The following is a 144,179-nucleotide window of genomic DNA, read 5'->3' as shown; positions in this document are numbered from 1 at the left end:
AAGCTTTCGGGCAATTTAAGTGGACCCTTCTCCTTGGCTTGTTTACAAGCTCCCGACGCGACAACTCATACAAAGTATTCCAGAACCAAAGTGCCATCGTTTTTCAAAGTTCCCACAGTAGTACTGCCATTTTTACCCTTTCTCCCTCTCTCTTAACTAACAATTTACTCATCTGTATGTGACATTACTTGCGAACACAATGTAATAGGACTCGCTCCTTATTAAACCTCTGTAAGCTGTCTGAAACAGCTATGTATACACTGCAAGGCTACTTTGGACCGCTGGTCCTTAGCCTAATAAACTCTACTCTACTCTACTCTACTCTACTCTTAGGTGGTGGCACTCGTCAGTGAGCAGTGGAAATTACACTCGTAGAGGTCCCAAGTGCTAACCAGAATATCGGGGATGAGAGTAATGCATATTCAAGGGCCCTACTCCCTCGCGCACTGAGTTAGCAAGCTCCTCTTTTCGGATGCTTAATTATGATGGACAACGTGGCGGCAACTTGTCCACTGAGACGTTCTTGTGTACGCTACTGTCGGAGCAAGCATGGGCGCCTTCAAACCAAACGAGAAGAAAAAGACTTTGGCCCCACAATAAATTTGCACACGGGAATATCACCGACGTCATCCGAGATTGGCGAGCTGAGATAATCCTATAGGTGTTGGACTGTGAGAAAGGCGCTCGCTTAAAAAAGATCCCCGAAACACTCACACGTGATTTAACACCAATAGAGGTATACCTAAACGTAGTGCACCTACCTGCTATTGTACAACATAATCGTAAGTTATAATGTTGTTTTCCCAGATCGAAGGCGATACATCTCTGTAATATTGAGTGTACAACATGAGTGTGGCTGGTGCTCGCGAAATTTTCAAACGCCATATGTACTGCAGTACCGGCGATTAATAGATCGACGCCGAGGAGGCCCCGTGTCGCTGATGAAGCGGATAAAGCTCCGCGGATTTGTTTCCACTTATCACGTGTGCTGATATAGAAGGTGGTATTAACTTCCTGTAACGTGTAGGGGAAAAATGCAGCGGTAAATCTTCGTCAGGCTCCGCCGATCTCCGCAATAGAAGCGAAACGCCGAGCCGAAAGTTTGTCCCAAATGAGTCGTGAGCTTGGAATATCGGTCGCGAGTACTCGATCAACGTCTTCCCTACGGCTTCATAACCACCCGTTTACGTGTGCACCATAGTCGATTCGGAGGGACACTAGAAGAGCCAGCTCCGGTGCATGACTTTCTCTTTGCGTTCGTCTTCCGCGAGAGAGAGAGACACGTCGCGAGTACCTATCTGCAGGTCTGGGTGAGCTGTCTCCGTTGTATCTCAATCACGGGAGGAATTCCTATGGGTTCGAAAGTGCATGTATTGGGCGACACACGAGAGACGCTGGAAATCGATTACCAAATAATGCTGTGACGCAACGATAGCGCATGCGACTTTGTGAAGGAGGACAAAAAATGAAGAGCGCCACATACGTTTGACCGGTAGAAACCATCGTATTCATTTTTTTTTTTTTTTTTTTTTTAACAATAACTATGAATTATATAACACTTGCGCTAATTAGTAATCGTAGTAGAGAGATTCCTCCTTGATGGTCTTTGTCATGATTTCCGGGTCGTCCTCGTCCTTGAGAGCCTTGTGGATGAAATCCAAGAAGGAGGAGACCCTCGTGTAGATGCCGGCGGCGATGTTCTCCTGGCAGCCAGCGGGACTGGAGCTCACCACCCCGATGAGAACTCGATTGTCGTACACGAGAGGCCCGCCGCTGTCACCCTGCCGATGGCAACCAGAGCGAGTGAAACATACACGCGTCGCCATAAATAATACGTTGATAGTGTGTACGTACGTCGCAGACGCCTGCCGGTGCTATCGGATTGCGTTGCTTCACCCTGGCGCAGAGGTGATCCTCGGAAATGATCCACCTGTAGTTCTGTTGGCAGGAGTCCCTGCTCAGGACCCTGGTTTTCGCGTAGTAGAGTTTGTCGAAGGTACCGCCGTCGAGCTCCATTATTTTCCCGGTTGTCTTGTTCCTTTCGAAGTACATCCAAGTGTAGCCATACCCAGTGACTATGGCCACCTCGTTGGCAAAGGTGTCCCCGGGATCGGGCAACTCGAGTTTGCCCAGGTAAGGGTTTCCCTCGAGGTTCAAGGGCTCTCTCAGCTGATGCAATCAACATTTTTTTTTTCACCCCTTCAAACGCCATGGACACTCGCCATTCGCCATCAACTCGCTTACCCTCAGCACTGCTATGTCTCCCACCACGCCCAGCCTCCTGCGCTGCTCGGCGTATCTCTTCAGGACAAACATCTTCTCGACGCTGGCGCTCTGCTGGGTGGCATCTTTCCGGCCGACGTTGAGGGTGCCTCCGACAACTTTGTACCGGTACTCCTGGAAATCCTGGGTTTGCCGGTCGATGATGCAGTGGGCAGCTGTTATCACGTGCCTTTCGTCGATTATGCCGCCTCCGCAGGAACTTACGCCGAAGACTTCGATGGACACGTGGTAGGGGAATTGGCGTATGGAGGATGGGTCCCCGCCGACTATGTGCTCGATTTCCAGGGCATAAGCTACGGAGAAACGTGTTTGAAGTCATTCACGGATGTCACGTTTACGTGAATGATGTTTTTGTGCTTACCGTGAGTTGACAGTATGGAATTGAAAATAGCTGAACAAGCTATAAGTAGGGATGGATTAATTGAGCCCATCTCAAAGTCACAGCGCTGATTGTTGTGTGCCAATCACGAGGAGAATAATTATTTCCGACGAGAGAGACCCGCTTTTATATTGTTTGCCGAGTGACTTTGAATGCGCTGTGTGTGTCGATGGGTTGTCATTGACTTCGTTAAAGTGTGCCTCCTCGAGTCACTGAGGTGTTATCAGTTTGTTTATCAAAGATTTACCCGAGAATTTACGAGTGCGGATGTGATCGGAAACGTAACTTTGGGACATTTTTGACGTGACGTTGACATCTTATTTCGGAAATACGGTGTGTTTGCTGCATCTCCGACTGGCGATAAGATGAGCTCGAGTCATAGCACGGGATAAAAGAGATAATTTTGTCGCAAGTAAAATTATATATTCACCGCGAGCGGTAAAAAGGTGCACCCACCTGTTTGTATATTGACGATCGGGTCAATGCAAACACATTTTTAACCCTTAGCTTCTCTTGAATTTCTATATACCTTCTCTACTGCTGGGATCGCCGTTAATAGCAAAATTGACAAAGCTAAGAAGGTGTGTTGCATCACAAGTATGTAAAAATATATTACCGCATTTTTGTGAATACTACTTTTTTGAGTCGAATTTTTGTATTTAAAAGTGAGATTTCATGTGTTTGAAAGGTTACAGTTTTTCTAGATTCGTCGACAATATTTACCAAAAATATTATTCGTATATGAAACAGTAGATTCTCCTCATTTCTGCTAGTGAAGCATAGCTAACTCATACGATTTGCATTTCGTAGAGTATACCTTAAAATATTATTATGCTTGGGTTTCCCTTGAATGCAATAAGCAATTACCATTTAATGACTGGACCTTCAGTGTCAATAAATACATGTATAAAAATTAAACAATTCACCAGCATTCGTTCATAATGGGAATTTCCCTTAAAATGTAAAAAAAAAAAATAAATAAATAAAAATTTACAAATGTGTACCTTAAAAACTTTTAAAACATGGAAAATAACAGTTCAAATATTTATGTAATTTCTCATACGGGCATATACATATACATATATATGACTGAGTAAAATGATGTAATACACATTCAAAGAGAAACGAGCGGCTTGACGTAATACAGGTAAACATGATACAGCTTGTCATAAATTTTCTGTTAAAAAGTTTTATTATTTTTATGGCTCACCAAGATTATTTAGGTAGCTTAATTTTTGTTGATCGAACACGACCGAGTAAAGTAAATAACAAATTACGATGATTTATCGAGCAGCGATCCTTTTGTAGTATTTTAAAAGTAAACAGATCATTTAAAATGCACAAATGACTGGGAACCGAAAAAAAAAAATTTTTTAGATAAGGCCTTGTATGGTTAGTATCTCACAAACCCTATCGTTAATACTAATAAAATGCAGCACATAGAAAAAAAAAAAAAAAAAAAAAAAAAAAAAAATTAACAAATAAATGCCAAAATTATTAGTAGCAGCTACCTCATGAATTCGGGTAAACTCGTATCGTACAATCCTCAAAAGCCAAGCAGTCACAATAATCATCTCCAAAGTATGTCTTTGTACAGTATAAAACGTAATCGATGAATTTTTTTCAGAGTCCTTCGCTTATAAGTACATACCGCAACACCCAACGATGGCATCCGATGACGATCGCCCCGAGTCCAACCCGCCCGTAACTGTACCCACTTACACACGTACAGCACGCACGTCGGGGACGCCACACGATAGTATATGGTACATACATACAGCTATACCTATATATGCACGGAACCAGCACCTCCTCGCCATCCACTCGGCCGATCACGTCCGCAGGGGAGATTGATTTATCACGAGCTCGGGAGACAGATTGCCGGCGCTCGTTGTCGACTCGCACAGTCTCTCTCTCACCTCCGCTAGGCAGGGAGAATCAGCTGGGAGCAGATTAAAAAAAAGGGACAAAGGCACGGAGCAAAGTGTCGTGCGGGCTTATCTGCTGTATGGTATTATATAGATGTATGTAGTTGTATAGCCTATACGAGCTTGCATAAACGGAAAAAATACCGTTCGGGACCACAGCCGCAAACGCCTATACGTGCAGGTACATGTATGTATATACACGTTATAAACTAACGGTCGGAACTTTTAAGGCGATGCTGCGGAGGAATATAAGCACTGCGGGCGATCTGTTCTCGCTAGTATAATATAATATGTCGACGACGTAAGGGTATATATATATATATAAGCGAAAGATGATGAGGAGCACCCGCGAAACATTTGTTAATGTAACTGCTCCGTAAACCTATATATGTCCATAAGTTTGTGCTCTTCTTCTTTTTCCCCGTGGTGGCCCTTGACGGGTACACCAAAAGCGTCGCAAAACAGGCAAACAAGCTTTCATCGTCCGCGGAAAGCAGATGAGGAGAAAGAACAACAGCGCGCGCAAAAGATTATAATGCGACGGACGAGGGTGCGAGGGAAAGACAATAAAAGCCGCGAAGAGGGGCGCGCGATGATAACCAGGGGATAATAGTGTACCTCCTCCTTGCACCTTCTCGCTGCCTCCGGATGAGCGGATAACACCCTGATAACAATGGCTCTCACATGTATACATTACGCGCTCGGCAGTTGTTGCTGGGGTGGTTGGTTCTGCAGAGTCAAGGTCACCAAGATAAACTTTGGAGTATAGTGACGTATACATCCCGACACTTGGCTCGGCGAGCACACGCTACTCGGACGGAAGGGGAGGCATCATTAGGGTGATTAATTTCGATGGAGGAGCTTGCTAGTCGCCGCTGCTGCTGTTGACTATTATGCCTGCTTCATCGATGTCGCCTCACGCAGGCAGGCATGTAAGTCAACGGCATGTATAAGATAAAACGGCAAATGGTGGTGCTGGCCAACTCCCGCGGTCGGTATACACACCAACCCCACAAGTACCTCGCACTTGCGAGAAGAGAAGGTGCGTTATGTATGGATTGTTCGTGAAACTCCCCGAAGAGTCCATATGTATATTATATGCTCTAACGACATAGTCGCATGTACAGAGCGGTGTTGCGCCTCCATTAGCGCGTCGTGTTTTCCTTCATCTAGAAAATGTTTTTCTCTTCAACGGTCAAACAATGCACTTGGATAACCCGAAATCAGGAATAAAAGTCCAAATAGATACTATAAACATAATATGTATATAGCTACGGAAGCGCCTTTGGCGATTCGTTTGTCGCGGAGGGGAAAAGCGTGCAACGATTCGAAAGAGTTAATCACCATGGGAGCGGGAGCTCGGCGCGGGCTTTACGAGCGAGTAATTGAACACCCGGGCGGACGGCTTCCTACTCCTCCTATCCAGCAGCGGCGCGAATAATACAGGTATACGCGTTACCATCCACTCGTTTACTTTGTCCCTGCCTCTGATGATGATCAAGCCGATGTTGCAGCCCAAAGGAAGAATTACGCAAGATCGGCGGGGGCGCGACTTGTTAAATATATACATGGGTCAATGAGTATAATATATACATATACGTATACCGCCCGGCAGCAGTTTTACGCCACGGTTTTTTATACGCGCGCGCGCAGATAAGCTTGATTCACGCTAAAGGATATACTTGACCGCAGCGCCGAAAGCAACAGTATAGGTATACGGTTACGTGTACACAACAGCCCACGGGGGAGGTGAACAATTTATCGAGCGTGGGGGTGTAGACGCATAAGTATATGTATACATGGCGCGCGCGAAATTTCGCGGGTTTTTCATTAAAGGCCGATAAATGCAAACGGCGAGATCATTGTCGAGCCCAATTGGATGTTGATTTTATTTGTTGCCCCATAGAACGCGAACGAACGCTCGAATAGACGGGCGCGCCGTGCTTTATTATTTGTTCGCGAATAGATAATCCGGAGGAGATACTTCTTGTTTATTTATACACTCGGGCATGAGCGAGAGGCGTAAGGAACGTGGGTGGAGCGACGTGTATGATTAAGCGATGTTATCCGGCTCCCTCCCGCTATACATGCGTATATATATACCGATATATTACACCGGGCACACCTGTGCCGGCCACCGTATACGCTCGCTTTTCTTTTTCTCCTCGCGATTGTCGCTGTTGGTTTTCGTTTACGTGTTTTTTTTTTCGGACCCCAAAAAAGAGGTGAAAGGGGGGGGGGGACAACAACGAGAGCGCGATTATACTCACGAACCAATGGCTATCTCTGATTTGTTTACAGCTCAATACACTGACTCGCGGCCCTGCACGCTACAGAACCAAATCGTACGCAATCCCGAGGCGAGATTCGATTTACATTTCAAATTTATTACAACGAAATGCCCAAGATTATCTGGCAAATTATAGCTAATGCAGGAGGAAGGTGGGGGTGGGGTGGGGGGGGGGGGGGGGTTGAAATGAAACGTACCTCTATGTATACCTAATGTACTTAACGCGCGCAACCGATTATTTTCGGAAAAATACGCGCTTTCGTGCAAAAGGCCGGTTGCAAGGCGTAGGAGGTAAGTATGTGTATACGCTCCAGCAACAACGAACGAAAAATCATTAAACGAGAACAAATTGATACGCCGGACCGGCAGTGGAAATAAAATCAAATTGGCAGCTGTACAATGCACGTACGGCGTTTTATATAATCACGCGGTCGTCTACGTATGGAAACATACATACCATACTCACGTATTAAAAAGGAGAAGTAGGTCAGTCGGGTAAACTGATCGCGCCTATCCGGCAGCACATCGATCACCCGCGGAACGATATGATCCCCGGCATCGAGACAATCGGCGTAGTGCGCACATATACAATATAATATATGGGCAAATCCACCAAACCTTTAATTTCGAGATTTTTTTTTTTTAATTTTTTTTTTTCAAGGCACACTATTGGAATTTTGTATATGTATTTGTATACCTATTATTAGTAAAAAATTGTTGGTGTTCTTAGTTTTACCTCCAGGCCATTCAAATTGAAGACGTAATAATACATAACTCTCATACGCTAAGAATGAAAAAATTTTCTCGTCGTTTTAGCATTATTATTTTTTTGCTGATATTTAATAATATTTATTTGAGTTTAAAATAAGTTAGAAGTCATATCCTAGTACTAAAAAATTTTTTCCTTCGGTGTAAATTCATAAAAATAATGTTTAGTACCTTATTTAAAATGATTTTTTTTTATTGATTTCAACTTTTTTCCCCTTGTTTTTGTATGTCTATTTCTTTACTCCAATCTGTTTAAATTATAAAAAAAACATTATTTATTGATTAAATAAATAAAAAATACCTTAAATATTTATAAATTAATATTAAACCAATGACTTGTAAAAAATCTTTAATTGATTGACAAATATGATTAATTTCAAAATTTCCATTTCTCTTATAGTGATAATAATGAATAGACATTGCAAATATTGAATGTACTCAATAAGTCTAAATTATAAATGTTGTAATAAATAACAAAAATATGGTTTCATGTACACTTTTATTTATTTGTCTGAATTACATTTTTTGATCTTAACGCGCGGATTTTGACGACTTTACTAACTTCAACTTCGCTTTTGGTTTTTTTATTTATTTTTTTTTTCATACTTGTAATCATAACAGAGTGAGGTTTCAAACTATAATGTTTACATGGTGGATTCTTAACACATTCTAAACATGATAAATAATTTAAAAATATCACATCTTCACTTTGTTCTGTCCATATTACTTGGTGAATTTTCATTGTATTTGGTGCCACTTGCAATTTGGTATTTTCCAATAATTTTTCAATATTTTTTATGTTATTTTCAGAAATTAAAAACATTTGGACCTTTGAGTCACTTTCTCGAACGACTTCAATCATATTACTGGCTGTCAAAACATCACGTCCAATTTTCGACGACTAAAAATTATTTTCCTGCTTTTGACCATTTTTTTATAATCTTCACTACTTGCTACTTTATAATCTACATTACTACATCTACATTCTACTTCAGCAGCAAGTAGAATTTTGAACTATTACAATCGGTTATTTTTTTCTAGAATTATATTATTTACAACAAAAAAATGAGCTGGGTCAGACAGTGCGCCAGGACTATAAATTGATGAGGAGTAAATATGAGTTTCCTTAACAAGTTAAAATTTTTTTTAATAAAAATATAATGATGGCCCATTTATATTTCAATTGAACATGATAAAATACAGTGGTAACAACTTATATTGACCTTTTTCACGTAAAATCTTCGATGTGCCATCAAAAAATATGTTATTTTAAAACTAGTTTCGTTTTTTCATTACAACTTCAAAGTGCTCGTATTCTTTATGAATGTAGGGCACATCATCGAGACAGGGCTTGAAATTTTTGTTTTTCCAAGTATTTAAAGATTGAATAAAAAATTTTTCCGTGATTGAAGGGCCGCGTCTTAAAAGTCCATAAGAAGAGACTGAAATGATTTTTTAAAAAAGTTGACTTCACTCAAAAAAATACGCATAATTTTTTTCTCATGGAGGGCACACTATTCAGCCTTTGATATGTTTTGTAGAAAGGTTCGAACGAGTAAAAGTAGGTATTTTAAGGCCAATATATTGCGGGCCACGCAAACAAAGTTGTTAAGAATACGAAATTTTTCTTGAGCTTCAATCGCTTATTTTGTGTTTTTGCATCTTAAATCGCTTATAAAAAAAGAAAAAAGTAATTTATGGCCTTGAATCTGTGCATACCCATTGTTCTTTAGGTGAGTAATCGTGAATAAAAACTTATTTGACTCGTTTATGAAATTAAATACGAAATTTTCAAGCTCAATCTCTGGATCACGAAGGTTAAAAGTTTGGTGGATTTGCCCATATACCCACGTAACTTTTTGCTCTCTGCAACGTACACGTCGGAGCCTAAATGTACGAGTAACAGGTATTCGTCCATCTCCGCGTGGATTTCTCGCTCGTCACTCGTTACTTTGCGCGCCGACAGAGAAAGTGAGCGCGTTCGTCTCTGTCTGTCCATACATACATATATATATATATATACATATATACGTACAAAGAGCAGCAAACCCGATCGGATCGGTAGGTATAGATCTATTGTTGACGCGCGCTTTCAAGGATGTCGCTCTTACGCGCCATCCGGCGGTCCCTTTTTCCTACCGACTCCGAAGCAGCGGCGATCGAAATCTGCCCCGCTATACTTTGATATACCTGCACGCGGCTCCGGTCAAAGGTATTATACATGTACACACTACAAAAATTTTTGCGAGCCCGATACGATCGGGCACGCGCAGGGGGAATATTAACCTGCTTTATAGCCGCGGCGGAGGAGTCGGTAATTGCGGTGTCGAGTTTCGATGGTGTTGAGAAATTTAGCTCTCCTCCCTCGGCCCCCTTTCCCAAGCAGTGTATATGTGTGGGGGGGGGGAAAGAGATTTTTTGAGGGACGGCCACATTGGGTGCGCGTGCGAGGTACGATGATTTTCTGAATAACAAGAGTATATTCATGCAGGGGTATAAGTATACCGATGCCGATTTCACGAAAAGCGGGAAACAACGTGAGCGAGGCACGATTTATTGAAAGTAAATGATTTACCGAGTCGGAGATCCCGCCATATCTTCACCGGCTCGCGGTTATAAATGAAACCGAAGATCTCGTTTTTTCCCTCGCGATCGCGGAGGAGTACTGTTTTCTCAAACGCGCGCGGAAAAACTGCGGCGTTTGGAGAAATTTTCAATAAATTTACCGGTTTATCTGCCGGGCCGATGAAAAATCCCTGGCGGCCCGCCGCGACAGCCAACAATTACGAGCTACGAGGGGAAATTTGAATATTCACAAGCTCCATCGTGCAGTGGGCGACTATATGTATGTACACTGACTGAAGATCAGATAAAAATTAATTTCACCCTCGCAGCTATTGTACAGGTATAATAATGCACCGATCGCGAAACCGATTCTTTGGCCAAAAAATGGAGTTCACAAGACTACGGGCTATTAAAATAACACCGAGACAATTGAACTAAATATATTTCCAAATGCATTTGGCGCAGGTTGAATTTTGATGCATAAGTGGATGAATGTGGGGACGCAATTGAAAATGCGTAATCGTTGGCTCGGACATCGGTATTCCGATTGTTTTGCGACGCTCCGAGGTGTGTGTATAGCCCCATACACAGAGAGAACACCCGTGTTCGGCGAAACAGGAGACAGATGTTTCAGGGCCGCTACCGTTTGACCATTGTTCACAAGGTGTTCTCGTGGCGCCTTTTTTTTTTTTTTTTTTCATCATTTTCCTCCTCCGCGCGCCCTCGTGCTTTCGCGAACGGCGGAATCGCAAGCCGCGTTGCCATGTTATATACATACAATGATACACGAGGACATTGTCCCGCGCGCTCTCGGCTTTTTTTTTTTGGTATACGCGGCCGCGCGAACGGGGAGCGCTTCTCTCGGCTGTGCTCTAAAATAAAATCCCCCTTCTTGTTTTACCGCAAGGTGCACCTCGTATACGTGTGCAGTGTATACAGGGGAGCTCGCTCGGCTTGGATGAAAGGGAAACGATTATGCGCATTCGGGGGGGTGATTATGCGTTAATCTGTTACGAGGTGTTTTGCTCCCGCGTGTGCGCTCGCGTAATTTATGGCATCGCAGATATACAAATACGCGTGTACGCTCGGGGGATCTTGTTCTCGGATATTGTGTGAAAAACTGGTCTTTCCGGGTCATTAAATTGAAATAATACTTAATTGTTCCGCGTGACTGCGCTTTGTCGTTGTTGTTGTTTTTTTTCGCGCGAATCGATTATTCGCTTATCTCGAACATCCTCATCCCCCTACAACTCGCCATGATTTTTCGAGTTCGCGTGCACGACAAATTGTGATTTTTCTTATTCCCCCCTCCCTTAATGCAAGAATTCACGGGAGGAAGTGCATGCCCTTCCGATTTCACTTTTCGCGCTTACACCGCTCCTATGGCGGTACGATTGACACGATACATAAACCATACACCGCGCGCACATGCTATACAAGTACAACACTTACGCGCCAGAGAGGCGTCCGGTGGCTGCGCAGCGCTTACAAGTTCTTACAACGAATCACACTTAGGGATATATGCCGGTGCGCAGCGCGTACGAGGCGGCTCTTTGGCTCGGCCGCGGCGCGAGCTAATAGCGGGGAAAATAAAAGGTCCGGGTGTCCGGTAGCTATAACCTATAACCTCGCCGGGCCATTAGCAGCCTCGTGAATTATTTATGATCGGATTCCGCGCGGACATTAGTTTCCATAAATGACTTTTATTGCGAAAAGCTCTACTTACAGCGTGACACTGTGTGCGCTAATTTTTCGCACTGTATATATACACGCTACTCGGAGAAGTCATTTGCAAAAGAAAAAAAAAATAAAAAGGGACACGGACGCGCAAACTGGACGTGCGAGGAGCAAGCGGGACCAGAACGTGTCTGATTAGCAAGGCAATCGATCCGGTGTAGGTGTACGCGAATCCAGCCCCGCTCACTCGATGCCTAATGAAACAACGTGTTGGCATCGAAATTCAAATTGGGCGTCCAGCATAAGGTAACAATATAAGGGAGGGAGCCCTTTTTTTTCCAATCAAAAAGATGATTTTCGTATATAATCGATAAAAAAAAGCAAGCACGAGCCCTAAACTGTCCAATATCCCTCGAGCGCACAGGTACATGGCGGTTGTAGGTATACCGCACGCAAGCTCGCCACCACCGGAGCATCCGTATAAACAACGACAAGACGGGCAGCGTGTCTACTTGATATTCAGTGGTGCGGCAGCCCGCGGTTAATTTATTCAACGTAACTGCGAACTCGTTCGCGTAAATACAGACTCGCGGCCGAGGCTGTTAGTTCGTATAGGCGCAGTGTACACAGGTAGGTATACCACCTCCCCCCTCCCCTTCTCGCTCACCTGACGTGATGCACGCACACATATACGTATATATCTGTACAACGTGTAATGCACGCGGGAGACATGCGTGGGCAGCGTCAATATAGCGTTGGTCGTGGTATATGTATACGCGCAGGAGGAGATTTAGGAAAGCATTAAATTGAGACGGCGGAACAACAACCATTACTGTATACCGTCGCGAAACCTTGTGCACCCAAGTATACCTGAAATTGCGCGCGTTGCATCCTCTAATTGAGAACGAGATCCATGCATCCGGCGCAAAGAGGCGCATTATTGGCGTCTCCCTTCTCTCGGGCACGTATACAAACTCTACATACCGATCCCCGGATTGTCAATAGTTTAGTATGTATATAAATACGAGCAGGGAAGGGGGAGGGGATGAAAAAAGGTATCAATTGCGTAAACAGGTAGGGATACCTCGTCCTGGGGCATGAGAAGTATCCGTACGAAATCAGCTCACGCCCTCATATGCTGGGTGTATCCTGCACAGGTACATAATACAACCACCTATGTGTAAGTATTCACCGCGTATTACCGAGCAGCCTATACTCTTTCGAATAATGTAAGCTTTTCGCGTGCACAGGTACAGCTACTCATATCAGTCGAGTTGCAAGGATCGGTGTGTAGTCCTCCAAGCGCCGCCTCGAGATACGCGATATAATCCACCTGCTATGCCGCTTTCTACAGTGGAACACACACACACACACACACACACACACATAGGCATATTATGTAGAGAGAAGATAATAGTCGTATAATATACAAGTGGGTATAGAAGAGAGACTGACTGACTGTGGTTGTTGTCGGAGTTATATATGTATATATACCTAGGTATACCACAGGGAAAGAAAGAGCGAGCGAAAAGGCCTTTCTCTGTATGTATATGTTATATGCACGGTAATGCCTAATACCACTCGATACGAGCCGAGTTGCAGGTAGTAGGTATACATATATATATATATATATATATATATATATACATCCTTTACTCCTCCGCCTATTTCCCATCCCGCAATATAATACGTATAATTTTCCCGGCTCGGCAAGGCAGATAGGCATACCTGTATACGTATACGTCTACACGTGTTTTTCGAAAAAGTCGATCGCGGCCGATTTGCGGGGATTTCCCGTGCATTTGCGCGCCCCCGGGCCACCTATACTTTACGCCAATGAGCCGTTTTCTATATACTCCCCCGTCTTTGCCTGTATTGTGTACATACACGCTTACATGGTGTGTATACATGTATTATAGGTAGAGAGTGTATATATATATACGGTCGTGAGTAGGAGCGCGGTGCATCTGCGAAACCGCGAGACCGGTAGGTACAAGGTATATAGGTGGATGCAGGGAGATGGGAAGAGGAGCCCGAAGAAAGCGAGGGAGTATATGAGAGTCTCTGCCCCCGAAGCGCACGAGTGAGAAGGCATAGCATTAACTGGACGTTGCCCGCTTAGCCTTAACAGTTGCACGGTGCAGAGAGAGAGAGCTTGCGTTTGGAGGTATATAGTATACGAGACCAAGCCGCGGCTCTCAGATTCATTCCTCATGGGGCTGATACGCTGCGCCATGCACCGCGAGAACGAAAGACAGAGGTGGATCTTGAGTGTTGTATACATATATATATACGTGTACACCCAATACTTTTCTTCCGTGCAGTTTGTACCGCGCAGCCCGCGGATTTTTCCCATATGTATACATGCAGTGTATACCTGAATTATAGTTCTGTGGCGCGGGGAGAAAAAGCAAGGTGTGCCGCGTATCGGTAGTTTCACTCTTGGCTGCTCGGCAGGTCAGGTGGAATCAATTTTGCAATTACGCTTCACGACGCGCACGTGAAAATCGGCAACGCGATCGCATCATCCCGCCACTACCGAATATTTGCCGTTACGTGTAAGATGATTATATTAGGTATATACATTTGCGTAGCTCGAGCTCAATGGAAATCATTGATGAGTCAAACACGCTCGGAGCGATAAACCCCCCCATTCCTTTTTTTTTTTTTTTTTTTTCATTGGTTCGCGATTAACACACTTGATTGTGCCAACAATTCTAATTGATGCGACCCCTGCAGCTACCGTTGTGACCGTATCGAGGGAGCACTCGATCAAGTTACGAATCATTTTTACCGAGCACACAGCACCAGTACAGAAAACAGTTCAACTCTCGCGTCTCGTTACTACGAAGGAGCTTACGTATATTACGTAGGAGTAGCCGAGCTCTCGATGGTAGAAATAAATAATCGGTAGCGTCTCACTCGCCCGCTGCCCACCTCGTGGCACAGCCGCGCAGTAATTACAGCCCGGGAAAAACGTGCGACTTATCGCGGCTCCCTTACTCTTATCCATGGTACGCTCGATTCCTTACTATACCACACCCTTTCTCCCCCCCCCCTTTCTTGTTTCTGCTCTGCCGCCAGGTCGTAGACTGTAATAAAATGATGGGCGAGTAGGTGCTATTCGTGGAAAAATCGTACGATGCGCGTACTTTGCCGATTGTCAACTCCATCCATAATGACGAGCCAATAAGCATCAATACACGAGAGAGAGAGAGAGAGGAGCGCGCCGAATCGGCGTGATTTATTTCCGACCCGACCTGCTCGTACTTAACCATCACGTGCGCGCGATTTTTTTTTTTTTTGCTCGTTTTTCCAGGCCAAGGGGGAGGATAACGCCAGCGCAAAGTTGACAGGCCCTCATCTAATACAATTACGTCGGGCCGGACCGTGTACAGCCTTGGCGTTCGCGCAGTGTTATTTATGGGGACTGGAAAAAGGCTCAATTGATAGCTGCGCGTAGGCACTTTGGCGCATTAGCGACGGGGACGAGGCGGGCATATACCTCCAGTGCTCTACATGGCTCATTGGCGAAGCCCTTGGGCATCTCGGTGCAACCATACGAGCCGAGTTGACGCGGTCCAAGATAGGTACTATGGTTGTTGCTGTTTAATGTTGGGCTATTGACGAATTATTAACGGGTTCGGAGTGACGAATTGATTGCAAATAACACGTGCCTTGTATAGCTTATCATCGCTTACCGAAACAAATATTTGTATATGATATATTAATACCGATCATAGCTTCCTTTTTGCTGAGTACTTACAGGGAAAAAAAAAGAAAAGAAAAATTCACTTTACAGGTGATTTTAAAGAAAACGCAATGATAACAAGCATAGTACACGTCGTACCACAATTAAGGTATATATAATTATATACAGAGCTCATTTCGTCTTGCATATATAAACGGACGACCGTCCACCTGACAAGGGATTACGTCCGCTGCTTCCGCGAACGATCATAAGCTGGTGGTGGTGGTGGTGGTGGTACCTTCGTTCGCCACCCATTGCGAAAACACTTGATTAAAAGCGCGTGTACCAACATACGCGCAGCCAACTCTAACGCGCCCACTGCACCACAAGATTATACATACACACACAAACGACTTCGAGGAGGAGACCCCGTACGGCCGATCGCCGCTCGCGATTAACCATGCCCCCTTTGCATGCGCACCTATATACACCTATACAACGTGAATACGCGCAAAAAGCCATCTCGCCCACGCCTTGTGCTCCAGAGCTGGCGACACATCCACGCGCACACGAGCAAAAGAGGGACTACCGGCAGTACCGGTGGATTATGTACGCTCCGCATGTTCGCACTAGCGCGCGCGCGTATGTGTGTGTGTGTGTGTGCACAAAGTACGTATATAAATATAGGGTGCTCGAGGCGTCGGGTGCCTTATGCAAATGCACACAGGTGCGCCCGCGGGACCTACCTGCGGCCGTGTACGTATATATATATATATAGGGGCTCCAATCACGATCGGGCCGCGTCAGGGCAAACAGGATAAAAGGAGCGGAGGCCGAAAGGAGCAGGGCGCGCGCGCCTCCCTCCGTTCTCGTCCTCCTTTATCTCTCGGTAAATTACTTTTCTTTTTGCTCGTCTTATTTTTTTTCCCCCCCTCCCCCCACCTCTCCGCTCTTTTTGTGTCAACGGTATACGACTACGCCGTTTCACCCCCTTCCTGTTAGTGCACACAACGGAGGGATTTGCTCTTGGTGGTTCCGAGCTCGCGTTATGCTTCTTATCGTTATTGATTTCTTTGAAATGGAGGCTATTGTGAGGCTGAGCTCGAACGAAAGGACACGTGTGCAGTTTGTGTGTGTGTGTGTGTGCGATTGCATCTTTAGCAGTTGGAGTATTAGCAAGGTACGGCTGTACCGTGAATCCAAGTGCTTTTTTTTCTTTCTTGCATTTATTTTACTTTTTAGTATCACGGCTCAGGCGTGTGGTTGGAATTATACTAATTATTTACAAGATGCAGCGGCATAAACAAGCTCTTGATCGATAACCAATGTGAAGATTCATGAAATACTTAACCAGTTTAACTAAATTATTATGTAATTTTAAAGGAAAAAAAATTGATGAAAAAGGTTTCAGCTGAGGTTTTCATTGATTTCAATCAAAGAAAAACTGTTTTGATTTGGTTGACAACCAAGTTATGATATTTTTAAAATGATAATCCGTAGGATGAATATACGCTTGGATTTTCAGTAAGTTAGTATGTTTCATGAAAAATATCTAAAGGTACAATGGTTACATCCTCGTCTAAATTATTCACCGCGACTGTATGAATGTATAACAATGCAACTTAATGACAAACTTGAAAAAAAAGTTAGTTTGAGGCACAACCTTTGAAGGAAGAGTTGAAAACTACTTTTTTTTCGAACACACGATTAACATGAGCCTTTTTTTTTAATCTCAGAGTAAATGATCTTTTTTTTTTCCAACTCGGTTTCCAGTTACAAACTTCACGGTTATTTAGTAATGACGTACGCGCTCTTGAAAAAAAAAAAGAAAAAAAGAAAAACAAGAGCAAAGAGGAGCGTCGTCGTCGTTCCCGCAGCAGAGAGACAGAGAGAAAAGGAAGGAGCAGCGAGGGTATATTCACAATTTATTATAAACTCTCCCGCTGCTTAGCACTCGTCCTTTTTGTCCCTCTATCAAGCTCCCTTTATACACAGCCCAGTCCAGCCATCGACTCGGCTCATGTCCTTCTTTTTTGGTATCTCTTTAAAAGAGCCTTCTTAACCTGCTTTGCTCTCTCACTGCTATTCTGGATCCAAAGTCGGTTGGCTGGTGTACAAGGAGGATATTCCCCCTAATTGAGTGTCCTCGCTCTGGGTTGTCCGACGTTGTCGCCGCGGCTACCTTAAGGGCGTGGGCGCCCTCCGATATGAGTTACGAGTCCGTCGTATTACACGCGCGCGGCCAAGGTGGTCCCGAGATCTCTCTCTGTGTGCTCCACTCTTTTTCGAGCCCGTGCAGGACCATTCATATACGGGCACTCGTTTGCCCCCTCCTCCTCTTCCTCCTCATTCTTTTCGTCCACTTCTTTTATTATTATCATCGTCGTCGTTATTGCCATCGCATCTTCTCCTCCATACATGTACACAATAATATATACCTATACACTCTCTGCAGCATTACAATGTAGAGAGAAAATCACCGTGCAACTATAACAATTTGTGGTCGCACCGCGGCGGAAAATTTTTCGTTCGGCCATCACGCTCCTTCAGCAGCTGCGTGTGTGAAAGAAACACTGAAACTCGCGTCTGATGTGCACACGTTACGCGGGAAAGATATATATGTAAAATTCACTTGGCCTTTCCACAATGCGATACCTGCGTATGATTTGAAAAATTGCTCGCCCGCGTAATTCGACGCGATTATCATAATTTTCCAGCTCGCGTTTGGAGAGGGGGAAAAAGGCCATTTTTCGCTCGATGTCGAGTCGGACACAACACGATACGACCCATTGTACAAAAAGCCCCGCTTATGTAATTCAACGAAATCCGGGCGCGGAACGAAAATTATCGGAGACGGTGAGATTAATTTCGCGGCGGGGGGAGAAGAAAACACATTCTCGGAATTCCGCTTCTCTACATCATGCAAACGCGGCTGACCTATAAATAGCGCGAAAATGGCCACACGTATAATACATATACATGTATAGATAAGTACTATACGATGTAATTACAGCAAACAGGCGCCGCAGTAAATATCAGCAACGGCAGCTCACGGAGTCTGTGTAGCAGGGGGGGTGCGAGCGTCGGGCTATTAGATCGCGCCGATATTATTGCGATTTTTCCGTTGCGCTCCTAATGCGCGCCGGGATTTAGCAAGCCACAAATCGAAAACAGCTCGCGCTCATGTATATATACGTATACGTGTATAGGTGCTGGCCGGCAGCTCGACCATAGCCGTGTACGTACGAATGTTTCGCAGGGGGAACACAGCAGCAGCGTCTGGTGAGTGTTTGTAGTGGGGGAGCTCTCGCACGTATCGATTACGAGCTGCTCGGCGGCATATCGGCGAAAATGATTACCCCAGCAGGAGCATATCACGCGGAGGCTACCTGTTGCCGCGTTGTAATCTCCTCTCTCTCTCCCGCGCGCCACCACCCATTCATCTTCCCCCGTATATGAGTGTGTATACCCACTGCTAGCCGAGAGAGAAGATCCTGCAGCGCTTCCTCCTCGATCCGCTTTGGCTTCCCCGAGCAGGTACAAGCAGCTACCATGTGCTACCTTTCATATCGATGCCCTTATTTATTATACTCTCTCCCTGTGATCTCGCGATCCTATACATGGGTATGCATACGCGCTATCGTAGGCTTAAACGCCTGTATGGGCTATTTCATATGTATATTCCCATAATCTCTCGGTGAAAGAGTCCTTGTTCGAGCGACATGGTAATGGACAAAATCGTTGATTGCAGTGATCGCTCTCTTTATTTCTTTCCGTGCACTCTAGGATCGGCCGCATATTATATAAAGTGCAAAGGCATATACATATATATTTTACCACGATCGACGATCAACAGCGGCTTTGTTCGACGCGGTAGCCGATGCTTTTACGATGCCCATTCGGTGCGAGGATGGCTGCTCGTAAATCGAGTAAAATATGTTTGTATTTCACAGAAGAGCGCATAATAATATACGTATATACATATAAAGTGACCCTTTTTCACCCCTCCTCCTTTTATCTACGTGTAGGCGTGCGAGCCTCGTAAACGCGGGACGCAACAATTTGAACGAGCGTCTCGTAAACGCTCTCGAGCTAACAATGCGGGGGAGAAAAATCATCTTTCATCCGATAAAATAAGTGACGGGGGAGGAGTGGGACAAACTGCAAATAATAATCTAGGTCCTCGGGGGGGGGGGATATGTATACACGGCAGCGGGACGAGCCATCGGAGCACGTGAAGTAACAGCTCATCCCCGTACACGATGGTATGGTGGTGGTATTATACCGGCGACTCTCTGGCAGAGAGTCGTCCAGGATATTATATATGCCACAGGTATAGGCAGGTACACACACACACGCGCACAGCAACCTGCTCGCCGTAATGAATGCAAGCCGTAAAACAAGGACGTTTTGATTTACTCACCGGGTTAAGCCTGGACTCTGGCTGTATTAATAAATTATCGGTTATTAAGTGCGCGCTCGCCCCCTCGGTATATACATATATGTATATGTTTTGTGTGTCTCTTGTACCCATATTTATATATATCATGTACACTTGGAAGAGAAAAGGCGTCTGCTATGGTGTCAGTTGCGCCGGCCGGCCCGCAAAAATCAGATCAGGTTTTCTTTTGTTGGGAACGATTATATCAAAGCTCGAGCCGTAAGTACTTGTATGAAATACGTGTCTTCATTAAGAACGACAAGGCTCTGTATATATGTATATGTGTTTGTACGAGTCGCTCGACTACCTGTTATGCATAACCTTTTCTTGTTTTTGTTTTCGTTTTCATTTCCAAATGAGCATTGTAAGACTCGCGAGTTACTCCACGCTCGGCATTTATCACGTCTCCAACGAAATCGATTATACAAATATATCGCATTCAACAGCGCCATTATACACACCACATCCTTTTTTTTTTTATGTAACAAACAGGTGTATGGGTATACTTGGAGCGCGGACACGCGCCACGAAAGTACATTTCGAGGGTTCCTTTAACGGCGTGCGCGAGAGCGCCGATCTCACCGTAATCGCCGTGCATGTAAGTATAATGAAAGTGATACAATAAAAGGGACCAAGCCGGCGTACAAACGCGTACACGTGTATACCCGTGCGCGCAAAACTCATCCCGACAAAAGGGACAGCGCGTCGTACCTACTCCTCCGAAAGAAAAGTCGGCGTTTCTTCTGGTACACGCGGCTCTCCGGTTAATTAAGAGGCCCCGGCGCCCTGATGGACGCGGCCATTGTGCCCAACCGAGCTTTTTCCGCGTCTCCGCGCGTGTCCCTCCAAGCGCCCGCTTGTCCGCGTTTAATCCACGTCCCCTCGTGCGCGCCTGCCCATTTAAAGTTCCCAGCGCCAACTCGAGCCTCCCTCCCCCCCCCCCCCGTTCGGAGTTCATTTTTGTTCGGAATCCACTCGTCGCGCGTCCGTCTGTTTTTATCTATTGTTTTACGACGTCTGGGGCCCATCCGCGCGTCGAGAGCCAAGCTTTATCGAGCTTCATCTCCCGACATTTGTTTGCGCGTCCAGCGATGGCTTTCCATCTCCTCTGTTTTTTTTCTCCCTTTCCTAATTTCAACACTCGCACGGCGACGCGGCGATCGGATATCTACACGATGTTCACACGCGCACAGCAGCCCCCAAGTGCCATAACAGTCACTCCTGTCGCGCGGACGAATCTGGCGTCGGATCGTTTCATTAGGGGGACAAAAAATTGCTCGCTCCGAGGCGTCGATACATCTCTTCTTTTCCCGCTGTACGTATATGTAAGTATAATACATACGCACCGCGAGGCATTACTGCACCAAAGTGCCTCTCGCAGAGTATCGTATAGGTGCAGGTAAGCTTGTTTATTCCACGTCTAGTCGACATCAGCTGATTAGTAAATTCAAAGGTAAAGAGATAAAGAACGAGGGAAGAAAAAAAAAAGAAGAAGAAAGTGAAACGCGCTGACTTAATTAGCGATTTAAAAATCAAGTTTATTAACCAATTAGAGGTATAGGCTTTCATTGCTAATTAAGCATCCTTCGGCTGTCGACACGTTTGACGGGGTGACACGCGCCAAGTCCACACACACACACACACGGCACACCAGGGCAATTATATAATATTAAAATGAGAAAGCCGTTTCCCGGTGGAGCGCATACAAAACTCCCGCAAAAGGGGATAATAGATCTTTCGGCAAAGTGGAGGCGTATAAGTAGAAAACGAGCACTGGCATCGGAGGCGCACCGTGCACGCACCACATGTACATAATGGGATAGGTGTGTACGTGCACTATAGCCGAATATGGCAGACGCGGGTTGTCGCCGAGTCGCATGTTCGCAGCGCTGCGCCGCGAGAAGGAGAGATATCCCGCGAGCAAAGGAGGTGGCGTGGCTCGTGCGCACTCTCTTTCTCTCGCGAATAGAGCATACACGCGTGGTATATAGGATAGCGAGGGTTAGTCGCTGGTGACAATTAACAGTGCCGGCCGGCCACAAATCACCGCTAACCCCCCTCCCCCCTTCCACCCGAGTCGGCGAGCTCTAATCACTGCCGCGGAACTCTAGTTCCCTTCTCGCCTGTTTTTTTTTTTTTTTTCCACTTTTTCTTCTCATCCTACCTGCAGCCCAACTCTCTTTCTCTTGCCGATCCCCCCCTCGCTTTCTTACACTGCACGCGCGTGCGATCTCCAAAGGAACTTACCGCACCAAAGTGCAGGCCGGGCAGCTTCTCCCCCTCTCTGCATACGCCGAGCAAACACTCGTAGACTTTGGTACGGCTTATCACGGTGAGGTCCGCTTTGCTGGGAATGATTTTTGCGATTAAACATTTTTTCCCAGAATGCGTTTCTCAAGTCTTTGGTAACGATTTGACGGATCGAGTTTGCGCGTCGCAGATTACGTCACCGGAGTCGTGTGGCCACTCACTTGTTAATAAACGAAATTGCTAGCGTGGTACGATGGGGATGAGCGAATGTCATCGCCCGAGAATACGAGAGGAGAAAAACCAAGAAAATCTGAGCGGCTATTTGTCACCGCAGGAATGCCGTTTGTCATTTGTACCCATGCAGTGCACGTGTGTGGGGCGAGACAGATGCTCGTCAAGATGGAGTCCAAGGTGTCAAGGTCCGATGCAGGTCAGATTGACCATAAACTGCTACACATCGACTCTTTTTTTTTTTTCATACGTATACCTACATATATATTTCAATTTGAATTTGAATTTAAATTTGAATTTATTCTGGACTAAGGACTCCAACGGTCCTACATAGTCCTGCACAGTCGGCAGTTTACACAATTATAACAATAATTATTGTAAATTAATATCCACACAAAGTCTGTACAGTCAAATATAAAATACATACAAAAATATATGTATTTTTTTAAAAGAATCTGTGGACTTTTAACATCAAGTGTCAATGTTTTACCCTAAAGTCATACATGGCTTGTATATTTTGCAAACAATCGGATGTAACTTTTGTAAGAAATAGCTTTTACTCAGGTAAGAAGTAGACATTTGAAGTACAAATGATTCGTAGCATTTCCTGCTATGTTATTAATGCAGAAGTAAGTCGCGTTAAATACATTATCTCAAAGGAAAAGCAAAGGGGGGAGGGGAAAGAAAAATGTCCAGTAGGAAGAGTCCACCTGTTGGTTTAATTGCTTTTTATCGTACGCACGCACAGTGTAGGCATAATATACCCCGCGCTCATTCATAAGAAGCCCAAGAGAGAAAGAAAAGTTTCCCAGGGTACAACAAAGGCCGAGAGTAAGTATGGAAGGAGAGTTCCGTCAAAAGACACAGCAGCCGAGTCGGGACAGTTAAACACAAGAGAGCCGGCTCTTTCTTCTTCCGTACTTACCTTCTCCGCAGCGCCGCGCTTGTAGGATTGCTATGCTAATTCCGTTAATGTCGCATGAGTTATGGAACGCCGGGGCTACATGCTCGTCCCTGTGGTATATGTATATGTATAATAAGTATGTAGGAGCATGGACCACAACGCGCGTGGAAAAGCCGTGGCATCCGTACACCTACGTCCAATATATAGGTGGGTACCTACGTAGACGCCCGTGCTTATACGGGTTACCCCAACGACTCGGTGTATATGCGTATACGCCTAGTTGGCTAACGGAGGCGGAAGCCGCTCCACCGCTGCAATAATATTCCCTCACGCACGGCTCGCGTATCTCGTGTCCCGATAAATCGAAGGCGGCAGTTGTTGCAGTCGCTCGGTGCACAATGCGTATACACAGGTATACATGGGACGTGCGTTGCACCGCACCGGCGGCGCGGAGAGGCGTCTTATCTGCTACCGCTGCCGCTGGGCGCCCGCGGAGCTCTTTGATTTTGTTTCACTTTTTTGCCCCCACCCTATATACCTCCGTCCCTTTTTTTTTGCACCGCCGCTTTGCGGAAAGTTTGAGCGGCAAAGGTGCTAATCTCGGCCGATTAACTTTCGATAGTAATTAATTGTGGGCTCGTTTTTCGGGCCGATTTGCGGAATTCCCCGATATTATAACGCTCAAAGTCGGCGAGATATACGCGGTACTTGTATATACCCATGGGCTTACCCCTGTTACACGCGAGACCTGCTGGTAAGCAAATAATTTGCATTCTGCGTGAAATTGTTTTTTCTTTCTTTCGTCGGAGAATTTCATCCAACATATGTAATTAATTTGGACGTATTTTCAACAACGGCCATCATCGAGTGTTGCCAACGCTGTTGTAAATGGGAAAGCACCGATTTACGTGTGCACGCAACGACGGCTCTCGGCCAGGGGTCGTTTCCTCGGTCGTTTCAGCCCAAGAGTCGAGACAAATGAAGGAGAAGAAGTCGCCTCGCGCACGCAAATGGCATGGAATCGGCCCTCGAATGCATAACGAGGCGAGGATGCATCGGTCCATAGGGTGCGTTAGCATACGTGCCTCTGCCTATATATGTATATATATATACCCCCGTACTCCGCTGATCGGCATGAGATTGGCATAACGGGTTAAACCAACATTAGTCGGTCTCGGTGTGCTTGGCTAACCCGCGCGTTATGCGAGCGCAGCGTATACCCACTCGTAATTGCCATTACGATATCATCTAAATGCTCTCACGGCTATCCATGCAGCGCGGAGTCAAAGTCGCATGTGCATTACTCAAGGATCGGCACCTCGCCTTATCCGCTCTTGGCGTCGCCGGTCGTTTCAGGGTCGTGCGTAAGTGCCATTCCCAGAGATATGAGGCGTGTCTAATTACCCCGGCGAACGGTGCACCTTGTATACCTGTATACCCACTAGCTCATCCTGCCCCCTATACCACCTGATGAGAGTATAGGCTCGGCGACTATTGTGAGTATATAATATGCGACCAGAGCGCAATAGTCTCCTCTGTCTCGGCGATTCATACAGGTACTGTTGTGTCGTGCGCCTCGTTCAGGGGTTGCGCCACTAATGGCATATACCAGATATTAATTCGAAAGTATATAGGTACCTCGCCTTCGCTTAACCGAGCTTGCTTTGACCTTTTTTTTTCTTCTTTCATCCCGGCCAGCTGTGTATCGGATGACCATAAAAATGGAAGTTAATAGAGCAGAGAGTGTGTACATCGTGACAGCGCGCGGCCGGTGAAATTTCTCGGAGACCGAAATAAAACAACCAACAAACCCTCCCCCCCCCCCTCAGTCTTTTCTAGATCACTTGATCGCATGGCGTATACGTGTGCGCTATATAAAATAAGTAGGTACATCGCGGGTATATATAGATAACCCATGTATAAAGAGGGAAGGGAAAAATGGTCGTGCATCGGTGTCTCGGCGGATTCGCCGTGATGGGGTTTATTGGCACGTGCGCCGCGGATCCACTAGAGAAAGAGACTCTACCGTCATCAATAGCATCGGGAGATGATGATGATGATGATGATGGTACATATATATATGATGCAATGTACAAACCACCCAACTCGATGAAAGGAGAGGACGCGTCTCGGGCAGCGATCCGTGAACTTGACACGTTTGCGTCCGAGTTATGTGCCGGGCTGGGTTAGCCGTCGATTTTCAGCCGGTAATGAGTCGCGGCCGCTCGCTAATCATGAAGAAGGGAACGCACCGTGTATGCGGTTCGACCTCCGCGGGCCGGTACCATATAGGTGTATGTAACGTATTGCTGTATAGCCCCGTGTGTGCGTAAGCTCGCGCGGATGAAACGCGACACCCGATAGCTGCTTCGAGGCCGCCACTGGCTGATGTGTGTTATGGCGAGCGTGTAGCGGGTTCGTCAAAAGAAGCTATGCGTGTGCAACGAGGAGGAGGAGGAAGCTCGTCGCTGTAAAATCGGGCACGGGTAAGGAGAAAAAAAAAAAAAAAAAAAAAAAAACGCCACGCGTGTCTTGTGTCTCGGTACGGAAAAATTGAGACACGCCGCGAGCTTGTACATTTTTAAAAAGCTGCCCCACCCTGCACCATCCACCGGATCAATTGGACATATCATTGTGGTCGTCGAGTGCACCTATACAGCCGATTCGTACCCGAAACTCTCGTGTTTCAAAAGTGAACTGTTGCCTGCAGCAATTAAATGGTCGTAAATTGCGAGACCAAAAAGTTGTTGCATGTGGCAGTAACAACAACTGTGGCGAGTTAATTGATATGCCCGCAATTATCGAGTTAACGATGACTCGGACGCCTTGTACATTACATTGCACCAAACACAAAAGTATATAGATCCAACACCGCCGGTTTCGCGGACACGGGCTGCACTTGCGTCGACCTATATATATATAAGTATAGAACTTTGATTAATATGCCAGTGATTTACGAAACGCGTGGCTATACATTGCGTGACCTATCAAAAAATCATTTGCCGGCAAATTTAGCTACATTATTTCGATCCCCGTCTAACGAGCTACTATTTATTACGTTCACATGAAATTTCGGTAGCTGGTGTGATTTTGGAATAACGTATGGTACAAGCGACCTTGTTCGCATCAACTGATGGTTGTGGTGGTGACTGTAAGTTTGATTTTATATTTTCTTTCTCTGTAAAAACGCGTGCAAACGGGACGAAAAGTAATGATGCTTTCTGAAAAATCATAAGGGCGTGTAAGCACACAGCTTGAAGTAAAGAAAAAAAAAACAATTTTAACGCAGCGAAGCACTTTATTTGTCTTTCTCCACCAAGTTGGGTGAGCTCGGTGCCTCTAAGCTTTTTCATCGCTGGTTATTATCTCTCGGCTCTCTCGCGTGGCTTCTTCCACCTCCCGAAAGCCGGCCGCGTATACTTTTACGAGGGAGCTTCCGAGAAGGGAGGCGGAACGTCAAGTGGACTCGAACTCTGGAAGCCCAGAGAGAGAGGGCCCGCTGGTATCAACCGCGCGCCGGTAGAAATTCTTCCTAATTTGCTTGAGCGAAACAATATCGCGTTACCGCGCGATGGCTATCGCCGGCGCGTGCTGCAGCTTCCTCCGCGGCCTTAGAATACACGCGCTACCGTGCCGGCTTATCTCCCGCGAATCTAACTCCTCCCCCCATACGCGCATATATGCGAGGGTGCCGACTCTCGTTTTTTGCTCGTCGGGAGGGAAATAAAAGCACGGGAGCGGTAATTGGCCGCGGGGATGGAGGCGGGTGACCGAAAAAGTCGCAGAGAGCCCCTCTCGTATTAAATTCGAGAGCGAAAGTGACCGCGCAAGGTGCACGGCTTCTCGGCCACTCGACTCAATTTTTTTATTTTTGATGCTCCGATGGACCTCCATCTGGTTTATCAATTTAGTGATGCGTGGTATAGGTATACATTATAGGTACATTTTTCGAGATACCTATATATACATATTATACCGGTTAAGAATGTCTTTGGGTTGCAAAATACATTGTGCGCGACACGTGTAAAGCCCAGCCTCCATGCGGATTCCCTTGGCTCCTTTGACGAGCCGGCGCACCTCCCAGCGAGAGAAATGGGGATCCGCGCGAGGATGAGCAAAAAAGCGGGGGAGCCCGAGGAATGCTTAGGACAGCTGTTTAACATTCTTTGCCACCCGTCAATGACGGAGATCAGTGCTGGCGCTCCCTCAGATATATATAATACATAATCTGAAGTTTGAGCGCGTCACCTCCGTCCATCCTATGCGTGCCAGCCAAGATCGAAGATTACCCGAGTTGCGGTCAAGAAATGGGGGGGGGGGGACAAGTGTCCCCTCGTATTTATTTCACGGAGGGACGCATAGGCCGTTACGTTTGAACCTCTGGGAGACGAAAAAATTTTGAGATCAAGAGAAACTAAATATACGTTACCAATCACTTTACTTGCCGCATATAGTCTGGTACTCTGTGTAGTCTTGCTTATCGTGGTGCATGCCGTGACTTTGTGGGATATGTTACATTTTACTGGTGGTCAAAGTTTTAACGCCAACGCACCTACATACGTGCAGCTCTTTGTAGTTGGAATTACCGGGAAAAGTGCGCAGATGGATGTATAGACGCACTCCCCCTCACCGTACTTGTGGACGGATATTATTCGATCGTGGGGAATAAGCTACTGGGAGGTGTCTGTTAAAACAGAGATGAATGCGTCGAGTATTTTTCATGCAAACACGGAAATCAAGCTCAGCCGTGTGCAGTACAAACACGGAGGAGGCTGGGCTCAAAAACAGCGGAAAGGATCCGGAAGTGGTCCACAGATAAAGTATACCAAGTTGAGCCAAGCGCGTGAAAAACACAAGGGATGCATGTGTGTGGGTGTGGTATACAAAAGAAGGCAGTGTGGATGTACAAAAGCGGCTCTGAATGAAACTTGGTGCTCATCTCGAAAAAAGGGAGGGAGAGCCGGATGCGAGCACCTTGACAAGCACCTAATCCAGCTCGTTGACGACACCGAGAAGAAAAAAAAATAGAAGGGGAGGAAGGAAAATTCGCACGGCACACAGAGGGACGATAGAAGTCAAAGATTCAGAAATTCGAGGGTTTATTGGTCAGATCAGTAAAATATGACTGAATAATTAAATTAATATCAAATATGTGCAGGAGCTAATGTGTAGCAGGTGTGTATAGCAGGTCCTAAAGACTGAATCTTACGTCTATGATAACACCACGTAAATAGTACTAAACACTGCAGTAAACGAAAAGAACACGATATTTTTGACTAGCAATAAATCATTAACTTTGAAAGCCTGTATCTCAAATAATAATAAAAATATCGCAAAAAGAACGACATTGTAACATCAAAAAATTTAGAAAATAACTTATGTACTTGTATTGCCCCTGTTAATGACTCGCTGGAATCTAAATATTTTAAAGTAAATACTTAAATACCATGTAGATAATGTATTAACATCTGTTATAAGCACTTTAAGAAGCTTAGGCTCGTTCTTGTATAGATACTATTTATTAACCAGAAAATGATTTAAAACTTGGAGTGTCCGTATCTCCACAAGTAATAACAATATATACATCAAAAAGAAACGTAATATAGAATTGGATAATAAGGTGAAATTTAAAATCAATATTATCGTTGCTCGAGACTTGCTGACTATTCATAATTAAATTTGAATACATTAATAACGATTATAATTAGAAAATGAGAGTAAGTACTACAATGTTCTTAAAATATCAGGCTATACTGTAAAATTCATATTTTTAGACTAAAACAAATCTTCAAAACTTAAAACCACCGTATCTACCACGGTAATTTGGGTTAGGGCAATTAAAAAAACGTTTGCCTTAATTTCTGCTGCTAAGCCTCCGCCAATATACGTTTACTATGAAGTTAAATTCTGAGCCATAAAAAACTTTAAAATAGTGAATTTAAATGGTAAAGCTGGCTAAAAAGATTTGAGATCAAAAAAATTAGGAATCAAAAAATTTGAAAAAAATAAGAGTCAAAAATATTCAATGTTAAAAACTTACAAATATTTTGAAAATAAATCTAGATAATCAAAAATAAATAATAGGTATTTCGCGTAATACAAACACCCGCGTAGCAGACTTCACTCTGCAATCGATATTATTGACTTAAAAAATGGTTTGAAATTTCAAACGCTTATATCTCCATAAATAATGGAGATATTACAAACAGAGCAATATTTTCCGATCAGAAAATCTAAAAAATTTCTCTGTCTGAAATATTGGATGTTTGGCCCTTGCCAAATTTTTATAAATAACCCTGGATAACCAAATATCGTTTAAAATAGGTATTTCGTCTGCCACGAACTCCTACGAAGCAAAAGCTTTACGCTAAAGTCGATATTTTTTGCTTAGATATTGTTTCACTTTTCAAACGTCTTTATCTCCTTAAATAAAGCAGATATCGCTAAATCGGCGATATTTTTAAATTAGAAAATCTGAAATAATTTCTCTGCCCGGTAAATTGGATGTTTAGCCATTACCAACTTTTAACAATTAATCTGCGATGGTCCAATATCGTTTAAAATATATATTTTGTCTGCATACATATTTATTGTATTTGTATCTTTGAAAAGGAAATAGAAATATAATAGAAATGCAAGTGTCGAGCATTGGTTTGTCTAGTCAACAAGTGGATGATAAGTTGGCATTTAAAATTGTATTGTGCATACCATAGTTTTGTTTTTAATCAGATTACTAGAAGGGAAGATGTTAATTTGTGGAAAAAATCGCAACTTACCTAATATTTGTGTTTTTATTAAAAAAAAAAAAAAAAAAAATCATGACCAAACATATCTTTTAGCATTCTACACAGATTATCCAAGAGCTTAATTTCTATAGTTGTAAGAAACTTGGATATTAGTTAACCGAGAAGAAAAAAAAGGATGATTAAAGGGGGTGCGAGCGAGCGACACCAGATGAAAACACTTTATCATTATCATAACACAACAATATTAACAAAGTACACACATAGTTGTACTTTTGTATGCCATAAAATAACAAGGTAGTATTGATTCAAGGTGAGAAGACGATAAACTTGAGCGTCAATTACGCCCCATGCCTCTTGAGCAATGAAAAATCAAAGTAGCGAGCAGGTAGCACCTCGCTGCACACCGGCGCGCGAGAGCGCCCAATTACGCAAAATTGATTGACGCACGTAGATAAGCCTAATGAAGGGAATTGAGATTAATGAACGCTTCCGATTGCGCTTTCGATACTTATTGCTCTCTCTCTCTCTCTGCCCCTAGCTCCTCTTTGCTCCGATGAAAAACCAAACCACCAGCGCCCCCCTCGACTTTCGAAAGGCATAAATCAAAGACGCGTCTCGAAGGAAACCGAGTGTATATACTTATGCTGAAAAAGACAAGCTGCCCGTGCCAGGCAAAAGGAGACGCGAGAGCCGGAAGAGGAGAGAAGCTTAATTAGACGACGCGCGCGCGAAATGTGCCGATATCGAGAACGATGGCACGGAACGATTGTCTCCCATGTGTGTATATACTTATACGTGCAGGGGACACAGGGTGGAGGCGCCCGAGCAGGAGGGCCCAAAAAAAGAAAGCCGAGAGGTGCGTGCTTCATATATATATGTACACATGCGCTGGCTTCATTACCCGGCTACTCTCGCTCGCGCTGATAGCCGATCGACGGGGACGTTGTATACCCTGTGCGAGCGGATTTTTCCGGCCAAGCTGCACACGCATGCTACCAACTGCCGTAGACGACACATTGACCTCGGGGGCTTCTCCGTGCAACGGAGCCACGTGGCGGTGCTGGTGCATTTACGGCTAGGGTTCATTTTTACGTGCACCTTTGGGCTCGTCGTACTTAGTAACCAGTTTCGCCGCGACAAAATCCGAGACCCCATCGGTGCATATACGTGTACACCTATACACAGCAGAGCAACTCCATTCAGCAATTGCTCGCGGACTTTTATACCCCAAGTCCCCATGCATGCACCTATACCGAATGAAAGGCAAATCCACGTTGATGGTGGATTTCACTTTTGCCCACTTAATTGTGTAATATTTTATCTCCTCGGCTTAGGGAGCTTTCAAATTGGCTCGAGTATAGGTGTACCTCGGTCCAATTAAATTATGCACTCTCGCCTCCATTATTCTGCTCAAATCCGATTTTTTCGCGCACGCGTTTAGGCGTGAATTATTTGTCAGATCAATTTTCCAGACAACCATCTAGTAACTTATAATATATCCGTGGAGCACAAGCACGCCCCACGGTGGATTTAAAAAAAAAAACAAAAAAAAACAAAAAAAAACACTATTTTCTTCGTGCGTCTCAAATGAATTTCAGATGCATTAAAAACCATATGTACACGCGGGGAGATAACCACCCAAATTATGAGAGTCGACTAAACATTGTTTTGTATACGTAAACCGAAAGGAGAAAAGAAGAAAAAACGGTTAACGCACGTACCGCGCTTGGTGAGAGGCGTTGGCCCGTTTCGGGCGCAATAAGAGAGGAACAAAAAGATGCGCATATTAATTGTCTCGCGCTCGGGCCGAGATGATCCACTTGGGCCATAATTCATCAAAATTCATTGCGCATTGTCCTCCGGAGTCGAGTTGGCGAAAGCAAAAAACGCGAGCAAAGACAGTCACCGAAGAAAGCGGAAGGAAGGGGGAGGGGAGGAAAGGATAATGCGGTGGAGCGAGAAAAAAAGGGCCCGATAAAAATAAAAGGAGAGCACGTGGGAGACACGCCCACCGACAGCAGTAACAACAGCAACCTGCAGCATCCAGCCACGAGGAACCAGGCGTGCAATTAACATGAGCCCAAGAGGAAGAAAAAGAGAGAGAGAGAGAGCTTTAATGTTAATTAACGAAACGAAACGACACAAGGGGAAGGGACGGGGGGGTGGGTAGGGAGACGGTAACGGCGGCACCTTTCCTCCTCCTCCTCCGAGGCATCGCTCCGGTAGCTGCCTCATTGTTTATAGAGAGAGAGAGAGGGGGGGACCGGGTACCCACGTAGGTATACGCGCGCCAGCCAACATATTGTCTCTATTTTATAGACACGTTTAATTTTAATTGGCCTATTAAATTGCTAATTGATCGCGAGCCCACGGACCAGCTGGAAATGATAATTATAGCTGCTTGTTGCCGCGACGGCTACTGCTGCTGCTGATCCTGAACCTCGCCATGCCCACCATGCAAATAAGAATTTGTTCAACATTACTTTGCGCTTCCTCAAGTATCTCTGAATTTTTATAAGGCGCGCATTTTTATGCTTCCTCGAAGAGGAAGGGAAAAAGAAAAAGACCCTGAATGAATTTAAAGTACTGAATATACATGAAAGACTATAATGTAATCAGCTTTTGTGTGCTGGGTCTCGAGTATACGTGTACGGGCATATCATTTGTTGGACACAGTTTTACCGACTGCATAATCATCATAGCGTTAGCTCTAAAAAAAGAAAAAAATTCTGGGTATAAGGAGATATCGCGTGAGAGGCAGTTGGAACAAAAAGTGATTAAATCTCGGTTTGGTAAGTTATACGTTTTACCACATTATTTATTATTTCGATCATTTTTACGGTGACAATAGTGTACATATTATTTGGGATTTAAACGTTACTTATATTTTATAAGATGCCTTCTTGTATTCATTGTTCTCTGTTGTCAAAGTAAGGGTGACACTGCCCGGTTTTGCCCCTGTGGATGCCGTTGAGGTCTTGCCAAAAAGTTTCATATACATGTCATTGTATAACTATACGGGTTGGAGGTTGTACAGGGCTTTTGGATTGTTAGTCATGTATACATACCTACTCCTTTTTCGCGGTAAAGGCGATAATATATATAATTGGCTCGGATTACAACCTGATAAATTTGATGCTCTCGAAAGCAGCTGACATAATTAATCGTAGGGACATTATTTATCGGGAAATTGATCGATTTGATTTTAATGCCGAGGAGGCTCCGGTCCAACATGATACATAACGCACGATATGGTACAAAGAAAGGGGGGAAGTCGACACAACAACAGACCAGAGGAGAATGGCGTTACACGCGCGTTTCATTAATCTTCGAGGGTCGAGTTGCTTCGGTTGATTCAGTTTCTCTAATAGTCCACGGGTGTAATAAAAAATACATTGAAAGTGGAGTTACGCGGATTACAAATAGAGTGGCTGCAGAGAAGGGGGGATCCGTCAAAATACGAAAAAAAAGGCCTCTGGTAGCAGGGCGAACGTGAAATTTTCTGAATGAACTCCTACACCCCGCACTTAATCACGAGGCAAAGTAGCTGGAGGGACCGAGGGTTGAAGAAAGCATACATACCTACGCCACCACAATGCCGATGGGCCGCGTTCAATGGACGATTTTCATGAATGGGGGGGGGTCATTTATTCGCATTCAGTCGGCTCTCGAGTGCGACGTCAACCTGCCATTGTGCCGCTGTTGTTCCATTGCGGATGAGATTAAGCCCTAACTCTATGTGCACTGACAATAACACGAGAGTAGGTGTGTGTATACACAATACATATGTACTCATGTGCAGTGCATAAAGCCGTGCGCATAGCACCAACATTAGCAATATTTTCTGCTTCCTCTCCCTTTATCGCGTGCCCATCCCCCATATTAGCGGCACAATAAGAAAGACTCTCTATACGTATACTTACAGATTTTTCCAATGGACACCCACACTATCATAATATATTATGTTGTACCATTGCTTTTTCGAAATAACGATTTTTCTTCGAGAGAAGTCACACCTGTGGAAGAAAAAAAAAATGACCATTTGCCGAATCATTGGGCTGGCGAGTAATGGCGCACCTTATGTACAAGCTTTCAACGGTTCGCAAGTGTTGTACGTTCCCAATTTTATGGTGTTTGTTTGTCTACCAGAGGGACAGTGTACAGAGCAAAAACAACAGCAGCAGTGGAGACGCGCCGAACGGAAAACAGAAAGTCTACAAATCTCGGGAGTTGTCGTGGCAGTCGCGGGCCGGCAAATTGCCGGACGCCTTTCAGCACGACAAGCGATTTTGAAACGAGCAGCTCTCTCTGCGCTTGCGTGTGGTCCGCCGGTGCTGCCGCGTGCGGCTCGAGACCCAGGAAATGTTCCCCTCGAAATTCATCGTTCATACAATCCCACGCGTTCATTACGAAGCGAGGGAATCCCCTACTTACTTGCTTGCTTGTTGGTATACCTATACGGTGCATTTTGAGCTCTTGTCTCTCTCTTTCCTTTCGCTTGCTCATATTATAAATACATGCTCGTATACTTACACCGTATAATGTATAGTGCATATGTAACTATATACCTATACGCTAAAATGAAGAGGAACAACGAGGTGCGGTCCAAAGTTGAACAACGCTGTTTCCTTAATGCAAGCCACTAAATTTTCGCGGGGTTTTTTCCTTTGCTCCGATCCTTCCTTACACGTGTCATTATTACTATTGTTATTATTACGTACACTCGCTCTCAACGACCACTAGCTTGAGCTTAATTTTCCATTGTGTTATGAAAAAAGAGAAACGTATAGCGTTTTTCGCTACTACCCCATTGTTGTGCCTGTATTTTTTTGGGGGACGTTCTACGTTTAATGTCGCGGAGTGACATTCGTGGGGTCATCGTCTGTGAAATTTCATTACGGATGTTTGGACGAGAATCAGTAGAAATTCGGTAATCCTCCAGATAAGAAAAAAAAGAATTTGAATGAACTAATCTGAAAGAAAGAAAAAAAATATGTAGACTGTGTTGGCTCGTTGGTTTTAAATCTTCAAGTAGCCAATCACCCTGTACAAACGGAAATAAAAATCGTTAGGCGTGGACCAAAACCAGAATCCTTATGGTGAGCGTATACGGTAAGCCATCTCTGACATGTATCTATATACATCGAGGAAATGGAGCGAAGAAATTTGTTTTCCATCCAAGATCTTCCGCGGATTGGCGTGTGCGGCTGTTGTTTCGTGTTTGAGGGAGAGAGCACTCAAACAGGCGAAACAAAGTGGGATTTTCACGAAGGAACGAGGAGAAGAGGAGGCACATCGACAGATTGAGTCCCGTTACCTTTTTCAAGTCAGGTGCCAGCACACGAGCACACGTTTATCTGATCGGCTGGTCTAGATGCTGGAGCGCTATGCAGTAGCTGCAGTGACCAGAGAGCAAAAAGAAGGGAGGAGGGGAGAAAAGTGCCGTTTTCTTCGAGGGAAGAGAATCAGCGCGACAGAGCTGTCAAAGTGAAAGTCTAAATCAGATAAATGGGAAAATATATACACACACACACACACGAGTCGTAGGTATAATGTATATACACGTACAGGGGTCATCGTGTGGCGGGGCAGAGCTGGCTCGTTATTGTTGTGTAGACTCTACGTGGCAAGTACATCTACGAACGGAGATAATGTACGGGCACAAGCAAACGGAGAGACTTATCCCGCGGCTGATAAGTGTAACCGCGAGCCACGTGGCGCTCGTCGTTTATCGCATTGGCCGGCGAGCGCAAAAACACGGCTCGAGAAAGTCGAGGAGGCGAGGGAGAAAAAACAAAAAAAAACAAAAAAAAAAAAAGACGAGCTTTGCGGGCAAACGCGAGAGAGGAAAAAAACAGAGACGTTGATTTTGCCCGGCCAAGGAAATCCGACATTAAATGGCCATTAGTGCTAGAGGGGCCGTTCTTCTCTTCGCCTCCCTCTGCAGCTCTTGACCCTCATCCTCACTCTCGAGAGAGAGAGAGAGAGCGTACATATATATGTAACTATATGTGCTCTCTCTCTCTCTGCATGCAGGCACGAGCAACAACACGGACACGCTTCCAAAACAACATCGGCGCGGGTGAGCGAGCGATCTCCCCTGCGGCACACTCACACGGACAACAGGTGGAGCGCGGCGGTGGTGCGGGAGTCATGGATATTATATACAATATAATGTATACGTGTACAGTAGATACACGGGGGCCAGGTATGGGGAGTCGAGTGATCATCGTGCACACGCACAAGATTCATCATCGTCATCCCCTGCTGCTGCTGGTGCCCCACCTCTATCATCTGCCTCTCCCTTGGTCGCAAGGTGGTCCGCGTGCGCGGGGGTTATACACACACACACCTACTTGTGGGGTTCGATTACCGCGAGAGAGAGAGAGAGAGAGAGAGTACGGCGTCTATTCGTTACAAAGGTGAGAGGTAGGTAATAAACGTGCAGCCCTCCCTCTCTCAACCCCCTGGATATATGCACGCATGTATGTATATGATCGGGGTGCGGCGCCTGTCTGCCACCGCACGTGCCAGATGCGTCCATGAAAAACGCTGAGTTATGGTGCCGAAGCAACGAAAATCAAGCAGAACTAATGAAACTCTCTTTCTCTCTTTGCTCTCGTGGGTGGATGTACGCGACTGGGGAATAATTTACATGCGTAATCGGATGGTACACGTGCTTCTCCCTGAATTTCGATTTCCTGCAACTGAAGGTGCGGGGTAGGTATAGTTGCAACAACGTTTGGATCAATGTGTAGTTGAGAGTGTTTTTTTTTTTAATTTTATTGCACATCGAGCTCCATTTTTCGACGATATTGTCGCTCTTCATTGATTATCAATATTATTTGTCGGACAAAGTGTTGTTAACAGTTTCTTCCATAGTGCAAAGAGTAGTACGGATGTGCCTGTTGGAAATTCTTTCGAAACTGCATAGAGAGGATGCATTTACAGTTAAACAAATCGATTGACCATTGTTTGTTGTGTTAATCACCTCGGCAATCGAGATACGCCGTAACAGCAGTCGTCTCACCTGCGCGGGCATCGTATCCAACCTCCAGCATCATCGATCACGTGTCGCGAAGACTCGAGGAAACAATGATGAATAGTGGAAAAGAGCCGCGAGAGCCAAACAGTCTTGACTCGAAAGTTGCGGGGTGTAACAGAAGTGCGGGGAGTTTTTCAACAACAGAGTCATTGCCGAAGGGAGAGGATCGATGTACTACCATACATTGCACGAATGAACTATGCACTGCAGTCAGTGCTGGGTATATATTATGTGCAGCGTGTATCAGCCGCGGCCTACGCCACATGGTGTAATTAAAAAAAAAGGGAAGAAATGGAAGAGAGTGGCTTTCTTTGTGAGGCACGCGCCCACCGACGCCATATGGTCCGGAGAAAACTCTCTCCCTCTCGGTGGGTCGGCCCGAATGTCATTGGTTTCGGCTCTTTTGAGAACCTGCACCGCCGCAGACTCGTACATGTACATCGTCATCATCATCCACTCGTGGTCTATTACACACACAATGTCATTGTTGTATTCTTTTTTTTTTATATATATACTCGTTTCCTCTCTTCAATTACTCTCCGGCTCGTTCGCAAAGAGTATATACCCCCTTAATCACCGCAAGTTATTCATCTCCGTGATCGGGACCACAATTTTTTTTTTTTTTTTTTTCATCTTTACGAAAAAAACCACTTTCAACGCAGTCGACATTTTTTTGTTATTTTCCCATGATACCGACGAGATATATATATATATGCGTGCGACGCGTTGATATCAAAATAAAATACTTTTCCCATTGAAACGGGGGAGGGGGAGGAGGAGGAGGAGGACCGAGCAACGTGAGAGACACGAGATGACGCGATTAGGTCCCGATCTATCTCTTTCGGCGGACAATCGCGGCGAACAACGGCCGCAAGATTACGAGGGGGAATAAACACTATTCCCCGATCCTCCAGAAATCATATAGAAAAGGAGACGAAGGGGACGACGAGAGGTATATAGGTCCTACACAATCGTGTGAAAAGGACCGCGTGGTATGTGTATCCTACCTACTCGCGCGTACATAGACGACGAAGCTCATAGAAAGGATTGCGAAAGATCTCGCGCCGTCTCGTGGCTGATGCAGCACCGGTTCCCTATACCCACAAGACCCGCGTCGCACCGAGAAGATACATTTGTAATAAAGAAGCTGCTCGAGTGGGAAAAGAGTACATATTATGTGCGTGGTGTTTTTCGGGCTTTTCCGTGGCCGAGACGTTGCCCGGCTTTTCCCAGGGAGAGAAGGAAGGGCTTCTGCGTATTCGTGAGGGAGGAAAAAAAAAAAAAAAAACGCGGGCACACGTGTACATCCCACGCCGAATGTAATAATAGAATGGGTTTCCAGGTTTTGGGACGCTTCTCTTTCTCTCTTTCGGTGGGAAAGGCCCCCGGCCCCGCTTACAAAGGCTCTCAAGGACGCGACGTCCGCTCCTCTCTCCCTTTTGCTCTGTAGGTCGCTGTGTTGTACATCGGGCAACTTTGGACCGATGCGATGTACACAGCACTCTTTTCTCGGTTGTGCTCGCGTGAGACTCATCATCGGATGCGCGGGAGGGGGGAAGGGGTAGGAAAAGGATTGAGGAGAGAGTGAATTTCATCGGAGTCCTTTCGGGCAGCGCGACAAAGGGAAACTCCGAGGATCCCCGCTTTCTTTCTTTCCTCCCACAACTCTCGTTTCCTGCCCCGTACGGCTGCACTCGCGAGGCGAAATGAAATTTGTTTCTGATTTATCAAACAAGAAAAACTCGCTGTTTCAGGATTCACACGCAAATTATCCCTCGATCTTCCCCCAGAGAGAGTGCAAATGACGTATATACAAAACGACGATTCTATATGGCGTCGTGGGTTCTGTAAGCCGCGGCACTTTTGATATACACCTGAGCAGGAGGTGGAGGGTGCAATTTGAAATTCCGTCGCTGCATCGGGGGGGGGGGGCAGAGGGAGAAGCAATAAGACCCGAAAAATCACAGGTGCGGTAGCCGCGGCTCCTTTGAGCTCTCGGAGGTGTTGCGACTTGTCACGCGCGGCCACAAAAGGCCCGAATCCGCGTAAAGAGGCTTGATAGACAAGCGCGCCGCTGTATATACGTGTGGCAGGCAGCGGCGAAACTTCATAGTCCGCTCCGATGCCATCCGGGACAATTAAGGAGAAAGGAGCGCCGCGCGGGATTTTTCTTCGTAAGTGCATCTATTATACCCCCCTCCCGCTCTTTCCGAATAAGGGACAAAAAAGTGATTGTTGTTGTTGTTGTTGGTGTTATTTCGCGACATTCCATCAGCAGGTCTAACGAAATCTAAATAAAGTTTTTTTAGGCGTGGTCCGTCGATTGTGCAACGGACGGTAAAGACCGAAAATGGGAAATCGTTCTATGTGCGTCACCTCGGGGCACCGACAATGTACATATATGTATATGAATAAAAAGAAGAAAAAAAAAAATTGATCTCTTTGTCCTGTGGGACGTGAATCGTATCGCACAATAACATTCCGTTAACGATTAGAATGACGCTCGTGGAAATAATAATACGAGCACGTTGAACCTGTTATTTTTCGAAATATTGGTGAAGGAAGGAAAAAAATACGAAATACGTGATACAGGTTAAGGGACGCGCGAGAATAACCAAGGGGCGGAGTGTGTGTGTGTGTATGGTATATGAACGTAGGAGGAAGAAAAAAAGAAGAAAAAAAAAATTCGGTGAACCCAGAACTCCAGATAAAATCAACAAGCTCTCAGAAACAAAGATGGAGAGCTTCAGGGAAGATTACCCACCGGTATATATATACCTATGTGCATTGTACAATGGTAGCAGGTACACACGCATGCATTCATGGGTCACAGGTCTGGTGTTTCCCTCTTTCTGGCAGTTCGCATTGTTGGGAGTTGCCGCTGAATGGGAGAAAATTTTCGGATGCTTGCGCGCAGGTCCGCGCAGATCTGTCTCCTTTGAAAGGAAAAACGTAAGGTGCAGTCATTGTCACCGGGGCATGAATGAGCCGAGCCGAGCGAACAAGTGTGTATATACATACATACCACTGATGGTGCTGCTGAACTCGGCGTGATTTATAAGGTGTTTCCCAAGACGTGTTCTGTTGTGGGGCCAGTAAATTACACACAAAAAGAATGCACCACCAGTTCATAATAATTATCGGGGCGATTATTTACTCGGAGCGGTTGGTAAATACCTGCATAAATAACACAAGTTTATTCTATACATACGGAAGAGTTTGTCGGGTACCATATGCCATTGTGTCAAGGGATGGCTTGTTTTCGAATTCTTATGAATAAATTTTCCCATGACACGGCAACCTCGCGACCCTGAACCAAAGTTCATTATTACCCTGGAAAGAGGAAAAAAAAAAAAAAAAAAAAAACGAAATTGAGTAATAAAAGAGAGAACGAAGGCGAGAGGCAAGTGAAATTCGAAGATGACAAGTGTACGGCAACAGCACAACGTCAAGGGAGAGGAACAAAAAAATCCGGGCAAAGACGACAGGCAGAGTTTATAAATTTTCACGTACGTAAGCGTAGCGTTTATGCGACCCATGTAAGAATACAGCCCGAGAGAGAGATTACAGAAGAGCGGAATGCAGCTTCTCCTCCTCAAGTACGTATTGTAATCAGGACAATGCCATTATGGAGGTCGGTTGTCGCTGGCAGCAGCTCGGCTCTCTGCCCTGGGTTTCGTTACTTGGGGGCCCCAAATAAGACCATTATTTGCTTCTTGCGCCCTGGGGCCATTATGGACTACGGCCTATGTGTATATATACGCTACAGACCCGCTACACCTAAAGTCGGATTACCCTATACCTATATACGCTCTCCTTTTCTTTCTTTCTCGGTTTCTCATGTTTCTGGCATGGACCGCTACATTTACACTGTGTTGCGCGGACTTCTATCTCATGCTTTTTTTTTCTCCATCATACAGACCCCTGCGCTCTCTACATGTCACGGGTGAACTGCCATGAAAGTGCTTTTGGTGACACCTCCAATTGGTCAAGTAAAAAAGTGGATTTTGCATGTCTGAGAGAAAAAAATGTAGCTATTTGCACGCGAAACAACGTGATTATTGAAACGAATCCACCGGTGGCCCTGAATGAGGATAACAACGACAGCAGTAGTCCGGAATGATTTCACGGGCATTTAAAATTGAGGAAAAGTGACAGCTGAGCGGCCGTAAAGGAGCTCCGCCCGAAGAGCATCACGGAAAACCTGATCGGACACGTCTGATGCTCAAAGGTATATAAAAACACGAAAGAGCTGTATAACCAACCTACTTCACCTTACAATTTAAAAGAAATAATCCAAGGGAGATGCGGCCCGTGAAGCGGGTATTAAGTATACCCCCTCGAGGTTGAATAAAGGGAGCAGAAGCGTGGCACAATGCGGCAGCAAAGATTCCCGCGTGTGACCGATTTTTAGCTGCGACGTTTCTCGCGTTATGTAGGTAGCACCTACATTATAGATATCTCGAGAGCGCCTGCAGCTAAATGGCTCCAGCGCGTGTGACGTGTACGTGAAAGCCTCCGGCGGAATGGGTGGGGTGGGCTATGTCTCTCACGGGGCGAATTGAGTTTTCCGAATTTTTTCTCGCCTTTCTCGCTACAATGTGTCGAGATGGTACTCGGTTGAAAAAAGAGGAGAAAAACCACCGTGAAAAAAAAAAAAATGATAAATCTTGTTTTCCTTCGCTCGACGACGTTAAATGGTTTTCGAGAGTTCACGCCGCATTACGGTAATGCTCGGCGCGTTGGGTGCACCCGCACAGCTCAATGGACAACGATTCATTAAAAATACAGAGTATTTGGTAAGTATATCAAAGTTAATAGTGTGCAGTAAAAAGGGCCATGTACATACACATAATGTAAGTTTTTCTCAGTTTAGTGTTTTGACGTTTTTATGGTGGTCCGCCGTCACGACTCGATGCGTCTTGGCTTCTTCGCTGGAACACCCATGTAGGGGGACCGATTATTGGGCAGCTCGTAAATTTATCGCTCGTCAATGCTCGTATCGGACATTTATCATACGGCAAAAACAGCTTTTTGCTCTTTACACGGTTATTGTTTTTTTTTTTTTTTTTTTTTTTTTTTTTTCACAGCAAAATTTCATGTACACGGCAACTCGATAAAATTCTACCAGGAAAGCTTTAATTTCCGGAGTCGTTGATGAACAATCGCTAAATCAAAGGCTCTTTGGGAGAAAAAAAAAAGGATATCCACTTTGGCTGAAAAAGTGTCGAGCTCGCGATAATAATTTTGTCGGGCGGTGCACACGCTGCCGCTGAAAACGGGTATATATATAGGTACATGTATATATATGTATACGAAGGAGCAAGAGCCGCGATAAATAAACAGGAGGAGGAGAGGCAGGAGCGCACGGCGCATTGCACGCACGTTATTAGATTTATGGAAAAAGCTACCGAATTACATATACAAGCCATCGACGCTGCCCCATTAACATTTTAAGGAGCTTGTTTTGCTGCCGGCATGTTCCCCCCGACTCGCAGCAGCGCCGGTCGCGTGTGGTTCATTAGGCGCCGACGATATTCCTCTAATGACGTTAATCAGTCAATCGAAGTGACAGCGGAGCAGGGAAGGATCGAACCGGCTCTCTCTCTCTCTCTCGATCCGTCTGCCGTTCAATCTCTGGCCTTCTTCTCCTCCTCGTTCGCGGGCAACAGCTTCCGTGCGTGCAGGTATACGCCGCGGTGCGTACACGAGGTGACGGTCGCGGCCGAGAAAGAGACAATATGCTCTCTCTGCTTCCCTGTCGAATCGCATTCGCCGATCTGGCAATCACTCGCTCCGAGACATAATATACTGTTACCTATACCTCCTTTAATGGATCAATTTTTTTTTTTTTTTCAATCTTTTCTCTCGGGATAAAAGTGAATTACAAGCCTCACCGGCCAACAGGCAAGTTGTTGTTGTCGAGGAAGCCCTCGATGTGCAGTTTCGTTCAGGAGAAAAAAAAGAAGAAGCTGCGAAACTAGGGAGAAAAATCTCCCGTCTTCTTCTCCCAATTATCACCATTGGAAACAAAATATTGAATAAATTTTTTGTAGAACCCTCGTAAAATGTAGTACAGACCAAACAGGAATACTACCTCTATTTTTGGCGCGTAAGCACCAAGTATGTATAGACACACGGGGGTATTCACTCTGAACCAAAGTTTCTGTTTTACGACGACGGACGACTGAACAATCCCTCCCGGGGCCACCGTTGGAGTTACGGCATTTGAAACAATAACGCGATAACTCACATTGGGATAACCTTAATCTACTCTCCCTCGTGCACGCATGTGTAGTCGTCAGCAGCAGCAATAACCACATATTAACCCGCTCCACTTGGCTCCCTGATAAATTATTCAAATTCGCAAATAGGTATATCTACTTGTGCGTGCTGTACATTATCGAATGGCCCGTTAACTTTCCTCTCGATGCAATTTAAAATCACCATCCACCCGAGTCGCCCCGAAATCACCTCTGCAGAGGTCTCATAATATGTATTCGTATATAGCTCCTACATACCAATGTATAGAGTGCTACCGAAAAAGACAAAGGTCCTATGTATATCCTCCTATGGGCTCGTTACGGTGACACCTGATCCGTACGGGGACGCGTGACCCGGAAACCGAGTGGCAGTGGAGTTCCACCCCCTCGTCGCGGTACGGTCACCCCTGCTGGTCGTCGGTAACGAGAGAAGGTAAAAAAGCTAGATGAGAAAGAGAAGTGCAGCAGTGGAAGAAATATTGTTGGCGGAGGAGGAGGAGGAGAAAGGGGGCGACGGCGTTGAGGTCAACTGGCTTTGGGGCATCGTGTACGTCGTGCCGAGCCTCGCGCGGATCATTCCACCCGGAAATAGTTGGCCGGCTCCTCGGGGCGACTCTCTTTCGCCTTCCTCCCCTTCTCTCTCTCGGACCGAGAGCCAACTATAAAGTGGCTCGTTTTCCGTTACCGTTTCACCAGCAACGATCTCTTTTTCGCTCGGCCTCTCTCGCTATCCCATCCATACAACTCGGTCTCTCTCTCTGTTACCTATACGATACTTGGACACGTCCAATGAAAAATGCTGACTGTTCCTCCCCGCATACACGTCCATATCCCACACAACTTGCATGTATTTCGTACAGGTACCCACGTGTACGGCTGTAAATACATATATGTAGTTTTATTCATTTTCCTCGATTGAGCGCACATAAATTGCCATCTTCCGCCGCTCATCGATGACATTTTGGTATTCAATACCGCGTCACAATTATATTTTTCTTCTTCCCACAAACTGAGAAGGGAATTTCCTCGAGTGCCACGATTCTTTCGCGTTGCATTCCCCCATGTGTTGTCCCCTCAAAGGTGCCTCTTATATATAATACATATTATAACTTGTGCGATCACAGGAATAATCACCAAATGGTCGGCCTCAAGTGTACACCGGACAAAAAGTATAAGAGCCACTCCTACAGTCATTTCGCTACACACCTCCTTCGAGTCCATCGGATTTCCTTCCTCGCCCTTCCTCCCCAATTTCATTCTCCTCCTCCGTGCGGTGGCTCAATTGCTCGCCGACGCGAGAGATAATTACTACCGTACTTACATACGCGACTTATCCAAGTGCATCATCGACTGCGCCACTGTCTATATAATATATACGTAATATCCTGTGTATGTGTGTGTACACCCATATACTGCCCCTCTGTTGTAAGGCTCGACTGTATAATATACGTGTATACCAACACCACCGCTTGATTTATGATCGCATTGTGTCTCGCGCGTTTCCGCGCGCGCAAAGAGAGCAGGAGGCGCCCGTGCCCACCTACGTATATATATATACCGGTGGGGCGCGAGAGAAGTTGCGCCGCGGACAATTTATGCCTCTTCCATGTATGTATGTATATAGGTGCTCGGACGATTCGCCGAGCTGATGTATATTTACTCGTGATTGACCGGTCAAACGACGACGAATGCAGAGTATAACGTACATAGGGTGTATATTATTATATGTGCCGATCTATCGGGCGCCGATCCTCCCCCTCCCCCGTGTGGGGTAATGTAATAATAATAAAAAATCGCCGAGTGATTTTCTTCGCAGCGATAATGGCGCAACGAGGCACTTTATGGCTCACCAGCTGGACGATAAATTTCGAGCGTGTGCGTCGGGGCTAATAAAGCGAGCCGAGGTGCGATATCCGAGGGGGTTGGGAAAGGCATGGGCGCAAAAGGGCTAATCTCAAGTCTCGCGGTTTGAAACTTGGTTCGGGGCAAGTGCGGGCGAACCAAGGCATACTCGATGATATGTATTATACAAGCACTTGACGTGCCGAGCGAAGTGGGTATACCTAATAATGTATTGATATAGGTACAGCGGCAGTGAGGAGCGTATCGGCCACATCCGCGATCGAGTCGCACGTGGACGCCTGACGGCGTGACCGTATGCCTCTATACCCATACGTTGCATTCCTGGCCGTCCGCCAGAAGCAGGATAGGGGAGAGGAAGTAGGCAAGGAGGGGTCGTCGTGGCGCAACCTCATTAGTCGCCTGATGTCTTTCTTAATTGCCCGCCTCTCCCCTGTTTATTTATTGGCGCTGATCGTGATCTGCTGCTGCTGCTGCTGCTGTACTCCGGCACTACGCATACTTGCTCACTTATATATATACGTGTACGTGTGTGTGTATATAATACAACCTCGCCCCTCTCGCTTTATCTCGTGTATACTCTACTTCACTTTTGTCTTCCTGAGCTACGATTTGCTTCCCTCCCCACCTTTGTCTCATCCGCTTCTGTGGTCAGTTTCCTACTTCGATTCGAGGGAAACGTCATTAGAGGATAGTCGTTGCGACACGCGGTGGACAATTTTTGTCGCGAGTATCGCCAATACGCATCTAAATGAATGAATTTTCGTCGCATTTATTTGCAAGCGATCCCTACACACGCTTCAAACTATATACCTATATGTATACGGGGTGGTGGTGGTATCTGTTATCGTCCTGGCAGCGAATTTCTTCGCTTCTTCTTCCCGGTCAGTTTTTCCATTCCCGCGTCTCCTCCTCCCGGGAGCACTTGATCGGCCTGGCCGGTATAACCAGGTGCATCGAATCTCTCGTACGGAACCAATTTACCGTGGCGAGCCGGGTTGAAGGAGGAGGAGAAGCTGCTAGTGGTGGTAGTAGCTCACGGGACGTCGATATTCTCACGTGGCTGGTGGACGACGGGTATCCGATCGGAGGATCGGTCCCCGATTTGTATAAAGGTATAGGGCATGGTATATCGAGGAGACGAGGGAACAAACGAGGGACGCGGACCAATTATAGAATCTATCACATCTGATGTGTTCGACACGGGCTGCACTTCTTTTTTTTTATTTACTCTCTGCTCCGTGCATTTATAATGTCCCAACACTTTTTGTTCGTGCTGCCGATGATAGTACAATCTTTCTCTTGATTGCAAATTTCATTGTCTCATATGCATAAATCAATAAGATATAGCGTTGCACAACAAAGGGTACAAATATATGCATGTTTTCATAGGAGCATAAACTTGGGTAGGTTTTTAAAATGTTGTGACCGACCCAAAAGTGAATTTTAATCTTTTGGTGAAAAGCGAGCGCTCGCGTGATAAATTTATTGAAGCATTTCGACAATAGGAGCTGAGGCGCATTAATAGCCGCTCTCTTTGGTGGTACGTATATATAATCTCGTTGTTTACCACTTCCAGGATATTGACGAGAGGGGCAGTTTAGATAGCCGATGCTTTACGGCCTGAGAAATTTTCAGCGACGCGATTTGGTATAGGTGTATTGCCTCCACTCGCCTCGTGCCGTCATCATCAAGTCTCTCACTGGTTGAGCAAAGCATGCCCAAGACCGATTAGGAACACCATAAGAACAACGTGTGGTAATCCGCTTCATTAACTCGTTTTGCGATTTTTCGAGTGAAAATTATCCATGCGTAATATATTGCGAGGTTGCCCAACTCGAGATTTCCCCCTCCCCCCCATCTGCTGCTGTTGTTTTTTCATTCACCATTTACTTTATCGATCACATTTTATACGCGGTGCGATGCTAAAGTAAGCCGTTTTATTGAGTCTGAAAACAGTCGTCCTTTGTTTTTTGTTTGTTTGTTTGCCCCCATCCCTCCCTGCCCCAGGTACCTTTTCTCATTTTCATACAGAGGAAGTGCATTAAAAGTATTTCAATGGGTGATAAAATCATTGCGATACGGCAGTACGCGGAATAACGTCGCATTGTACGTTTTTTCGTGTAAATTCCTTTTTCCTTTCTTCTTTTTTTTTTTTTTTTTTTTTTTTTTGTTCGACCCTCGTCGGATTCGCAAAACAACGGCAACCAATGTAAGAAAAGAAGAACACGGGACAATGAAAAAAAAGGAAAGTGTGTACATACACGCGTGATAAGAATTGATTAAAAGAAGAAAGGCGAACAAAATCGAATCGCCGATAAGGTGGTATAGGGGCGGTCCCCACAAGAGCAAAGAGTCGAAAGGCAGAGGGCATCTCTATCGCATCCTCTCTCCCTTTGCATGAGTATGTTGTCCATCGACGCGCATAAACATGCGACCCCAGCGCGATAGGAAACGCACTTTTCCACAGCCAACGGGAGTACCTAGTAGTAGAGTAGGTGGAGAAAAGTCCGATCCCGATGAAATAAATCGGCAGACACCCGCTGCTCTCTCGATAATATTGTCTCTCTCTCTCTCGCCAGCACGTATACAACAAACTGGTTGCTCCCGCGGCCACCCCCCGATGGAAGAAGAAACCACCAGCAAAGATAATGGCCCAGCGCGCCCGAGAGATACTAAATTAGGGGGTCGGCGAGTAAAATAACCGTCCGACACATTCGAAAGAAAATTCCTTTCTGGCGCTGGCGTGCCGTGTAACTCGGATCTTTCTCTTATTTCTCGGCAATGTTTCTCCTCCTCCGGTACAAGCTGCCCCGATTTACCGGGGCTCTCGGTTTTGAGCGAAAATTTCGCAAAAGTTGTAGTATCACCAACGCGCGCGCCGGACTAAATCTCTCGCGGGATATTTGTCAGCGGTAAATCTCGTAAATAAGCGGCGCCAATCTGCAGCGCGGCCGGCGGAGGAATAAAGAAAGATCGGGGGAGAGTGCGAGAATGAGCTGGTCGTCGTGGTCGTTAAAAGAGAAAAGGAGAGGAAGAAAAAAAAAGGGGGGGTCGAAAAAGAGGAGGCGAGCGGAGAAACGGCCCCCCTCCCGCCCTTGAGTTATTGAAACATTCGACATTTCTTTCGGTTGTACCTGCGCCCCCCCCCCCACCCTGGCCTCCCGTGCTTTATTGAATTGGGTTGCATGATTTATCTCGCCCGGGCGCGCTGCCGCGGCCGTACACCGACTCGCGCTCGATTTTCTGCGCTTTTTTCGTGCTCGCCCGAGGACGCATAAACAAGCGCGGCCCGAGAGATTGGGGACCCTTTAAGGCTAAGTGACGACGACGGGTTAACCGAAAAACTGGTCCAGAGTCATCGAACGCCCGGCCGCCCGATCGGGAATTTCTTTCCTTTTTTTTTTTTTTTTTTTCTCCTCCCTTTTCGCTGACGCTGACACGCTTTTTTCTCCCGCGCTCTCACCTCGCCTCCTGCACCTTCGCTCTCGCGAACGGAATCACCTTGTTCGTCCCGATCGCGGCAATAAACTCACGCGTTTTTTGGCCAAAGCTTTCTGGCGCAACTCCAGCCACGTCGGCAAATTAGTGCTCATCGCCTTCATAAAAATCAACTTGTTGGCCGCGCCGAGAGCCCCCCCCCCCACCCTTTGGCGACAGCATGATATTTCACGCGATCTTTTAACTCGGGGGAAATAATAACCCCCCCCCCTAACTGCGACAGCGTGCTCGCGTTGATGTGTATATATACGCGCGGGTCGGAGCTTTAAGAGCCTCGATGGTTCATAAATTTCGCGGTATTAAAGAGACACGTGTAGGAAAAAAAGGAGAAGCAGTTATGGGCGAGGGATATAAAACGATAATGGTAATCGAGTGGTGGAGGGGGGGAGGGAAATTATTCATTAGCGGAGGGCAAAAGAGCCGCCGGGCCAGTGATGCCGCGCGGGGTTTGAGTAATGCCTGAAAATTAAGGCCCCGTGTTCGAGCTTTCGAAAGCGTGTACCGTCAAATCGGCGCACTGTATCAATCCGCGTACATTTATATTATGCACGTACGCACCGACGTCATCGTCATCGGCTCTCTCGAGGAATTCAAGTATATAGATCCTTTTTTTTTTTTCTCAACCAAAAAGGCGCAAGTGAGAATCAACGCTATACGACAACGAAAAGAAAAGGGGGAAGGGGGTTGTGTGTATCTCTTTTTTTTTTTTTTTTTTTTTTTTTTGTTCAATTACATATACACATCAAAAACGCAGCTCAATTAACGTCGGCGATAGGAGAATAATAAAAGGGCAACAAATTGCGCTGCAGTAGAGTTGTAAGACAGGGCAATAAAACGGCGCTCGCGGGATAAACGCTATCGCGGGGACATTAACATGTATAATCTGTTTATTAAAACAAAACCATATTGTATACGTACGAAATGAAATATACACGCGCAAGGAGATAGAGCTTACATTACAGTACATTGTAAAGGGTCGTGGAGGGTGGGGGTGGGGAGGTATAGTCGCAAAAACCATTGTCAGCCGATAAAAATTTCAACAATACCTATATACAGCCCAGCGCCAAAAGTAAAAAAGCAATAACAAATGAACAGCAGGTAAGTGGGCAGAGAGATAAACATTCGTTCGTTGGAACGACTGCTGCCGTGCGTACATGGTTGGTTATAACCTATACTCTCAAAGATTATCATTTCCAGGGAGAGAGAGAGAGCTGTAGCACTGCAGAGCGCGACACATATTGTGCCGGAGCGAAAGATTGCGTGTATGTATACGCATTAGACAATTTTATCTGTAGCTCGGTGCTCGCTCGGGATCTCTCTCTCGACGACAACGGAGAAGAAAAAAAAGAGAGATAAGTACTCGGTGGACGCCGCCTCGGTGGCGCCGAGCTTGCTCCCTTCCTCCTCCCCACCCACATGCTCGCCGGCGCACACGATACAGTACATTGTGTTGTATTGTACTGGGCACACCAAAGGCAAGTGCTGGATGATAATGCTTGAGGAATTTGCACCTGGCGCGCTGGGGAATAAAATCGCCGATCTACTTCACCGATAACTACACTAAGTATGTGTATTGTGGAAAGAGGAGGCGAGAGAATCCGAGCTGGCTTATCGCTCTTTGCTCTCTCTCTCTCTCTCGCTCGGGATGGGGCTATAGAGTTTGTGTGTATATATGTACGTTGTTGTGCGGAATAGTAATGGATTTCTATTACGAGCGCGATGATCGACTTATACCTTTAAAAAAGTACAATTTTGACTGAGTCGTCAGAATCAACGAGTAAAATAAATGTACGACGTTGCTACTGCATCTCTTCGAGATAGGTTTTATTGTTAAAATTTTGCTTTTTTTTTTTTTACCCTTCGAGGGCGTAAGTGATGAGGCCAGGTTATATACCAAGTTGAATTGAACAATTTTTTTGAAGGAGACTCTGTACCCTAATTTGTTCTTTTTTTATTTATTTATTTATTTTTTTTTTTTGTGAAAATTAATAACAGTAAGATATTAACATATTAAAAAAGGGTATACTTGCAGAAAAAAATTATTATATAAATTTTGCCATATTGCATTCGTCTATTTTTTCCATTTTCGAAAAAAATGTACAATTATAAATACATATATTTGCTTTTCATCCAATGACAATTTCTCGGAGCTTATTTTACTCCTATAACGATTTCAGCTAAAGTCATCGAGGGTAAAAGTTAAAAGGGTTAAGGATAAAAAGTTACGTACCATTGTTTATACGAAAATATAAGTTTTTAGACAATTGCTTGCATTTTCGTGTAAACAATTGTGTGTAACTTTTGATATGTTGAATATATGTTTAAAAACAACCTTAGCTGATATAGTTAGAGGAGCAAAATGAGCTCCGAAAAATTGAAATTGGATGAAAAGCAAAAAAGATTCCCATATTTTCTGAATCTTTTTCGAAAATTGGAAAAATATCCATATTATGCAATATGCCAAAATTCATATATACTTTTTTTCTTCTTAAATATTAAGGTATCTCTCTTGCATATGAAAATATCCTATTGTTATAAGATCTCACTTAATCACTCTATTAATTTTAACAGAAAAAGCATGTATTTGGGTAGAGAGCCTCCTTAAATTACATATGAGACAACAAATCTAAATAAATGTCAACATTGTTTATTTTATTTTTCATATTACCTATAAAGCTTGGGAAATAAAGGAAAATTTCCATAGCAACTTTTTGACTTTCACATCATGTGCATACACCTTTTAGTCTCGCAGTCGCTTGAACGTGGCAAAAACCTTTATAAGCCCATTTTCACCCCCAATTCTTTATAATACGAGAGTATTTCTCAAAACGTGATCCAATTTCACTGAAACACACGAGGGTGCAGCGATAAAATCCCAAGTCTCGGTGAGACGCGTGTACATTTTTACACACGCAGCAGCAAGCAAGAGAAGGCGGGAGGGGGGGGGGCAGGAACGCAAGAGGCCGCGATGAAAAAACAAAAGCTTATCACAGCCATGCAGGATTCAATTTGCAGAGAGTAATTTTTTCCGACGTGCCTGCACACGAGAGCAACAGCAGCGAATCAGCCGACCGTGATCTTGACAAATAGCGCGGCTGTTGCTGCTTATATGCAAAGCGCCCCGAGAGCGAGAGAGCAAGTATATATGTATAATATAGGGCCGAGAGAGCAGGTCGATCGATATACATCCGATGCGCTCGCCGAGCTTTTATACGTGACGTGCACCGCGGAGAGACACGCGTGTGCATACCCGGCCCCTACGAAGGAGCGGACCTTAAGAGGTCCGGGCTACTGAATTACTGACAGCCAAATAACAGGAGAGGACCGACGATCCGCGGGTCCTCCTCCTTCTCTCTTACTCTCCCGCGCCGCGCGTTGTCGGCGGCTTTTTTCTTTTCTCGGAGTATCCCCCTCGTCGCCTTATTCTCTCCTTGCCTGCATGCATGGGCTCCTCTTCTTCGCTTATCTCTTTCTTCCACGTGCCGTCGTCGCCTCTTTCTCCCTCCTGGCCTTTCCCTATACTTATACCTTCTTGGTGCACTCGCTTTTTCGGCACTTTTTTTTTTTTTTTTTTTTTTTTTTATATGCTTTTATTCATTTGTCCTGTACCGATGTCGTACACCCTCGATCCCTGTCATACCATTTTATGGAATCTCCGCGCTTTTGGACACTCACGGCTTCAAGCGTAAGTATATTTCCTTTTTTCAGGCCAACGCGAGGCGATCGGATCAATTGGAAATTCGCCGTCCCGGCATACTGACACATTTTTTTTATTTTATTTTTTTTATTTTACCCAAGAGCGATTATCGGTGCACAAGCGCCTTGATGCCAAACATCGTATATACCGGGTGCTGGTGGCAGCTTGAAGTGCACGCCGCCCCGAGGTCTCGTGTATCCCGCCCAGCGGTGCATTGTGCGCATCAGCCATCCCGAGCGTTGTCGTTGATGTTCACCCGTGCGCTCTTTCTCCGCTCTCTTGCCTTATCTAAACGAGGCCCCGTCTTAGGTATAGACTGCTCGCTTGCTCTTATTCTCGTCCTTTTGAAAAGCCGCCCGCGAATGTTGACTCTGCCTGCAGTAATACCACCGGCACTCGCAGCGGCTCCAGAGAAAAAAAAAAGAGAAGCAGTGCGACAGTCGTTGCAGCTGATGATGCCACGCCGCCTTAAATGCAGAGAGAGATCTTTGCGAGTATGTGTTATAAGCGCCACGGATGTTCTGTTTCTTTCTCCATTACAAACAGCACGTATAGGTATTATTATGCGAGAATGAGTTATAATGTAATTTATGTACATGTATATGGATGGTGGATTCGTCGTCGTCGCGCATTAATATGGGAAAGTGCAGAGCTTTCCCATAAATTCTTTTCTATGTGCACCCAACATGTGATATACATTTTCGTGGATCGTATGATCCTTGGCATAGGGAGATAGCTCGATGTATATAAGACACGAAGGATTCCGACGGATGAATTTTTCGTGCCTGCCTCCCTTGAAAGAGATAATATTGGTGTATGTGATCAGCCGGGGAGGAGAATCGCTCGCTAATGTTGCTTACGCGTGTCGTGTCGCAAGCTGCCGAGGAAAGAAGTGTGCCTTGTTTTTCCCGCGAGCCGCGCGCCTCGAAAAATATACACATATGTGGCTCGTGTCGTTCCACGGCTCTGCACGTGTATATTGTGTGCATAAATATATACATACATACACGTATACCCCGTAACATCGGCTTTCTTTTCAATTTTCAATCGTTTCGTGATTTATTGCTCGAATCTCGTGTTATTTAGGTATACCTTATACTTTTCTCCTCCCACAATGTGCACCGCACAATCCACCGGTTGTAGGTATATATGTACATTTAAGCTCGAAAACATTTACACGAAACAAAAATGTCGAGTATGGAGTTCTCACGTGAGTTTACCTACGCGAGTTTTTTTTTTTCTTTTCCTTCTTTACCTTTGTTGTTATTTGCGAGCGTGGAAAATGTACCTGTGAACTCGAGTCTGCATCAGCAACCAAATGATATTGTAATAGACGTCCGCGCGGTGGTGCGCGCATGACGTGATATCATGTGCGATCCTCGAACTCGCGAGTCTGTCGATTTAATTACAGATTGTGGAAGGGGTGAGGGAGGACTGACCCGTGTACCGGTGGGCACTTTGTCAAATCATCGCTATATACTATACCTTCTCATCCTGCACTCGTTGAAATTGTCATTGTAGGGTGTAACAAAAATAACATAATAACACTTCGGATGCAACCTGGATTTGTTGCGTGGATAGGTGTGTCCGTATGCTAAATTAATTTTTTCTTCCCGATCATTGTGTTATTTAATTTTGGAGGAATTTTGTGTGTGGTCGATGTTTAATTTTAAATTGTATACAATGTAAGAAAATTTTTTTATTACTTCAGACTGGAGAAACGTGAAATTATTTCAACAAAAATCTCTTTAATGCATGAAACTGTTTGGGAAATACGTCTGTTCGTATAAAAGTATCTAAGAAAACAATTTTCCAAAAGTGTATCCTTAATATTAACCGTTTTTCAAACGAACTATTAGATTAAAGAGGCGCTTTTTTATTCAAAGGAGACCCTCGATTACTCAATAATATGATATGTATAATTGAAAAAAAAGGGTTTTATTTCTAAAACAGCGATTAATTATTATTTAGAAAAAAAAAAACTATATTAACATCTACATTTTGTGAAGCAGCGATTATCAAGTTTTTTAAACATAAGAAAAACAAAATACTGTTTGTTCGATAACACATATATTTCGATGACTGTAAATCTCTTTTTTCGGTTAAAAAACATATTACATGAGCTTAGGATGAAGTAAAAAAAAAAAAAAATTATTAATTTTAATTAAAGTAGACTCTCACACAGTCCATGGTCTCATACCAAGAAGAAATAACATACGTAAGGTACCTAAGCATACCTGCATAACGCCCTCGAAATCGATGGACCGTTTAGCGAGAATATCTAAATTTAATGAGGCCCAATGCATGTATAGATATAGGTACTTTCTGAAACGCACCGAAATTTAATGATCTCAGTGGAGAGCGTAGGTACCCATTATAAACATTACGTAAACTAAATACGTCGGAGGACAAAAAAAAAAAAAAAAAAAAAGAAAAAGAAAAAAAGGAAAAAAACGAAAAATATCGGGGAAAGGAAAAAGTCGGGCTTTCGTGTGTCACGTGCATGTTCCATTTGAAAATCATAGACGTGTAAATGGTAAAAAAGCGGCCCGATTCTCGGAGCACAGCCCGCAACGGACTCCGCGGCGTGGAAGAAATGTGAGCCCCGCGACTCAATGAGAAGGAGAGAGAGACAGCACTACATTTCGAATAGGAACACGAGAATGTCTCTCATAAGACCTGTTACATGCTCTCTCGCGGGAAACGGCACGTATATATATAGGCAAGTACACAGAAAGAGAGAGAGACTCGGGGTGGTCCCGGCGTCAGTGTTGACTAACTGCAAAACGACAGGGCCTGCTGCTGTACTCCCCCGACGCTATTGGCACGATTAGATTCGACGGATAACAAATTAATGCCCACCACCTTCTCGCAAATAACTCCCATTTGAAGGCCATTATATCTTTAACGGATTCAAAAAAAAAAGAAAAAAAATTACCTACGTATTTGGAGTGTTCATCGAGCGATGCCACTTTTTGCAAATTCAAGTTTTGATTAAGGAAGGGGTACAGAGAAATGAGCTTAGGTAAGAGCTGTTGTCCTTCCTTCCGAGAATACATTTGACTGCCAGTTAGTGTCAGCGATGGGGTTACATAAGTAGAGCATATATACATTATTATCTTTTCCCAATTGCACGAGTACTCATTGCTCGCGGAGAATCGAGTGTTCTCGGATACAGGGAGAATAGGTACGTGTCGGGGTGCCCCGCTCGACAATTTCCATTCGAGCAAATCCACGCTACGCGACGCAACGAACAAACGACTTGAACTAATTAAAAGACATTTTAAATGCTCTCTTATGGGACAATTTACGGGAAAAAGTCCGTGTGCGTGTGTGTACACCAGATGTTTGGCTGATAAGGCGAAAACGGCATTATACCTGCCACGCACGCTTCGTGCAACTTTCACCATGGCTCTCCTAATTTTCTTGAACGCGTGTATAAGTACATGTATAATATTATAGGTACCTGTATACTGCACCATGTATAACATTGTATATACCTACTTTTGTGGGTATGACGCGTTTGTTATCATTTATTGGCTCGTTCGTTATTACAATGCTCGCGAGCGTAATTAAACGACAGCTACTGTTGAAAGATCTTGTTATCAACATAAACTGGGTTTATAATTGTAAAGAATCGAACCAGCTATCGGCCACTTGGATCGAAATATATATATACTTTACCCCGCCGTTATAGGTGATTTCAAGGGGAAACGCCGGGAGAAATCGTCACTTTCTTCGTTAAATCTTGTATGTACGAAAACAAACAGAAAAAAAAAAAAAAAAAAAAAAAAAAAAAAAAAAAAAAACAACGAGGTGGCGAAACCCGGGTAAAGAGGAGAAAAGAGCGAGCGCACGCCAGGCCGGCCTATCGGAGCCGTTTGGGAATTTACGTCGAAATCCGTTACCGAGATAAAGAAGACCTGTAAAGGAGATCCGCGGCGCGCGTCACTCTTGTCCCTCCCCCTTTGCTCGCGACGGATCACCACCGATAACCAAACTACACCATCCGATCGAGCAGTTTTCGATGTCGGGACGGACATTAACCCCCTCCTCGTATCCCTCGCGCGTCGTCGTGTGCCTAACAGTACTCCCTGAGAAATTGTCTTGTCAGGGGTGACGTGAAAAATGCCGGCCGAAACACTTCCGAGACACGCTTTTGCTCGACACGGAGCGAGCAAGAAAAATTTCACCGCATACAACGCGTCATGCTTTTATGCTCGCGTATACGTTATTTTCTCGCGTCGTTACTCGATAATTACCGATAAGAACAGATCTCCCTGTTACGAGGTGGGGGTATCTTGCGAAATGGCAAAATCTCCCTCGATGATTTTTACCCCCCGGGATATACGGGACACCCGCTGGGCGCACGAGGTGCAACATCACACGGCGAGTCATATACTTTCCTCTCTCGCTAATCGCAGGCGAAAACAGCAGCTCCTCGTATATATACCAGCTGGTGTAAGAAAGAGCGTGTGAAATTCTTTCAATATAAAATCAATTCTTTCTTCAATTACACCGCACTTCATCATACATACATATATACATGGAGGTAAGGGGGGGGGGGGTACACTGCCATGCATGCATTCATGCTTACGCGCGGCTCATAAATATAATACACTCGGTGTATGGCGATAGATTCGATGGCCGATAAGAGAGTACGTGCGGCAAGAACAGTAGCTCCCGGCGCATGTTCTGCACTTTCTCATCCTCCCCTATTATACAATAACAGGTACCCACTTACGTGTGTCTCCTACCTCGTGTACAACACTATGGACTCCTCTTTCTGCATCTCTCTCTCTCTCTCTCTTATTTTATTTTCATGCTACTCGAGTCGTAAAATTTCCGTGCCTCTCAAGCGAGCATTTCGGTATCATTGTTGCACGGGGTGGAATATATTTTTTCGAGCCCAAAAAGACAACAACTGTGTGTATATATATAACACGACTGGCGCGTCGACCGACTTTCCTCAAGTATGTGTTTATGGAAACGCGAGAACTGTGCGATACTGTACCCGATGTACAGCTGCACTTGACGCCCAAACAAGAAAAGCGAACGATTAGGTATTTTTTTACTTGCACAAAAATAACTGTCATGGTGAGATTGACACGTAACGAGGCTCGTCTGTCTCTCAACCCAAAATCGCCAGCTTTTCCTGCGCGTGTGACAAAAAGTTGTAAGCTACGCTATGAATTGCACGAACAGATAAAAAAAGTTTTATATCATCTGCTCCTCGGTGCACGCGAGCGTGTGGCGTGCGCTAGGGCTCCTGTTGCAGGGCAACCAGCCGTTGCACGAGTACAGCGGGTCGCGCTCGGAAAGGAGCACCCATACGCCCGTTATGTGTACCGCGGAAGAGCGCGTCTTTCACTTTCTCACCGCAAATCGCTCTCCTACTTCGTAATATATATAGGCGCACAAAGCGACATCCCCCGAGTACAACGAGACCCGTATATGTAAGTATACAGCGGGGAGAGAGCGAAACGGCTCGTGCGGTGAATTTTTCCCCCGCGTGCTTGGAGCGGAAAGGGAAAATGCGCTCTCGCGGTGCCCTCGAAACGGTATAGGCGTCAAAAGTATACACGTCTCGCGGTCTGCTCCCCCACCCTCGTGTTGCCTCGCGAATAGACGTAAGTATGATTTCATAGAGATGCTAAAAGAATGTCGAGGCCCTCCCGCGGCGCGAGTGCGCCCTCGTATAACTGCCTCGGCGATGATTTTTACGCGACTGCTTATCGCAGGACAAACCTCTCTCTCGCTGACCCCGTGTGTTTTATACGAGGCTCTTCCCGATGGATCGACGCGCGTTTTTTTCCTCGGCCCGGGGTTTTACGTCCTTGAAATGGCACGTGTTCGAGATAAGCCTCCCGCAGCTAACAATTATCCAAGCGAGTGTGGACTGATGTTTATGTGCAAGGGAAAAGAGAGAGAGAGAGAGAGAGAGAGAGAGAAAAAAAGAGTCCATTGTTGGAACGGTACATCGGTCGGGTCGATCTGTTTCGGGTTGCCATTGACGCACGCCGTTCCAGATTGCGCAAGGAGTAGGGATTTCCAATTTTCACTCGGATGCACGTACAATGGGTAAGTATAAGTACATGCATCTCGCAACGAGCGCAAGTATAAGAAAAATACACGAGTCGCAATGTGCGTGCACATATCCATGAGGATCGTGCAAATGGAATAGCGTAACGAGCGCAGGAGTTGCGGGGCTCGTAAAGCACGCGTGTGTGTGCGTATAATGTATATACATATACGTAATGTGCAGCCGTAGGGTGACAACGGAGGAAAATTTACGACTCCAGGGTCGCAGGTCGGACACTCAGCGGGACAGACAGACGGCACGACTGTATTGTTATTATTACAAATATTCATAACCGCGTGCAGCTGTACGTCACTTTTCCTTCACCGGAATATATATGTTAAACGTACGCTTGGAGGCAATCGCCGGCCTTTGTGTAAGTGGCGTCTCGAGTCGTCATCGGTTTTTAACCGTATTATTTCACCGATGCGCGTCACTTTATAACCATGCACCCATCAAGTCAACAACCACTCGTGGTTTTCTTAGCCATTATCATTGGCAACGACTCATCAGCTTTTCGGTCCGTCTGTTTGTTCGTATTGGGTGAATCACTGCTCTTGTTTGACACTCGATCACGCAGTAAGTCGGTATAGGTACTTTTACAAAATCGAAAACCAAAAAACAAAAACAAAACAAAAACAATTCTTCTACTAGTCGACAAAAAACGCATACATCACGATATTTTGCAAAGCACGAATACACAATAAATATTTTCCATGGGAGCAAGGATATCTCGGAACTGGCTATTGTATGAATGGTCGCCACCACCACCGCGAGCGAGGAGAACTCGTTGCGACACCGGCTATCAATTAATTTATAATGGTATTGTATGTACTGTAGAGGGAACAGACTCGGGGGGGGTAAGAGTCGCTACGTATATCAAATTGCAAAACGGGTGTTGCAAAAAAAAAAAAAAAAAATTGTATCGTTTTCTCCAAGTTATACGCAATGAAATTTTCGAGGGGGACAAGAGGGAGGTATTGCCATACACTCGCATAAAGCTTGTAATCACCCTTTTAAGGTGTAAGTAAAATCAAGAGAGAAAAAGTATAAGGGATGATTGCGTCCTATAGTTCGTTCAGCTCTCATGGGATCGAAAATTGATGGGTCGTAGTTACCAAGCTTGATCGGCCCGACAGGTGGAGAGACCCAAATCGAGTAACGCCGCTTATGCCTTATACTTTTTAAATGCCATTTCAGCCAAATAAAGACTTAGTAAATTCATTTTAAAGCTGCGAGTAAAAATTTACATTTCCTGGTAGACGATGTACGCGTTATAGCTGCAGGTTGTTGTTAGCAAATAGTGCCAAGATTTGTCCAATTATACAATGACGTAGGTATAAGTATATATGGTACTGCAGCCTCGACTCGGAAACAATCGGTATGAACAAAGTGGGTACAAATTTCATAATTAAAGTGCACACCTATGAACGGGACGTTTAGCCATAGCGACGGTGATAAAGGGGGAAAAACCAACAACAACGGGTGTTTAGCTCTCTCGCGTGGTGGCATATCATCGAGAGAGAGAGAGAAAGAGCCAGGGAATAAATATATAGTCCAGCGCGTAGGACGTTTGATAGCAGTGACAGCGGGCGCCACCGAGTCGGGCAATTCAAACCGTTGCAGCGCAGTGCACATTTTGCGCTAAACGACGGGCGCGTTGACAATGAGCTATGCGCGCTCCCATAGCGCGACGGGATTTGCCTCCCCCCCCCTGCCCTTTTTCTCATTGTAACGAGTTGTATCGCGCGTGATACGAAGCTGCCAAGTTACCCGCGGCTCGGCGTGCTCGAAAAACTGAAAATTCAGCCCCGTAATATATTGTGTCGTAGTTATTACGTGTAAGCGAAATTTCGCCCATACTTAACAATACAGCACTGTCGCTCACTTGGTACTTTTATTGGAGACAGGAATTTCGATTCCAAATGCATTTATCTTTTGCTACATTCTATTTATAATATACATAATAGCTGTATCATTATATGGGACACCACGCAAACGCTTCGATATTTACACTTGCGATTTTCAGGATTTCGAGCAAAAAAGCCATAAATGGGTCAATCTTAGTCGCGGCTCAAAGGGAACAAAAGATCGATATGAAAAAAAGGAAAAAAAGCTACGCGCGTCTCGGAAACAAAGTCAAGTATACAAACAAACAAGTACCCCGTACGTACTTGGAAAAGCAACGAGACCATCATCAGCTGGAGCACAAACGCATTATACAGTCGCGCGTGTACATGTAGGGAAGGGAAAAAAAGGTGTACACCTATACACACGGCCCGGAATAAATGGGGAAAATGTGTGCGGATAAAGTTATCCATCGTGGAAAAGCCAAAGCGGTGACTTAATGATTCTAACAGTATAAGCCGATCGGATGAGATCGAGAGAGAGAGAGAGAGAGAGGATGGAAGAGTACGGGAGGGAGACCACAAGCGCAGCAAATAAGTGGGCTCGCTCGTATAAATAGGAAGAGCCAACTGGCACGTGATACCGTTGCGGTCAAGCTTGCGATCTCTCTTTCTCCGGGTGATGCCTCTCTACCCCATGTGTGTGTGTGTGTGTATAATGTATAAGCTAGCAGGAGGTATACCTACCACAAGGGCTGCTGTCCAGATATACGTGTTTATGTGGAGCGATGTATCGCGGGCGCGCGCTGATGTGATCGTGATCGATGTAGATCGTTTATTCAATCTATCGCTCGATCCGAGTCTCTCTCCCCCCCCCCTTCTTCGTGGCGTTGTCTTTCATAGAGCTTTTCCTGGGCATATAGGTGCACGTATATACCGGTCCGGCTGAATCTCTTTCCGGGTCACGCTTATAGAGACGCCGTTGTTGTCGCCGCCTGCACCGTCCCTTGACCGCTCTCTATACGTATATATATATAATACCTCACATCGTACCTATATGTATACATGTATGCACGATCGCTTTAATTGCTGCCCTTTATTATATATGCTTTTCGTTAAAGAATACCTGCTCATAAATATTTATGCGAGGCTCGACCAAATGGAAATTCACTACGACCGAGTTAAGACATTTGCGAGGACATCACGAAGGACCATTCCCTTCTTAAATCTATATATAGTTCAGATAGAAAATGAATCGGTCATGGGCACGAGTGCTTTAAAAATCATAAGAGCGCGGGAAACGATGGAAACGTGTTCTTTCTACGCTCGGCGACTTATTTTTTTGTGCCGAGAGCCAAGGTAGGTGCTATTTTTACCGACTTGCCGTATATTTTACTGGTCCACGGTAACAAACGCGGTGTTCAATTCAACCCCGTTTTTTTAAAAATACGTATACATTTGCCAAAATTACGTACTCTTTTACTGATCGAAAGCGCATCTTATTGATTGAAGGATGAAATAAAAATTGTTTATATCCACGAGTAGGTAACGTCTTGATGGTTGGTGGGCGGATGAGGAACCCTTAGTCCTCGGGCAAAGAGGCAGATGTCATTTTGGTCGGCCGTGAAAGAGAGAGAGAGAGAGGCTCGGCGGCAGGATCAGCTGCAGCAGGACTATAGAGCAAGGGGGTATCGGTATATTGGCCGCACTATGGGCCATGAAAATAGTAAGGTATTTTTTCGACCTCGCAGTACGTAGGGCATACGATAATCCGCACGGTCGAGGTAAACCGGTATACAGTTACACGGATTACCCTGAGCAGCGTGACTATTAAATCAAGTGCCCATGAACGATTCCGGGCTTCGAACCAATTACCCCGGGTGGAGCGCCCACTTAAACAACCTCGGTCCAACTTTCAAATGCGTAAGTACACCTAATTTTCTATAATTTTAACGATACGCTGAATCATATGAGCTACGTTTGCCATAAACTTGCGACACACGTACGCGTATACTTGTACGTACCCACCCCTCGATTTTATTGGCCCTTGCCGATTTATTGTAATTTATCGGCCGGATATACGCGTACAGTCCAGCACGTGCGATTGGAGCCCGTCTCGAGACTCGTGGGCGTCCAAAATGTGAATACATTATCATTCCGAGCCGCGGTAATCGTACTTTCTCGATTTCCCAATGAACCACCGGACACGCAGTTTCGTGAATGTCACGATCATCCTCTTTCGTAACTCGAGCCGCGCTCGTCTTTCAGCCTCGAGACGCAAGATGGGTCCTCTAGGGATGTCCTCGGCTTTTTGGACGCTGAGTCTTATTTTCGCCTCGTTGACCACCGCGAGCGACAATTACTCGGACATCGACCTGCCGGAGAACCACTTGAAGTACTACTTCAACTCGTTCCCTGCGCTGGCTCACAAGTGCCGAAACGACGCGGCGTGTCCCTACAAGGTGAGCGTGCTTTTTTGTTTCTTGACCGAAATAAAACCAAAGGGACGTTTTTTAATGATTATTTGTATGGACCAACAGGATCACCTGGACGAGAAAGCTTGCTGGGGGTACGAGCCGGACTGCAAGCCCGAGCACGCGTTCTCTCTGCCCCGGTGTCCGGGCGAGCACAAAGGATGGGTCTCCACGAAGAGGGCCCAGCTCAACACTTTTTACACCCAGGGGGACTTTGGCTACGTGCGCGATCAGCGCAAGGAGATGATGCTGCTGTGCGAGCCGCTGTTTTCGGTAAGCTGCGGGGATCGGCGAGGGAAAATTACACGCAGGGGGTGAGCTATATACACGCGGCGATTGGTTGCAGGACGACTCGTCGCTCGAGTGCTCGGAGCACATGAGGTTTTGCCGAGGTAGGAATATCATGATCAACTTCACCGATCTCGCCAACAGGAAGGAGCCCATTAGGTACAAGATGGACGTTTTGACCGAAGGACAGATCGGTGGACACTGCAGGTAAGGATCTTTTTTTCATCCCTCTCGATGCGATTTGCGAATTTTCATTATTTGAATAACTCGTAGATTGAGGGAACAAAGACTGAGGGACAACGCCGACCACATGAGTCCTCTGCAATCTTGGGCGCCGGAAATAGTTCATTTCAAACAGTTGGCCCGCAAGCCCATTGTCGAGGGCGACTGCGACGTCGTCGTTGATAAGCCTACGTATATACTTAAAATCGACGCCGCCGTGAATATGTATCATCATTTTTGTGATTTTTTCAATCTTTACGCTTCGTTGCACGTCAACTTGTCGCACCCGTCGGTATTCAGCACTGACAATCATGTCATGATCTGGGAAAGCTACAGGTAGGATTTTTTTAATTTTATCTCTCAAGATTTTTCTTTTTTTTTTCTGTTATAATCATTGAGCAATTTGGATGTTTGCAGTTACCGATCAGCGTTTCAAGATACTTTCGAAGCCTTCACGAGACACCCCATTTGGGATCTCAAAACATTTAGAGGAAAGACTGTTTGTTTTAAAAATGTTGTTTTTCCGCTGTTGCCTCGCATGATTTTTGGACTATTTTACAATACACCACTGGTGAGAGATTATTATTTATCGATTGATTTTTGAACGAAGAGAAAACAAAGTTTATTATGCAAAATTTTTTGAAAAATTACAGATTTATGGCTGTGAAAAAAGTGGACTTTTTACTTCGTTTTCGGATCACGTACTGCATAGATTAAGGATACCTTTGCACGAGAGAAGCAATTCAAAAATTCGCATAACTCTTTTGAGTAGAGACACCCAGTATCGAAAAACTATGAACGAAGACGAGTTGGTTGGAGCTCTTGAAAAAAATCCAGACTACGAAGTGAAAAAGGTAACATTTTTTTTTTTTTTTTTTTTCATTTTTCAAAAATGTACCCACTTATATGTGAGCTTATTGTCATATGATTAATTCTTAGGTTGTCTACAACAAAAACATATCGTTTAAAAAACAACTGGAAATCACGAGAAACTCCGACATTTTCATTGGCATTCACGGAGCCGGTTTGACGCATTTCTTGTTTCTCCCAGAGTGGGCAGTTGGTTTTGAGTTGTAAGTACTTACAATGGGAGTACCAGTGAATATTTTTTACTTTTTTGACCTAAATCCAATTGTATTCGCATTCTGTTTAGGTATAATTGCGAGGATGCCAGCTGTTACAAAGACGTGGCACGACTCAAGGGCATCAAGTATTTGACGTGGGAAAATACAAGCAAGCTGACCGAAATCGATCCGGTAAAATTGACAAAAGTTTTCGAATACTTTATTAAACGCATGGTTGTACAGTTTACAAATACATTTTACTTATAGGGAACTCATCCTCATGGTGGTAGTCACGCGAAATTTATGAATTACGAATTCGATGTGGATGAGTTTGTGAGGATTGTGACCAAAGCTGAAGAGTATGTGAAAAATCACGATGCATTCAAGGACTTTGTAAAACAACAAGTGAATGAGTCGATGGAAGAAAAAAAGGTGGTGGATGAAAAGAGAGAAGAATTATAGCAGTTACTGCAGTTTAAGGAAAAACAGAACTTTGAGAATTGGTTGAGCACTAATTGGCGAATCGTCAAAGGGTCATTTTTTCATTAAAATACAAATCAAAACTCGTTTCTCTATTTCATTAAAATTTTTCATTACTAACTATTTACATTTACAAGTTAAATTGATTACATTAAAATCACATTCAAGTACTTTAAGTATTAGAGTAAAAAATACAACGATAACTATCATGTCTAAAATGCAGTTGTTGGTACATGCGTCGTAATATTATATATATGCTGTTACACATAGCTTTGGTATGTCAGGTCCCATCCTATTGGGTATTATTATTTATTTTTTGTATGAATATACAAATTTTAGAAAAAAGTAAAACTAATACAAAGTAGTGTTTTCATTAAAAAAAACACACCCTCAAAAATTTTCAACATATTTAATCACAGACGTTGGAACAACTTAGTTCTTCTTTTTGGCACTAAGGATATTTTTTCCTCTGTAACGCAGTAACACCAAAGTCAAATTTGTCACCATGTAAGTAATAATGATAATCACTGCTTGGGGCTCGTCGACGTGCAAAGTTTTTATGGTCATATTAATGGCACCAGTCAATAAATTGGCAAATAAAAAAAATAACAAACCATTTTCGTTGACTGCTTCAAATATTTCTAATGTTTTTACCACAATGACGCTTTCCTTGGCATTCAAGTCGTCGCGACGCAAATGCTTGGCCAGTTTGCGCCGACATTTGTCCCTAACACAGCCAGTAATACATTCCATGATCACATCGATCATCAGAAAACAGGTGAGAAATAAAGCACTAATTGTAAATATCCATGCACAGTATCCAGAGTTGGCTAATCTCCTCGACACGAGGAAGTAACGTTCACAATAATACGTAACTAGAAATGCCACATTAGCAATTGCATAAAGCTTGACAGTAAGCGACATTGATCGCGTGTATCCAACATGAAATTCATAAGTTGAAAATTTAACATGAAAAACCAGCTGACTGTCCAGATCCTTGTACGTAGAGTATATCAGTCTTCCCAGAGCCACACCCAGCAAATAAAGTCCCACGTAACCAGGTATTGATACCCAGCCCTCTCTATTTGCTGATATTAAGTCATCTCTGGGTTCATCGCTTAAGACCCACTCCTTCAGTCCCTGTGTACTCAGAGCGTACTCGTGCATTCCTAAAATCCACAAACCTGTTAACAGGGAATACTTTGAGCTGAGACTCTTTGAAAGCACTCCGGTAAATAATCTGACACAGACTAAGGTCAAAAAGAAATTCCAGTGCACGCCATACTCTGTGACGTGCTTTTGATATCCGATAATTTCAACAGACACATATCTTGCTAGACCAAGTACAAGCAGAGGAATGCAGCCCTTGATTGTTTTGACAGTGCCTTTGAGAAATGGCATCTTTGTATCTGAATCAACAAGTCTGGCTTCTGGTGACACCAAGGCATTGGCCATGATAAATAAACCCACTCCAGTATCCATGAGACTGTAACCGTAAGTTTCTGTCTTGACGTACTTTCTAGGAAAGCACTTGAAGTCAACGGCAAGGATGCAAATGATGGAAATGATGTTCGTCATGGCTCGGAAATTTGTGACAAAGGGAATCTTGCTGGAAGTTTCATTGTGCAAACTTTTCAAAGAGTCCTTGGGCTTGAATGACAGGATCGACAGGATGTTGGCAGCCGATAGTATGAAAAAAATTTGGCTGATGATGACAACCTTGTCCGACAGCACAGTGCAACAGAGAATGCAGGACACGATGACAGTGGAGAATTCAATGAAGATTCGCCCGAGCTCGTTTATCCTGTGACCAAACAGTGTTATAAGGGTTAGGGCCAGGAGGATGCTACCAAAGTTGGGAAATATCACGAAGAGGACGTCGCTGGCCGAGCTCCCGCTCTGATTCGAAACGGCTTCCAGCTGTTCACGCCGGTAGCGCTGATAATCGCCTGTATCCATGTTTGCTCTTGGTTATTTTTTTCTCTGCGGGATAAAAAGGGATTGGGTGTTTACGCTTTTGTCAACGAACGGTGTGCCGAATTAATTATCAATATGTAATAATGTGTGAGTGAAGTACCTTACCTCAAGCATTGGCAGAGTGAGTAGACGAAACTACGAAACAGAGGGAATTCGTATTAGACGCGAGAAGCCGGAGAACAACCTCATGATGTGCGTTCGAGGATCTTTTTACTAAAGGTACAACATTTCTCTCTATCTCTTTCTCTACACCCCTGTATACATGTATATATGAAAACATGCCTACATCTACTCCCTCTATGTATACCACTTGTGTTACACGTGTAAACACTGCACGTTTTGAACTAAGTAAGTACCTTTTTGATGGAAAATCGTTTTTATTGAATTATTGGATTATAATCCGTGGTTGTATGTACTCCTGCCTCTTTCATTGAAACTATTTATAAGAAGTTTGATGTGTGAATGATTCCAAAAGTACATTTTGTTGTAGATCTTTTAAAAAATTGCATCCACTCTAAATCGCAAGGACATTTATTTTCCAAGACAAAAGTTGAACAACTTGTGACGTGATGGATAAACTAGAAACAAAGGGTTCGGGGTCAAAAAAGTGGCATGCACCCCTGGCTGATAAAATCAGGCCCAGTGAACTAGCCGACTACAAGGGACAAGCTCATCTCATTGGGCCCAACAGCATATTACGTGACTTGTTAAAAAATGGTAAAATACCTAGTATGATATTGTTTGGTCCACCTGGCTGTGGAAAGGTACTGTAAAAACTTAGTTGCGTTGATTTTATGGTTTTATTTTTCCAGTTAAAATAAATATCACGTATTTCTTGTAGACTTCTTTGGTCAATGTCATAATTCAAGAGAGTAAAAAATTATCCGACAGTACAGTGAGATTTGTCAAACTGTCAGCAACTTCTGCTGGCATTAATGACGTCAAAAAAGTAGTTACAGAAGCAGAAACCTTAGCTAAAGAAGGCAAACGTACTGTGGTTTTCATGGATGAAATACACAGGTTCAATAAACTCCAACAAGATATATTTCTTCCTCACGTGGAAGCTGGAACATTTACTTTGATTGGGGCCACAACTGAAAATCCATCATCTAGTTTGAATTCCGCGCTACTGAGTAGATGTCGAGTATTTGTTTTGAATAAATTGAGCAAGGAAGATTTGATTGAAATACTCTCCAAAGCTGTAACATCCATGTCTGGAAAAATAGTGAAAAAAAGTAAAAAACAGGTCATGGAAGATTCAAATGTAAAATTTTATATTGAGGATGTGATTATTGATTGGTTAGCAGACATTTGTGACGGCGATGCCAGAGTAGCTTTGGGAGGATTGGAAATAGCTGTACAAACTAAATTAAGTGACACAACTAGCGGGTCTCAACCAATAGTTTTAAATTTAAGCGACATTAAAGATAGTCTGAAGGAAACTCAATGTTTGTCGGATAAAAATGACAGTGTTAATCACATGTATTCTGCATTGCACTATTCCATACTAGGGAACGACATTAATGCTGCTTTGTATTGGCTAGTTAGGATATTGGACGTCAATGAAGATCCAGTGTGCATTGCAAAAAGATTGATTAGAATAGCGAGTGAAGCTATTGGAACTGACGATGAACTTTCTCTGAGTATGTTAATTTTATTACTGTATTTTGAATAATAACGCAAAGTAACATGTTTTTGAAATATTGTAATCACAGGCATGGCTGTCAATACCCTGCAAGCCTGTCAAATGATAGGATTGCCAGAGTGTGATGTAATGTTGGCAGAATGCGTTATTTACCTAGCGGGAGCAGAAAAATCGGAGGAAGTCGCAAAGGCTTATGCAAAGTCTGTAAATACCATCGAGAATCAGAAGGGGCCTCAACCAAAAGTTCCTCTATTTATTAAGGATACATCTTCTCAAGGAAAGCTTAAGGCTGCACTAGGTACGCAACTTTCTAGTGGATACGTATGATTAAATTATAAGAAAATCAGTGCCAACGATTATACTGAATTTTTAGGAAAAAATTATAAAGAGTCCATATCTGTCGAAAATTTAAACAAATGCCACTTACCCGAAGGCTTGGAGAATGCAAATTTTTTCGACAGCAACGACGATGGCAACTGATAACCGTCTCATCATTCCGTCCACCATGTCCTTGGCTGTCCAATGATTAAAAAACGCACACTTTAATGTATTTTTTTTTTTTTTTTTTATATCACATAAGCAAAGTCCAATCTCTATATTTTTGTACGAAAAAACGCCGACGCGCACTGCGTTACACTACCGTTACCAAATAAAAATAATTTTTTATACACAATGACTTCATATTCCTGCAATATTTGATCCTTTAACCAACGTATCCCGCACAGTTTCACTTAAGTATTTCAAAAGCCAGCAACACAACCCCTAATGGTAAACAAAACATAAAAGCCAACAAGTAACTAAACAACGTGCCTCCGACTGGCTCTTCCGGGTAATTCAAATATGGCGGCACACGAGCGAGCGTATCGTGACGGACAGTTTACCTCGCGGCTCGCGAGGGTCGCGAGAGTTTTCAAGGTCGACACTTTTATGACGCAAGTCATCGAAATACTTGGCAGTAAATGGACTAAGTAGTTGCAATTTATATTTTTCATCTCCTCAATTGTGAGATAAGAAGTGGGGTGTCAGTAAACAAGCCGAGGTGACGAAGTGGGAGGAGAGAGAAAAAAAATCGAGTCCGAGGAACGTGCACAGAGAACTGCAGGTCTTTTCTCCTTGTATCAGCCCATCGATACGGTGGCGCAGCAGAAGACACCCTTGCTGCGCTTATAACCTCACTAGCAGAAGCTCGAGTTCTCTGACTCGCCCATTTTTCCGGATATCGCAAATAATAAATTACTTGGTGCTGATTGTTCTTATCTAGGCGAGTCAAGATGAAGGTCTGGATGTCAGAGCATGTTTTCAAGTGAGTGTTTGATACGCTGGCCCCGCAACGCGTATTGGCCTACATAGCGTGTGCCCGATTGATTTGCACTTGAAAGATTCATGGCTAGTGTTTTTCGTGTTAAGTTTATCCTGTTAATGCGAAAATATTTTGTTCGACAGTCATCCGTGGGAGACTGTTGCAGCTGCTGCGTGGAGAAAGTACCCGAATCCGATAACTCCGTCAGTGCTGGGAACAGATGTCATCGACAGAAAGATTGTCAATGGTGTCCTATTTACACATCGCCTTGTCTCCAGTCAGTGGGGTTTCCCTCGATGGACAAAACCAGTAAGTGTTTATACTCATTCCTGATTGTATAGATGAAAAGCTCCTTACAATGACAATTGTACAGTACAAATATTTCCTGCAAGAGGGAAAATGTCAAAGGAAAAATCAATCATCACATAGTTAAACAAGTTTCTGGTTGAATTGTAGTAAGATCCGACAATTCACTCGAGTAAAGTGACACTGTTTGTTTTCCCTTCTCTAGCTAGTAATTAATAATAAGATTCATGTGACTCATGCAGAGACAAGCGTTCCTTACATAAATATGTCATAATTCCAAGTGCCCTCAATATCTTTTCACGATTTGTAGATTTATTACAAAAATTGGAAATGTCTATGATTTTCGATTACTATTAATTTTTTATACCTGTAAAATGAGTTTACACAAAATACTTGATTTTTTTATCAATGTTTCAAGAATCATAATTATTCCAAGATGCAAGAATGTATTTAATTATTAAGTTCTTGGGATTATTTGCTGTTAAATCAATAAATACATTAATAAAATTACTTGTGTACAAAAACCACTTGTTTCAACTATGAAGCTAAGTTTTGCAACGGAAAGCAACTCATTTCCTACACAATTGTATTGTGAAAAGTTTTTGCAGAGCTCACATGACCAACTGCACATTGTGCAAGATCAAGGTCGTTCATCGTTTGTATAGCGCTTGAAAAACGAATATACATTGGCAGATATTACAATTGTTACCAATTCAATGATCAAACAATCGTGTTGTGAGTACACTTTATCTAGTCATTCATCGAGTATTCTTTGTAGAATCAATTGCCCATTCATTTATTGGTAATTTTCTCTTTAAGCACACGTTTCGAATGTAACAATCTACATTCACTTGAAAAAAATGTAATCTCTCTGTAGTTTGTAAACGACGTTGTTGTTACACAATGTATTATACACAACGCTATTGCACCAATTTATAATCGTGCAACTTGCAAACACATGTACGTACACATTGACTGCACAATCTGCCCGCGATCAAGTAAATTCCAGCAAAACGCGCTCAAAGATACCGGCTCTTGAACTTTGGTTCTTTCCGTAAACCGTCCCAAATTCCCTCTCGGATAAGCTTACACGTTCATCCACCTCCTCCTCCTCCTCCTCTATCCCAAGTGTCCTGTTCGCATGGAAATTCCCTGGTAAAAAAACTCGCCCATCCCCGTAAAAAGCGTGAAGCCCCAGAAGAGCGTGAAAGTGCAACGGTATGGATGTATGTATATACATAGACATGGCACCCGAGCTTTTTGGCACCCCAGTTCTATTAGGAGAGCGGCCCCTTGGAGCAAATTCATTGTCCGAGTCGCGCCGTAATCTCGTCCTCCTCCTTAAAATAAAGAAAGGCGAGCGCCGTCAGATGGGGGAGGGGATGTTATCCTCCGAGCAATTTCCCGGCGCTGCTGGTGGCGATGATTGCAGCATAGAGCGCCGGAAATTCGAAACTCGCGCTCTCGGTGGCTCCCCTCGAGCTAGCCTGCATTACCATTATTATTGTTATTATTATCATATCTATACATGTACGTACATATACACACCCGCGCAATGCGAGCAGTGCAAGAAGTGCCGGGGAATTGCAAAACAGCGGATTGGTAGGTATACGTACACACACTCGCTCACTTACCCGTACACCATCAGCTGGGTATCAACTTTCGTAATGAGCGCGCTCAGCGTTACGTCAAGTTGGCCCCGCTCCAGGACACCCTTCTTTTTTTTTTTCTCCTTTCTCGCCGATGCTTCCCTCCTGGAGGCTCTCTTTCTCGGTCGCGGAGAATGGAGACGGTTCTTTTTTTTTTTTTTTTTTTTTTCACCACCACCACCACCACCCATTCTGCGCGATTTTTTCCTTTCTTTCGACTTTTTTAATCACCACCCCCTCCATGTAAAATGCTATTCTCTTCGAGTGGAGGAATTCCAAGCGCATGCTGTATCTGTGTACCTTACTCGTCTTTGAGACGACGGTGAACCCTCGTGTTCTCAATGGGGAGGGAAAAAAAAGGATTCTTTTTTTTTTCATTAATATTTCGAATGAAAAATTACCTTGATTTTTCCCTCCTGTCTCTCCTGTCAAGTGACAATAATCGAGGGTGAACGTAATTGGCGTACAGCTTTTGGCAACGCTATGTGCAAACAAAACGAGCCATGCGTGGTAAGCTATGATTTTACTCTGAAAAAAAAAAGTAAATCTTCATTGCCCGTTCACATAAATCTTGGAATTAAAGCGTATACAATATTTCATCCCCTATAGTTCTCCGACGTCCCACTTTTAAGTAAAGCGCTCGAGTATTTGTGCGATAAGCTCTCCTTTTGCGTACATATATATGTAAACGGTATCGATTAAATAGCCGAGCCCGTAACTTTAAATAGAAATCGCGTTAACAAGTCACGGGAGAGGGTTAATTTGCTTTTGCTGACGCGGGGGTCGGGGGGTACAGAGCTTTTTTTTCTTTCCAATGCGAAAATTATAGGGGGAGCGCGAGCAACTTTGCCTCGCCTGATCTAATGATGCTCTAATTGCCCTGTTTTGTTATAATTACCCGCGCTAATTGCCCTATCAATTTCACGTTATTTTCTCTCCCCGTCGCTGCATTACCCGCCCAACCAACTTTTGTCCATCTTTTCAGAATATATACGTATACGTGTACACAGACGCGTGTAATGGACAATTAATTTCTTTCCCCCCCCCTCCCGGAGCCCCTTTCTTTCTTAATCAACGCCTTGGCGTATACACTAGCGAATCGTTAATAACAAGGGGTCTCCTTTGCAATTTTCTGTTCCAGCTGATAGGCGACTCCAACATTTGCTACGCCAGCGAGAGGAGCGAGGTCGATCCCGCCAACCGGCAAATGGTCATGAAAACGAGAAACGTAAGTCCAAACTTATTCAGCTGCGCTTGCGTGACCGAAGAAGCGTAAGTCAATTTTATTTAGTATATAAGTATACGTCACCCGCGCACAAACTCTTTCGTTTACTCGGATGGGCTTGGTACTGTTTGTCGGCGTAGAACCGGGTATATAATATTTTGGTGAATTCGTCGTGCACTTGTTCGAGCGAGTGTCCTGGTAATTTAATTGAACGTCAATCGAGGCGGAGGCGAAACGACGGGGGCCATTTTTCTGGAGATTGATATCGCGTCCACCTGTGCAGCTTTCTCGAGCCCATGGGCGAATCCGTCGGCGCTCCTTTGTCGTGTCCAGGCGACCTGCTGAGTCCTCGATCTCCCGGGAAAGGAAAAAGAGGACAAATGTCACAGTCGCGGGTTCCCTCCTTTGCCCCGACGAGCTTTAGATCCGTCGGTAAAAATTCCAGTGCATCCCGACGTTTGGAAAAAAACAGATAATTTTCCCATCGCCGTAAAGTGCACGCGCGCACTTGTACATATTAAATACGGATGCATGTGCAGTTGCGGACGGGACTTTTCATACTTTATGCGCGCGTCCCTCTCAGGTAATGCACTGCAGAGTTATTCCTTACGCCGCGGCGATATTTTTCCCGGTGGTGGTAAAAGCTAAAAGAGGGATATGTAAAACTACTTCTCTCTCTGCTTGTCGATGCGCGGAATCATGTAACATCCGGCGACGCAGCGTTTCAGCGAAGCTCTTGAAATATTGACAAAACTTTGCCATTCTGAAATAAGTTGGAATTTCAATAATTTGAGGAAAATTGGGGTTGCTGGGAATGTGAATGAAAATTTGAAGACTTGATTGCTCGCCATCTCCGAGGCCACGTCAGGAGAGCCAGGAGGAGGAGACTCCCGGGAAAAATCACGAGACGCGGCGCGTTTCGCATGGCGCACACGTATACTTATTCCTTCCGGATCGCGTGCTCTATTCCGATACTACTCGGGGGGCAAGTCGAGGCGAGGCCCCCTGGGCCCCTTCTTCTCGTCCACCCCCTTTTTATTTCGCTCCGCTGGCTCTCTCTCTCTCTCTCTCCATACCCATAATTTGAGCAACACATGTATATATCTTACGTACTCACTCCGCAGGAGCGCAGTTTCGATGATTCGCCCGAAAAATACGTGAAAACGGCCATGCCGCACCGATGACGATTTCTCCCTCTATTGTCAAATCTATTCGATTGTAAAAAAAAAAAGTTGTAGCATAAAAGATCAACGAGGGAATCCATGGTATGAATCGAGTCAATGACCCCAAATCCCGAGTTCAATTTGTCGCTGCAAACATGTGTTTATCTTCATTGGTGTAAATTTGCATATTACTTATTCCTACTCCAACTTGGGGATTTTTTGTCATATCTCTATACGTGCGGGTCTGGTGGTTTGATCCACAGTCCTCGCGTTTGCTCGTCCAGTAATCGCCGACTCATTTCCTCGACTTGGGCGGAACAAGGCGATCAACAGTTTTCCCCGCAAAGTTTCCGGTTCGGGCATCTGCGCTTCGATTCCAATGCCAAACTGGAAACGCCGTGACTACACAGCTCCTCCTCCGCGACCGGTTTTACCCTATAGGCCTTCCTATGTATGTATAGGTGCTCGATCGACGGGGAGAGTTGGAATATAGTTTTGATAGATTATCGATACGCCGAGCGGACTGGTGATAATTTGGCGACTCGCTCGGGTGCTCGGAAAGTAATTGAAATACATAACAATTCCGGGATGGAGGCCGAAACTTGGGAACTCCGTGGCTCTGATGCGATTGCGATGGCCTCGCATTGTTCGGGAAAAGTCCGAGGGAAAACTCCCGGAATATATCGAATTGAAAATCTTTCCCCCTTTTATACGTATACGTGGAAGTCGAAAAGTTTTTTGTTTTCCCTCCAGCGCGAAAATTATCGTTTCATTGAATATATTTTCAAACTTTTCCGTTTTCTTGCTCCGGTGTTTATATACCGAGGGAAAATGAAACGTTTTCTACGTATGTACATATAATATATAACTACATGCCAGCTACAGCGCATTCATTGAATCAATTCAAACTTTTGTGTTTTATGTACTGCACCGCTTGACGGCGAACAATAGTCGTTTGTGGGTACATTATATATACCTACAGCCTCGAGCAGGTACCCTTTTTATTCGAGTCGATTATTATCTCTTGTTTCCCTCTCGAAAATTCTCAACAAACGTAATGTGGCTCTTCGGTTCTTCGAAATAGTAAAAAAAAGGCATTAGTACCTACTGCTTCGAATGATGATGGATTATTCGCGTTCAGCAGTGCAACAGTAGCCAGTGGAGCATCGGTAGTGTACAGGCGACAGCAGACACGACATTAGAGATCAGCCCGAGCTCTTGCAAAAAAAAAAAAAAAAAGAAAAAGAAAAAGAAAAAAAAGAAAAAAGCGATAGGTACCCACGTATGCGTAGGGGCAAAATCCGAAGTATATGCAGCTCGGGCGTATCGTATGATGGACGAGCGTCAGGTGCATGCTCGATGCGAAAAAGACGAGGGAATGGAGTACAGGACCGAGCAGGGAGTGCTTGTTCGCGCGCGACCCCCCCCGCGTACATACATGTAATATCGGAGATTTTTCCAGCTAGCCTCTGGGGCTTCCCTCTTCCTTCCCCCTTTTTTTTTTCTTTTTTCAAGAAGAAGAAAGATGTAAACACTCGCTATCATTTTTCAATTTCAAACGACCGGCAGTGCTGTACCACCCCCTCGGGGGAAACTTCGACTCATGAGCACGTACGTGCACATATACATACGCGTCTCTGAATAAACTTGGGGATAGACGTACACGCCACGCTTTCTGCGGGCCAGCCAATGCAAAACCTATCGCATCGAGAACTCTAATGCCCATGGAGAGGGTTTGGGGGAGGAGGGGGGACACTTTTATCCTTTCGCTGGCGAGCTGAAATTGAACAATTCCCCGACGCGACTGTTTCGTGCTGCCATAATATGCACTCGCGAGGACAAGGAGAGCCCAGTGGGAGAGCAGATATCTTTGAGCCATCCCTGGCCCCAGGGGTGCACGCGAATGCCCATAAATGTACTGCAGGCCCATCCTGGCTGATCTACGCGAAAACGGTACATCGCGAGGCTGCACGCAAATGCAACAGGTGTTTTTTTCCTTTTCATCCCCTCGTACACCGGCTGCTTCATTTTTGCTCTCGAGGTGGGTACTTGTTGTTTGTTCGGGGCTCGGAAAAGTTTTTCCGCAGTGACGTACTTTGGTTCGAGCTCCCGAGGTATATATTATAGGTATAGGTGCATGCCGTCTGTTTTGTTTAAAATTTATTTTGTTTGGCCAGAGTTACGGAGAGGCGGGCTCCTTTATCACGAAAGATTCTTCGCTCAAAGCTCCGCGTGCATTACATCTTTTTTCTTTTCGCGTGATTTCCTTGCCGCGGCGAGTTACTTGCTCGGGGCTTCAACTGCCTGGAAGGATCTGCACTTTACTCTTCGTCTAAGTGCCTTTTTTTTTTTTTTTCTTTTCCTTTTTTTTTTTTTCAAGGAAATACTGTTGGTGTACATTGGGTTGAGTGATTTGAAACCAACAAAAAGCTCAAATGTCCAGAATCCTGTTTTTTGTTGTAACAACGTGAAAAGAGCAATTAATTGACCGTAATCGTGTACAGGTGTACTTATCATATAACACGCGAACGGATATTCAATTTCGTAGCCAAATGAACGATATATAATACAAATTCCGTCGTAGCTGGTATATTGGGGAATTCGCGTGTAAACAGCAGTAGCGATAATCGCGAGGTGAAGGGAACATGTGCATTTTCCGTGACGGAGTTTTGAGCTCATTTGCCTAATCGGATTTCGAGTGATCCGGGGGAGGGAGGAATTTCGCTCGTCCGATTGAATATCCATGACGGCCGATCGCCGAATGCAGACACACATATACCCCCCTTAGATGGAATGCGCGCCCAACGAGGAGATTAATAACGCGCAAGGGAACGAGAGGTGTATATATATAGCGGGGTAAGCCGGAGTGGTATACCGAACAGGTAAAAAAACAACGAGCGTTGCTCATCCCCCTGTCGATGGGCGCACCGGTGCCAGTGGCAGGAATTCTTTTAATTGATGATCGGCACGGGGCGATCGAAAACGGTGTAGCGTTGGTCCTGCCGAGCAAGCGGCCGGAGGATCGACGCAAATGCTGCTTATCGCGGGGAAACGCGCGCGCCAGCCAACAATTCCTATACACCCGTTGCAAAAGACCTCAATTATGCTGCAGCGGTACTAGTTACTCTTGGCAAAACTATTTCGCTCCAACGGTCCATTGTCCTCTCCTCTCCTCATTGTTGTTAATTTACTAATCGGATCGCCGTTTCAACTCGGTGGTATAAAGTTGCGCGCCCGATACTTTTACACCTTTTTTTTTTTTACTTTCTTAAAAGTTAAATTATTACTTACTTTGCGCAGTTTCCTTGTTGCCTTTCTTTTCCCTTGTACATCTAAACTTATTAAAAGCAAACTTTTGCACAAGTTACAGGCCAACACGGGAGATCGAAAAATCATCAGACTCGAGTTGTTATCAATCGTATCGGTATCACGGGGTCGAAAAATCGATACCAGTAAAAAAGTCGATCGAAGCCCAGTGTACACGCCTCGCACGGTCTTGTTAAAAAATCACAAAATGAAACAGTTTGGAAGAAAGTCTGTATAAAAAAAAAAAGAAGAAGAAAAAAGCCTTTCTCCTGCGTAACTTTGCCTTTGATGTGTTTCTCGACGCTTGCACGGCTATAGTTTGTCGCCGTGGAAAAAAGGACGAAATTCTCGGGCTCTCAAAGCCCCATTCGACGCGCGTAGTGGGTGAAAAGACGGTTAAGCTCATTAAAAATTAAAAGCCGCTCTCCCGGACAGTAGTCGCGCAGAGTATCGACGGAGTCGCGCCCGAGTGGTGCACATAATATATAACGTATATAGGCGATTGTTTGCAGCGGCGGCTCCTCCAGTCGACACTTTTCGTGGCTTTTTCACACACACGCAGCAGCGGCATCACTCGTGCACCAGGGGTATGCATGTGTAGGTATATACGCGATCTTTTACCCCTGAAAAGAGCCGTGCAAAGTGTACACGCGAGTAAAATCATTGGATAAGTATATACCTATACAAGCGCGACGGCAGCAGCAGGGGAGAGCTTGTTGCTTGCTCTGGTTAAATGGAAAGCAAACGCATCAACGAGCGATCGAGTGTATAGGTATATACACCTGCGTACTGGCAGTAGTTGATGAAAAAGGGGGGTGCATGGAAAAGATCGGCAAACACACTTTTCAATTAACCAACGCGCTTGCATACTCTACACCCACCCGTGGATTTTACACGGCTACTTTGGTTCTCGGAAAATTGATAATATATATTATGTTTTCGTCCATCCATCCGGTACCTGTTTTACAATCACCAATTGTCGCAACCGATCCGTCACGAATCCGTCATATGTATATAGCTACCAATTTTTTTAAATTACCCTGCGCGTGCGAGTTTATATATTTTATTACGCTTTCACGAAGCTATTAAGTATAAATAGTAATATACTTGGAGACTCGACGTCGTCGCAATGCCGTACCTGTATATGCGAACAAACGAGAGAGGGGTAAAATTAGATCGTTGGCCGAGTAGCTTGGCATAACAAGCGAGCTCTGTTGTATTTACATGATCATCATATACATATAATATACGTATATAGTCTAATGGTTGAGATCGGCAAACGTCACGCCTCGATCAGCGCGACACTGCGTGGACGGGGGAGAAAAAAAAAAAAGAAAATTCAATTACACACTATACGCATACCCGAGCATCGCGCTCTTATAGTATGTGGCTATTTGTATATAAATCTATACGTCGGCCAGAGAGGGGTAGAGCGAGGGGGGGAGGGGCACAGATGCGAAGTAAATTGCTCGAGCGATGCATAACGCGCGCGTGAGTTGCTGCCGATGCCTCGGCGCGTGAAAATCGATCGGTGGAGGGTAGTCTTTTTTTTTTTCCTCCTGTGCACGGTATCTTTTTTCCCTCCCCGAGCAGAAAATGTCGGAAACACAGTGTTTGAATCATGTATGCATCTATATGGATAATTTTCACCTGAAAATACTTTTCGCGTTGTTTGCATGGACGTGTTTTTATTCGTATTGTACACTCGAGTATAGCTCCCGTTGGCGTGGGCGTAGATACTTATCTGTCATCCTCTATTGTACATATACATATAGCCATGCCAGCGGACTGAGGGCATTGGGTAACAATAGGAGGTATGTATATAGGGAGGAGAGCTGTTGGGCCGCTGTCGCGTCCGTGGGGAGAGGACATGGAGAAAAGAACATTGAGTAATCGCGATCGGGCCATTCCGATGGCTCCGCGCTCAATAAAACAAAGGTCTTTGAACCGACAGCCTTTCGCTCGCAACTTTTTATGCTCTCTATGGCCGTTGTTGCTCCAACTGTACGTATATAGATACGTATACAGGGGGCTGAAAAGCTTCTCCCTCCCGAGGCACGAATGCTGCCCCTCCGATGTGCTTTCTTTCGAAATTTCACTCCACCCATCGATACTCTACATTTCCACCCTGTAGTCGAATGTAACTGCACGCTGTAGCTGCTCTTCATTGTTTCTACATTTTTTTTTTTTTTTTTTTTTTTTTTCCAAAACTAAAAGCAGTTTATTCTTTCGGCGCTGATTCTTGATTGTCTACTTTTCTCACTCTCTCCTCTCGAGTCGAAAGAGTAAGAAAGAAAGAAAAAAAAAAAAAGTGGAGGAGAGCTTCCTAAGAGGCAAATGTTTTCCGTGAAAAGAGCGTGTTTTCGTCCGCACGGTAGCATCATTCCTCGTTACAAAGAAAGAGGAGCGGGGGTGTTGGGGGGCGACAATGGGACAGGCTAATGCGCCAATTAAGAGCCAAAGTTTCCCGGGCGTCCCTTTCTTCTCGCCCCGTCCCGACACTTGCATGAATTTTTCAGTCCTCGATTGAATGCGCCCCGCTTACAGGAGACGGGAAACTCAAACCCGTAAGAATGACAAACGGGATGAAAATTAAAGTTTAAATTAGTTTGGCCTTTCCCGGCTCATTTTCCGGCAAAGTATTGTAATATTATACACCCCCCCCCCTTTTGGGCAGGTATCACGGGACGTAAGAATAATTATTATACGTACACAGGTATACACCCATAACAGCTGTACAGCTACCAAACTGTTGCATAAAGAAAAAGAAAAGAAAAGACGAATGTTAAGGCCGTCACTGGCACTTGATGAATCGCGAGTCTCACGGTGTATTATTCACCCCTTTGGCGCCTCGGCGCTCTTAGCGGTAACTAGATTCTCCCGGGAGGGCTGTTAGCGAAACCTTATTAAGCATGCCGCGAATTATCGGCAGACTCGCCTCAAAACATCAATTAACACGGCCCTAGGCATTATGTTGTGTATACCCCCTCTCTCTATCTCTCTCTTCGCCACCACCCTCGGAATCTCTTTCCTCGGCTATATACACATGCCTGATATCTATACGCCTACATCTCAGGCGTCAAGACTGTAACAAACTTTATCCTTCCTCCCTAGGATGTAATTAGCGCGACGAGAGCTAAGGACGCCGATATTCGCCTTACAGGGAGTATTACCCACCACCAGCCGTTCTCTCCTTGGTATAGGTGTACATGGCGCGAATAAGGAAGACTGGAGGCTCGCCTGATTGCCAATATCAGAGGAAAATGGGGTCGGGGGAGGTAGGCGTACACACATCACAGCTCATACGTTTGGGGGGGGGGGCAATCCTCGCGGTCCACAATGCCGCGGGCGTTAATTTTCCACGAAATGTATTGCACCCTCGCGATTCAATTGTTCGTGTAGCACTCCCCCGCTGTCTGGGGAGTTATATTCACCTTTCCTCCCTCCGAGCTCATAATAATAAAGCTTTCCCCCCCTCCCTCCCTCTGCGCTCTATATATCTCCGAGTACAACTCTGCGCTGCTGTTTGCTCTCTCTCTCTCTCTCTCCGCGTGACGGATCGCGCTCCTCGGCTTCGTTTTCCCACTTTTTTTCCGTGCCGGCGTCACGGGCTAAAGTTTGCCAGTGCAGGGCTTTCGAGAAGCGAGAGTGGCGACCTTGTTTGTTTTTTTTCCCCTCCCTCGACCTGTGCACTTTTTAGCGCGTTCTCCGGCTCAATTTTCAATCAGTCGCGCCTCCAGGAGTACAGTAATACGCAAAAAAGTTGCACGACTCACGGGAATCGGTCGTCCTGACGAAGCGTGTGTTTGCATAGCCACCGACGAGGAGTCTCGTGAACATGTCAATTGAAAGCGCGCCCCCACCGGCGCTGATGTGCGCGAAATTATCAATGTTTTCGTTGCCAGAGTTTCGCGCCAAGTTTCCCGACACTTATCCAATCCGACTGGCTTTCTTCGTTTGAATTTCCGCCCAACCGCTGAATATGTATATTGCGGGCAAACTCCGTTTTTTGGGGGGGGGGGATGAATCGCGTTAAAAGTTTCTCAATTAATTTGTTTGGCGAGACGATACCCCGTGTGTTATCTACCATTTTTTTTTTTTTTTCCTCGCGTTGCAAAGTTCGTCCGTTGATTCAACGCAAGGAAATTAGCTCAGGGTTGTATCGAATTACCAGGAAATTAATATGAAACGTACGATTCTTTTTTTTTTTCCTCCATAGCTTACCTTCTGCAACTACATCACATTCGACGAGACAGTCACGTACACGCCACATCCCAAGGACGAGGGGAAAACACTTTTGACACAGGAAGCGGTCGTCAAAGTCCATGGCGTGCCGCTCACTCACTACATGGAAGACATCCTCGCGTCCAAAGTCTCCTTCAACGCCGGAAAGGTTGGTTTTACCTTCACATCTCTACAGGATCTTTTTTTTTTCATGTATACTCGTGCCGTTGCATTAATTTTCATGCGGCTGAGTCGCATTTCGCTTTGCTTTGTGCCGTGGAACAGGGGCCAATCAGCAATAACACTGAACCACGTGTATCAGCAGTACAGTCCCTTCGTGTACCTATAATATCGTATACAATTTCCCGCAGGGTCGTCAAGCCATCGAGTGGGTGATTGACAAAATCGACGCCGAGGTGAAGGACCTGGCCAACACGGCGGCCAAGACGACCGACGAGCTGCTCGAGTCGACGCGCCGTCAATTGGACGATCTAACGACCATGACGAAGCGCAGCATGGACGAGATACAGAACGCGGCCAAAAAGTCATTCGAGGAGGTGCACAACCTCGCGACGCCGCCGTCCTCCTCCTCGATGCCGAAATTATAACTAAGGTTCCGCACTAGTTTTAACCTTTTCAATTAGACCCTCGCCCGGGAGAGCGGAGGACTGCCCCGGAAATCCCGCTTTCCACGGCTGGACGCAATTTTCTTTCGAGAGGCTTCTGCTGCTGCGGAGGCGAACGTCGCGAGGAATCCGCTTTTACGGTCGCTGCTGTCGACCGGATCACGGAGGCGCGTCCCATCTTGTGTGAGAATCGAAACTCAGCAAGGCTCGTTCCTCCATTTCGGTTTTCCGTTCTTGAAAAATCTCTCGGCTCGTTATGTTCACTGATGCGCGTGGCCTTTTCTTGTCTTTAAAATAGTTTTTCGATCGAGTAACATGAGCTTTTTGTGCGTTATCACCTGTCAAGTGTCGTCTTGGTATTATTTCGGATTTTCAAAAAGGTAGTAGTCGTTGCTGTGGACATTTTTCAAGAACTCCTAGGGAAATTTAGTTATTGTTGATTTTTAATATTTATATCATGCTGAGATAAATTTTAGTAAATATCATCGTCAACGTTGATTTGTACAAAAAAAAAAAAAAAAAAAAAAAAAAAAAAAAAAAAATTATAATTAGGATATTAGTAAAATCAATTTTTAACGAAACACCATCGGCTTTTGGTAGATTTAAATTCGAGTTGATCTCAAAATTGGCCAATATTGTTGAAAAAAATTAATCGGCAATATACTAAAAATGAAAAATTATCTTTGTTGATGAAATTACTCGAACCTTTTTTTTTTTTTTTAAAAATAGGTGCGGTTTTTAAGGATGTTGGATTGGACCGATGATTTGGTAGGTGCCTTTTTTGTGCCGCTAATTTGAAAAAATGTTGAACAAATTTTTACCCGACGCTAGATTTTCTACACGAGATTAAAACCGTTTTGCAAGAACTTTAACGTATGAAAAATAAGACTTTCTCGTTAATCGAAGAGATCGCGGTTTAATTTTTTACGTCTAAGTTATTTGTTTTTTGTATAAATATTTCGAAATGACTAACGTGTACTATTTCACGTAAACAAACAAATATTTTATGCTCATTTTTGTTATTCGTTGATTGAATAATAATAAAAAAAAGGAAAATGTATAAACAATTTGTAAAATGATTTTGTCCATGTAAAATGGCACAACGATACATAAAATGTTTCACGACTGAAACTGTTGATTGATGTAGCAATATTTGCTAAAAAATAAATCCGAACGTCATAGGGTTGTATGAAAACCGTTATTGTAGCTCTAAGTTGATAGTAGAATAAACATGAATGATAACACAAGATAAGTAATTTCTTTCAGCAAACCTTGTTAATCGACCCTTTATTTTAATATAAAAAAATGATATTATATTTGCTCGATTATTTTTCAAACAAATAAGTGAATCCCCTAAGCAGTAATCGTTTCAAAGTTGTCAAACTGTATTTCTTGCAGTGAGGTATCGCAACGTTAACCCGCACCGAAAAGATCGAAATGCACATATAAGGCAGTGGCTTCCGCGGAGGCGTTACCCTGTATCAATTGCGGTGCGTCCAAACGCACCCATATGAATTACCTGTACCTGCACGGAAACGGTGACGAGCTCATTCCCCAATATCACTTGACACCGGAGCAGGAAGGCCTATTACCGGTGCAATTACGACGGGGGCGCTTCCCAAATATCGACCCATCACCCGGCCGATGGTCGATCATTTTTCTCTCTCTTGCCCTCCTCCAACATCAGAGAGGATATGCTATCTCTCGTCGTAAGCTCGGCTCTATTGCTCCTCTCGGGTGTATCATTCATCATCGCTCGGGTTCGATTGACACGAGCAGCTTAACGACAGCGGTGTAGTTGGGCAGACGGTATAGCGTTTTCCTTTATTTTCATTTTATTTTCTTCCCTCCCCTTCCCCCCCACTTGAGGAACGATGATACGGGCAATTAGCGCGGAATCCTTGAGATGCCGATAAGCCACGAAAGCCATTAGCTCCGTCGCCCGAGACAATGGCCGCGGTTAACAACGTCACGGGGTATATATAGGTAGGGGCAAGCCGATCTCAAAGTTCGTCGATCGGTCGTAACGAGTTTCGAGGGTCAATTGGATTATCCCCGGAGGGCTGTACTGGGTGTACAGGACAGCGTCCGAAAGGGGGTCAAGAAGACAGGGCAACGTCACGGACAGCAACGGACGGCGGGAGGAGGAGGAGGAGGCTTATACAGAGGGCGCGACAAGTGGCCGTGCACCGGGAGAGGAGGACCGATTGACCCATTGGTCGCGACACAAATCTAATCAGGCTCTCTCTCGGCATTACCCACCTATACTTCCAAAGTGACGCTTCCTGCTCCTCTTTCCTGCAAGAAAGTGACGTTGAAGAGGTCCTTGCTTGCCAATTTCCACGTTCTGTACCTATATATCATGCTGCTCTATAAATATGCAAGTGTTGCGGAACCGTGTACCTATAACAGACTTGCACCGTTAAACCCTCGTAGAGCACGTTTCAACCGCTTTGAGCGCGTGTGCGGCTGCTCTTCTCGAGTCTGATGTTTGAGTTGGAGACTCGCTCTGTTTTGAATAATTGCGAGTTAGGTATAAGTATGTAAGGTTACACGTGGGACAGACCTCGGGGTGTGAGGATAATAGTAACGAATTTTTCGTCAAGTTGCAGGAGTAGGAGGGACGGACCGCCGATTTTTTTCCTTCCAGCTCGGTGAGCACACATTCTGTATGTTCGCCGCTGCGTCCCATCCATCCAAAGTATATACGTTATCCGCCTCGCGCAGGGGAGGAAAAAAATCACGGAGAGACAGTCTCTCTCTCATCGCCTTACCTACGGTGTATATGGTGTACGGTATGGTTGGCGTATACCCTGCAGCAGAGCTTTTTTTTTTCTTTCACAGTGGAATTAAATTCAGCTATTCTTTCTCCGTCTGCGGGTGAAATTACGTGCGAAACTCAGTTCCCCGTCCATTTGGTGGAAGCCTTACCTACTTATCGGAGGGAGCGGGAAGGAAGAATAGAAAGGCAGAAGAAGCTCCGAATGAAAGTAAAGGAGCGAATTCCCGATTCGGCGACACACGAAAGCTCTTCGTCTCTCGGCGGCCTCGTAAAAAGGATCCTTACTGCTACGCGCGCACACGTGTATATATATAGGTGTATACACACATGTACCGTACTTACCGCACGTATACATAGGTACAGAGAGAGAGTTGGCCGGCTTCATGGTTTACACATAGCGACGGTGTTCTTCGTCCCGTAAAAGCTCCTGGCCCCTTCTTATACCCATACCCGCCCCCTCTCCTGTATACCTATACGTACTCGTGGCACTCGGAGAAAGAGAGCGGAGCACAGAGTCCGACCTGACCGCCGGTCAAGGAGATCCTCCCGTATACGAGCGGCTCTTTCGGCTCACGAGCCCGTGAAAGCCGTCCGAGCTATACATACAGCTACCTCTTGCCTTCCACTCAGCCACCTCCCCCGTGTACACTCCCATCCACTCCTCTCTACCATCTCCCTGCACTCTCTTGGTCTTCCTACCTACTCTTTTTTTTTTTTTTTTTTTTTTTTTTTTCCAAACAAGTGGTCTTTCGAAAAGCATCCATAGCTACTACACTTTTGGAAACACCCATCTCAATACATGTGTGTGTGTGTAGCAGTGGTTACTTTTCCAATCCTTTCCAAAATCCATAATGTTATTTTGTGAACTTTGAGCCAAGGCTTTTTATTTTTTCAACTGTACTTGACACAGATTTGAGGAAAGTTGCGCGTGTAATTGCGCGAATTACGCACGCGTCGCGTGAATCATTTTCATACATAATGGGCGCAAAGTGAAAATTTCCGGGGGGGGGGAGAGTAATAAAAACTTTTGCGAAATGCTCGAAAAGTTGAAGGATTTTCCTCATTTGTGATTTATTCGAGCAATAAACTTCGCGCCGCCCTATTTCATGATGCAGCCCTGCAGAGCATTATGTATACATGCCTATAATTGAAAATAAGAGAAAAAAAGGGGGAAAAAAAAATTCACCCTCTCTCAAAGATTCTATTGTGCGCCCGTAGGTTTATTACCTCCCTCTCCCCTTACGATTCATTGGGCTTCGCGAAAAAATAATGAAGAAAACTCTCGCGGGCTTTCGACTCCTGTTGGTCGCTATGGGTGCGTGAGAGATCGTGGAAAAAGAATGTATACTACTACTTACCAGAGACGCACTCGCGTGAGTGGAAAGTATATCGAACGAGCAATTTTTATTCGAACGCACCGAAGGGAAATGATTTTGAAAAAACTTTCTGAGGGGCGCACCACTTCTGCTCGTGCCGATATGCCCTATTGATTATCGGACGAGTGCAATTTTATATTAACGCTCGAATAAACAATTCGTTTCCCTCGATTGTTGATGTATAGTTCACGTGGGCAGCTGTTTTAAAACCAACTCATTTTTTATTGGCGAAAATAAAATTGTTCCCCGTGATGAGCCATTCCGACTGCTATGTCTACTTAACGATCGAGGAACTTTCTAAATCAAGCGTGAAACTACCGGATTTGAACTGAAAAAGCAGCTAATTTAAAGAAATTTATTTTTATTTGTGTCAGTATTATTATTTTATGTACCAGATGATATCGAAAGGTTTTTTAAACTATGTAAAACTATAATCTTCTCAAAGAAATCAATGAACCAGTTGTTCGCAAAGAGTAACAAAGTATTTTGAATTTCCTCACATTGTAAATAATACACCAGTAAAAAAATTAAAGTAAAAATGATTCATCTGAACCATCAGCCACCCCAACCGAATCTGTTTCTTTAAATACCCAACCATCATCGACAAACGACAAACAAGTCGACAGCAGCAAGAGCAGCTCAGCGAGATTATATATACATATAGGCTTCCGCGGAGCTTCCGTCCGAGACATTTGCGTGCAAATAGCCGTGAACGCGATTTCGCCCTACAGGTAAGATAGGTACATGCATATAGGTCGCACTGCTCCGCGTGCACGTGATGCTCTCTCGGCAAGTGCCGCTACCAGGTACACGATGATAAAGTCGATAAAACCGATCGCTACTCCCTCCTCTTTTCTCCCAGCTACGGTTGCCTATAAAACATTACGTGAGCACCCCCTCAAGGGGATCTCTCATATCGCACGCGGGGCGAGGGGGGCCGGATTTGTTTGCTCTCTCGTAGGTACTTTGCATATACTGCAAATTTTCAAAACCCCGGTAACCGCTCGATCGGCGCTGTGTTATTCAGCCTCGGGCCTCCCCCGAATGGTTTCCGATAGAGAGCACTTACTTGTGCCGCGGAATGAATTACGTCAAAATCAACAACAACAGCCCGTGTATATATATATGTCTTGAAGCATCAACGTTGCTTTTATACCGATGCTGCGAGGGTACGGTTGGCCGGAGGCACGGAGGGTACAAGCCCATCCCGTACAATATTATATCGGTAGTTCGAAAAATCTCGAGCTCACTCTAGTGCATGATCATGCACAATAACCATCCGCCATCTGGGTTTAATCTATTTCGTAAAACGAATTTTTGCCGTTTCCCGATGAACAATAGGACAGCTGGCTGATTGAGATGAATTTTTCTGCTAGAAAAAAAAAAAATTGCCACGAAGCTATGGTAAAAATGACGTTTACGCTTTGTCAGCTACGGCACCACCGTAACTTATTGCTGATGACTTTTTTTTTCCTCATCACAAATCGCAATGTATTCCAAAATCAATATGTCTCAGCGCGACGGTGTCGTCGTACAATAGTCGGAGAACCGCTGATTTTTCAGCAATGGTAAGTTGTATACGTATTATCATATACATCTTTTTTTTTTTTTTTTTTTTATATTATAGTGCTCTACGTCCGGCTCCTTTTTAATAAGGGCACTACTATGGGCACTTAGCACTTGGGAGAAGGAAGGGAAGAGGGATGGGAGGCCTCCCATCACTGGGAGGGGGGTAGGGGGAAGTAGGCAAATTTTCTGCGAGAAGGTCGCCTAAACCCTCCTCGAGGAGCATTGCGTGGTGAAAAAGCACATGTGAAAGACACAGAGGTACTTTGCCCGTAAAAGTCGCACTGGCCGGGAATTGAACCACGGTCTCCCGCGTGCCAATCCACGACCTAGCCGACCAAGCCACCGCGCGCTCATCATATACATCTAAGCCTCGAAAAGTGTTCGAATTTCGCTGCACTCGGATTTCCAAAATGATTGATCTCTCGTTTTGTCGCTCGATCGAGGGTCGAAGGGTTAAAAAAGAGCGTCAAGCGACAAAAGGTGAGCTCTGAGCGGGGGAGGAGGTAGGGAACAAACGGTCGTGATTGACGAAGCGATTGTTAATTTCCCGCTGACACTCATTGCGACTGCTTTTTCTCTTTTCGGCTGAATACGGCGGTTTAAAAAAACTCGAGGCTGGTATGTGTTTGTTTTTATTCGCGCATGACTCGAAACATTGAATAATTTTTCACTGGTTGTGGAGGATGCCGTGGGATGGTGTTTTTTTTATTGGACATTAATGAGCCGTTTGGTTTTAAAACTTTTTCCCTCCTGACGTTTCTTTACCCGATAACGTCGATAATTTAAGATCAGAAAATTTGGGAAATTTGTTTGTCCGAGAGATGTTTTGTTTGGAACTACCCATCTTTTATTGGAATAATTATGGATACTCTAATATACCGTTTGGAATGGGTATTAGAACTTAACCAGAAAATTAAAAATTTTTTTTTCCTACTTGTTTCGTTTCGCTACATCTTTTATGAAAGAATCTACTTTACACGTCTTTGTTTATACACTTTTTTGTTTTTCTTGAATTATAGTTTATTACAGTCATTTCTGAGATCTTTGTTTTTCTCTCAAAGGTGGTAGCGTAGAGGAGTAAAGGCCGGGGATCTTGAACTCATGATCTTATATGTTCACACCTAGCTCCCCAGCTATAAGAACCGCAGCCTATACCACGGTGTTACCGTGGCCGTGCGTACAGATATCGACTTCAAAATCGATAATTTTCCTCTGAATTAACGTAGTGTTAATTCTTAAACGCCCGTATCTCCGTAAATAATATTACTCAAGCGCAAAGCCTACGTAACTATAGAGGCAGATAAGTTGGTGCAGGAGCATCCTGAAATCCGCCTCGAGGTTTCAATCATCTCATGCACCACACGAGTTTATTTTCCTTGAATGTCCTAATCCATCACTCTTATTATTGTACAGATGTCCGCATTTATGGAGGCAAACGGCAACAAGCACGTATCTTCCGATTTTTCCGATAAAAGTAAGTCGTAGGAGTATACATACTTACCGTGAGCATCACCAACGTGTATATGTATATATGTACTTCTCGCGCGATCAGCGTGGAAAACCGATCGGAAGAAGTTGGATACTCGGCGTATACCGGTAAAGCCCCTTGGCAGCACAGGCAAGTAAAAGAAAATGTGGTTCCTCGGGATGGGTACAAGATGGGCCATCGGGGCGGGAGGGGAGTCGAGCAACTTTGATTCTCTCTACCTTCGCCGCAGTTTTAGCAGAGTGTCGGCGTATGTATATGTATATAGACCCATGAGAAGCGCGAATAGCTAATAACGCACGTGCCCGGGAATACTAATGGCATCGGTGAAGACGCCCCGCGGAGGATGAGGTGCCAGAGCACCGACCAGATTCCGACCGGAAAGTGGCCATTATGCATTCCACACTCCCCCCACCCTCGCCACCCTATATATGTTACCTTCAACGCCACTCCTATAGCAGCTCGCCGATAATCCGACACAATGAAGGCGAGCGCATGATGCCCCCTCCTTACGGGATGAACGTGCAGCTACAACCCCCTCTCTCACCCCGTGTTTCGAGAGTATATGGAACTTGGTGGTGCTTATGTGAAATCGTGCGTACACCTGTGCGCTACCTCCTCCCCACCCTGATCCCCGTATACTACGCTCCGAAGCGTCGACAATACCTCTAATTTCTCTCCATTTCGCCCGTACGTGCGGCATATACGCGCGCCCCGCAGTCGCGGTCTTAGACGGGTCAAAATTAGCGGGGTCGTGCTAGATCAATGGCAAAGAAATTTTTTTGCATAAATATGTTCATTAGATCCCACAGATTAAGAAACTTTATGTTGCCACCACGCGACCTGGGCACAATTTGTTTAAACTTACTTTTTTAAACAAATTAGTAAAAGTGATTTTTTTGGTCTAAAAAAATTTATATTCAGTTTTTTTGAGTCATTTTGAACAAAAAATCAATTGGGATGTATATACCTGAACCCCACAGTTTTCGAGCGAAAAATTCCCAAAGATCTGAAAAATGCGAATTTTTCAATTTTCAGAGCATTGGTGAGGAATGAAAATAAAACATTTTTGGAAGGTACACCACGTAAACATGAAGTATTGACCTTCCTCTACAACTTCCAAAAAACGAAAATTGAAAAAAGTAATGGCAACATTGTTTTTTTACAATAAACATTCAAGCTATGTCTGCGCGCGCCCGAGCTGACTCCCAGCACTGGTGTACAACACTCCCGCGTTGATGAACTAATTTTGACCCGTCTATCTCTCCTCTTCTCGGAAAATCCTTTGCGGTATAGTTATTGTCGGGGAATGCCCGCGTAAACAATGGATCGTGAGCACAATACTCGCGAGCTGCTGATGATGCTTCCAGTGCGTGTACGTGAGCTGTTATATCGTATACATTATTTTTTACCTGCTCTGATTGCCCGCAAAGTGCTGGTAATACAAACGATCTGCAACCGCGTTACAGGTACATATCCCGAGACCCATCGATCGTCTCGGCCAACAGTCGAGTACTTTGAAATGTTTTATACGCATATAGATCCCCATTGATCGACGCGGTTAATCATCGGGTAATTAGCGCCACTCGTGCTTTTATCGCTCGAAACGTCAATCGCGCGTGAAATTCCTCGGCGCGTTGACTCCGAGAATTGATTTAATTAATTCCCCTCGACAGCGGGGCATGGAGGGGCACTTGAGCGATGAACTTTCACCCAGGGTCCTTACGCATGTACTCGACAGATAATCGCGTGACTTGGAGGAGGGGGGGGGCAAAGTTTACTTGTAAACAGCGGCATCGTCCGCGAGTCCTCTGGCGCGTCGAGATAGCTCCTGTGCGCGGGAGAGACGAGAGCTTCTCGGAGATCCAAGGCTCGTGTCGGCTCACCCATAAACGGCGGCCCCATCGGGGATCAGCTCGAGGCTAAGCCGCGCCACTATGTATACGCGCACATGTAGTCGTGTGAATTTGCACCCACCCCTATAAGCGCTGTATCACATGTGTGTGTGTATATATACCTACGGTCATTAGTTTTCATAAATATTTTCTACCCTTTCGATTACTCTCTTTAGTGAGTACAAATTCATGGAAAATGATCGTTTTCACCTTTCGAGAAAATTACTTTAACCCATCTGTCGTTTTTTTTTTTTGTTTGCTGTTGCGCCACACCGTTATTTATGAATTGGCGCTTTTATCTTTGTTTTTTGTTCATCAAAAGCGTGGAAATCATAATATGGCGAGTCGAAGCTGAATTCGTGCGGTATTGTATTCATCGCTAGAAAAACATCCGACCCCCGTGGGCGAGTGGGGTAAAAAAAAATAACAGCAATAATAATAATAATAATGAAAATAGTAAGCGCACGCGCCCCCTCGCGTATAACATAAAATAACAGCCTCGGGTGCTCTCGGTTATACCATATCCGGGCTTTAATACGTCAAACAGCGGATATTTATACATTCCTCCCTTTGTCTTACTCCGCTACGTGCGCTGGCGTGCATAAAAAATACACCGATGGCTCCCTCGCTAGGGGGGGGGGGTGAAAAAAAACTCCCCCCGACGCAACACGAGCTTTTCATGAGGGTTCCGGGAAAAAGCACGATTAGGCGGGCCGTGTTAATTTATTTAGCGATGCTTCCCGAAAAAAGGGACGGGTTTTCCGCTTCCCGATCGAAATATATCGTCGTCCCTCAAGGGCTTCAATGAATTTTACGGTCAAACTAGTAGGTGACCTCCGGTACAGCGCTGACGTTAGCAAAGAGATATCGGCAGGGCGTACCCGGGCAGATGCGCATTTACTGTTTTTATTGTGTCGGCTTTGCTTGTTTTCGCATTTTTATGCGCCACAATGAAACTCGACGCGCTTTTATGTATGTACACACATATATATCCATTGCGCCGTGCGATTATTTTTTCGTTTTTGTCGTTGTTTGCTTTATGACAACGGGCGTTCTGTACATTTATATGTATTTATTTTGTGAATGTAAAATCAAAACAAATATTCGTATTCCCAATATTTTACCCATACAAATATATGTATACCTACGTGAATTGTACAAATACTGGCGTCCGATAAAAATATTAAATAACATCGAACGAAGTATTTCTCCAATCGTATGTATTTACGAATCGATGTCGCTGTTGGATTGCGTCAAAAGGTGACATCTTGTAGTCGCGTGTGTACACCCGGAATACAAATTACGGTACGTATATATATATATATGGTATAGGCCCCACGTAGAGCAGAGTTGGGGGAGTGTTTTAGAAAAGGGACACCGATGACGGGGAGGGCCCCTGCGACCCCCGCGCATCTTCGAGACCAATTGGGCGGGTGTATTCTTCGGGGGGACGATCGAACTAATATTGCAAAAGTTTTTGCAGCGGCATCAGCCAGCCTCGTTCTTGAGCCTCAAACTTTGGCGATGGTCGTTGACCGGCGAGAAAAGCCGAGGAGGGAGGGAAGTTCCCAAAGAAGTGGCCCGGCGATTCGCCGTAAGCGTGACCGGCTACTTTCATGAATTTAATGTACAGAAACTTTGTACCGCCTCTATTACGGCTATACATGCACGTACGGGGGCCGAGGGAGGAAGAAGAGGCCGAAGAAAGTCCTTCCGCGGCTCTTGATCTAAATTAAGTTTCCCTCCTCGTATCCGATCCCCTTCTCTTTCGAGGAGCTGTACACATATATAGGTATGTACTTTCTCCGTCGAAGACGAGTTGCGTGATGCAAATATGCAAAGTACATCATTTCCTGTCTGGTGTGTATTTAATAACCATTTTTTGCCCCTAAAAACACTCGCCGCGCATTCACATTTACAAGTCGCTCGTAAAAAAAAAAAAAAAAAACCCACCACCTCGATAAGACCAAATTGGCAGTGCTCGGACGATAACCACGACCACCCGCCAGCCTATATGTATTCTTTTGTCATTCATATCAGCGAGTAGAGAAACGAGAGCGTTTCACGGTGGCTCGTAAAGAAACGGGGGTAGGGGCGTATAGGGCATATAAAACCTCGGGGCGTCGCCTGCGACGGCTTCCGTGTCTTTCCAACTTGTGTTTTTTTTTAAATCGCCGTCGCGCAAGCCTCGCAAGCCGGAACATCCGTTTAGTCGAGGAGCAATCAAACACGTTTATTGTACAACAGACTCGAATGTTTTCTAACGACCCAGGAGCACGTCAAGGGGAAACAGAGCCGAAATTGATCGCGGAAATGAGCCGAGCACGCGAGCCAGCAAAAGACCCTGCGTAAAAATGTTTTGCATCATATTGCTCTTGTGGGTACTCGTATCCATTTCTCGGCATCCCATAGTGCGCGTGACACCGATGACAACTCCCTCTGGTACTTTAGTTTTGTTACAGTATTTATTTCCTTTTTTTTCCATTTCAACAAATGTATTACCTTCCTATAGCTAAATACTCCACAAACGGGAGTGTCAAGTTCGCTCGAGCTCTTTGAGCATCGATTGCGTATATCTGTCGGCTTTCAACCGAGGACACCCAGTTGCGAGTATTGGGATTTTTACGGATAAAATATCGATGAGTCATGCAGACAGATGGGGAAAAACGAATTGACCTGCATTACTTGTTTCAGTCATGTGATCCAGAGACTCGTGTACTCGTCCACTCGTATTGGAATATGAAGAGTGAAACGAAACGCAACGCGAACACGACGAAATTCATCGAGGGAGACGAGAATAACCCGTTCATTAGTCATTACAGTACGAGCCGTCTCGCCAACTTACCACGAGTAATTCAAACATTTGTACAAGCTGTAGGCAGTAACAGGAGCAATTTTATATCGACAACCTTACGTCCAGAGGTCGTTGCGTAAGCGCGTAATACTTCCAAGCGCTTGGGAGACACGCGACCAAGTATAGGTGTACACAGAGTTCCCGCGATATAGTCGGGCAGTAGCTGCGGATCACGGAACCAGGCGTCGGAAATCGGCTGTAGACACTTGAACTTTTTAATCTCCGTCCCGACGCGCTTGCTCACGAAAGTCGAGTTGCCGAGCACCAAACGTTATCCTTATCTCTCTTCCACGTTGTGTCGAACTTGGCCTGAAAAAAAATATAAACTGGCCTATAGTCTGTAATCGATTTCCATGTCGACGCGTATAAACGCGCATACCGATCGTTCGTCACAAGCATGTACTACACCGATCTCTCGAGTCATACGAGTGTTCAAACAAAATAGTGAACATTGTGAATTTATATAACTCAACAGGATTGTTATTGAGTTTATTTGTAAAAAAAAAAAAAAAACGTTACTGCGGATGAAATTCGTATCTTTCATGTCACGACTCAAGGATTGTTATAAATAACGTAACTAAGTAAAGTAAAAAAAACGTTAAATCATATATATTTCTCGATGACAAATAGTTTTTCATTGCTCAACGTAATATGTTTTAAAACATTAAAACAAAATATAAATACACAAAAGAGTTGTATAGCATTGCTTGAATAATTTTTGTCAACATTTAAAAAAAAACAAGATTCAGTAAACAAGCAATAGTGTTTATACTAAAACGCTATAATCATTACGTTTTTATCACTCGCGAGTGACTTGCACGTATTATAAAAAAAAAAAAAAAAAGAAAAAAAAAAAGTAGCCGTGACGTTGTTGTACCTACCTTATCATTATCGTTATTACCCCAACACGCATCGTAAGTATTTTCATTCTCAATGTTAAAGCAGTCGACGCTCGGCAAACAATCGTCCGAACTACTTATTCATCAGGTTTTTCCAAAAGTATACTTACATCTCTGCTCTCCCGCGGTTCATTGCGTCATGTAGGCCCTATCAGTGTAATATCGATTCGAGTACCTATACGGCACAGCTGGTGAAAAAAACGCGCGCGAAGAGTCTCGGAGCAGACGGAGCGGCCCTGCGCCCCTGAAAATGTATACACGCGCGAGCAGCAGCAATAGTTCCTATATATAGTGCCAATGCCTTCCTAACCTCGCTTGTCTGCCACTGCTCGGTGTTTGGTGTATTATATATAATAGAAAGATACCGAGTAAGATTTGAAGCGGATCCGGAGCAGAAAAGGCAGGCTTATACACGTACTCGTATAACCAGTGAGTGCATTTGTTTATAGCGGTGTCAGGCGGTGTGACTGTGTTGTCAGTGTTCGGGTGACTGTTGTTTTCCGTGTGCCAAGTGGTGTGCGCCTGAGTGTTCCTGGAGGTGACAGAGGTATGACGGGCACCGGGGACCACGAGGGCCTTCGGCTCAGGAGGACCAAGAGCGTCACCCGCGCCGAAGAGATCGCCAAAGCTGAACAGATGGCACGCAAATCCCAGCCGGACCACCCGTAAGTCACGCTCGTAACTGCCGTATACCTATATACCTATACTCACTTACCTTCTATCGTGCCATCGTACACGCGCACCTTGGTGCACCTCAGCACATGTAAATATTGTACTTGTAGATGTGTTAACAGACCAAAGTATTAAGATAAGATATTTAAATACGTAATTTTATGCATTAAGAGTGGAGCAAAAGGATTGAATTGTTGAATGAGCAATCAAATAAACTTGCTCCTTCTTCGGCGTTTCATGGAAAATATTAACAGACTTCTCAGTTATTTTTTTATCATTCAAGTTGACGTTTTACCCTGTGTCGTTTTACATCATTTATAAAACATAATTGATGTTATTCAGACTGTATCATTCGTATTTCATTGTACTTACGTCGTCGTCTATCTATGAATAACTACAGTTAAAGTTGTTTACAGTAAGTTTTAAAATTAACTGAAAATTGACGAAAATCTAGATTTGATTGAGAATAATATTATCTTTACAAAAAACTCTAACCTCTGCCACTGTAAGTACATTCTATACACTCATTTGAGACTCCGAAATGATTCTGACGTTGAGACGCGTCAGATCGAACTGGAGCTAGTGCGCCGGCGTCCACTTCATATTATTATGTGCTATGGATTCTTCCCTGTTATGTAGGTATATTGTACTTATGGGTCATTTCACCAAAAATAAATTTTTTCATGTCCCACTCAATTGAAAACTTATTCATAGATATTTGGTTTGAAAAACCTTTCTAAATAAATCAAAGAGTAGTTTTCTGCTGAAGGTACAACAAAAATCATATATCATAAAAAGCTATTTATTTTATTTTTGCCAGTCTCCCCAAAATAAAAACTCGAAGCCCGTAATGTTTTAAATGCGGCGTAACTATCTTCGCGTAATGTTTAGTTATGATTCGGAAGGTAAAAAGTTAAATCATAGCTTTTACTACATACAGGATAAAGTGAGATAAAGTGCCACAGTGTCGATTTCACAACGATTTTATTAAATCCCGTAACGCTCCCCACAACAATATGGAAAAATTCTATTTTAGTGGTACCCAAAAAATGATGACTTGTTTTGATCACAAATATTACCAAAAAAAAATTTGAAAAATCAAAAACCTCTTTTTAAACTTTGTCCATTTCATCTTTTGATTGCACTTTACTTCCCCCTCGTATCATTTTACGTCTTTATGTATACTTGTACACCTCACCCCAAAAATTCCTCTGATGCAACTTTTGACCGATAATCACCTCCTTTATTTTAATTAGCAGCCGAACCATCACTGCATAAATTTATAACTCACCCTAAAAACAAAGAATCGCTATAGTGTGCAATATAAATATTATTAAATATATCATTGCTGCAAATAAGGTTTTAACGATGTTTAGTGAACTACTTATCCCGAGTATCTTGGATGCAATTAATAAATTATTCTCCCCCGCCGAAACGTGTTTTGCGGCGTGTATATAGACACAAACAGGACGCGAAACGGATTGCTCGTCTGTTTTGTCGTTCCGAGTCCCGGGCGATAAAGTTCTCTCTCTCATTATTAGATCCATCCGGAAACTAATTTAGAACTCGAGTTCCAATCTTCGTCTTCCTTTTTCGGATAGGCGGAATTAATTTTCCTGTGCACGGAACTAAAACTCGAGTAGTTGCTGCTCGTTAAAGCCATCAGCTAATGTCGTCCCGTTTCGCAAGATTATATCGGATGATTTTGCCAGAAAAGCAACGAAAAAACGGGGGCACGAGTGCAATTAGTAAAAAAAAGTCATAGGAACAAGCGATGGTTAAAAGTTCGATTGCTCATAACGAGAGAGGCAGAGGAAAAGTTGCTCCGGGGCACAACTTTTGCCGGACCCGTGCATCGGGAGTACCTAGTACGTATAGTCGCGCAACTAAAAAAAAAAAAATTGCGCGTCAACTCGACAGAGCTCGAGACGTACAAAAACGTGTTACAAGTCGATTCCTCGGGTTGCTTGCGACACGTATATGTACACCGAGAGCGCGTATAGACGTTCGGTGCACGTCTCGGCCCTATATACACTCGGACGGGCGTTTTTGCGTGTTTGATATACATTCGAAAGCATATACACACACAGAGGCTGGCGATGGGGGTGTGTGTGGGCATCCACGTACACGCGCCGTATTCGTATTCACGAGGCGGAGGAGCCTCGAGGAGCTGGGACATGAATTATTCAGGGCCAAATCGTCGCCGGCGAGCTTCGCCGTGGTGGGCACTGCTGAAATATAAGGCCCATCTGCGGCTGGGCCCCCCCCCCTTCTTGTAGGTGCGAGCTTTGATGGCGAGGGAGGAGGGTGTTAAGCTATGCCCGGCGCTTTTTCCCTGTCGGTCCGTCGCAAGTTCCGTCGGGGAGAGAATCGGAAGAGCGGGAGTTCCGTGACGAAAAGTTTCCGAGCCGACTCGCCTGCCAAGGGAAAACCATCCGCGAGCTCCATCTCGTTTTATTTTACTCCTCCTTTGATGACCCCCCCCCCCCACTTGATACTTGAACAGAGTCATCGTCTGCAAGGCATTGGGTTTAATTAATAGTGCGGATGATAGTTTCATCCAAGGACAGGTTAACCCCGCGCGTAACAGGCTCGGCAACTTTTTGTGTCGGTGTAACTTTTTGCCACTACATTATGATGCATGACGAGCGAAACTTTTTTGCACCGGTAAGTAGATGGCCTTGAGCGATATGTTGCAAAAGACGTTAGTACCTGCTCGTGTGACGTTATGAAAATACTTGCTTCTTTGTTATTTCTGTTTTTTCTGATCGAGGCTTTTAGGTGTGTGTAGGGCACAAAAATTGTCTTTTTTTTTGTTTGTTAGGCACTGTCCGTCTTCTTATTCTGGTATTAATAATTTTATCCAAATGCCAGAATTGGAATTTCCAATTTGCTGAAACTGGAGGAAAACCGTCACAAACGTGTCAATCAGAGATAATTCTCTTTGTTTTTTAAAGCTTAAAATAAAAATACACTCTTACATTTTAAAACGTCCATCAGAGAAATAACTTTTTTTCCTTACAATTTCAACGAGAGAGAAATTTATCTTTGTCTTTCAAACATCAGTTTGAGTAATAACATAAATTGAAGAAAAACTTTTCTTTTCTTTTTTTTTTTTTTTTTTTTTAACAAACGTTAATTTGAGTATGAAATTCCTTTGTGCCTTTACAATCTAGATTAAATAAAGTCTTCGAAACTTTAATTGAAAAAAAAAAAAAAAAAAAAAAAAAACTATTTTTCCACCTAATGAATTTTTATACTGAGCAGAATACTCATGAGATATTTTCGTCATAAAAATGACAGTTGTCTAAATTTGAAGTACAAAAAATTAAAAAAGTATGTACAAGAATTTGGAATTTTTTATTCCAATAAAATTTCCTAATACACCACAGTACTAACTGTCGGATACAAGTTACAGAGGGATTTTGAGCAGAAACGGGGATCGTACCAAAAAACAGCTCGCATAAAGCAAGACAACGCAATGTAGAAGGAAAAGGAGACAGAGGGGGGGGGAGAGAAAAGCAAAATATAATGCGTTGTACCAATTTACTATCGCAGCAGAGCGCGGAGGTGACGCGCCAGATAAACTTATTAATCTTCCAAAGCAGCAAACGACTCGTCCAGAGAGAAAGAGAGAGAGAGAGAGAGCACGTGTACACTTACCTCTCTCGTTGCCGCGAAATGCAAATGCAGAGGAGACGTGGCCCGGATCTCTCTGTAGCTTCATTTGTCGACAGCGGCGCAGCAGTGCTTAAACAGTACCACTAGGGAATTAATCAACTTTCTTCTCCTCCTCTGCAGCGCATGCAGTGTTTTCGTTGCCTTTCGGCTCTGCTCTGCTTGTCCTGAGATTCGGGGATTTTTCTCTTTCAGCTTGGTGCGTGCGGTTTTGCTTTAAATGCATCCTCCTGCATGAAATTCACGAGTTGTTGTTGGAGACTAATGTTTCATGTGAAATGTATAAGATCGCGTTGGTTTTGGCCTAATTCACTATTTAATTTTAAACCTTTCATGAGAGCGAGTTTTTAGTTGAAATACTGTTTATTAATTTTCTTTTTTTCTAGAAAAATTAATGTGACACATTTTTTGACAAAAATAAACGTGTTACCATGCAGATATCGTCCATTCTCTGTGTTAGTTATTACAGTTACAGTTTTTTTCTGTGATGTCGAAAATTTTCAGATAAAAATGTAACGGAAGAAGGAAAATTTTATACCTAAACAATGAACGACGAAAAAGAAAAAAAAAAAAAAAAAAAATTATTCTAATGTAGTGAGACACTCGCTCAACTTACCGAGCCATTTTTCACGAAAGACTTGAATAAAGTCCGAGTATAAAGTGCCGAGTCCCATTGAAATGATTCGTCGGGCTGTAAATCCGATTACTTCCCATTATTCAGTCCACATTTTTATATCCCTCTTACAATTTAAAGCAACGATGAAAAATTTCCGATGGTTAACTTGAATGGGACACTTTTATGAAACTTGGAAAAAAAAGAAGAAAAAAGGGGATGAAGTAAATAAAGTGGGAAAACAATAGTAATTAAAAATCCGATGTATTGTTCTCCAGAGACGGAGGAGGACAAAAATCACTCGGCGCCCTTATACACAGAAGAAGAACAAACTCATCTCGCGACAATTGGCCACGTATAGGTACATATGAAAGAAGAAAATACAATAAAAGGAAAGTTCCTTAGCTCCTGCAGCGAGCTCGTCCTTCATTTTTTAGAGTGTGTATCCCACCTATCGCGCGTCTAATTGCAAAGTTGGACGAAAACAAGGAGTGCTCGGCAAACAGCGCACCCAAGTAAATACAACTTCCGTTCGTTTAAGGGAAGAAACGCGCCTTCTTGTACAGCGCGTAGCACACGTGGGTGTGTATACATGCACGCAGCAACGAAGCGGAGCGTGATGAAAAGCGGAAAAAGTGCGGGGGGAAAATGAACCTCCGCGGGAGCTTCGAGCGGAATCCGATGCTCCCTTTCTTTTCTCCCGGAGTTGCAGCCAATGCCTTCGGAGTCCTTGGAACGATTTTACAAGATTATCGCAATTCATTTTCCATCCAAACGATCCATCCTCTTTTCAAAGCATTTGCGTCGAGCGGGTGAAAAATAAACTCGGAGGCGGTTTACGAGGAGCAACAACATTTTTCTCGATGCTCGAAAGAAAAAGGGGGCCAATTATTGCAGCAACGAAACGTACAGTATGAGGGAAAAGGAAGAAAAAAAAAACCAAGGGAGGGGCTTAAGGCGCGTTGATTAGTACAACAGGAGGGAGGGAAAACGTAATTTACAAGGGGATAACGGCTCGCGTTATTTTATACGCGTTATTAAAGTGCGTCGTGCAGCTCTGCAGGGAACATCTTTTTTATTAGAGCAATTTCAAGATGAAGACGAAGAAGAAGAAGGGGGGAAAAAAAATTGATATTCAGAGCAATGCTCTTTTCTCCGGTCCGCTGATAGAGAGCAACAATTTGCTCCTTCGACGATTCCCGCGGGGATTTCTCGTTCCATTACCGAGCAGCGCGAGTACAAGTGGCGCGCATCGACCGTAGGGGGGTAGACTCCCGGCGGCGATTTTATTTGTAAAAAGCAATTTACATAAACGACGGGAGGCTCAAAAGGTACATTGGGGCTGCTGACTTTTTAAATACGCATTATATTCGACAAGAGGGAGAAATTTCTCGATCCGGAAGAGGGCCCATACACGCCGGCTCCTCGAATATTGTACCAGCGCTTCCTCTATTTTCGCGCTTTCCTCCCTTTTTTTTTTTTTTTTTTTTTTTCTTCCCTCGCCTTTCCGATACCTCCAGATGCCGGAGGGAACTATAGTATTCTCGATTTCCTCCCGTGGAAAATGTCAGAAGTAAGTGCTTCCCTTCCGCCGAGACTTTCCCATCTCGCTTCTCCCTCGGCGCGCCACCCGTGCACCGTTTGCTTATTTTACGAATTTCATGAGGAGTCCTTATTCCCCTGCCAAAAAAAAATTCGCCCACTATTGCAAAAAAAAAAAAAAAAAAAAAAAAAAAAGAGAGAAATTATTCAAAGTACGAAAAACGAAGCTGTCCCATTTTTACCTCATCACCAACTGGGCGAGCAAAAACATATAAAATGAAAACGGAATAAGAAAGGCTCACGATTTTTAATCCAGCAGCATCTTTTTATATCGTTACTACTAACAATGCCCCTCCTGTCGCTCAAAAGAAAGCCCCGCCTCTCTCTCGAATCGCGAAATTTCAGCGAGCATTTGGAACGAGCCAGCTATGTACTTACCGGCGAAACTGCTCCCCTCTTTTGCGCGGAAACAAAAGATTCGGCACCTTTATCTTTTACGAGGGGGGGGGGGCTGCTCTTCAAGCTCGACGACGAAGATTTTAAGCTGCCGTCTGCCTCCGCGCCCGTGTATCCCATAAACGCCGGCGTTAACCAAATGCTCGCTCTCTCCGATCCTCGGTATACGTGTATATGCGACGATATCGCGAGCTCGTGATGGAACCGTTCCTCCCCCTACACTTCTAAACAGGAATTTTGCATATGTGCCGCCAGCGCGTGTTTGTAGTTCGGTAATGCCGAGAAATTACGAAAATTCAATTTCCAGCTATATACCGATGGGGAGTTAGTGCTGCTGCTAAGTGCCGCGCCCCGAGTGGCTTTAACAAGTGGGCCGAGCGCGTCGAAAGGCTGAAAGCTCGGGCCAAATGAATGGCCCGTTATTGAATTTATGAGCCGCCCCTGCAGCTCTCGGAAAGTACACTTATTTCACGCGCACGCGACGGAAAACTGGAAATGTATAATTTTTCCCAGCTCTGTATATATCATACATATTTTTATACCGGCAAAGTCGTTTATATACCTTACCGAGTGAGGTGATTGTGCGCGCGAGTCTAAGCTAAAGCTTTTGACTATACTTCTTGTAACGAAACCTCAAAGTAAGCGGTTACCTCGACGAGATGATAACAACGTTGTTGGCCATCTGTTCTTTTTCGTTAATTTATTTGTTAATATGCTAAAAAGTTGAAAACGTGACAGCCAGCGAATAAATAAAATGTCAAATGGACGTTCGTAGCGACATTGCCTGCACGTTCAAGTATCAATATATACTTATTATCCCTCGAGTCTGGAAAATTGGCTTTGGTTCTTCCTTTGAAAAGTCACCGCGACGAAAACATTCACTTGTCACCGAATCTTCCGGTGTCTGCCCGCGGTATACGTCAAGCTGCAGAGCACACGCACCGATAATTATACCCCGGGAAAAAAAGGCGATCCACCCCTGTTTCGACGCATAGTGGCGCACATGCAGATTGTATATATACACGCGTAGAGAGGAGACGTCTGTAATCCAGGGGGGATCGGCGTTTTATTTTTTTCGCGCGTCGAACCACGGCTGTGTGCGGGCTTTTGCCTCCCCATTGTACGTCCGGCTCGGCAGATTAGGTGAAAGCCTCTCGGCACCGGCCGACTGCATTTTCCGAAATTCAATAAAACCGCGGCCGAGCGAGTTTCGATTCTCGAGCGCACAATGGGCCCGCGCACCACCTCCGGGAGAGGATTAATCGAGTAGACGCGTGGCTCCAGTCATTCTTCCGAAAAGCGAAATTCCCTGGGGATTTTTTTTTTTTCCATACCAGTGGTGGGTGGTGGCACTGTACGACTCCCATCGGGGTCCAACGGCAACGCTCCTCACGCTCAATGTGTCTCGGCTGAACGGGCCCTCGGGTGTGCACCGAGGCAGCTTCGTCCGCTTGACACGCGGCGGGAGGGCGATCTCGCGGAGCGTTAATTCAAACAATAGAAAAGAAGAGGCAGCAGTTGGTAGTGTGTGTGTGCAGAGCTCCTCTCTCGCACGCTCGGCCGCTCATGCGTGAGAAATTTCACGTCGGCGAGTGTTGGTGCACTTGCAGGTTTGACGGGCAGGAGGACGAGAAAAATTCATATACTCGTCCGTCGACTCTTCTTCCGTAGAGCTATTATAAATATATATATATACCTACAACACACACGTATAGTGCATACGTTATGTGCGTGTGCCAAGTGAACCGTCGACGAGCTGCTTCCCTTCGCTCTATTAATTATCGCGATCTTCGTGAATTCCCGAAAACTCTCGCCGCTGCAGTGATGGGTAATTTTGCTATACCGGGGGGGTTATAGTATACACCACGAGCCGTCGCATCTGTGCGTGCTTTCTGCACGAGTGACTCCAGGAGGATCCCCCTCTTATATCCTTTCTTTAGAGTTGTTTTGATTGTTGTACAATCGTCGCGTCACTTTTTTTTGTAACGCTCATTAATTAGTGCAACGTATACAATAAATAGGTATGGTAAATCAATAACATTGGAGTACTTTACCGTTGAAACCAATTAAGGGTATTTAAACCACTTTTCCACAAATAAGTGGACCAGACCTAGAGGTGTCTTGAGCATAATGCAATAAATTGTAAAATCCAGTCCACATACCAGTGCAAAGCATAAGTATATTCTAATATGTAAGTACAGGTACAAACTATGACTACGACGTGTTGCATCTATAGGTGTCGCTTTGAGAAAAGTTCATTCGTTCGTTCGTTTTCCCGTTCGAGGTGTAATTCAACTGACACTGCTGCAGCACACCATAATCCATCCTGTTTCAAATGTATTTGAATTTTGCAGTGACTCCTCATTTGTAATCATCACCGACCCGGAAATAAGCCCTTTGAGCGCCGCCCTCCCTGTTTCTGACACCTGATGCTAATTTCTTCATTTCCTTTACCACGTGCACTACTGCTGGAATCATTCCACGGAATAATTCAATTGAATATGTAATGTGTGCACTCTTCAACGTATAAATCGACAAACTAATATCATGCAGGGGCACGAGCTGTAATTTTGCCGGTGTTTCTAAAAAATAACAACTTTTTATACTTTCGCTGATTAATTAAAAAAAAAAAAAAAAAAAAAAGCTAAATTACACCTGGGGTAAAGTTTTTCCAGCAGTGCAACTAAACACGTAGATGTATTATTACCTCTGTGTTTAAATTTTTCCGCTTTTCATCTAGAGTTATTGGGCTTAAGAGCAGTGCATATAAACCTGCTGCTTTCCCTTTTTTCCCCAGCATATACCCCGAGGAAAACATACACACAGAACCAACATGGAGCACAGCAGGAGAGTTTCTTTCTTAATTGCCCTTTCCACCTCTCGCCCCTTTTATTATTTTTCACGTAACAGCCTTGGCCAACAACTCGGAAACACTCACCTTTTATTGTGTCGCCGGTGACGTTACAGTTCTCTCGTACAATTGTCAAAAAAAGATTTATCATACTTTTACAACAAACGTCCATCCGACATCGTGCTTAACTTTTTTAATTAAAAAAAAAAAAAAAAAAAAAAAAAGCATACAAAGCTCCCGTGCAATCGCGTAAATTTATAAACGATGATAATGTTTACGGGCTTCTTTGTGTAAGCTGTTTACATTTCACCAGCTCGTAATGACTCAGCTGCAGGTATACGTGTACATGCAAACCACCTTTTTTTAGCGCAGTTTTCTAATTACCTTCCCCAAACGAGTATAGCTTTTGCTCTTGTTTTCAAAACTCGCAGTATAATCCCTTACAAACACAGCTTTTTAAATTGTTTATCGCAGACTGCACGCACCCATGCAGAGGTAATAAACATCTATTACGCGGCAAAAAAAAAAAAAAAAAAATGCAATCTTGCAGTTTCGGCCCATGAAAAATACATTTTCGCAGCCGCATCAATTCGTTTCCCGGTAAAAACACAACGCGCTTTCAAAAACAACAAAAGTGCAGGCCCTATACGAATAGGTACTCGGGGGTGGGGGTTCTGATTAAAATTTAACCGGAACTTGAAGGGGGAAAATGGATTCGGGGGGGGGAGGAGCGAACGGAAATGCAGCGAATTTCAGAAGCGCCCAAATCCTCTTAACGATATCAATGTTTAAGCGAAATAACGCGTCCCGTGTATATATACCTATATTTTTCACCCCCGTTATATGATGTACCCCCCCGGCCTCTTTTCTCTCGGCTGTTCTTTCAACCTTGGCTTTTGTCTGGCTCTATTGTCGCGTTGGCTTTGTGCATCGCAGTTCTTACTTCCTCCGTGGTTTTCTCTCTCCCTCCCCTCCTGTCTCTACCTGCTTTTTGCATTAAGCGCACACGTAATAGGTATACCTTTGTCGACTTTAGTGGTGGGAAAGTAAAGCACGCAATTATCCAAAATAAATACGGGATGGAACACCGATGGATACACGCGAAAAATGGCAAAGTTTTTTGTTTTTATTTAAAAACTTTTAAAAGGTGCGGGTACACCTACGACTCACTTTGTAGAATAAAAAAAAAAGTTTACTCGAAGAGGAACTATACAGGGAAGGGGGGAGGGAAGGGGTGCGAACACGTGTGCTGTACAGGTTGCCGTGAATGGGCAAAACGCGTTCTTTATTTTCCCCTTAGCGAGAGCACAGAAAACTTTTCGCCGGGGAGTCCCTTCACTTTGGGGCGTGAAAGTCCGGGGATAATATGATGTAAGATCCGTCCTGTACAATCTTGGCCCATTCGGTTCGCAGCAGCTTCGGCGCGCAGGATCCAGTCAATCGCGAAACTTTTGTAAATCTTTAAAAAGTTCTGGAATTGACGCCCCCGACGTGATGCACAGCGCTACCCATCGTATAGTTGTCCCACCGAAAGGACTAGCGCGTTATTTTTTTCGAGTTGAACCTTATTTTTAATTTTTCAACATTTCACGCGGAACTGCATGAAATTTCCATTCCTAAAAATAAAAGTATGCCACACTGGTTGGTGTTGAATTTAAAGTTGTTGCGACTCAAGTGCTCCTCGTGCAAACCTGATGAACCGCGCTAAATGTTAAAAAGAAACAGTTGGATTTAAAAAAAGGAAAAGAAGAAAAAAAAAAAAATTGCTTCGCGCACGCTCAAGCCCCAACGAAAACGCAAAATAAAAACAGAGGGAGCGAAACCAGCGGAGCCAGCATAGTTTGTATATGCAAGCCGCGCGTTATGAAAACATGACAAATGATCCGTAATAAATCACCGTATTATGCTCTCCTCCGCGTCTCCATCTTCCCTCGCATAATCATGCACGTATACATCTATACATATATAATATATACGCTCCTCGCGCTGCATCAGCGCCATCAGCACAAATGTAAGAACATAAGCGCATTAGAGTTCACGGCTGTTAGCCAAGCAAAATATCACTGAATCCACCCCGCTACTTTTCTCAAATTTTGTCAACTTTACTCAAGTATACCCAAGTACTCTCAATGACCCCCTAATTCATCCTATCGCGGGAGGGGCATCAAAACAGCGGCCGACCCGCGGCATTATTAGCTCGGCGAGGCTGGTGTATTATTCGGGGCCGCTTAAAAAGTTCGTCATCCACTTTGGGCCGCGATTTGCGTAATTCGAAAAAATGTGGAAAAAAGAAAGGGGTCGTCGGGCAAATGGCTTTTAAAGTGCAGCCCCCTCGTTTCAAAAACTCGTCGGGAGACTCTGCTGTCGCCCCTGTGCATGCGGTGTACACTGGATGGTTATATATAAGTATACATGTATGTGTACAAGGGGTGGAAGGGGGGGGGTAGAGACCATCACATCTCTCGGGGTGGGTGAGCGCGAAGCGAAGAATACGCGATTTATCATGCGCACGCCCTTGGAATACATCCCGAGCGTCTTAGCTATGAGCTGCCGGGAGGAGTGAGTATATATTTTCGCATGGAATGGGAGCGTAGGGCCGGAGGAAAAGCTCGAACGTGGCTGGCGCGAGCGATTCTTCAAACTCGACGTTGGAAATTTTTAGCTGGGAAGAGCGAAGGGCAGACAGAGTCGGTTGGGAGCGGAATTTTTATGTTTTTTTTTTTTTTTTTTTTTTCCTGTCCGACAGGTGTGCGTTTGAAAATCTGCAGCGAATTTCGCTTATCTCTGTTTTTTTAGGCAAATTTACAAATGTACGAGCGAGAAATGGTGCGGCGTTTGAGAATAAAAGAGACAAGGGAGGTACGGCGTTTTTCCTGACTCCGCGGACCTGCCGCATTAAAAACTCCGCCTCCATAATTGACGAGCACACGCGCTCACCTGTTCTTGAAATGGACGAGTAAAAATACGTCGTCGCCGACGTTGTTGTTTAAATACGTGCAGCTTGATGAGCTAACCCACGTAGGAGTGAGCGTATCAAAGGAGTAGGTGTAGAGAACAGAGAAAAATATGAGCTGAAAGGGTTAATGTAAAACATGCCCGGTACTGTACTTCCTTACAGACGGGCAAACTTTGAGGAATTTGATGTGAATACATGTAGTCTTTATTTGAATTTTAATCAAAGTTGTTAATTACTTTATCCATGCATGATATTTTAATCAGAATTATTCTTCATTTTCGTACGTAAAAAAATTCAAGCGAATTTCTTTCACGAGCAGACTCGGGCACGGATGTACTTTTTCAACATTTTTGAACTATAATTTTTTGCTCAAATTGGAATGCTTTCTGCTGAAAAAATTTTTTCAATTACTAATTACAACACTGTAATGTATTAATGTCTTTTTGTTTGCAACATAAACAATGCACTACAATTTGAAAGAAGAAATAATGTAGAAAATAAAAAAATAGTCAAAGTATTTAAAATGTTGATTTTACAATAAATTTTAATATTCAAAGTGAATTGCACTTATCCTCAGTATTGCATTAGGAATAGCGATGAATAAAAAAAATTTTCTTTTCAAGTTTCATTTCGACCGAAATACTTATTGAAAATTCAGTAACTTGCGCTTACAAAAAATCACAAATGCAACTTTAACGTCGATACTCCCTCTTTGCTCCACTTTTTAAGCCACCCAATAAATAAATCACACAATAACTTACACACCGAATGAAATATGATAAGCTTTACACGCCCCATCGGTCGCCCTTCAATCAAAGTCTTAACTTTATACCACCTGTTTCAGATGCCACAGGCCGAGGGACAGTCTCTTCTCGTGGAGCTCCGGCTTCGACAACTTCACGGGATTCGTCAACTGGGGTTTCCTGCTGCTGGGCATCGGCGGCGTTCGTCTTCTACTGGAGAACTTCATAAAGTGAGTTCCAACCTCGATGATTGACCTTTGTGATTCTCCTCCCCCTGGCTCCTGTACGCTCCACCGATATATAACGAAGCCAATTTTTCGTGCTCCCGATAACTTTTTTAATTGAAATCGTTCGTCAGAGTGAGTATTACGAACAAAGCGGTAAAAAAAAAGCTTGCCTCGCAACACCCAGACAGCAGCAGCAGCTCTGTTCGACGCGATCGTTTGTTCTCGAAAGTGTTATTATTATTATCATCAATAATTATTCATTCGAGCAAGTCGATCTACTTTCTGGAAAATAAAAATCGAAAATGTTGATTCAAAAGCCGAGAGGGTGTTTAAAATGCCGAAAAAAGTGGAAGAGGAGAACAAAAAGCCCGGGTGGGCCGAAAAAATGGCATTCCCGTGGATTTCCCTCGTACGAGCAGAGCTGTTAGCTGTAAAAGCCGAAAAAAGAGAAACGGAACGAAAAACAGATGGAAAAAAAAAAAAAAAAAAAAAAAACCGTCTGCCACACACATATCTATAGGTGTCGACGCTTTATACGCATGGTCGGTATCACTGTAAAGGGGGATGCAGCAGCTGCCACACGCAGCGACCGATATGCCGGATAGGTATATAGATATATAGGCAGGGGGGAGGAAGTCAAACAGAGATGTTGAATTTTGATCGATGCCGGAGGAAGTGAGGTGGGCCCGATTGGCTCTCGACAGACGCGACTCAGCAGGATCTCGAGTTGCCCGAGCTATCGCATCCATCCGAGCAATCTCGGGGAATTTCCAGGAAGAATCAGTCGCTCAGCGGCCCCCGGTATTGGGCCAATCAATTTATCCCGTTGATGCGTCTTGGGGTGTGTATGTGCACAAGGGGAAATTAGTTCGATGATTATCGTTCCCGGGGATGTTTGAGTGTCCGGGATGGCTCTCGTGAGCCAAGTGGAGCCGAGGGGTAGCTGCGCCAAAGTTTCGGGATTACATTTGGAAATACAAACACAGCCTACGTCGAACTGCTAACTTTAAAGCCCCGAAAATTCACGAGGGGCGCAGCTCGTGCTGCTACACTTTACATCAGCGAGCCGTGCAAGTTTTCCGAAAAATTAACTTGATTGGGGGTATAAATTGCATCCCCCCTCCCCCTCTTCTCCATTAAATTTCCGAATAGTTTGGCGGGACGGGGCCGCTGCCATTGTTGCTCTGTTACACGCCTCTTCGAATTGCACTCAGACGGGAATGATTATTTTCGATATTTTAATACAACGCCGTTTTTTCGAAATCACGCGGTCGTTACAGAGTACGGAAATGTATATGTTGTATTGATCAGAAGAAGTAGCACAGCGTAATGTTCCTGCGGTCGAAAGCACGCCAAGTGCAAGGAGCGCGGGGGTATTTACTCGCCCCTCGATCTCGAGTCCGGAAGCGCGACGTCGGGGGAGAAGACTTTGAAAGACCGAGTCGCAGCCCATGAATAATTTTAGCGAGATTTTTATCGCGGCTCTCGAGGCTGCCGCGGTGTGGCCAACAGTAGCGGCCCCTCCTCCTTCCTTCTCCTGCGAGGGCGCAACAAAAATTTATAACGCTCGTTAAGGAGCCGAGGCGCGAGCGGGGGGTAAAAACTTTCCTCCGCGCAAACTTTCGTCTCGGCTCCTTAATTGCTCGGCTTCGAACTGGACCGCCTTTCGCTGTACACCCCCGCTTTGCACCGGCGGTGGACTTGATTTTCCTAAGCCCACCAACAGCGTAACGGAGCCCGAATTTGTGACCATCCCTCCCCTAAGCCGCTTTGCCTGACGACTCCATTATTACGACTATACCCGCGAAAGTTGGATCGAGAGAGTATACTACTGTTTGAACCAAACTCATGGGAACCATTTATAATCTATTTACAGTTTTTTATATAGAAAAAAGGGGGGACTCTCGCAATTATTTTTCAGGGTAAACTTTTGCCCACAGTTTGAGTTAATCGAGGGGGTCACCAAAAGAGCATAAGGGGAGAATCACGGAAGTGGGTTTTCTAAAATGAAATCGCTTACGTTATATCGAAGTTGGAGCCTGGAAGAGAGAGGATGAAGCCATCAGAGAGACGGACGCGAGCTGCCCCGGAAAGAGCCCAGCACGGGCGACATTCCCAGCGCCGATAAAAGTTCAAAGTGCGGAGCAGAGGCTTTGGCGAAACTTTATGCCCGGCATCTCGTCCAGTATATACCTTATATACATATATATGTATGCCGTGGGTTTTGCGACGCGGCCATAACTTATACATTCGGCTGAGCGTCGCTTTGCAAAATCTTAAGCGGAATGCCATGGAACTGCACGCGCGTGAGCGGAGGTCGCCCTGCCGATGAGCTAGTCGTATGATTCCTGAAACAAAATACAATCTCTCTTACATTAGGTTGTACAGCAATTTTTTGCTTATATACGGGAGAACACGATATTCTGCAAGAAAGGTTTTGTTTGAAGGATAAAACAAGTGCATGGAAATTCGATCGAAGGGACCAAAAAGCACCGATTCCTTTTGTGGATGAAAAATGCTTTCGACTCGTCGAGAGAAAAGCTTTCATTATTTACTTGAGGGAGAGTTAAAGCCCGTGGGGACGACCCTCTTTTTTTACAAGGCTTCTCGCGAGGTTGGGGTTGGACGTTAATAGCGATTCTTGCAAGCTTGTACATCGGGTGACGGTTTGCCGGCCGACCTGGTATAGCGTGGGAGTCAAAGAATGACCGCAGAGCGCTGCCGGCTAACTCCGAAGCGAGTGCCAAGTCCTTTTTTTTTTTTTCTTTTTCTCTTGCTCCTGGTTCTCCACTTCTTGATTTTTCCTTTGCCCGTAGGTACGGTATCAGAGTCGACCCGCGCCAATGGTTTCTTTTCCTCAGCGGCAAGAACTACGACGGCAACGAGTACCCCTCGATCCTGCTGATTTGTTGTAAGTTTTTCTTTACTTTTACTTCTTTATGAAAAACAAAAAACCAACTGGGACGATTACAAAAAAAAAAAAACTCTTTCGAGAATTAATACTCTTTGGTTTTAAGAATACATTTTACCTTGAGTTTTTTATTTTCAATTCAACAAAGGGTGAAAATATCAATTATTCCTTGAAAATTTTTAGATTACACAATCACATTTTTTTAAATCCAGAAAGACTTTTTTTACAAATATATGATATCGTATTTATGTAAGCACATTTGTTCAATCTGTTAGCTTAGGATAATAGAGGTCGACCGTTTTTTGCTCGGAAACCAATATTTTTGATGATCTCGATAATCTTTAAGATCTTTTCCAAACTTCCGTGATTGAGACTTACCAATCTAATATATTTTTTTTTTTTCCCAAGGGCAGCAGTTTTATCGAAGTTGAAAATTTTTGGTCCCAAAAGTACGGTTTACAATCCGACTTACAGCTAAAACTTGTTAAACGTCTCGCGGAAAATAGTCCGTAACGTGACTTTTTTTCATCGGACTCGGTTAATAACTGCAAACACGATTTTTTTTTTTTGACAACTTTTGGGAATGTTTTTTCGACGCTTAGCACGGCGACAGCGGCACAAAGTGGTCTACTCGAGTAAAATTACCCGAGCACATTTCACGACTTCTCGCGAAGCGGTAGTTATGCGCTCGAGATTCTTGCCGAGCCAAGATGCAGTTGAATAAATTGTCTTGAAAGCATCTGCACCCTCAAAAAGTGAGATCGGAGTGACTAGTCTAGTGCAGCCTTTTTCAGCCAGAAAAACTTGTAATACTCTGGCCACTTGTGCACATCTTCTTTGACATGATGAAAATTGTGGTGGCTTTTTTTAAAAAATTTTTTTAGTTTTCATTGCATCCAACTTCCCATAGTGTTTAACAAGTCCGAGCGAAACAAGATGCGCTTATAGTTTTGGATCAGTAAGAACGAGTAAGAAAGTACACAAAACATATTAATTATGATTTTGAAATTTCATACGGACAAGGGGGTAACGGGGTGAAACAAGAGGCTTAACTTTTATGCAAAATCAAACTTTTGGATCAGAGCAACAAGTAGTATAGTACATTCACGCGTTTTTGATTATTCTTTTACTATTTTTTTACGCTTCTTATATACTTTTACTCCATAGGTCGTTGTTGCCTATATCAGCTGATATAGGTCAATAGGTCAGTCGGTTCAGTTCTCGCTCTAGCGTACATGTCTTACTTTAAATGGGTTCAAGACAAAATCTGTTGAACGTAGAAATATATGTGACTCTTAAATACGTCATTTACCAATGATAAGAGTGATACTAAATAAACTAATTGAGCTTTTTTATTTTGTGCTCGATTTTGTGGGCATAAAAATAACCATCCTTTAGCAATAAAATATGAAAAAAAATGTAAAATTTTTGGAGATTAATGAACTAAACATATATTTCGTTGTCACATTTACCAAGTTAGACGTGAAAAATTGTCAATTACATGCGCAATGATGTTTAATTCCATCTTCCGTGGTATTTTCTTAATTTTCCAAATAAAGGGATTCGATCGAACCTGCGCGCATTTCGTGCCTCTTGCGTTTGCTCTTTCCTTTTCAGTAGCAATACAGCAGCGCGAGGCAGGTGTACAACAAAGAATGCGCGGGTGGTTGTCTGCCAGTTTTCCTGGCACTACTCCATGCTTTCTTCGGAGATTCCAATAACATTAAGCCCGACTTGCTCGAGCTGCCGCTACATCGAGTTTGTCTTGCGAAACAAAAGCAATGCGCTCAATTACGCACGTGTAAACATGCTTTTCATCAAAATTCTTTATCAGTTCTCTTCTCTTCCCTTTTTTTTTTTTCTCTTTGAAAGTGCATCTGCTCTTGTGCAATTTCCAGAGTAGAATTTCAAATTAAAAAAGCTTGGAGGCGCAGGCTCCCTTTGAAAAATTATTACGTGCCAAAGATGAAAGTGGAAGAGCACGTGTAGCAGATAGTACAACCCTGGCTCGTGTGCCTAAGCTTTTAAAGCCTCGAGGAGTCCCTCCGGAAAGGAGCATCACGGGAAAAATTGAAAATGAAAAAAAAAAAAAAAAAAAAAAAAGTCTCTGCTCCCTCAGACGCACTTTGTCTTTGCCGCCCTTCTCCACCTACTCTTCTTTCTCGCGCCTGATTACGTTCGGGATTTATAACAGGTGTGTGTGGGCTCTCCATGAAAAAAACATCCCGCCGCACTGTCGCGAGTAAATCTCCTTGCTTCGCTCCCATTTCGCGAGCAAAAAAAAAAAAAAACTTTTTCCCTAAAATTGTACTGAAAATTGTAACATTTGTTTGAAAATACAAGCACTCGCGAGCTAGGGGGTTACTTTGAACAAACGATCGAGCAAATAACGTAGTTTTCGAGGGGGCGCGGAAAGAGAAAAAGCCTCGTTAATAAACGCCACGGCTGTTTCTTGCCTCGGGCGTTGGGCAAGAGCGATTACCGGTTTTCTCGCAAAGAAGACGATTATGTGGGAAAAAACAAGTTGGCAGCAGCAGCAGCTCGGGGTATATTCTTGCGTTCATTTTGCAACATGCCCTCGCAACAAAAGCAAGGCTCGCAGAGAAGAAAGTGCCGGGCAGGAGCCAAAAAACTTTCGAAAGGCACACGTATACATATATATGTATACACATACTAGCCCCGACTGGGATGAATCAGGAGGTAGCCCGACTAAGTGGCTGCATTATTTACGCGTGTATACGTAAGAGCCGCCACCGCCGCCGGGGAACTATGGGTACAGCCCCATCACATAATAACCCCTCATATTTCAGAATCTTGGCGACCGCCGGCCAACCTTCTTCCCCCGTTGCAGGTACGTCGTATATACGCATGCAAGCGCACACCACACGGAGGATTATTGTCCAAATAAAAGTCGGTTCTCAAAATAGCGTCCTTGTTAATTAATGTGTTGTAACCAAAAAGTACGATGTATGACACAAACATTTCAAGTGCATGCAGCATCATAAAATTAAGGTGTATGTACACGGTTATATTGCGTGCATACACTGCTAATCTCGATGTCACAATACATACACCAAAGTTTTCAGTGAACGCTCTTGCATTCACTGAAATTTCCAGTGTACGTTGAAGCGTTCACTGAAATTTCCAGTGTACGTTGAAGCGTTCACTGAAATTTCCAGTGTACGTTGAAGCGGTCACCCAAGTTGAGATTTTGTATCCATATACCATGATACAATGATACGTTAATAAAGTTATTGATACACGGGAAGTTTTTATAAAGGGTTTGACTTTTCAATAAGTTGCAAGGTACAAAGTTTTAATGATGCGTTTGTGTAACCAGGAACGTTTGATACTCACAACCATATGATACGAGCCACATAACCTGTAAAGTGTCAACTTATAAATATCCTACACGGCACCTTAAGTTTCACCGAGATTTTGGATGCATCCTGCGTCGTACATCGAAAATCTCGGTGTACGCTGTGTCGTACATCGAAAATCTCGGTGTACGCTGTGTCGTACATCGAGAATTTCGATGTACGATATATTTACACGCAAAATGACCGTGCACACGCACCTTAATTTTTTGTTATCAGTGTACCTTAAAAATAACGTGTCATACATCATACTTTATTGTTCATACATGCTTATTGACGATGCTCTTTTATTGTTCATCGAAGTTTTCAGTGCTTGCATGTGAGAACAGTGATTATTTAGGACAATAATCCTCCGTGCACCTCTTTAAAACCATCCATCCTTATCGTGCAAACCTATAATGTTTATACATAGGTATATATGGCGTTTTTCCTTTTCTTCGCGCTTATTCGTATAATAATTGGCTCCTCTGCATATATTACATGCACGTAGTGAGCAGCGGTGTGTAGATTACTTTTTGAGTAAAGTTTCTGCCGCAATCGTGGGGGCTGTGTTCCGCGATTAGGGGATTAATTATTTCGCGGATATAACAGAGCGGAGGGGGGGGGTGAGGGTAGAGTGATTGCGCTTGCGGGCCCGGCGGGATCAGCTAATTCATTATATCACCAGCGCTTCATTAGCCTCGGTAGGGAGCCAATCGCTCTTCCCATCCTGCAGAGCCAGCCGGGGCTCTACTCCTCCTCCTCCCCTTGCAAATTTAGCTCCTTTCTCCTCTCTCTGTTTTCGTCCAACTGAGCGAACCACCTACTTAGGAATTTCCCAGCACGTGTTGGCTCCGTGCGAATCTAATTGATTGTGAGATTCAATTTTGAGACTGAATCCCCGGCTCTTGGGTGCTTTGAACGATAAAAACACGATTATATACATTTTTTAAAATTAATTCTTTGAAAGAAATGTAAGTGTAGCAAAAACGAGATACCCTGCGGTGTATAAAAAACATTTACCCTATTTGTATACAGGCACCTATTGCTGTTAACATCAAACTTTGATTAATTACCTTAAAACTAACCAACAAGGACGGGGGAGCAACAGCAAACAGTGCCCAACAACAGTAAAGTTGGACCGCCCTAATGAAGCTTTGATTTTCAATAGTAATCGTACATGTATAGCCTACAGCGAGATTAGAGAGGTACATAGTGTATACATACCCGTGGGGGTGGGTCCACGAAACAATACGTGCACCACCAAGGGGTTGGGTGGGTATACCTGACAGCACGTTTGGCGCGACGACGATTGCCGCAACACAACGTCAAGTTTCGGCTGTCGCTTAAGTTTAGAGTCGAATGAAGGAAGGAGAGCCGAGAGAGAAGGTGGCCTCGAGCAGTAACTCGCCGACGCGCTCTTAACGAGTTAGGAGCAAACGCTGTTCCCTCGCTCCTTGACCCTACTTTCCCCCCTTCCGACGACGGTGTGTAGTTACACTTCTTTGCCTACTTTTTCTCTTCTTCTTGGCCTCTTTAGGTATACATATATATATATACACACATCACATCTCGCAAAGAGTCGGAGGGAGTGGGGCCTCGTTGTACGTAACGAGCGGAATAATGCGCGGAATTTGTTTTAACTTTGGATGGGGCTCGGCTACATTCGTTTACCGGACCCCCGTGCAGCCAAGTACATGTACATTATTAACAAGAGCCGAGGCTCCAGCGAGATTCTCTTTACTCGAGGGAGAAACGTTTTTTTTCTATCTGTCTCTGTCAACTTTCCCCCCCCCCTTTTTTTTTCTTACTTTGATGAACATTTTTACCTTTTTATCGATCGATCGCCGGAGCGCAATGGCAAACAATGAGCCTTTGAATTATTCTGGTACCCGAGCTGAAAATACAAAAATCAGCACAGGTGAGTTGTAAGTTGGATACTTTCGCTCTTAGGAATATACCGGCTGGGCCTCACTTCGTGGAATAAGCTGTATACCTATACAGCGAGAGCAGCTCTTATACTCTTTATTAACAAATTTTCCCTTGTGTTTCTCCGTTCGTCAGATGAAAACAAGTATACCTGCACCTTCCTGCTGGTAATTCGTCGAGAGTCGAAAAATATTTGCATAAATAAAGCGACGAGGTGTGTAAGTAACAGCTCCCGTTAACACCGTGTAAGCACCGTTACGGATTTATTCCCCACCAGGGAAATTTGCTCCCTCGCTCTGCAGTCTCGTAAAGAAAAGCTTATACACATCCACCCGCCCTTACGACTCTCGGCCAAACTTTCTTTTTCGAGCTTGCCGCATTTTTTTTTCTTCTTTTTTCTTTTTTCTTTTGCTTAAATGCTTTAAATCCGATGAAATAAGTACCTACTCTTTTCACGATAATTAGTACGAGTCGTACGTATAATGTATAATTTCAAAGAGGAAAGTACAACAAACGAAAAAGAGTGCATCATGGAAAGGCCCACCTGAAAATTTTCGGCGGAGCAATAAAAGCAGTATGAATGGGAAAAAAAAGATAAATCGCCCGAAACTTTGATGGTCAGTTTGTTGGAATTCCAACAGCGGCCAGCGTTACTTTCATCCCCTCCCGGCACAGCTTTGAGGATTTAAAGTCTATAATACTTAAACTTCTAATGCCCGCACGTTCCCCGCAGAGAGAGAAATTCCTCGAGTTGCCTTTACAACGAACGAGCCAGTGCTGTTTCGAAGGGGTTGGTGGTTCCTTTTTTTTTTCTCCCCCTCCGTTTCCGGCAAATCGAGCCTCGCGGAGCTTTTTCACGCCGCGCGCGCTGGACAAAAGAGGGCTAGCACAGTCGACGAATTCCCCGTCCAAAGGCTCTCCTCCTCCGTTCTTGTGTATATTAGCGCGCTTTTACCTGCACATGTGTACGCGTAACGCGAATTCTCTCGGCAAAAGAGAAACGTCGACAATATACATATCCGCGCGTGGCCTCAAATAAAAATTCGCAGCTCACTCCTTTCGAAAGAAGCGCGCGAGGGGGGGGAACATACCCAGAGGTGCTTGTTATATGATACTTTCTTTACATGCATAGAGCCGCGAGGGGGGGAGAACAGCTGCCAGGTGCTTTGGTGCGTCAGCTGCTAATTGGATGATTCTTGTGTTTTTACATCGGGAGCGAAAAACTAGGTTGCGTACACCTTTCCACTTGGGGGAAAAAAAAAGAAAATAAAAAACAAAGCGGGAGCGAGACAAGTGCGGGTTGTAACCCCCTTTTTTTTGCGATTCGCGATAGGGGATCTCGCACTTGTTATCCTCGACCGCGAGTGACAGAAAGAATCACGCTTTTCATCACCCGAGTCGACTATTTTTTTTCGCGAATCAATGGGACAGTATGACAGCGCGTCGAAACCGCGCGATTCAGCTTATGCCGCTAGCTGTCATGTACTTCGGTGTAATGTTATACGGTCGGGTGTACATGCACCTGCACGTTTGCGCGAAGCGACGCGCAAATTGACACCTCGTGTCGTCGCTCCGACTGTTATTCGTGACGCAACGATTTTGCCGTTACGGCGGATAATTGCTGGTACACGTTGAAGGTACTTTGTCGGCTCGTGCAACACATTACGATACATCATTTTCACCCGCAAGACTAATTTGAGTCGATCGCAAACGATTTGGTACTGCAATAATCTTGTATTGTTGTTTTTTTTTTTTTTTTTTTTTTCTGTTTCAGACTCGACAGTTCCTGTGGTCATGTGTCTACTTATCGAAAAGGGCCTGGCTATGGTAAGACCCCCACTCTCATAACTTTCATCAACAATCTTTCTCAAAGAAAAAGTTTACCCTCCCCTTCTCCTGCATCATGGAAAAATCGATGACGCCTATTCTTTCGATCCCTTGACCGAATTTCCCGGCTCTTGGCAAAATAACGCGTTACTCTCGCGCTATTACCCGCCATGCCGATGCAAATTAACCTGTATATACCCGCTGTTACGCGCAAATTTGTTCTCTCCTCGTCGATATCACCTGCCCGGCAGAACAAACGCGTGCATACATATATATACAGGCCATCGAGCTACCCTCTCTCTTTAAATATATGTAACGCGTGCGATGTATAGGCGATCGATTACGCGCGGCCACATCAGCGAAATCGCTTTTGTAAACTCTCCGGCATAGCCCGCAAGTGCAGCGATATCCGCGTCACGGGCAAATGGGAAATTTGGCTCTTATTCGTATACGCGTGCACGCGTATGTATGTACCGACACCCCCGCAACTCTCGGTGCGCGTATGTCCAGTTGGTTTTACGCGTCGACCTACGTATAAACTCGCCTTGGCTGCCAGCTTGACCCTTTTATTATTACCCACCGCCGGAGCTCCACTCTACACCTGTTCCTGACTTGATACCGCCACGGGCGATTTCCCAGTATAATATATACTTCATTACCCAATACACACACAAACCATGAAATTTAGTCCCGTAATTGAATTCGTTCTCATACGCATAACAAATGGGGGAAATACTGTAAACGCGATAAAATTAATTATAACTTTTGCACGTTAATTCCAGGCTTTTGATACAACAAATAGTACATACACACCTACGGGCGTAGTTGTTATTTTATCCAATAAGTATATATACGGATCAAACGAATATGGCTAAATAAGTTTATTGGATGGTCTTGTGGGACGATGCAGAAAATTCGTGAGCGCGTGCACCCCCCTTACACGTGAATGGGAAAGGGTATGTATTTGTACGGCGGAAAGCAAAGGTCGAACAAGAGAAATCGGGCTTCCGGAAGGTAAACCAAAGGGTCTTTAGCTATTGAGTTAACAGAAGAAAGATGTACAACTATATATAAATACGTACCTACGTGCACTACTACAGGTATACGTGTACTATATCTCTGGATCCCTCTTTCGCGGCGCTTCGGTAAGCGCGGTGGAGTTTGCCGAGTAGTAGGTAAGGTATCTTGGAATTCTCGGACGCAAGTAAGAGATCTCTCCACGCTGAAGTGATTGGTTCAAGAGGTTTGTTGCTGCTGGAGTGCGCCCTATATATACATACAGCGAGCAAGAGAGGGTGAGAGAGGGGGCTAGGTAGATAAGTAGATATATATGTATAAGTGTACAGCTTAGCTGCAATTCGTCGGGGGGGACCGGTGCCAAGTCTCCCTTACTACCGGCACGTAACGTTTCAAGAATGTTTTGACCCGTTTGATTCTTTGTGCGAGACGGCGCGACACCCACTCGATCCCCTGGGGCTGATTGCGAATTCTTCCCTCCTTCTTTCTTCCTTCCGTCTTTAAATTCACGGGCGAACGAGCTAATTGTATACCGTTGGCTTGTATATATACCTACTTTGTTAATTTTGCAGTTTTTTGTCTATCTCTGTTTCTTCTTGCAGGATCTCATAGCCCACGGTCCGGGTATGGTGTTCCACGTGGTGAACCTCATAGTGATGGTGCTCGTGCCGATGGTCGTCATCCACGTGAAGGAGACAGGATTCAGCTTGAGTGAGTGATATTTTACCTTTGATTGTACAACTTGGTCCCTCTTCTCTCTGTCGCTCGAAACAAATATAACAGGGTCAAGGGGTAGCTCACGTGTCCCCCGGTACACGGGGCGTGACGGACGGGAGTCGCACCGGATGGACGGGCGGGGGCCTATCGTTGCGTTCTCGCATGCAAATGTAATTACAGGCGGCGCGCAGCTTCCGGGACGCGTCGCTGACTTGATCTATGGGCCCCTCCGTCAGTTTCGAATGATTGAACTTCTCAATTTGTTGCCCCCCGCTGATGGATCGCCGTAATTTTGCTCCTTCGCGATTAATCAAAATAAAAAAAAAAAATAAAAAAATACCAACGGACAAACAAACGTTCGAAAACTATAAATAATAGAACTGGACAACTTCTCGAGGAGTCACTCCCAGAGAGGGAGATGATGAAATAATCCCAGTATATTCCTTCTCTCGTCCTCCTCATACGTAAGGTGTATGTATAGATACGACTTCTGTCCTCGTAACTCCAAAAACTCGCTCTGCATCGCAAAGTTTACCGCTATTGGGAGAAAAATTAGCCAACCTCGTATGAATATCATATATACTCCGTAGTCGTCGATTCGAAGCTACTTGTACAGAGGAAGCCTCGGGAATTGAAGTAAAACGCCATTATCCGGGTAATCCCATGTCGCGACTAACGGAATGTTCTCCGTTAAACTTTGTTGCGAAATGGGTGTACCTTTTGTACGCACCTTCTGGAAAAGCTAATTTTCCCGACTCTCGTATCCTTTTTTCTTTTTAATATATACTAGCTGCGCATCTTTGGTCGAAGACGACGAGGACGAAGGTAACATTTACCCTCTTGTCGTCTTCTCAAACACAAAAAGCCAAAGAGAGAGAGAGAGAGGAGGGTATACAAGTTCGTTATTCGGATTGCACGAAATCGGTTGGTATTCCGGCTTGTTTACTCCGAGAGTCCCGGTGACGCGGCAGCAAGCGCGTACCGTTCCCACGTATATAATATAGTATACGTATAGGTGGTAGGTACACCCCCCAAGAAAGCCTCCGTTCTGCGAGGGATGGTGCTACCTGGGACTCGTCGGACAACCGAGAGTTGCAGCGATTTGTTATTCAAAATTCGTCGCCATACCCCCCCTCCCTACGTGTACACGGCAGTACTTTGCCAGGGAGGGCGCGAGCTTCCAGCTACGTACGAATGTAATTTCCTGGAGCCACGTGCACCGCAGCACCCCCCTCGCCAATACTGCAGCTGCTCCTCTTTTTCCATGTCCGCGCACACCCGATGTCTTTGTTTTATACTTTCTCCGATGGCTCCCCCCCTTCCGTCAGTGTATAAATCTTTGTTATTTCCTCGTCCTCTCTTCCATCGTAACGAGCCTGTCCCGAACGAGACGATCGCAAAACACCGGCGCTAATTAAGTTTTCTGATTTACGGCCGTCCTCCTCTCCTTACATCCCTCGTAAATTCTTCAAATCCGGGGGAATGTTTTTTTTTCGCGCAACACCCAACCTCCTGCCTACTTCGCGAACCAACATCCCTCAAAGTTTCGGGATCACCGGTATATAGCTGCGGCTGAAATTAACGTGCCAATCTTCCGGCTGTGCCATTTCCCGGTGGGACATCAGCGGCGAGCCAACGTCTTAGCCGCGAGGGTGGGGTAGTCGCGTGATTTTTGCGATATGCTAAAAAATGCAGGCTCACGAGCCCTCGAGGAAGAAGTCAATTTCACGAGTTGTTCGCGACAGAGGGGCTGCTCGCCGTGTACCTACAGATATATATGTATAGGTCCTCTGTACAACACCTACACACATCTGCGCCGCGAGACTCGACGAGGAGTTTGGCAGACCGTGAAACGTCGAGCTCCCTCTTCCAGCCCCGCAGGAGCACAAGCCCGTTTGCACGTACATCGTATATGAAGCGCAAAACTTGTCGAGAAAGATGCCGCCGCCACCGTCACACCACCACCACCTCCTTTCAATTGCATTTGTACTCGGAACTCGTAACGTCATTATCGTTCCTTCTCTGTTGTGTGTACCTGCACTCCTCCCTTCAAACTCCCCCTTTCGCCTCTTGCTGCTACCGCCCCCTCGTATACTTGGCTAAATTATGCTAAGCTATGCGCGCCTCTTTTTTTTCTTTCGTAAATTTCGCTCATCAGATTACCCCACGGAGAAGGGGGGGGGGGGTATGTGCGACGTTATACACTCGAGCTCTCTTGGAAACTAATTCTCCTCGATTATTGTATTTATGCATATAGGTGCAACTTAGTTATATATTTACATACATTTCACACGCGTTATGTTGATTTGCGAGATATAAATGAAGTTTTACAGTTTTTTTTTTTAATTATTTAAATCAACACATTCCAAAAATCTTGAACGATTAAAAAAAGTCCAAGAGCAAGAGGTAAGATCCGTTTGCGGATGGCTATATACCTTCATTTATGTATATATAGTCCTATACGAGCTCGGCTACTCCGAGAAAACGTATATATATTTACGTACGAATAAGGGGCGCTGCGATGGTGCCTTGGAGCCCGGCCAACCTGTTAGGCTAACTAGCTCGTTGTAGGCTGCAGCTCTTACCTCCCTCCCCCTCCATTCTTTGCTCCCTCGTATATATTATATATTATACCTTAGCCGCCGCCTACCTATATCTCTTGATATTCCCCCCGCCGTGCACGCTCGTGCTGAATAATCCGGCTGAAATTAGGCCCGGAAATTATAGTTTTCCCAACTGCGTGAGGCATCGCTCCTCCGAGCAAAAAGCCGGCTCCTCGCGTCTATAGGCGTCCTATCGAATGGACAATCACCGTGGAATCCGCAATCGGAGATCGAAAAACGTGGAGGTATTTTCACACGCCTCACGGGTCTCGATTGGCCCGTCAAGTGCTCGACCACTGCGAAGACGCGGGCTTACGGGGCTCTCGCTCGCTAAGCTCTTAAGACGGCCACTCGGGCGTGAATTCCCCGAAATTCCAAACTGATTCATCGCCCCTCCCCCGACTGACCGCGTATACCGGGGGAGTTATACCCAGCCGCGCCGAGACGCTGTTCAAACATCGGCATTGGCGGAATTTGCGTTTCACTATGTGTACTCCCTTTGGTATACGTATACATATATATAGGGGATTGTTTGTTACGCGAGGATATAAGTCTTTGCGATCACAATTCATTCGGTGCGAGTATGTGGTTTCGAATGCACCTTTTTTCCGCCCTTCGAGATGGAAACATATTTTTTCCGTCCATGTCGCAGGCGCACGACTCATTTAATTTAAACGCATCACCCGCGGTATACATAAGCTTCGTTTCCATCGGTTACGGCGTGCTCGTGCACACAATGGCGGGCAATACGTATCTCCACCCCTCCCCCCCTCCGTTGCCTGATCCCCTTTCCGATGGAAGCGATTTTCCCACCGCCCGACTCTCTCCTCCCACGAGCACGTCTGATGTAATAAGGAGCCCGGCTGCCTCCGAGAGAACGAGAAAACATCCGCGAGTATCTGCCGTGTGTGGAGGAAAACGGAAAATATGTGGGACGGCGAACAAAAGTGCGGATCTCGGGTTATATACTTGTATCCCTGGAATTGAAAGCTCCGCGTCTGTACGTGGTTCGCTTGGCGTCGGCTTGAATTATTGAAACTTTGGCGTTTTCGGAGGGATTTTCCAGCCCCTCCCCCCAAAGCTTGTCAATTTTAAACTTTAACACCATGAACCACTCTCATACTGCAGGTACGTATAAGTGGGAAACGCTCATTTTCGGCTAAGCAGTTTGTTTTGTCGAAATTAATTTTTCCGGGGCGAAGCAACGAAGCAATTGAAAAAAATGGCAGTGGGGTGCTTTAGTTGCGGCAAGGAGTAGGTATAGCTCTTTTTTTTGCCAAACTACAGCGCTCTTTTTCTCCCTCGGCGCTCGCCGGAGGGGATAGGGTGTACGGGTGTGGACTGTAGTTTCGGGGAGCAACTTTTCAACCTTGGGCACATCGTATTTTCTCCCTCCAATCAGAGGCGCCGCGTCGTGCCGGCCAATCAAGGGCCAATAGCTAATCAACGCCAACCAGACACACGTATATATATATATATACTCTTTCTCCAGCCACTTCTTTCGCTAAACATCAACGCTTCGGGAAATAAACTTGCTCTTTCTCGAGTTAAGTTGAGTTTTTTTTTTTTTTTTTTGCTCTTCTCCTCTTCTACCTTCTTTCTTCTTCGATTGTTTTCCGTAAACTAGTTGGAGTTGATTACCACACGATCGATAGGTAACTATATACATGCCGATGTACGATATTTGTGTGTACAATACCGGAGAATTTGGCGGATGTGCGAGAGGTCGCGCGATTGTATTGAAAGAGAGTGCGTCTGCAATGCTCGTGAACGGCAGTTTTCCTCGGGTCCCCTTGGAAGCTGAGAAAGTGAGAAAGACGTGTGGGGGTGGACGAAAGCGTCCAAAGAAAATTGAGAAAGTACTTTCACACTGCAAGTTGCAGCGAAAGAACCGATACAATGTGCTCGAGCGACCTTTTCCCCCCCCCTCCATAGTTCGCGTCTTGGTGCGCGGGAGCGTGCGTTATCGGTGAAACATAGTTGGTACACACCTGTATACATCCAGCGGCGAAACTTCACTGCTACTTTCGATCATGGACTCTGTGTATTTTTTTTTCTTTTTCTCCTTCCTTCTCTTTCACTCCGCTCCCGCGCGAGTGGGGAAATAATGGATGTCGTGAAAAATTTACTATATGGAGCGAAAAATTTCACCCCATTTCGCTTTTGTTGTTTCTTTTTTCTGTTCCTCCTTTTTTTTTTTTTAATCCGTTAAAAGAAAGAAAAGGGAACAAACAGTACTCTGGTTTCGCTGGTTTATTCATGGCGTACGCGAGCATACGGTGAATTTGGTAGCTTCTCTGTTATACACCCATCATGCGGACCGCACATATATGTGCATACCTATACGTATACCTTGGCTTGTCGGCGTTATTTTCCTTTAATTTGGACTTTCTTTACTCTCCCCCGGCGAGTCCAGCATAACCGCTGTGCCTCGATAAAGTACAATCTACTCTAATCCAGTCCAATGCGAATGTTGGCCTTCGATCTAATAAAATCCATCGCGATGGAAGGCATTTGTGGGGTGATCAATTTTTTATTCATTAGGTACTCTCCTTTTCTAATGTGACTCTTGAAAATCGCCTTTTCGAGCCAAACAATCGTTTTCTTAGGCTATATCCCCCCGGAATAATCCGAGCATTAAAATGTTAATTTTCCGAATGGAAATTATATCCGCGTTTATTTTAATTAGCCCGAAATCCGGAAGGCAATTGAAACGAAAATAACGAAATGGAAATTTTAAGATGAGATTTTAAATATTCATGCCGCCCTTTCTTACACTGCGCCATACGCGCGCCGTCGTCGTCGGACCATATTTTGACTCGTACTACTTGGCACCGTTGTCTTTATTTTAATTTACTTTTTTAATGGCCTCGGTAGTTTGGGGGAAAAAAAAAGAAAAAAATAGTTTGCTCGAAACCTCATTTACAAAAGTACATCGGCTTGTCTCTCAAGGAAAGATAACAAAGTTTATTTGATCACGTTCAAGCCATCTCTCGTATGACCAAAAAAACGCCAAATTCGCCAACGAAAACGATTTTCCCGCATACAACCGCAGCTTCGCACGTATATATATACACACACACACACACGTGCCCCGGAAATTCAATCGGATTAAACTCAAGCCGCAAATCAATTGTCCCCCCCAAATTGGTAAACGCGGATACGCAAATACATGTCCGCACACAATCGGCAATTACAGTTGTATCATTGCCACGGACGCCTCGTCAAAGAAACGTCTCCATTTGTCAAATACGTACAATGCAAGCACCGATCGATTTTCATACATCTCCGGAGACGCCGACCCCCCCCCCCCCCCCTCAGAAATCGCTGACAACGAAGCGCGCACGCGACAATCTCCTGTTTTAATCCAGGAGCCGCACAAAAGCGAGGGGAAGACAGAACGATACCTTTTTTTTTTTCTCTTTCCCGCTCTCCCGTTGTGCCCCGTAATAGTCGAGGATTTCGCGACACCCAGTGGTATAGGTACGTAAGGCACATACGCCAGCGCGAGCTCCGTAATGCGGCGAGCACGCAGCCGGAAAATTATGACGCGTGTCTCGGCTTTTTTTCCTCTCTCTCTCTCTCTCTCGTTGCCGCTCGTCGTCGTGTCTTTTGTTCCGGAGCGGCGCACACATCCATTGTGATAATCTTGCGGGGTGGGGGGGGTGCGACGAGAAGAGCTGGATACACCGTATATATAAAGGAGAAAAAGGACTCGCGAAGGATACAATGCATTATTCAATTATACGGTACAAGAGGGGTGTACCTACTCGTGCAGCGCACCGGCAAAGTGGCACGTGGTTCAGACTCGCCCGTTCAATCTCCTCTATTGTTTTTTTTTTTGTTTTTTTTCCTTCATAATTTCTACGTTCAGTCGTACAGGCTGTATACTTATTATTCAAAGCGGTTTGTTTGTCGATGCAGTTGGCGCCATGTACGTGTGCATGCTGTACGCCCTTCTGTTCCTCAAGCTGTGGTCGTACGTGCAGGTGAACATGTGGTGCCGGCTCAGCGTCAAGAGCAAAAACACGTCGCATGGTGGGATGCGCAGACAGTCCTTCAGCTACACGGACCTGCTCGGTGAGTACCGCTTTGGTTTATCCTCATCCATCATTGCTATGCAATTTTATATTGTATTTTATGTTGTACACCCGCGGAGGAGATAATAATAATTTACGGCTTTCGAATCAGCATTTTACCCATGTATATATATATATACCCACGGAGAATCCGTCGATTAAATATTCCAAAGTGCAGCCGAAACGGTTCTCGAAATGTCAAAGAGCAGGAAATTTCGAGCTGGTAAAATTACCGCGAGAGTATATACCTACCTGTACGCGTATCAAAAACACACAGAGTATATACGCTAATGAAAGCATAATGGGAACATACTGGTGTAGAGAGCCCGTATATATGTATATATGTACACCCAAGCGTTTGAGGTCCGGTGCTGCAGAGTGTGCAGTACAAGGTATATGTACAGAGGGACGGGCCAAGGGGAATATTACCGTAGCCGCCGCGCGACCGGATAATTTCCAGCCAATTTAACCGGCGATCTGGCTCGCCTCGATTTCCGGAAATCGAAGTACAGCGCGCCGGTATCGATTATTCAGACTCCGCGGGGCCAAAGTCAAATTACGGAGAAACTTTACCGCCGACGAACCGCCCGCCAACTTTCTCTCTTTGATCCACCGATACGACTGTACTTGCTCTCTCTCAAGGACTCTATTCCCGGAATGACGGGTCATGTGTTCCTCAAAGTAAAGGATAACCCACGAGCATCGATCGCTATGATTTATTTTCTTGAAAACAAAAAACCTACATCGTCTAATCGCTACCTTGCAGCTTCGCGTGCCGCGTGACCGTTTGATACACCCCGTGGCCTCGCAAAATTCTTGTACGGTCTCCCTGTTACTCTTTTGAGCCAACACGGGTAATTTTTGTTATTTTTTAATCACGGCCAATCATCCCTGATTTACGATCCGACTCGTATATGCTTCGACGAGGGTGTATTAATACGCCAGTAAAAGAGATCCGTCGGACGAAACGCAGTTATTACTACTCGTGGAGGAGCCATCGCCCGAGCCACTCTCGAGCTTGAAAAATGAATGCAAACGAACAAAGGAAGAAAGAGGGGGGGGGGAGGGACGATGAAGAGGAAGAGTTCAAGGGAGAATGGCCTTATTAAGAGGGCGAGAGACCCGGGCGACAATTCACCGGTGACAGAATTATTTTTCTTTTCCTTGGGCATTCTTCTCCTCCCTCTTTTTCTCCCCTTCCTTTTTTTTCAATCACGCTCGCGACTCTCTGGCTGTCGTCCTCCGGCGTAATTTCGTCTTTGTACCAGAGCGCAGCTTATACCCAGCGAGTACTTACGAGACTCTCTCCTCCGACTCGTATATCTCAAAATTAATGTCCGTCCTGGGCGCAGAGCTTTCTCGGGCGCGCGAAGAAGAGGAAAGACAAAGTGGGCGGGGGGTGGACCAATGGAACGGGAGCCGTTGAGAGCGGTGGAACGAAGAATCGGCGGGCAAATTAACCGTGACGCGTACAACGAGCTTTCCGCTAAAACGATTGCCTGCAATCTCCCCCCCGAGCCGAGTGCATAATGTATGTCCTCCTCCGTTTCGAATTCAAATGCCAATTAGGCAAAGTTTTCCCGGAAACGTTTCAATCGAGAAAAAAGGACCCCACGAAGCATGCAAGGGAATATATATATATATATATATTTTTTTTTTATATTATAGTGCACTACGTCCGGCTCCTTTTTAATAAGGGCACTACTATGGGCACTTAGCACTTGGGAAAGGGATGGGAGGGGATAGGGGGAAATTAGGCAATTTTTGCTGCGAGAAGGTCGCCTAAAAACCCTCTTCGAGGAGCATTGCGTGATGAAAAAGCACATGTGAAAAATCACAGAGGTACTTGCCCGAAAAAGTCACACTGGCCGGGAATCGAACCACGGTCTCTCGCGCGTGCCAATCCGCACGACCTAGCCGACCGAGCCACCACGCGCTCAATATATATATATATATACATATTGATGGGCTTGATTATGTTTACCCGATGTCGGGCGTCAAAAAAAAAAGAATCAACATCCGAGTTGAGTTGGCACGCCATCGGCCAGGAGATCCGAGCAAACGGAGGGCGATAAAACATCAACGGCGAATCCATCAGCCAAACGGACAACGGATTTTAATTAAAAGCAACGAAATCACGCACGAGACCGTATACTGTAACTATAACAGCGAGAGGAGGTGATGGGTGAGAAGGAAAATTTCATTTGGACGGATTCTTTCGCGCCTTTTCCGGCTCTCCTTTCTTTTTTTCCCCTACATGTGCGCGCGAACGCGAATAAATCAGCGACAAGTGCTCCGTCTCGGAAGTACCTAAGCAGCCGGGGGGGGGGGGGGCGGAATAGATGGACGGGCGATATCGCGTGCTCGCTAATTAATTAAAATGCCAATTTATATATAGCCCTACGCGGAGTGTGCAACAGCAGCACGTAGGTATGTACATGTATACACATACAAGAGCAAAGCAGGAAAACAGCGCGAGGTAATTAATTTAATGCACCACCCCTTGGAGTGTTGAGACTGTTTTGGAGACTCCCTTGCCGGATCTGCAGGGGCCATAGTAACTCTTGAGCTAATTTTCGTTCGATCCTCCGCTGGTGTATATATATATACATGGAAACAAAGAAAAAAAGAGTGTGCGTGTGTGTTTGGTTTCGATGCACGTGTTTCTCTTGTGTTTTCACAGCCTCGGAGGCGAAGCAAAACGGCAGCGACTCCGATGAAACGAGGCACGAGATAGACGGCGGGGGCAAAGCCCTGGTGCAATATCCGGACAACCTGAATCTGTCCGATCTCTTCTACTTCATGCTGGCGCCGACGCTCTGCTACGAATTAAACTTTCCCAGGACGCAAAGGATCCGAAAGAGGTATTTCAAGCGCACACCCCTCCTTTGTCCCGCCCCACTTCCGTTTAATGGTGTATTTTTAATTATACAAAGCTGCCCGGGCGGAAGATTTTTCGTCGCTACGCAGGGCCCTCTGTTGGTTCGTATGGGAGGAAAAATAAAACAAAAAAAAAACAATTTTCGTTCGTCCCGCGCTCGCCGCAAGATGTGCATATTAATTAAAGTACCGCGCAAACTTTTGCCCCGTTGTACGCATGCCCCGGCCACCGCGTGCATTTAATTAAACATTTTTATTATTTATTAGTTTTCGAGCTCACTTCCTCTTTCTTTTTTTTCCACCCAACCACTCCGTTTCCATAAAATTAATTACTCCGCGCAACTATACTTTTCGCTCGCGCCCCTCGAGTTTTCCAACTTTCAACCTTTTAGCCCCTTCGAGAGTTGCCGGTGTTTTCATCCAGCCGATTGTTTGAGTTGATGCTCGGTGCGTGGCCAACAACAACCCCTCCAAGGGGAGCCTCTTAGCTCGTGAAATTATAGACTCGCGAGAGGGCCGCTTCACGTAACGGGTGAGAGATGTATTCACCGGCTTACCTCCTACGCCGTTGTTCCGGTATTGCGCCTCAAGACTACTCCCCCTCCATTCCAGTGTTTGCCCAAATCCGGAGCAGTTATATGGCTATACTGCAGCGTGCACTTGAATTCTTGCTTTATGCAGTGTATATTATGGGTATATATACGCGCGGTAAGTAGTCCGATGCAGTGCACCGGGGCAGATCGGAGAAGCGAGAATTTCACGGGAGAAATATCCACGTCGATGAATTCCTTCCGATGTAATTTATAATGCCTCCGGCGTTTTCTCTACCCTCTCCGACCTACTCTTTTCTTTTTTCTGCCGCTGCTGTACCGAGCGCGCGTACAAGAGACAACCGAGAAGATAAATTTTTCTTTTTATCGCAATAAAACACGCGCTCGCTCTTACCTTTCCAGCTCCCCCTTATATATATATATATATATACACCCTCTCCCTCCCGTTTGAGGGCGCTTATGAATTATGGCCACGAATATCTAGCCGAGTGCAGGGACTACCTTTATCCGCAATAAGTTTTGCCCCTCCTTGCGGGAAAATAAACGAAGCTAATGCCAACACGCGGTCTGTCACCCTTTGATCGAGTGTATACGTATAGCCACCGTGTACCTATACCCTTTTCGTATCTAATACAGCATATTGTATGATTGTTATCTCACGTTTCTCTTTTTCTTTGTCTTTCGATGCGCAGGTTCTTGATCAAGAGGATCCTAGAGGTCGTCGTCGGATGCCAGGTGGTGATGTCGCTATTCCAGCAGTGGATGATACCCTCGGTGAAAAATTCCTTGATACCCTTCAGCGTGAGTATCACACGTAAATTTTATAAATCTCTGTCACCTGCTCACATTTGGTTTCGCACCCACATGAATGAATAAAACAAAAAAAAAAAAAAAATACGTGGTATGAATTATTCGTATCTAAAATAAAAGTGGAAAAAGAAAACAGAGGCGAATGAACAAATAGGCGCATGGTTTGTCACAATGCAGAGGCACATTTTTCATCTCCCGCTCTGCCCTGGATCTCGTTCCTTGAATACAGCAGGGGGGGCAGAAGGGGGAAGGTGGTAGATTGGCTCGGGAAAAATGACGACAAATCACTCCTTTCTTTTTTTTTTTTTTTTAGATCCCCCCCCCTCGTTTAATCACAGTCCTCTCGTACACACGTATGATTATTCGGTTTCATTCACACTCGGAAAAGTACAAAGTTAACATTCATGTACAACGTTGTGGAATCAGAGCACACACACGCACACAGAGACACTCGTGATGCTATCCGCTGACCGAAAGTATTCAATTTGGGGATGAAATTTCATCTCCGGGGGTTGCCGCAAGCGCCAAGTAATCAGCGAAACACGCGTCCAGAGTGCTGCTATTACTACGCCCTATACAGCCCTGTTGGGAGGAGGAGGAGGAGGAAACTACACAGAGCAATCCTCCCGCCCGTTGGATTTCACCACTTGGCCGCGGGAGAAAGGATCCTAGTGTAGGTACAGCCGCGCAAAGGGGGTGGTAGTCTCGAGACGATGCGTTGCGCCTGGCAATTCACAGCTAAGCCCGGCAATCCACTTTGCGAGAGAGTCGCATCGATACGCACCAACAGCTGTGCCTGGTATAGTACAATGCGAGAGAGCACCCGACCGTAAATACTTAATAACTCGGACGGACAGTTGGCTGGCGCGCGAAATGCACGGCCCGTTTCAAAGTTTCTACACGCCCTCCCTACCCACAACTCTATTACGCTTCCACTTTGCGAGTGCCCGATTATTATAGTGTGTGCAGTCGTATAACGACGTCGCCGCGGTTGCTCGCGTCTCGGCCACTCCCGGCTCGTTGTAAGTCCACCGGCTGACGAGGAGTTTATCACGCTTCGGGTCGTCTGCCCTCGCGCGCCGATTAGGGGGAGGAAAAAATGACGTGTACTACTAATGAAGTGTCGCTCGTACCAGGAGTTATTTCCTCGACAATCTCCAGGACTATAGGTGCAACCGCAAGATGTGGGGATTCCGTGCCAAGAGCGTGACTAGTTTTTATTATGATCGTGGGGGGGGGATGGTTCTCTCATAGGCCCGTGTTATATCGTGTGCCCTCCGTGGATGTACCGTCTCCCGCGCAAGTGTTTGTATACGTACCGCTTCATCCGTTGCGCGAATTTTCAATACTTTGGGGGAAAAAGTGGCTTTTCCCGCGCGGCTCAACGAGAAAGAATCGGGGAAGCGCCGTTTTATTTCCTCGCTCGCGCGCGGCGATAAGTGCGAAATTCGGTTACAGGTGGGTATTAGAGCGGCGCGCACGTGGCGGTGTGTTATCTGCATGGGTCGTCCGCGAGAGAAAAATACCGTACCACGAAAAGCTTTCTGGCACTCCGATCCTCCTACCGTGTAGCTCTCACGCCGCTGATCAGCTTTTCCACCGTCCCTCGTTCCGCTCTCTTTCTCTATTTTGTTTTTTTTTTTTTTTTTCCCCCACACATACACGCGCAATAATTTTCTCAAGACGCTATATACCGCTGTACTGCACTCGTGGCTCTGGTGTACCATTAAAAGGGTTATCGAGCTCTCAAAGTATAATAAGATTTGCGGGATGTACACCCGTGGGAAAGAAAAGTGTTTCCGTGACGTTTCCAAGTAAAGTGCCACACAACAACCCTGGAAGGGGGAATGTCGGACGGCAGGGTCCAATCGAGGCGAATCCCCGTTGGGTGGATTAGTCGCGAGAGCCAATTACAGATTTAAGCCGACGGCGATGGGATATACGCGCGGAACAATAACCCATCGATCAGCCGTCACCTCTGCCGAGCACTTCTCGCGCCGCAAGCGCATCCGATGGATGACATCGATATATATACCTCGAATGGTAAACTATATAAACCTGCGGTGTCTTTTTTCCCTCCCCCCCCCCTCCGGGGAGTGCAGGTACATAAGAAGCTTACGTACCACCTCGCGCTCGTTGATTTTTACAAGACTACGGGAGAGTGCAGCTATAGTACAGCGGTGGGGTGGGAAGGGAGAGGAAAAAAAAAAGAGGGGCGTATAAAACAACAATCGTCTTCGCGTCGAGGTGGGTGGGAATTCTTTCCCGGCAGCCTCGAGTACTCGAGATGAAAGAGGGGCCGTTTCAATTAGCACTGGGGGATTTGCAGCTTTGCGTCTCTCGGCACCTCGTCTTCCACTCCTTCTTTTTCTTGTCTCGTGCCCCCACCCCTCCGTATTATTTCCTCTGCAGGTGCCGCGGAGTCTATTTCTCGGGGGCTCGAGCGGTAAAAAAAAAATGGGGGGGGGGGAATCCTTCAGCTTCTTATGTACACCGGGGGGGGGGGGGGTACAACGTGAACGTCCCCGACAAATTGAAATGACGCGACGCGACAAGATAAATATTATTAAAAGACACTCGCAGCGGGGGCTTTCGTTCTCGCTTCCTACCCTTTATATACGTATACATACATATGCGCTGCACCGATGCTAAACAAACGGCTCTTCCCTGCAGCTCCTTTTGCGAGTGCGGAATTTTTTTTATCACTCGCCGAGCAAAGGGGAACCCTGAATATGCAACGGTATTGTACGTGTATATATATACATGTAGGGTAGCTCTCATCAAGTGCCCCCGAGTCGCAAAGATAACAGAATCAGGGAATTAGGAGGGGGGGGGGGCGAGTTGGCTCTCGGCAGAGCGCGGATGTGATGGAAGGAGAGAGAGAAACGCGTTCGCTCTGACGTAATTAATTCGCGCCCGGGGATATGAAATATCGTTTTCGAGGTTTTTTTTTTCTTTCCCCTGTAACCCACTTTTTTCATCTTCTGAAATTGGGGGGGAAAAAAAAGTGCAAAAAGAAGAGCCGAGGCGTATGTGAAAGAAAAATCCATCGGGCGCGTTCGGCGAGGGATAATTCGATCGAGGGGCCGTGCGAACTTTTTCGCGCGTGTGCGCGCCCTCCCAACCTGATCAAGTAGAAATAACGCATCCACGGGACGGACGCTTCTGTTATCGAAAGTTCCGAGGACAGGTGCGCGCGTAAAAGGGAGAATATGGCTAGGAATTCGAAAGCAACAAAAACTTTGCTCGTCGGCGTGATTACAGGGTTACAACCCCCCCCCCGTTCCCCCGATACCAGTCCGCGGCCGCGAGCAAAGCTATAGTGTTTCTAATTCGCCGCGCCCGAGCTTTGCAGCTTAGCGTCGCCTCCATTTTAATCACGTACCTACTTGTTCGCACGTGCGCGCACTGCACGTATGTGTGCATTTTCTATGGCTTATATGCCCTCTCTTGGGTGAGGATTAATGTAATAACAAAGCTTACGCTTGTATGTTTCAGAACATGGACGTCGCCAAAGCCTCCGAGCGCCTTCTCAAGCTGGCGGTGAGTTTTCTATACGTGCACAATGTACATCATATTTATGTGTATAACTAGTATATATATATATATATATATATATATATATATATATATATATATATGTATTTATCTGGGCGACGGAAGCTTTCTGGTGCGATTCTGGGCGAGAGTGTGCGTTTAATTTGATGAGGTGCTAAAATAATTTGATTGTCCAGTGGAGGTGAGCCGTTGATCATAGGGAGGGGGAAAAAATTTTTAATTTCCACGGACGGAGATTAGATTACGATGGGTGTGTGTGGGAAGGGATTCCTAAAAAAGTTGGGCGAACCAAATTATCTCGATCGGCGCACATATTTTATACGGGATTGCGAACGCGTCGATGGAAATTGAGTTATTTTAAAGTTTAAGAGGAAAGGAGGGGGCAAACTACCGCCGCCAATGGGATTTTCCCCACCTTCTGAGTCCTCGGACGAAACAATACTTGCCGCTTACCGTCTTCGGTAATCGCGTTTTCTCGCTTGGACCACCACTTGTCAAAACAATTTGTTACCTACGGCGATTGGAATGCGATTGGACGAGTTTAGCGCGACAACGGACAAATTAGGCGAGCACTCGGAACAATCAGTTTATAGACGCATACCTATATACACACACAGTTTGCGGGAGATTTTTTTAAAATCACCACGAGTATAGAAGAGCTGCAGGAAGTTTCGAAAACTTGATGAAAGGAAATCTAATCGATGAGGTAGTGCTAATTTTAACCGTTAAAAATTGGTCGAGTTATTTTGAAAAAGGACACTGATGCTGTGGAGTCGACGATTTAAGACCATTATTATTTGATTGGTACTAGATTAAATTATTTAAAAAGAGCCGTGACCACGTTGTTTGAGAATACTTTCTGCTCCCAAAAATGAAGGATATCGTGGGGTAACAGTTTGACGTAGAAAAATGTTTCCACAATGTCACCAGTACGCCGTGCAATTAGAAGATCCCAATTGAGGTATCGCGTATGTGTACAGGAGTCGAGAAACGGGACAGGGTCCCCGATGCGGAGTAAGGAAAAAAAAAAAAAAAAAAAGAAAAAAGAGAGAGAAAAATAACTGGGTAAGCCAATCGAGCGTGCAAACTCGACGGAATATCCGCAAGCCGGCCCGCGTGATTAAAAAAATCCTCCCCCTCGGTCGCTAATTACCATCGCAATTTTCCGACTCGCAACGATTATCCGTACTCCGTGGAGCGACTTCAGAGTCCTCCCTCCTTTTCGCCGACAATTGCAGAAAATTCTCCACGCGCTCGAGGAATCCGGCCATTGTCTCGAGCCTTGCCGAACGAACGGAAAATCTTGAATCGCAGCCGCGAATCGACGTACCCTCGACTCCAGCACCGATAATCCCCGGCCATCATCAGCGATTTCTATTATAACACAAATCTATTCTCGCGCCCACGTATAATATGTATATATATTTCACTCTAGCTTCAGAGCTGCTCTATATATATGTGGAGGAGTCATTAATGCGAGAAACAAGAGCCCGAAGCGGGTCGATCTCATCCGCGACACAGTCATGGGTATTGAATTTATGAATATTGCATCGAGCGAAGAAGAGGAATCCACGGCTGTGATCAAAGGGTGCTGCGCGTCGTTAAAAAACGTGATTCGTCGCCGTCGTCACCTGATGGGCTCGCGCTCAAAGAGAACCGATATTATATGTATCCAGAAGAGAGAGAGAGAGAGAGGGAGACTCGCGCTGTTTAATCGATATTTCCCGCTTTCTTGGAAAAAGAGCGGGACGCTTAGACGGCGTCGCTTCTTCCGTATGGCGCTTTGGCGAACAGTCGTTCGACTCCTCTCGGAGAAATTGAACGGGGGATGAACAGGACATCGCAACTTGAAAAAAAAAAATATAATAATAATAATAATAATAATAATAATAATAATAGTAGTATAAGGCAGCGCACGCTCGCGATAACGAGACACACGTGAGCCGAGAAATTCACTTGCCGCGGTGGCGACGGGGCGTCTGGTGTGGGGGTAGGTCGGGGGTGGCGCACGTCTGAGCCGCGCTTGAATTAAAATGGGAGAGCTGTCGCTACTTTGTCCATGTGCTCGGTCGGGAGGGAAAAAAAGGAGGTGGGTCGTAGAAATACGTGGAGCCGGAATTTTCGCGGCAAGTGGGGGGGATGGGGGGTACATCTGGAATGTGTCTCGTGTGTTGGCCGTACGTGTGCAGGGCCTAAAGCATCGCGCTGAACACACACACACACCCACAACGTGGAGAGGAGAGCCAACGTAGCGTGTATAGCCTGCAGACTGAAAGTTTGTCGTTCTGCTGCTTCATCCTCCTCGGCTTGTTCGTCTTCGTCTTTGTGGTATCGGCGAGCTGGTTCTCCTTCTGCACCTTGCTACCTCGCAAAAGACGCTGCGCGCGTGTTTTTTTTTTCTTTTTTTTTCCCTACCTCGTCTCTGTGGGCAGGGGTAAAAAATCCCCGTGTCCTGTGCTCTCTTCGCTGGCTTTTGTCGGGGGAGTGGGTATAGTAGTGGGCACGAGGAATATAAGGGAAGGAGGAGGTAGTAGGGCTGCGGGGAAGAAAACGAAATTAAAACGTCGGAGGAAGTTTTGCTGTCCAGGATCGTCTGCTTTTCTTCATCCTCTCCTTTGCTGTTTTATACCTCTTTTTTTTTTTTTTTTTTTTTTTTTTTTTTTTTTTTTTTCTTCCGCTGTTGCCGCTGCTCTTTTGCGGCAATGCCCCGCGGCGAAGGAGGACTTGACCGCGTCTTTTTGCTCGGTGTCCTGGTAACTTTATGAAACCTTTGACGGGAGGGGGACGCCGCCACCGATCGGAACAAAATAACAACTTGCGAGTGCTCGTCGAGGGTCGGCGGCTTTCGCACCCTCTGCCGTACACTCTGCGCCGATGCTTGATCGCGTTCCGATGGTACGGGCTTCATCAAAGGTCTGCCAACTGTACAGTGTTTTTTTCCCCCCGTTTTTTGTCTCATGTAAATTTCAGTGGTAAGATGAAGGCACGAGTTGCAAGTCACCTCCTGTATTAGTGACTGAAAGATCAATGTAGTGATTTTTATGCGTTCATCGTCAAGGTTTTTTGGTTTTTCGAGTCTAGAGAGGACAATACAAAAGCTCATTAAGTACATTAGTATACGACCAACAAATTTTCATCTATATCGTCGAGGCCATTAAAAAAACATTTTTTTTATTTCCTACATTAATACATGGGTGGTTATGGATATTATTTTATCTCACGATTCATTCAAAACTGTTGAGAGTCAGTTTTTATTTGATTCCATGAGTCGTCAGCAAGCACTTAAGAAAGGATGCATCAACTTAGACGGTTGAAAATCACTTATTTTCAATAACAATCATAGGGTGGCAAGCGCGTAGCTTCGTTGAGTGTCCGGTTGAACTTACGGCGCGATGCACCATGGCGTGGGTGAAATTTTCATTAGCGTCGAGTTTAATCACCCCCTCCCCCCCCCCAGCAAACGAAAAAAGCGCCAAATCACGCGTGCGACGGATGTACCTACGCGGCGGAAAATTTGCATTCGATTAACGAGCACGGGATGATCGATAACTATACTGTTATCGCTTCGGAAAAACACGTCGTTCGACTCTGCTTCCATAACGACCCGCGCTGCTGCGCGAAAAACGTCGGCCGGGAGGAGGAAGCTCAATTATTCTTAATAACGCAGCGATCGGCCGATGGGTATGGGGGAACAAAAAAAAAACAGCCACCCCAAGCACGTAAAAGATGCTACGTGACTGGAAAGCTTCTCGTCCATCCGGAAGATTATACGTACATTACACGCATGAGGACTCTATATATGTGTACATATTATACATTGCCAATATGTGATGAAACAAAAAAGTCCCTCGTGTCCTGCAGATACCGAATCACCTAATGTGGCTGTGCTTCTTCTACCTCATATTTCACTCGTTTTTCAATTTAATGGGCGAACTGCTGCATTTCGCGGACAGAAAGTTCTACTGCGACTGGTGGAACGCCAACAACATCGACACCTTTTGGAGGACGTGGAACTTGCCGGTACACCGATGGGCCATCAGGTATGATTGTATTCTTTATCCCCATTTTTTTAATGCTACACATGATTATCGCCCGAGATTGTCCATACACCGTATCGATTTAAAACGCAAATCAGCGGACAGTTTTACAAAGTCGCGGGCACTCGTCTCCCTCCCCCGAATCCGAAATCTCCCGTCGATCGACGGCACACTGTATACACACACGCTGAAAATCACGTGTACCTAATTCACGTTTATTTGCCGTACGGGCCGCCGTTCAAACGACAAATAATCGAACTAACCGGTCTACCGAGCAGAAGCCACGCGAGGACCCCCCCGATGGAAACAAACATCATTCGGACGATGTTAAACACTGCAGGGGCGCTATTTGACTTCAAACGGGCGCCGATTCGATATCAATGATTCATATAAGTGATCGAGTGCGAGCCTCACGCGTACACATCGACAAACAGACGCATGATTCACCGGTCGCTGGTCACACGCCATTGGGCCGTCGAACATCATACACGCGCTCGTGGTACGAATCGGCAAGCTTTTTTTGCAAGTACGAAAATACCCTGGATGGTATATATATGATAACAGCGCGCCCGAGCAAAGAGGGAAAAAAGTGCAGTGTGTATTCTCGATGATCCCAAGGTATGTATGTTGTTGCTCCGCGCAAATGGCCGGGGGGCCATTCGGGTGAGGGATGCCCGGGCTGAAATTTCTCCGCGACTCTCGGCTGTGTACTTATTTCGCGAGAGCGACGGGTAGCTCATCCTCCCTGTGCATAGATAGGGCCGGCGTTTATTCACACTGTGCAGGGTACTGGCAAGGGTTTGCGTGTAGACTGGCACGTAGCCACGCGCTAAAGTGCGCGGGAGAATCGGAGTAGCGCAGTGCTTCTGCCGTCGACGGGAGCTTTTCAAGATCGTAATGGGAAAAGCCGATACGCATCTCCCAAAGCGACGAGTCTCGCTGTTTATCTCTCCTTATACCCCGTGCCCGGAGGAGCGAGAGATCGCGATGACGTACAGCGCGCACTTGTACGCCAGTTTTTCTTTTTTTTTTTTTTTTTCTTCTTTTCTTTTCACCCCCCCCCCCTCCTTCCTTTCGCAGCTCTTGATCCTCTCGGCTGTAGTTTTAAATGTCGTTAAGCCCGTTGATGAAATCGCCCTCCCGCCGTAATTAAAAGTCACACAAAAAACGAGTAGCCGTCCCTATCTCTCCTTTGACTGAAATATAATTACAAGGCTCCTGCCTAGTACATATTATAATTAACGCGGGGCGGCGCGCGGGCGCGTTAATGCGTTTCGGGAGACGTAAAAAGCGGGAAGCGCCTACGCGTGAATCGTATTAACTCGTGTAAAAGCCAAGGGACCCGCGCTTCCTGGAGACACGTGAGCTGTTTTGGACGGCTCTTTTGTCGGGTGCAAAGACGTCTATATGCGTTTGTTCGCGTTTTCTTCAGAGAAAGATTGTTTTCTCATCATCGGAGTGATATCTGATGTAGGGAGCAAAAACGGGGTAATTTTCATCTCGATGGAGCTTAATTTTAAATTTCTGCTTGCGGGTGAAGAGTGGGATAATATTCATTAATGGCCCTGGCAGCGCTGACGCCAATAACCGTGGAAGCTCTTTGACTATGTATATATGCATGGGTAATGGTGTGTACGTGTATATATATATATTGATACCCACGTAGCTGGGTAGGATGGGATTATAGATGCGATGACGATGGATGATGGAAATGAATTTTGCAGGCACTTGTATCTCCCGGTGCTGGAGATGGGCTACAGCAAGAGTGTCGCCAGCATAACGGTCTTCTTTATCAGCGCCTTCTTCCACGAGTACCTTGTTAGCGTGCCGCTAAAGACCTTCAAGATCTGGGCGTTCATAGGGATGATGGGCCAGGTAAGCTGCGATGGTATGGTGGTGGTGGTGGTACCGCCACCCTCGAGCGAATTACTCATACTTTTCGATAATGCGGGTGCCAAGGGTGCCTTTCTTCTTCGCGCGTCTTATTACCCTCGAATTCGATCAAGCTGCTTTTCGGATCTCGCGGAGCTCCCCCGCGTAAGGGTATTTATTAATCGCCGAAACTTTTTCATCGCGGCTAACAAATGGAATTTGAAGGGTTGCCCTGGAAAATCCCTACGTCAGCGCTGATTTATTTTTAAGGCTCTACGAAGTAAAAAAAAAAAAAAAAATTTCTGCCGGCAGATTCCACTATCGATCCTGAGCAAGTACGTGCAGAAGCACTGGGGCGATCGCTGGGGCAACATCGTCGTCTGGGCGAGCTTGATAATCGGACAGCCGCTCTGCATCATGATGTACTACCACGACTTTGTCGTCACTCACTTTGGCGACGCCCTGCTCGAGGATTACTCCGTCGTGTGAGGAGCATACCGTCGGACGTCTTCGCATTCCTTCCCCCCCCCCTTCCTTTGTTCGCGCTCGTGGTGATGGCACAAAGGGCGGAATTCGATTTTTGATGCAATAAACCGCGAGTAAATGGTTTTTCGTCTCGAATCACGCGCACTGGGCGTCTACACGATGAATTTTTTTTTTTTTTTTTTTTTCCTTTTAACTTTTACTATTTTAAACGCACACGTGCACTTTTGTTTTCAAGTGAACTTATCGCGTGGCTTGGTTTTTAATTATCTCGTGCAATACTCAGCGATGCTGACAGCTACGGGCAATCACGTGTGCGTGGAATTGATTTTATACAAACGTATACTTTTGCAGTGGTACTTTTATAGCGATTCGCGAATTCATGCGAAACGTTATTTTCGCTCAGTTGCAGAGATCAATGAACTGACGAGCGAATCGAGCGTGGAGTTTTATAAAGGTACATATTATATATATATATATATTTATACCGTAGCTTGAAATAGAAATTTCGATGAATTTTTCACGCGTAATTACGCGTACTACGTGAGTGCCTTGATTTTTTTTATTTCGTCCAGTCAATTGTAACATATCAAAGGTAAGCCAAGCTATTTAATTAATGAAATGAAATGTGGGATTTCTCGCGTAAATATACGCGACGACATAAAACTACGGTGCAAAGCACATGAAAGGGAGATAATGTGATTGAGAGCATTTTTCTGTTAGAACTTAAGAAACTCGAGAACAGCGCGACGCTATGGAGTTACCACGATGTTCTCGGTTGTTGTTGTTGTTATATCTCTTTTGTAATAATTTACGTCTCTTTTATCTCCTTAATGTTTTTTTTTTTTGTCGTAATTCTGCATGAAAAAGCGCAAATGAGCATCGCAGGGTGTTTACGTCCATTGTTACATTTATACCACTATTTTATGATGTGATTCTTATTGTTATTCGAGTGCGTGAGTCCAGTATGAAAAATCCAAACGACTCCCGCACACTGAAAAAATATAGCTGTGCGTAAAAGAAAATAGCCAAGTGAACTTATTTTGTTATCAAGCATGTGAGGAGCTCATGTATATTGTATACACATATAAATACATATTTTGTTGAAATTTGTCTTCTGAGTGATCGCTTTACTGTTTCCGCAATCCTCCCCCTCTGTGTACCAATCCTGCAGCCCCTGTTATTTTTCTCGCCAACCAATATGTAAAAGTGACGTCGTACCGATAATGGTAGATTATTAGCATTATTTTACGAACAACAAAACACAATAAAATCTGATTTTTTTTTTTTTTTTTTTTTTTTTCTCGAAACGCCATCATATCGCCTGACTCCTTTTTAACCGAAATTTTAGTTAACCTCAGGGGCGTCTGACAATAATCGGACCTGTACTACTTAAAATCGAATTTCAGCTGCCGGTCCCAATCGAGTCCGGACAAGTAAGTATCCACCCGAGAAAAACTGAAGGCGATTTTCCGAGGGAACAAATTCTTATCAAACGGGTCGCATCAGGGCGGACACTTGTGATTTCCACCGGGTGACACGGCAACATCTTCCAGCGTCACGTGTGCGCCTTGGCAGCCGGACGGAGGGGGATGATGGATAAATTAACGATGGCACCGTAGCCGACCCGACAGGTGGACATACGTCCACGTCAGCGCGATATATATGGAGAGTCGTTACGGGATTATATAGGGGGTCCCTCTCCCCCCGTCCGATCCAAGACGCGCTCCCGTCCCTCGGCTGATGATCGCTGCCCCTATATATAACGTACTCGTGATGTCGGTGGCTACAGGGACGAAGGAGGAGGAGAGATGGCCACTGCGGGGGCAGTGTATTTCGTTTTTTCTCTTCCTCTTCCTTTTTTATAGCGGCAGCCCCGAATGGCCATTCTTGCCCCGAGAGCTTTCCCCCCCGCGTTATCACCCGAGAGCCAGGGGATAATATCTCTCGGACGCGCGGGGGAAATCCTCGACGATTAGGATAACAGAGTGCTGAGAATAGTCTTTTCTTTTCTTTTTTTTTTTTTTTCCATACCCTGCTCTCGCTAGACGTCGTTAGCCATTTTTCTCGCGCGTCCGGGGATGAGAGGCTGGTGTTGTTTATGCATGAGCCGGGCCGGCGTCTCAGTTATACGGAATAAGAGAAACACGAGAAAAGGAAGGGAAGAAAGAGGGCACGGGGCGAAAATAAGATTGTCATATAGACTTTCGGCCGCGGGACAGCGGTATACACGGGTGGATATATTTAAAATTCCCTTCGCCGGCAATTCTTACCCAAAGGAGTGAACGGGCATTCAATGAGGCGAGACGCGTGTACAGTCGCTTTAAAAGCTCTGTTCTCCATTGGGGAGAAAAAAAAAAAAAAAAAAAAAAAAAAAAAAAAGAAAAAGAAAAACGAAGGAAGAAAGAGAAGACAAAAAAGCAGGGCTGGCATTGTCATAATTCGAACGACTTCCGGCAGTATCAACGCCCCTCTCGAGAGAGAGAGCTAAGAGAGCCGCGCCGAAAAAAAGGAGGCGCCGGCTACAACGAGAACGTGTACACATACACACGCGCC

At 44.9% G+C, this 144,179-nt stretch overlaps 6 protein-coding genes across 10 annotated transcripts; 4 read left to right on the top strand and 2 right to left on the bottom strand.

The window, feature by feature from the left end:
• Window positions 1–1,568: 1,568 nt before the first annotated feature.
• On the bottom strand, window positions 1,569–15,896 carry LOC149375132 (chymotrypsin-1-like). Its single transcript, XM_089590504.1, has 4 exons — window positions 15,827–15,896; window positions 2,245–2,576; window positions 1,855–2,169; window positions 1,569–1,781 (listed from the first exon to the last, which is right to left on the bottom strand). Exons 1-4 carry the CDS (start codon window positions 15,894–15,896, stop codon window positions 1,569–1,571), a joined length of 930 nt encoding a protein of 309 aa, XP_089446630.1.
• A 46,232-nt stretch (window positions 15,897–62,128) lies between these two features.
• Eogt (EGF-domain O-GlcNAc transferase) lies at window positions 62,129–66,538 on the top strand. Of its 2 annotated transcripts, XR_016292897.1 has the most exons (11): window positions 62,129–62,368; window positions 62,714–62,907; window positions 62,986–63,192; window positions 63,266–63,414; window positions 63,481–63,765; window positions 63,847–64,000; window positions 64,083–64,283; window positions 64,369–64,502; window positions 64,583–64,685; window positions 64,761–65,026; window positions 66,497–66,538. XR_016292897.1 is itself a non-coding variant. In XM_089590199.1 (10 exons), exons 1-10 carry the CDS (start codon window positions 62,365–62,367, stop codon window positions 64,953–64,955), a joined length of 1,626 nt encoding a protein of 541 aa, XP_089446325.1. In that variant the 5' UTR covers window positions 62,129–62,364; the 3' UTR covers window positions 64,956–65,433. The 2 variants fall into 2 exon arrangements, 1 of the variants encoding a protein (XP_089446325.1); XM_089590199.1 differs by lacking the exon at window positions 66,497–66,538 and having other exon boundaries at window positions 64,761–65,433.
• LOC106642475 (uncharacterized) lies at window positions 65,166–67,174 on the bottom strand. Its single transcript, XM_014357257.2, has 2 exons — window positions 67,056–67,174; window positions 65,166–66,956 (listed from the first exon to the last, which is right to left on the bottom strand). The coding sequence occupies exon 2, from the start codon at window positions 66,930–66,932 to the stop codon at window positions 65,406–65,408; it is 1,527 nt and encodes a 508-aa protein (XP_014212743.2). The 5' UTR covers window positions 66,933–66,956; window positions 67,056–67,174; the 3' UTR covers window positions 65,166–65,405.
• On the top strand, window positions 66,907–69,240 carry LOC106642476 (ATPase WRNIP1). 3 transcript variants are annotated; one of them, XM_014357258.2, is made up of 5 exons: window positions 66,907–67,169; window positions 67,441–67,714; window positions 67,792–68,593; window positions 68,666–68,893; window positions 68,969–69,240. In XM_014357258.2, the coding sequence occupies exons 2-5, from the start codon at window positions 67,520–67,522 to the stop codon at window positions 69,073–69,075; spliced, it is 1,332 nt and encodes a 443-aa protein (XP_014212744.2). In that variant the 5' UTR covers window positions 66,907–67,169; window positions 67,441–67,519; the 3' UTR covers window positions 69,076–69,240. The 3 variants fall into 3 exon arrangements, with proteins under 3 accessions (XP_014212744.2, XP_089446326.1, XP_014212746.2); XM_089590200.1 differs by lacking the exon at window positions 66,907–67,169 and adding an exon at window positions 67,248–67,298; XM_014357260.2 differs by lacking the exon at window positions 66,907–67,169 and having other exon boundaries at window positions 67,625–67,667.
• A 310-nt stretch (window positions 69,241–69,550) lies between these two features.
• On the top strand, window positions 69,551–82,880 carry slmo (PRELI domain containing slowmo). Its single transcript, XM_014357248.2, has 5 exons — window positions 69,551–69,898; window positions 70,039–70,204; window positions 72,992–73,078; window positions 81,764–81,937; window positions 82,140–82,880. Exons 1-5 carry the CDS (start codon window positions 69,867–69,869, stop codon window positions 82,374–82,376), a joined length of 696 nt encoding a protein of 231 aa, XP_014212734.2. The 5' UTR covers window positions 69,551–69,866; the 3' UTR covers window positions 82,377–82,880.
• Window positions 82,881–95,230: 12,350 nt separating this feature from the next.
• On the top strand, window positions 95,231–142,099 carry mdy (diacylglycerol O-acyltransferase). Of its 2 annotated transcripts, XM_014357255.2 has the most exons (12): window positions 95,231–95,920; window positions 108,868–108,996; window positions 111,810–111,904; window positions 118,964–119,016; window positions 120,636–120,744; window positions 127,278–127,433; window positions 130,116–130,296; window positions 131,556–131,664; window positions 135,172–135,216; window positions 139,093–139,271; window positions 140,993–141,143; window positions 141,453–142,099. In XM_014357255.2, the coding sequence occupies exons 1-12, from the start codon at window positions 95,805–95,807 to the stop codon at window positions 141,627–141,629; spliced, it is 1,500 nt and encodes a 499-aa protein (XP_014212741.2). In that variant the 5' UTR covers window positions 95,231–95,804; the 3' UTR covers window positions 141,630–142,099. The 2 variants fall into 2 exon arrangements, with proteins under 2 accessions (XP_014212741.2, XP_014212742.1); XM_014357256.2 differs by lacking the exons at window positions 118,964–119,016; window positions 120,636–120,744.
• The last annotated feature ends 2,080 nt before the right edge of the window (window positions 142,100–144,179 follow it).

Source organism: Copidosoma floridanum, unplaced genomic scaffold (genome assembly GCF_036245765.1).
Source record: "Copidosoma floridanum isolate Cflo_tuat_1 unplaced genomic scaffold, Cflo_Japanese_pri ptg000012l, whole genome shotgun sequence".
Lineage (NCBI taxonomy): Eukaryota > Metazoa > Arthropoda > Insecta > Hymenoptera > Encyrtidae > Copidosoma > Copidosoma floridanum.
This window is presented reverse-complemented; position numbering and strand designations above follow the sequence as displayed.

Excerpts from the sequence above, each read along its gene's own strand:
- LOC106642476 (XM_014357258.2), top strand. The coding sequence starts at position 67,520 with ATGGATAAACTAGAAACAAAGGGTTCGGGGTCAAAAAAGTGGCATGCA. Across the intron at positions 67,715-67,791 it reads GTCCACCTGGCTGTGGAAAG|ACTTCTTTGGTCAATGTCAT; the intron begins GTACTGTAAAAA and ends TATTTCTTGTAG. Across the intron at positions 68,594-68,665 it reads TGACGATGAACTTTCTCTGA|GCATGGCTGTCAATACCCTG; the intron begins GTATGTTAATTT and ends TTGTAATCACAG.
- slmo (XM_014357248.2), top strand. The coding sequence starts at position 69,867 with ATGAAGGTCTGGATGTCAGAGCATGTTTTCAA. Across the intron at positions 70,205-72,991 it reads TCCCTCGATGGACAAAACCA|CTGATAGGCGACTCCAACAT; the intron begins GTAAGTGTTTAT and ends TTTCTGTTCCAG. Across the intron at positions 73,079-81,763 it reads TGGTCATGAAAACGAGAAAC|CTTACCTTCTGCAACTACAT; the intron begins GTAAGTCCAAAC and ends TTTCCTCCATAG.
- LOC149375132 (XM_089590504.1), bottom strand. The coding sequence starts at position 15,896 with ATGGGTGGCGAACGAAGGTACCACCACCACCACCACCACCAGCTTATG. Across the intron at positions 2,170-2,244 it reads GAGACATAGCAGTGCTGAGG|CTGAGAGAGCCCTTGAACCT; the intron begins GTAAGCGAGTTG and ends TGATTGCATCAG. Across the intron at positions 1,782-1,854 it reads CACCGGCAGGCGTCTGCGAC|GGTGACAGCGGCGGGCCTCT; the intron begins GTACGTACACAC and ends TGCCATCGGCAG.
- mdy (XM_014357255.2), top strand. The coding sequence starts at position 95,805 with ATGACGGGCACCGGGGACCACGAGGGCCTTCGGCTCAGGAGGACCAAG. Across the intron at positions 108,997-111,809 it reads CTACTGGAGAACTTCATAAA|GTACGGTATCAGAGTCGACC; the intron begins GTGAGTTCCAAC and ends CTTTGCCCGTAG. Across the intron at positions 135,217-139,092 it reads AGCGCCTTCTCAAGCTGGCG|ATACCGAATCACCTAATGTG; the intron begins GTGAGTTTTCTA and ends CGTGTCCTGCAG.
- LOC106642475 (XM_014357257.2), bottom strand. The coding sequence starts at position 66,932 with ATGGATACAGGCGATTATCAGCGCTACCGGCGTGAACAGCTGGAAGCC.
- Eogt (XM_089590199.1), top strand. Across the intron at positions 63,415-63,480 it reads CAGATCGGTGGACACTGCAG|ATTGAGGGAACAAAGACTGA; the intron begins GTAAGGATCTTT and ends AATAACTCGTAG. Across the intron at positions 64,284-64,368 it reads CAGACTACGAAGTGAAAAAG|GTTGTCTACAACAAAAACAT; the intron begins GTAACATTTTTT and ends ATTAATTCTTAG.